A 144,179-nucleotide genomic window follows, 5' to 3' on the forward strand; every position below is an offset into this window, starting at 1 on the left:
CAAAATTCTTGGGCTAGGAAATAGAAGAGTGCTTGGCAGATGGTAAATTGTGCCTATTCAGATTATGATCTGAGCCTCACGGCACTTCCATCAGCTTATGTGAATGAGAAACAGAGAAACACATCAGAGTTAAGGTTTTCTTTATATAGATGGAACCCATATTAAGAATGAATCTTGCTTTATAACTTGAGCAAAAGCTGTGGTCAGTAAGCATTCAGTGGGACAGAGACTGAGGAATGAACTGGAGTTCATATTCCAAACCTTTCCTGTAGGATTTGCAGGCTTAGATCTGGCTACTGTATTTTATCTGAGACTGGAGAACGTAGGTGAAAACACATGTGCAATGGAATTATAATATTGTATTTCACTTGCTACACAACCATTGACTGAGTGAATAATAAGCTGGCAGATATGCATTTCTAAACGTGGAAAAATCAAAATATCAAAAATCATCAGCATGATTATATTTGAGGGCTTTACATTTATAAAAACTTCTTTCTAATATGTATATTAACTAAGCTCTATTGCAAAAATCACTGCAAAATGCCAGCAATTATTCTGCAAATTGTGCTTCTTGCTGGCATGAAGCTGCAGCTGATTTACATACAGCATAGCAGGAAATGAACCAATGTGACACATACGATTTCACAAACATCAGACATTCATGCTACAAATTCTACCAGCTCCAACAAATAAATACTGCCACTTATAGATCAAAGGCAGTGTTGCAACTGTTATGCATTCACTGTAAAATTCTAAAAATATTTGGTTTTCTTTAATGGGATTAGGACTAAGAACTCCAAGATCACAAGACAATACTTTCTTAGATTCTTTATTTTCCATCAGACTGCCAAGTTTTTGTGCAGTGAGAAACTGTGTCATGAAAGGATAAAAGTCTTTAGGGACTTGATACCTTGTGTAAACAATATGCATATGCAGCTTATTTTGTTGTTATTTAAACACCATTCATCAACACAATAACAACCTCTGCCTACATAAAAACACTGGGAACAAATTATTTTCATATATTAGTACAGAAATGTTTGAGTATGTAATTTTTCCTGTTCGAAACCCGCTGATACATCTCTACATAATACAATTCATTCCAAATCCTGTTTTAGGAAGGTGGTCAAGTGTCCTTAGATACTATACCAGCAAGTACTGTATCACCAACACAACGATATGATATTTACCTCATAACATACAGTATTAAATAAATGTGTGATGCAGAACTTATCTGTGATTTCTAAGGAAATTTTCAGGGAAATAAACCAGAAGTGTGAAATGCGGACTTGATCCTAGATTACCATAACATATAAACTTGAAATGTAACTTTTTATTTTGGCACTAAGCACCAATTTCGCTCCTACAATAGAAAAAAAATGGGATTACAAAACAATTTTAAAAGATGACCTTTCAGGAACACAGAGATGGAAAAGAGATGTTTCAGCATCTATCACAGCTCTCTAAGAATATTATTTCCTACAATATCTCCCAAATATTAGAAATGGGTTAATAGACACATATCTCTACATTGAGGAAGGAGGACCGATAAGACTAGAGTCCTGCCTTCCAATAAACAGAAAGTAAGCCTGTGCTTTCAGCTGGGATAAGCGTGTTTTAATTTTAGGGTAGAACACAGTAACTACAATAAAAATAGCATCAGTGTAATAAGCACAGTTCAGACAGCATCATTTGTATCCAAGAAAAAAAAAAAACTCTTTATCCTTTCTTGCTTTATGGGTTTGGAAGGGTGTTTTGTTTGTTTGCTGGCTTTTAACCAGCATCACAAGGCCGGGGGGACACTGCCTCATGATACCAATATTCCTGGCTTCAATCATTCCAAACTCAAGAATCAGTCCGCAACAAAATCAGAAGATATTAGAAACCATGACATATCTTTTCTAAGTGTAGGCACTTGTAATTTTTGTATCATTACTATTGATCTTTAGGGTCATAGCATTTTCACAATTTTATGTTCTTCACAAATGTGGAGTCAAAAACATAATATATAAATCCCATGACCAGAATGTCAGTACCAGGTCTGAGGCACTGAGGAAAATAATGAGTAATTTTGATACTGGAGAAAGTTACAAGATTCATCAAAAATGATTACTAGTTTTCAGATATATGTACAGATTAAAATAAGTAAATAAATAATGATTCTACGGTTCTATGGTATCTAGAAATAAAGATCTTGTCATGCAGCCTCATACTGCCAACAATTGACCTTCTCATCATTTTGAGTGGGAAGGGAGGAGTGAGTTCCAGGAATCTGGCATACTCTGCTAGACCTATTAGACCTATCAGTGCTTGCTATGGCTCTGGAAGCCCTCACATCAATAGCACTTCCCAGCAGACAGACAGATGTAGAAGTGTTCTCCTGGGTCTGTGACACTGCTTAAGGTTTGCTGGTCTTCAGTTTGTAAGCACAATGATGGCACTGTGTTTCTAAGCATGTACTGGTAGAGGTATGGAGGAAAACATATCCAACCAGTGCATGTTAAATTCTGAAACAGCAAGAAATTCTGACAACCAAAGGGCATTTTGCAGTTGGACTCAGTTGAGGGGGTAGTGGAGAAGATGGGACTTGAATTAACTACTTCTGTCCATGCCATCAGAGTCTTGAAAAAAGTTTCAGGTGTGGCTAAAATCAAGTTCAGTGTATCAAAAGAAAACGTTTGTAGCAGGCTTAGCCATCAGAGCACTTAACATCAACATTTGTATCAATCACTTAGAAATACAGATTAATAATATGACAACAGACAGTACAAGTCATCAATTGACTTGGAGTGTTTCAGGCTTATAGCTTTTGTGATTTTTTTTCTGAATATTTGTGAATTTAGAGTCCAACATATTTTGTAATATAACTCTCTCCTCGCATGTTGCTGCTGACCTTTGATAAACCACTGTAGTCGGAATATTTTCAGGTTGGTACCAGCTCAGTTTTCTGCAGCAAGTCCATTTTAGAAAGTCAATTCCATCTTTAACAAAACCTTATCTCACTGCTCTGTGCATCTACCAAAAGTTCTGAAGTCATGGCTGAAGGTAGAAAGAATACTTCTAAGATCACCATGAGTTTAGAGATAAAGTGCTTTTCCTGGACAATAAAAGGAGTACACAATTTATGAAATTACAGTTAAGAACAAACTAACTCAGGAACCAATTTACCAGCAACCCATAGTTCAAACTATAGCTAGCTTCCCATCATAAAAGAAACAAATCTTTGGATTTTGCAAAGGTATAACTTGATTAAAAGCAGGAAAAGAAAAAAAAAAAACTATTTCAGACCTTTACCTTTACATTTTTTTCTGCTTTCTTTCTGCTCTTGTAATTAAGACAGCTGCCAAACAATTTACATTTCTCCAGCTGCTCGACAACAGTGTGCCTGATTTTCACTTTACAACAGCAAAAGAGTGTTGCTACCATGAAAGGGTGAGCAATGGCCCATCTTCAGTCACAATAAGTAAGACCTTAATTTTTTCCTTCACAAGTAAATCTACACTTGAATACTATAAATGTTCTTGCAAAACCAAGAGAATGAATTATTGGCAATTTAAGATCATCTTATACCATCAGTGTGTTATAAATCCTGATGTAAATCGGAATTCCAGAATGTATCTAGAGAAAGGAAGACAAGAAGATCCTTTCACACTGGAGAACAGGAATGCAAAATTAATCAACTTTTGCATATAGAATAGTTTCTTCTGAACCACACAAAAAGCTGCGGGCCCTCCTTTCAGGAAACTGTGTGAACAAAGCAGATGGGAATTGCTAGTCTCTCTGAGCACTACATATACATTTCTAGAGGCCTTTTAGCTAAATGTGTAAAGAAGGCATATTAGGCAAAACATAATATATCCAATAGTGGACTAGAAGAATCTGAGGAATATGTAGTAAAACATTTTTATTATTTTTTAAGCTTTTAAATAAGAAGAAATGTGAAACAGCTAAATATCATATTTTCAACTGATTTTATATGCCATCTTGTGCTTAAGTGAAAAAACATGTTTTTAGGGCAAACAGGTAGAATTTGGAAAAAGAAAGTGTCAAAGAGATGCCAAATAGGGAGAAACAAAATGAAGCCAAAACAGTCCTTCTTGCCAAAACAAGAAATCCAAGGTAATACCAAAGTATAATCATGCAAACATAAGCAAACCAACCTGGCCCACCTCTTGCACACACAGGCACACACACACAAAACAAAACATCAAACAAACAAAAAACACGATAACAAATTCTTTCCCTCTTCTAAAATCTTCTCTTAAAAGGAGATGTACTTCTCTTAAAAGATGTACTTTCAGGGCATGATCCTAGCAAAGTTCTTACTGATTTTCAGTAGTCAATACTCTGACGAGAGAAGAGCTCTCTATGAATGATGTTTTGCAAATTTTTGCTGCTATACTTAAATCTGCCTCCTGACTCTTCTGAAATTCAAACAAAATTTTCATGTCCAACTGTCTCAATCACAACAACAAAAAAAACATGCCCAATATCAAAGCAATTCAAACCATGATTCAGCTCGAAAACTATTTCTGTTCCTGCTACTACTTTCAGGTCTTCTCTTCCTGCCCAACCGGCAGAGCAGCAGGACTCCAGCACATAATGGAAAGCATGGAGCAGACTTACCTACAGTGTCACTGCCATGGCTCCATAACGAAGTACGAGATCTTGCTCTACCATTCTACATGTGCCAGTAACAGACATATATATATATAGCTAGTCCATCCTGTGCGGCATAGAGACCCTTTTAGTAAGAGGTATTGATTCTGTTTGAAATCCTTAGGAAAATTAGTTTTCAGAAGACAGGGTGCGACAATGATGAAAAACTTCAGTGTATACTCTCAACAGCCTATTCCTTACAGAAACTGAAGCCTTCTTTATACAAGAAACTGCCTGGGAAGAAGGGCAGGAGGGATAAAGATCAGTGCAAAGGGTGGGGTAAGAAACATGAATAGTGAATGAAATGTGTTTATTGGTAAGCATTCTATTTTATTCTTGATTTCTTCACTTTCTTTGTTTTGTCAGAACTTGAATAAAGTACAAGAGAAAGATCACAACTTACTGAAAGTAGTTCCTAGGACATGAGTGATGAGTGCCACCTATCTACACACAGTACCACTACCTTTATCTTTATTCAAAGGCAGAAACTATTAGCTGCTGCTTTTTTTTTTTTTTGTTCCTGCTCAGACTGTACAATAGAGAGTAGTTGTAGGACATTCAATAAAGTGACAGGAATAAAATGCGTGTGGAATTTCCAAGGTTACAAGGAGTTTTACACTAACTTCTAGTATTAACCTCTGTATGTATAGCAAAACTGCCTCCTAAGCTTTCATTCTATTTGGGAAAATATTCTATTTGGTAAATCTGCACATAGGTCACTACAATCTCTTTTTCAAACGTTCATTTTTAAGCAATAGGCAAAGAAAAATACATTGAAAAGTAGCAGGTTCTGTTAGTATTATTCTGAGGTCTCACCACAGGTAATGCATTAAATAGGAAAATTGTCTATTACGTAGTTTACTTGTTAGACCTTCCTAAAGCAACCCATATTGTCATGGATGATGCATTGGGAAGACCCCTATTTGAGGAGTAGCATGGATCAGTTTTCCATACAGAAAAAAACAACAGCAAAAAGAATTACTCTTCATGTGCCAGAATGTCCCAACTACAACTGAGGTTATGTCTGCTTCAGGTGCTCCAGTCAGCTTCAGTACTGCCTGCATGATTCTTTATACAGTACCACAGGGCCACAATTAGACATCATTTGTGACTCAGATTAGCCTTAACAGATTATTTTGCTGATGAAATCAGTAAAGGAGGAAATGTAAAATAATTAGTGACTGACAAACAGCAGAAAGCACATGAATGAAATCTTGGGTCCAAAATAGGCAGACAGAATAACAACAGAATAACAGGGTGGCATCCAGGTGGGTCTGGAAGATCTCCAGAGAAGAAGACTTCACAAAGACTTCACTGCTTCTCTGGGCAGCCTGTTCCAGGGCTCAGTCACCCTCATAGTAAAGAAGTTCTTCCTCATATGGAGATCAAACTTATTATGTTTTAACCTGCACTCACTACCCTTTGTCCTGTCACCAGCCACCACGGGAAAAGAGCCTGGCCTCATCCTCCCTACATTCACTCCTCAGGTACTTGTACATGTTGATCCAGACCTATACATGTGCCCATCTGCCAGACTTAGACTCTGGAGAGACCCTAATGTTGCCACCCTACACCCAGGAGCCTTGGGTAGGATTTATGCTGTGCACCATGAACTATCTTAGTATCTTTCAAAAGCATTTTCATATCATGATTGTTCTTTCTTTCCCACATGTTTGGCAATGATTGTTACTGAGAAAGCCAGACCACTGACCAATCCGACCCTATCATGCTGCACATACCTACATAGTGGTCACTGCATCCGCTGTGTCCAGCACTTCACAGTGCCTAAGACATCTGCTGTGGGGAACAGCTGCAAATTTGAGAGACAGAAATTATGCCACTGGAGGTTTGCATAAAACCCCCGGCGTTTTTGAGAACAGAAAAGCATTATCCTCTATATGCTAAGGAAACAAACGAATCAAAGTGCTCTGATCCATTTTTTCTTTTTATGTCTTAATTCTCCTAGTTAGGTTTATTTATTACCTCTAGTTTCCTTGATATTCCCTGCACGCTATGAGAAACTGAAGTGGGAAAAGCATTCGATTTTTGAAGACAGAAAGGATGCAACTTGAAAAAACTGCAGAGTACAGTGGTTTGAAGTACCATCTTCTTTTATGTACCACCCACTTTTTTTTCCTGCAATACAACATGCCTTAGTAGCCTTAGTCTAAATGGTGGGGGCTGTGGCATTTGAGAGGAGAATACCACCCAATTATCCTTTCCTTCCTCCCCCAGCTCTCTTGCCCCCACAGTAAATGTACACTTTATCAAATAGTCTGTAGAACTGCGGATACACAAAACCCTGTTTTCCTACTGCATTTCCTTTGCTGCAATATTGTCCTTGTACAGCTGCATCACCCTAGTTTTATGCCCTTCCATAAAGAGTTGGCCTTCAGAAAAGAAGAACAGGCAGACACAAAGCTGCTTGACAAAGTGAGATACTTATAACTCTGTGGGAGGATCTGTGATGTAGCTGTGCAAACTCTTTGAGGCTGAGAACTCTACCGGGCAGCCTTCAGTACCCAGTGCAAAATGTGAGTCCTTCTCCCCAGAAAACTAGCACATAAATTGCAGGTTCAATAGCAGTATTCTTTTCTGAATCAACCTACTGACACAGGACAGGCCTTTATGACAAAAGGAGAGAAAGTCTAGCACATATACTTAGGAAGAAGTGTAAGAGTATGCTAGGCATTTCTATTTATTTCCTTTTTCAAAATTTAAAGTAGAAAGGTAAGTGGAAAACAGGATATGATGCAACATGAGATTATCGATATATATTGTGCTGAACTAACCTAACATCTTTAATTAATTACTAATTTCCTGGTCAAAGGAATTACAGTAGATTTCATTTGCATATGGAATCCAGTGAGGCATTTCTTTTTCCTGTAAAGCATTTGATATGGTATCAAATGGAAGCTTAAAATGGAAAAGAGGAGGATGAATACAAAGACAGCTAATGGACAATAGTCTAGTAATGAAAAGGTGTGAAACAGATGGGAATTTATTAGTGGACTTCCTTCTAATATTTCCATTAGTGACCTTGTCACTACATTTGCTAGGAACACAGTGTTAGAATGTGAAGCAGAATATTCAAAGTCATTCAGTGTAACAATCAAAACAATTTAACATCCTTCCACAGTCACTGGAGTCACACAGTAAAAGGAGAGGGTTTTGGAGAATGTGGTCCACAATGAAATTCCAGCCTCCATCTTCCAAACACCTCCTGGAGAACAAGCTTTGCCTGCGAAAATGAGGCTTTCTAGCCTCGCAGGTAAGTTAGACGATGTTGCACTATTGAGGCTGAAAAGGTTCAGAATGTCATGCAGGTAAAACTATATGAGCTTGAGAGACAGAATAGGAAAGCAAAGATGTTGTTTAATGGAAGTACAGATTAATGAGTTTACCTGTTAATCAGAATTTGTGCTATTTGTGCTAAGCCAATGACATTAAGTCATACGTCACCAGTTGGGAATACAGTAGCTCCTTTTGCTGATCATTCTGGAGGGCTGGGGTATTACAGGCTGTATCACTGCCTTCTACCAGGCCCTGTACACTAGAAAAAAACTGCCCATGAGCATTCATCATAACTTCAGTTTTCTGCTTTTGTAAGAGTAAAAAGACTATCTCCTATCCTCGTTAACACCTAGGGTCTTGGTGCACTGAATCCTGCTCTCCCAAAGTGAGAAAAAAATAAGTTTGTTTATAAAAGGGAGGAAAATTAATATAGTATCTTAAGATCTATCTTAAGAATCTTAAGATTTTAAGAATCAGAACACAGACATATATGGGTAATAAAAGGTGGCAATTATTCAGATATTTTAGGTAGTCTCTACAGTGATATTTCATAGAATCTGTAATGCAGAGGAACAGAAGTCTTATTTCTGTAACCTCTGTAACAGCAAAGAAACTGCCTGCCAGGCCACATTTAGATTTGTGATTGGGTGCTCTCAGGATGCCGTACACACAAACTGTATAGTTCTTCAGCTAATAAAATAACTTCCTAATGGCATGTTATGAACAGCAGATGACAGTTATGGACAAAGAAGATGCTCCCAGCACTCGGAAAGTATTTTTGTGGCATTTTATAGCTATCCTTGGTAACAAGACACCGATGTTGTTCTGCTCTCCAAAAATCTATTTTACACATGTGCAATGGCTAAGCAGCATTAAAAATTAGGATGGACTGCTCAGGGTTCCTGACTCTCTGTTTGCTTCTCTTTATCTATATTTCTCTTTCTATATGATGCTTACTGAGAAAATATCAAGGAACTAAACTAATCCAGCTTAATTGGTTTGCACTGCTAAAAGACTGGTCCACATTTTACAGCCTTGAACGCATTTTTGTCACCTTCTTGAATTTACAGCTTTAAATTGGGAAGGTGCGGGTGAAGAAAAATCAGTTTCTCTGCTTCAATAATTTAATTCATTATGTGATGGAAAGAAAGATAAACTGCGAAATATATCCCTGCATACACCTCAAAATAGCAGTGTCTTTTTTTCTTAAAAAGAAAGGAACTTTCAGAGGAGTGATTTGGAGATTGGTATTTGCTGTGTGCTTAAAGTTGCCAGGAGAGTCAACAGAAGCTGTTTGGTTCCCTGCCTTATGCCCCAAATTTCCAGGTAGAATAAACTTAAATGGTCCAGATACTTGCACTGAGAAACTGGATTTTAATCTGGATTGCCCATGTAACTCACAGCTGGTTTAACTGAAACTCAGTACCTAATAAAGCAAAAAGTATTTCAGAAGATGAATCTTTAAGACAACATCCAAAGACATTCATGGAATTACGGGTTCAAAAGGATTCCTCCAAGTATAAACTTAGCTCCAAATATTTTCTTTTTGGATTTGACGATACTCCTCACTTTTCAGAAGTATTTATTACATTAAGAATAATATGTCACAAGAATAAACTCAGTAGATTTATTGAGAGTAATATATGCAGTAGCAGACTGAAAAATGATGATCTTGTGAATGATAAAGTTCTCTCCACATCACTGTAAGAACAAAAAGATCTTCAACAGATGCAAGTTATCTGTCATCATCATTTTCCCTCTGCACTAGTACCACAGTGGTTCACACCAGTAGCATTAACACTACAGTGTCACTGTAAATACTTCTATTATTTTTGCTGTTTGTACTGCTTGATGCAGCAACAGGATTTTTCTTTTATCTTGTAAACAAATGAGGACTGGTTCTGGCCATAATGACACGAAACAATACTTGCATTACTAGTTTTTAGAAAGAATGGATCAGCATTCTTAGAGGTTTTAGGGTAACTTCAATATGATAAACATGATATGTCTGTTGTGAGCTTTGGAATCAAGTGCCATTATCATTTTGCTATTTTTTTCATTTCAGAATAAGTTTAGAATTCTGGGTTATCACAGAAGAAAATCACAAACCTTGAATTATGGTCTGACATAAACCAAATATGAATTATGTTTAAATATGTGTTTTGGTTTTAATCTTCATTAAGCATCCCAGGAAACCCAGAGCCCCATACACTAAATAGAATCAAATGACTGTCATTGCCATCATGAGGAGAAAAGAATGTTATACCTATAAATGAAATGTAAAGCATATTCTAATAATGGAACACATCTCATTTCATAACTTGCAAAAATTACTACAAAATATCAAGAATGCTGCATTCATATACCGCATGCTCTGATGCAAAATACACAAAAAATATTTTTAACCTCTAAGCTTAATAGAATATTTTCTTTCTACCATGCACACAAGACACTAACCTATGATCTCAGTTATATGGCAACAAGTATGACCACAAAACTATAGTGCTGGAGAAAATTTTAAGAATTCACCTAACCTTCCTCACTGTCCAAAGTAAATCAGCTCAATCTGTGGCATTTGGGACAGAGGCTCTAGTGCTGGAAGCTCTTCTTCAGCAATCCTAAACCCTAATCCTCAGTTTCCTTTCTACAGTTGCAGAACAATGCACCTTCTCCTGTCCTTCAAAAACACATATACAGCTTGCTGTCTATAGCAGATTTTCCTCCTCGGATTTCTTTTATCTTCTTTACTCTAGACAACTCCAATCTCTGTAAATCTATCAGATTAATCTTTCTTGTTTTATTTGGACATTTAAATTGAGCACATTATTCTATAAGTGCCTAAAACTGGGAAGATGGCACTGTTCCCACCCTACATGTGGTAGGCAGAACAGAAGGATAATACTCACAATTTACACAACACAAGCAACAGTCTAGAATAGTTCACATTCTTTTTTTTTTTTTACAAGGAATAGCTACCTATTCATATGTTTCTCATCTTATATTTGTGCAGATAAGCTTGCATAACTGCATTCTGTACTTTCAGACAATTTTCTCAAAAAAACCTTAAACCTAATGCTGTTTTCCTATGTACTTGTAGACCTTCCCACACTGCTGTTTAATGCAAATGTAACATTTTTACTCATACCACATCATTCAATCATTCAGGCCATGATATTGAAGAGTACTAGACATAGAACAGACTGATACAAAGCCCTACATTGCACTTCATTTCTTTTGCCTGACCATTTTAAAACACTTTCTTTTTCATATTCTCTACTTGCTTTCTTTATATCTTTGCAAAGAAACTATAAAATCATTTGCCAACTTCCATCAGATTCCTTTGTAATTATTTCTTGCACTTAATCTGGCTCAGGCAATTTAGCTTAATCGGGATCCACTTCCTTGATTTTAGCATATCTGACAGACATGAAAGAATAAAATGTTTTCTTGTCCATTTAATTCAACAAATCAGATACATGGAAGAAAGGCTCTTAAATCCACCTATAGAGCACTGAGCGTTCAGTGAAGAGCTACTTCAGAATATTAATGAAGTCCAACGAAGAACTACTTTTGGAACATTGTAGACCATGATGTTGAAGAAGGCACGTGGCATTGTCACATGGCACTGCTTTGAAAAGTATTCATTCTTCAGGTACTAGGAACAAGCTAAACAGGGACAATATCCCTGTACCTCAAAATACGCTTACAGTCAAGGTGGAGAAAAGAAGGAAAGATTTGGTCTCTTGTAATTGAAAGATCATGAGCTCCTAGGAGTTAAGAAATATCTTCATTTCTTGACCAGAATTTTACAAATTTTCTTTATTACATATTCCTCTTTCTTCATCTTCAGAGGAAAAAAAAAAACAAGACAACTGGCTGTATTTTCAATGGAAGGTTGATGTGGAAAGAAATGTAATCTCTTTTCAAAAGAGAATTTGAAAGATTCAAAAGAATCTCTTGCAAAAATGACTGTCTTTTAACATGGGAGATGCAAGAGAAGGAAGCATACGGAAGCAAGCCAAATAGGCAAACAGACTATCCCTAAGATACTAGGGGAAATTATGGCTGTAGTTGTAAAATGAGTAAATACCATAAAGCAGATGATAGACTAATTTGACTGTTGCATATACCAGAGAAGTTTTGATTCTGCCAGCTTTGTCCATTGTTAGCTTTGGAAACGCTTTGTCCATTGTTAGCTTTGGAAACAGATCTCCACATCATTTTATTTCATTTATTTGATGATACAAAGCATCACTGTCATTCATAATAAATTTAAAACTGCTACTGGATATATCTCTATCACAAGCTCTGGGAGAGATAATGAATGCTCAAACTTGCCTCTTGGTCCAGTTTGTCCCCATCGAATAATGAAGGTTGTGACTCTGTACTAGAAAAAAAGAGAACCTTTCTGAGCACTTTCATTAATATATGAAGGTCTAAGGCCCTTTGCCAATTTCAAGCGCTTCCAACTCTTCCAGTTTGCTCCAACTCCAGCAGGCACTACAAATGCAGAATCAGATGTGAAGCGTCAAGTTCCTTTATCTGGCATTTACAGCAAAGGGTAATAACCTAGCTGATCATCACAGTAGTTCTGTCTGTCTGACCATGGTCAGCATGGTCAGAGTAACTGCTGCTCTGTAAGCCGGATGTGTAGCCTGTCTATCTCCCTTTCCTTTATCATTGGCCCTTAGGGAGACAACATCACAGCATGGCAAAGAACAGGGCAAGGATAAAACTGGCACTGCAACCTTTCATATCCCTGGTGCTCTGATATATACAATGTTCTTAGCATGCCATGACAAAAAGCACATAGCCACATAAAGTAATTCTAAGTTTATTTATTTATTCCTTATGGGAAAGAGAGTTTATGGATCTCTGCAGGGTGTACCCACAACATCAACAAAATTCATCTTTGGTAAAAGCAGCGAATCTGTTCTCTTCCTTTCAAGAAATGTCTTAAAGCCTTGTGCAATTACATAACACTTTGAAATAAGACCTAAGAAAGAACTTTCCTGGCAAATGCTCATAAACTTTGGGCGATTTCACATCAAAACTTATCTTTTCAACAATCTTTTCCTCTTTTATTAAAATGTATTAAAGTCTCAGCTCTGAACTCTATAAACTGGTTAAACTGAGATCAGGAACTCAGTCTCATGTTGTAGCTCAGATTTATTTACATAAGTAGTATGTGTCTGTGCTAACTAAACACACAGAATGACTGAACAGCACACTATTTTTGCTAGCCATAAACCTTAAATAAAGTGTTCAAAAAACCTAAATCAGAAATGTCCTACACAAAGCTCTAGGCTGGAAGTAGGACTATTGCATGTATTTATGCAGCCTTCAGACTATTTCCTTATACTGCAGTTTCTAAACTCTCATTTTTGAAGTAAATTTCAAAAACATTCGGTTGCAAGGAAATCTTAGCAAACATGCAACAACAGTGTGGCTCGGTGGTACAAATCCTCAGACTCATCTAATTTCAGGATACCAGCAGTTCATAAGTCCAGTGATGACTTTGCAGCACCGGCATCAATAATTTACTATATCTGTATCAGATGGTATGTTGAGAGTGAAGTCAGCAGGAGGAATGGAGTTGAGAAGAAATGAAAACAGAAATACCAAGAAGTTTCAAGTCAAAGTAAGGAAATGGAAGAGAGAAATTGAGAAGGCAAAACAAGAAACAAGCAGCAGGAATGTTTTCTCAATGAATGACATATCAGCGAAGAATGGCAAAAATAACAACTACTTTACTGGAAAAAAAGCTGTGCTTGGCCCTTGGTCTTTAGGCAAATCTTTTACTGATTTCAACAGATATTCTGCACTGTATCAAAAGGAGTATGCAATTCTGGCTACCCAGAAGGAATTCAAAAATGAATTAATCTAGGGAATGATTGTGATGCCCTTAATTTAAAAATAGACAAAGATGTCTGCCTTAGCGTACTTAATTTTGGCTCACTTAATTTCTGATTTCTTTGAGATCATATGCAAAAGACTTTCTCTGAGAGATAAAAATTGCACAGGTCAGATATTTCACAATGTTTTTTCTGGTCCCTTTTGTCTTTTCTAAAGCTTGTATTTCAGCCCAGAATTCTAATGTTTATGTCCTTATATTGCATATGCAATGTAAATGAATTATAGCTACGTTCATATATATTACTATACTGCTTTGAATGACCAGCATATTTTGCTACACTAATACAGAATAGTGCTCTTTCTCCAAAATAATGTGACATACTGGTCCAAAAATAAAGTACTGCTTAGCATAAGCAAAAGAGGTAAGAATCTAAGTCTATCTAGTATTTCAGTTTTAGGACAATTAATAATGAAATAAAACAAGATCAAGTAGAAGTCACAATGATACTATATTCATATATTCAATAGAGTGAGGACTGAAACATAGTATTTCAAGCATTAAATTTAGGACTACTGACAATTTCTCAGTAACATCAAATATAGCAAATATTAAAATCACTTTAATATGAGATGCGGTAATAATTTTTTCTCAGACTTCTCCCTCTCAGCCTTCTAACCCTTTCCGAGAACATCAACAACTTTAACTCCTTCTTCCTTTCAATATATTACCGTCCTGCTTGGCTATGTAATAAGAGTTGGTGTCTGCATTTAGGCTTAATAGGAAATTAGTTAGCCCAATTCTCAAGTGAATTATGGGAAAACTTAATTCTCTCTCTCTAAAATCATTATGAATTGGGTCACTGATTTGAATGGAAAGAGCATTAGCTCCCTGGACTCAAAAATGTTAGGCACATATAAAGAACCTGAGAGGAGAAAAATACACTCAAAGACAACAGTTTAAAACTGTAGGCACCTGAAAGCAAATTTCCTTGGCACTAACTTCCCAAAACCCAGACTCTTTGAACTTACAAAAATTTAAATAGACTATTTTTAAAATGCAGGAAAATATTTTTAGCATTATATCACAGGTAACCTCTGTTTCTTCACCATTCACACAATCCTGAATAAATTTCCCTTTGTTATTTGGGGAAATGCTGCTCCTCTGAGCTCCTCTACAGCTTTAGAACATAAGTGACACTAATTTTTCTGCATTTTTCCATCTTTGATTTATGCTAGTGAAAACACTGCAGTGTGTACTATAATAAAACGTATAATAACCCACTACAATAAGTATGGTTTGTATCTCCTTTATAGTATCAACATAATTCTTTAACATTCAGAGGCCATTGTATAGCATTTTCATTTGTAGTTGTTAAAAAAAAGGGGGTTAATTAGCATCAACCTCAACTGAAATACGGGAAACGTGAAGACAAATCACATGTCCCATGTCAGATGGCGAGTCAGCAGCAGAGGCCCTGATTTCTAATTTCCAGTCTACCAGATCATATGTTAGAAACCATAATTTGCCCTTCATGACAACCATGACAGGAACATAATTCTGACTAATTGTTTAGACTGAAGTTACAGCTTTTATCATGGCATTAAGCATTTTATAATGATTCTAACAGAGAAAGTAATTTTTAAGCAAAGATACTGAAAACCCTTCTCCTCTTTCAAACATTCTATAAAGAAAGAAGGAAAACACTCATTCTCCTTATCCTAGTTCTTCATTCTCCATTAGGCAGAAACAATTTTACTTTTTTCTTACACATTATAAAACAAAAAGCTCCCGTCGCTGTGTAAGAATTGTTTTAAAGTAGGAACTGAGAGGAAAACTAGGGCCTAACAGAAGTTTTGGCATTACAGAGGCTTGCTTGGGGTGATAACACAGTTGCCACTTCCAGGATGGTTGGTACGCAGGGACTCAGCTCCTCCACGGCTCCCTGGGCAGCACAACCTGCCCTCCTCGCAGCTGCAAAAGGGAGTAACGGAGGATGGAGCGGGGTGAAGGCACCGCAGCCAAACTCTGTTGCGCTCCCTGTGCTGGGCTGCTGCTAAGCCGCACAGTGGCTGTCTAATGGGAGATACAGGATAACATGTCTGGTGCTGAGCCAGCAAGGGTGGCAAATCACTCCTTTTGGATGGACTTTGCTTGATGTTTTCTCATTGTAATGTCAAAACCACACCTCCATCCCAAAAGCTACCTGTCTTCCAGGTACGACCATTCCTCACTGGGCATGCGCTCTAGATATCCGATTGACACTACCTTTAAAGGAAAGCGAGAAACTTTTTCACTAATCAATAACAATATTAAGTATGACTCTAGTCACTGAAGCTCCACCTGAATGTAAAGAAAAAGTATAAAAGGTGAACTCAAGAGGAAAACTCGGGGGGAAGAGTTCATCATAATTCCTGGGTCATCGACAGGCTGATCTCCCTTTCCTGGAATGCCACCTGAGGAGACTCGAGACTGAGAGCCCTCTCCCATCTTCTGGGGTGAGTGATGATTGCACATTTGTATATCAAAGCTAGCTAAAACCCCACACTCTAGTAGAGAATTTCCTGCACTGACATCCGAAACCTGCTTTGTAAATGTTGTATTTGAATAAATCATACTGTTTGTGATCTTTACTACTTGTTTGGGGGGAGGCAATTGGACCTACAGTTGACAGTCTGTTTATGAATCTGATACTGCCAGAGTCGAGCTTACAGGTGATTACACTGTTTGGGAACTCGATTTGCTCCTAGGAGGGCGATCGGACCTATGGTCCACGGACTGTTCATGAATCTGATACCGATTTGGTATCTCCTTCCCCCTCACCACCACCACTACTGCTTTCAAACTGCCACATTTCACAGTTGTGAACATAACTATGGCAACAACAGTATTTGTGAGTGACTGAACTCAATCTGCTTTTGCTTTGAAGGGCTAAAGGTCTGTGGAGTTAGGAGCCAAAAATAATAATAAAGATTGTCCATCACAGAGGAAAGCACTGTATGGGGTCCACACTGCACCCTATGATGAGAACATATTTTATTCAGCAGGTGGCAACCACATCTCTGAGCTCCATCTATCATCAAACCATATTTCTCTCTCCATGCAAACTTCAAATCTGTCACCACCCATCACACACTTTTCTCAAGGGAACTCTTATCTTCCAGTAAGTGGATATGGGTGAAGCTTTATCCTTAAGAGCACTCAGCACTGTACAGATAATACATGGGAGGAATTTCTCTGTGGCAGTCTCTGACACAAGCAAGTTAGTTACGCTCCATTTACTATCACATATTCTTGCTCACGTTTAGCAAATGATTCTTAATTTCTGAGCCAAAATAGCTTTAGCCCATGATAGTGGATGCTATTTATATCTTCAGGTAATTTTTCTGAGTAACTGCTGAGTGCATTTTCAAAAGCCTAGGCACCTGGATTGCATTTATTACTTCCCAAGTTTTGCTCTGTTATTTCACTGCTTGTTCAGTTTTGAACAAATGTACCAGCACGTGTGTTACTTAACACCAGAAGAAAACATATTTATAGTCTGCAAACATTTACATTTGATTTGATAGAGCAACTGATAATAATTTACACAGCTAGTTATGAAGAATAACGCTGTATTTCTAATTCTCTTGCGTACGGACACTTTGCCCTACAAGCAGATCTGAATTTTACAATTAAGTTGCTGTATTTTTGAGCTTTAGATTTAAGTTCCCGAAACAACTTCCAGTTGCTGTAGTATCTTTCTCATTTATGTAAAATACCACTTTGTCCCTACTGTAATATACACATTCTTGTGTAACCCATGTAATTCTTAGATTTTGTCACTTGCATAAAACACAATCACACTGCATCATTTGTACTTTTTGTTAACTGTTTGAATTAAGGGACAATAATTCAAAATGCTGCTGATGTGAAGAGTGCTATAGTTAAAGCACTCTGGATATTGGGAACTCTTGGTTCTGCATGTAGCTTTGTAACAGACTTGCATGGGAGCTTGGCTTAGTATTTTATGATCACATTTTCAATTGGGTCATCTAAATTTGCCTGTCTCCATTATCATTAGATGCACAAACAGAAGTGTACTTCATTTGGTATCTTTACTATCTGGTTATCTATAATCTTTGAAAATCAAACTGCATCTGGTTTTAGCTACAGACTTCACATTGAAGTTCAACTGTTTAAATATAAAGGAGTGACAGATTTTGACTATGCAGACGTTAAAAACATTTCTTACATAGCTTAGGAAAAGCATTCCCCACATTTCAGAACATCAGAAAGCATTTTAGGTACTGATCCTACAAGCACCTGCATGTGTTTAACCAGAAACATCTAATTATCTCACTCATTTCACATACATGTGCAGGAATACTTGGAATTGGGTTGCCAAAGCAGACAAGCTATGAAATGCTGTTTTCATAACGTAATTGGCTATGTCATTATTACTTTAGAGAGCAAGAAACTGCTGAAGAACCTAAAGGGAGTAAGTATGAACCTGTAGGCTGTTAGGGATTAAACTGAAAGAGAAACTGAGATTGCTGTTACTCTGAAAAGGTTCATCATTTTTCTTTTCTTGCCAAAGTTATCACTATCCTTATATGATATTTTCAAGACCTGAAATTTTAATTTCTGATCTGCAGCTCTGGAGCATCCTATCTTCAGCAGGAACAGCACAAGTGTCAGGATCCTTGTCATTTTTAAACTTGGTCTTTTAAACAATAATGAAAATGGAAGTCAAAGTGGCAAAAAGTTTACAAAGCAAGATTACTGAAAGAAAGTTTTGAAAACTAAGCACGCTCTGTCTTGAAAAAAACACTTTGAATAGTAGCTAGATATCAATGTCATTAGTCTGGTTATTTAAAGGAAACTGAGTAATTATCAAAAACGTAAGCAGCAACAGTACAAATATGTAAAACACTGGAGAGACTAGAGAAGCAATGGGACCAGCAACCAAGAAAGACAAGTTGTTAAATCACCATCATATTCATGGAGACTATACATCAAGTTATGGGATATGATTTAACAATATTGAAATCAATCCTGACATTACATAGGAGCAGAGACTAGAAGAATCGGTAGAGGAACATTTATTCTCACATATTTCTGTGAAAACTCCCGAAGATTGATTTCATTTGGTATAACCTAAGTGATTTCTTACTTTCTTTTTTTTTATACTAACTGTATTATTATTTGATGTTGATAAATTACATGGTTTTATAGTTTCCCAGAGACAAAAACTAAACAGTAATGTGCATTGGGAGCAAGCGACTTTCTTTTCAATGTCAGCACACTTCACGGCACTTTTAAGAAGCTTAGAAAAGCAGAAAGTTGTGTTTTATAGTTACGCATTACTGTAACAAAAACTATAAAGACTGTGTTATTGCATTATGAGATAAAACTTCTGTAATATCAGTATGCTAGGGCCTCAAGCACCCCACATCACACTGAGCTACCATGCAGGGCAACAAGCCATTTTCCTACATGATTGTTCACAAGAGGGGAAAAAAAAAAGTTTTTTTGATTTCTGGGGTTTCCAACAAGGTAAGATAATCAATGATGCACTCATTCTGTGCCAGATCCTTATAAAAGCTAGAGCTTTACTCCAAAGGACCCAAAAAAGATTATTTTGTGATGTTCTGCAAATAAAAGCAGTGCTGTCAGTATGGAGAATTGTCTGCATCTGATCTAGCTGTAGCCTTTCTTCATGTATTTTGTTCCTTCCTCTATTTTACCCCATGTTTCCTCTTTTCTCCTACTACATTTAAAGATATATATTAAACTGTGGAGAAAAAAATGAACATTTGCTTCACATCATAAGCCATTTTTTCCCTCATCATACCTCTGTCCATTTCAGTATACATATTATTCCTACTCTCTTGTAATACTTTCTAGTTTCTCTTACGTTCTTTTGACTTAGTTCTTTTTTTTTTTTCTGTAACTTTGCTGCCAAAAAAAGAAAATTGAAAAAAAGTCTATATTTTGGTAATAATTAGTATTTTATATTTTGGTAATAATTAGTATTTTAGATATTTTCCATAGCTGACTACACTCTCAAATCTTTACGTTTTTGGAACACATATAGGTATACACAGAAAGTACTAGTCAATATAGTCTTGATTCTGAAAGGGCAATTTTTTACTACCAGATACAATGAAGTTGAGAATCTTCTGCCTACCTGTACACATGCTCAAACAGAGCTCTAGGCTTCAGCTTGCAAGGTTAGCTGGATCAAATGTAGGCATCCTTGCAGCATCCAGTTGTCTGTGGGTCACACGGTGCATTTGGGACAAGCCTGTGTTAGTGACAGTTGTATTCTGAATGATAATTAACATCTTTCTTGTCCCCTACACCAATTCTGCCAATGATTTTAGAATGTTTATTATATTCAGCTTACATTATCAAGGTTATGACAAAGCTTTCAAGTTCCTGGAGCCCACAACTGTCTGATTTTATTGTAAAAAATACAGAAAATGCCATTGTTCTCTCTATCTGGACCCCTATATAGGCCCTTAGTTAGTTCCCTGACTGGATCAGATGATTGCAGGTGCAATTCCCACTTGCTCAAGCAAGTTCCAGTTTAGCACTGCCAGGAGTTCAAGGGTGGGAGCCATAACCAATTCGCCAGTTGCTTTTGAGCACACCAGGTCACTGGCCCCACACGGCACACAAGCAGCATGAGCTTAGAGCAATCCTTCTTTCAACTCTCTAGAAGTGCAGGCTCCTCTGAGGGATTCAGCCTGCAACGCTGGCCTTTCAGTGATTCACATCCGACATCGAGCTGAGCTCCGTGCTCTGCCCAGGCTCAGGATAAATCACTTTGTGTTAGACACCTTGATCTTTGTACTGCAGTGAGAAAAACTGTTGTCACCACACATAGTTAGTTTCAGCTCCTGGCTGCAAGTGTGAAAGCTTGGGGAAGCATAAGGTCCCCTCAGCTATGCTTTACAGATTCGTGGCCATCAGAGGGGATATGCCACACAGTATGGGGCTCCTGGCCACCCAAGCAATGTTCACAGCATCCAGCCCTCCAGATCCCCCTTCACTACTGCACACACAGTGCTGAACACAACCGGCAACCAACTTCCCTCCAGGGATTGCCAGGTGAGCCTGGGCACCCGCAGTAAAGGGCTGCTTTGACACCCACCACCGGACTTCTGCTGGGAGCAAAAAACCCAGACCAAGCATCTCTAATTAAACTTCTTGCGGTTACTGCCAGAACAAGAATGGTTTTCTCATGGTTTTCATCGAGCTATTTGATTTCACAGAGGGGTTTTCAAAGCCCTCGAGCTGACGACGGCTAACAGTCGTGGCGCTAACTGTCGCTGCACTTAACGGCCGCGGGCGCCCACGCAGCCGCCACCTGCAACTACAGCTCCCGACACGCCCCGCGCGCCGCGGCCGCGCAGCCTGCCGGGAGGGGCGCGCCGCAGGGGCGGTGCGGCGCGGCGCATGCTGGGGTGGCAGGGCGCGCGGGGCGCGCTGGGAGCTGTAGTGGGCGCGGCGCGGCGCGTCACGTCACGTCACGTCACGTCACGGCGCGTCACGGCGTGCGGGGCGCGTGCGCGGGTGCCGTTGCGCAGTCGTTGCCGGTGCCGTTTCTGGGCGGCGGGGCCGCCGCCGTCATGTACCACAGTAGCACGCAGCGGCGGCACTGGACCTTCCGCAGTGAGGAGGAGCTGTCGCGCTGCCGGGCCGAGGCGAACCGCAAGTTCCGCGGCAAGGCGACGGCGGGCGGAAAGGTGAGGGGCTGAAGGGACGCGGGGGGCGGGTAGGGCGCCGAGGCGTCGGGCGGCGCCAGCCTCAAGTGCGGTTTTGTTCCCCAAAGGCTCAGCAGGCAGACACCTTCCTTCTGGAGCCGCATGAGGAGCTGGCGATATGCAAGTACTACGAAAAAAGGCTACTGGATTTCTGTGCTGTCTTTAAGCCTTCCATGCCTCGGTCTGTGGTGGTAAGGAGACGTGTTTGGGCTTTGCGTTTTGAGAAGCAAGCTTCCGTTAGTGACACGGCTGGCCCTTCTGCCAAGAAGAGATTGTCTGGGGCATTACTGCTTCTCCAGTGTGATTTGATGTGCTTATAGTGAGCAGTGTCTTCAGGGTGATGACTAACAAAGCTACAAGTGTTGTCCCTCAGTGTCTCTTGCACCTGCATTTGCTGCTTGCTTGTTTCTGAAAGTAAAAACGTCCTTTGAGTGTTAATTCCTTCCGCCCCCCGCCAAGTATAGCAGTACTTCAAAAATTGGTTTTGCTTCTTTGTCTGTTTTCGGCGCGATAATGTTGTTGAATACCTGGTAACATGCTCATGATGTTCAAATCAAATTGGAAATGTAGCTGGAGGAAAGAGCCTGGCTTTGGATTTGAATCTGCCATCTGGAATATAAATTAACCAAACTACCATTTTGTAAGATCCTTATAGGAATAATATTAGACTGTGAGATACTTACTAACATGGCAGCATGTGCTTCTACTTGTAGCCCTAGCGTTTGGTTTGTCTTTACTGTATACTTATAATTATTTGTTCTGTTTACATTCTTTTTTTAAGTCTAGTTTTGTTTCCGTACTTACTTCTCTCCTTCCTCCTTTTTTTTTTTTTTTGATTTAGGGAACAGCTTGTATGTATTTCAAGCGCTTTTACCTCAATAACTCAGTGATGGAGTATCATCCTCGGATAATAATGTGAGTTATCAATACATCTTGAGTTACTGTATTCAGTAGAACAATAAGAAGCATAATGTATATACTTGTAAAAGATGGAAAAAATCGAAAAGAAGTTAAAGAACTTAAATACAGGTAAAGACAGAAAATAGTCACTTTCCAGTTGGAGATGCTTACGGTGTTCTAAACACAGTGTTCTGAAGATTCACATTTTCTGAATGAGTTTTTGATAATGAATTGGATGCTGACAGATACTAGTTCTTTTTTTTTTTTTTCCTTCCTCTCTTCTCAAGGCTTACATGTGCATTTTTGGCATGTAAAGTAGATGAATTTAATGTGTCCAGTGCACAGTTTGTTGGTAACCTTCGAGAAAGCCCTCTTGGACAGGAAAAAACTCTTGAGCAGATACTGGAATATGAACTACTACTAATTCAACAGCTGAACTTCCATCTTATTGTCCACAATCCGTACAGACCATTTGAAGGATTTTTAATTGATTTGAAGGTAATACTGTTTTATATGCTATGTATGTCATATGCTGATGCATGCTGATGCAATGCAAACACCTTTAGGATCGTATTAGAAGAGACTTTTGTCTCATTGCTTGGAAAGATCTAGATCCTAACACGATAGATAAATAGATTTCCTTTCAGACACTTGCCTATGTTAGGGCCTCTAAGCATTTTGGATTGTCTTTCAGAATAAGATGACGTGCTGCTTTTTTCTTCATGCAGCACTGTTGATTTGTTTGTTTTGAACTTGTGAAAATCAGGACCAGCTTCCTGATTTCATAAATACTTACTTGTGTGGCTTTCTTTTTTTAGACTCGTTATCCAATGCTGGAGAATCCTGAAGTTTTGAGGAAAACAGCTGATGACTTTCTTAATCGAGTAGCTCTGACAGATGCGTATCTGCTCTTTGCTCCCTCACAAATAGCTCTGACTTCTATATTATCTAGTGCTTCAAGAGTGGGAATTAATATGGAAAGGTAGGCTTTATTTTTTTTTCATAGGTATGGTTTCCTTCCGTCCTGCATTGTAACAATATGCTGCAAGCAATGTATTTTGTTTTAGGCATTCCTAAGTAGTTAAGCGTAAGCATGTGTTTACTGATTATTAGAACATCTGGTGCATTCTTTAATGAAAACTGAAGCATGCTATTTTTGTTTTTTGATTCCAAAAGTAGGAGATGCATAGTTAACTTTCTGAACTTCTTTTTTTTTTCTGTTTTTGCTTCTTCTAATTGACTTTGTCCTAGTTAGAACAAGATTTTCAGACTAATCTTGATAAGTGAGTGAAGAAAAGCCAAAGAGTGGGAAGTGAGGGTACAAAGCACCTTTTAAACAGTGAGACATTTAAAACTTCAAAGTCAAAGGGAATTTCTCTTTAGCTGACAGCTAGGTATGCAGAAACAGTGAACTGTATTTGGCTGCTCCAACAATGTGATTTCCATAAAAATGGGCTAACTAAAAGGTGCTACTTTAAATTGGTGGCTTTTTAAAAGAGTAAGTTGGGGTGGGGAATGCCCTATGTTCATTGTCCTCTAAGAATAACATAAAATACTCAGGTCCTTATCCAGATGTTAAAGTTGCTGATTTAATTCCTAAACATATAGTTCTTTTTATGCTGTGATTCAGAAAAGCATGCTTAGGAAAAGAACCTGAAGTAATTTGTAAACAGTACAGGAATTGGAGCATGGGAACTTTGTTTGCATGTTCATGAAAAACTAAATCTTAGTCTGGTCACTCGTTATTCCAAGCAAGCTTGGAAGCTGCTAGGTGTGATGGGAACTAATGTTGCAGTTGCACTGAAACTACAAGAGTAGCAATACTAAAAGAGCAGCTGTCAGTTTACAGAAATTATTTTCTTTTGCTTCAGACTGGAAGCTGCAAGTAGTAAGTCTCTTTATGTCTGTATAGTAAATAAGGTTTAAGGTAATGCACACTGGAAGATCTTGGAATCTTGGAGCTTTGTAGTCTATCCATAAGTCTATGCTTTCCCTAGAAAAAGGGAAGACTACGGAACTTGGCGAAGACTGTCGCTTGCATTGGTTGTAGCTCACCCTGTGCTTTTTATTAATTAGTAGTAGTAGCTGCCAAAAATAACTGACATGTTTTAAGAACTTCAGACTTAATCTTTTGTTTTTATTTAGTTATTTATCAGAAAGTCTTATGCTGAAAGAAAACAGAACATCCTTAACCAAGCTACTAGATGGCATGAAATGTAAGTAAACATTGGAAACACTGGAAAAATAAACTATAAACTATATAAACTATCAACTATAAACTGTATCTCTAAAGAAAAACTCTTTTCTCTAAAGCTTTGAGCAGAAAAAAATGTTCTTTAAATAGAGATAGCATTAATTTAAGTAAATCATAGGCAATAAAGTGAAGCACTCTGCAGGAAGCAAATAGAGCAAATGCTGAAAGTTAGGTTTGACATAAGCAAATGAAGTTAAAACAAAAAAAGGCTTGATGAACTGCAGTCAATTAACTTATGAAAAACTTGTATTCAAAAGTGCAAAGTGGGTTTTGGGCACTAGATACTTCTACTGTTTAAGTCTTAAAATGAAATACTTCCTTTCACTGTGATTTCAAGTATAGCTTCTGGCAAAAGCCTGCATGTAACTACTTCTGCCGCCAGAGGGTACCTTTTCTAAAATAAATCATTAAAGCTAAGGGATTTTCTAGGGTTTAGCTCTCGCTTGCATTTTATAGACTATAACAATCGTTTGAAAGAGGTTTAAGTTTGCTTGGCAAGGATTGCGATTGTTCTACATTCTATGGTTATTAAGCTTAATTAAACAAAAGGCTGAATTAGGAATTTTTCAGGAAGTAGTCCGTTCTATAATGTCTCAAGTGAATGTGTGCATATAAGATGGAAGAGTGGGAGCATTAAGAACTTAGTCTATCAACTAAGCTAACTTTAGTAGTGAATATATCATGCTAGTCACCCGTGTCTACACTTAAAAATAAATTGGATTTGTAAGCATAAGATATTCTTTCCTTCCTGCTAGTCAATCCAGTCTTCCTGTTTCCATTAGTAAGAAGCAGAGGGAAAACTGGGCTCACTTTGCTTTCCTTTTATGTTGTCCTGATTTTGGTCAAGTCTTTTTAGTAGAAACTGTTCAAAGTCTTTTACTGTGCTCACCATTATAAAGAAAAAGGGAACTGTAAAGTACTGGCCCAAGCTTAAGTATAAGGGATAAGCAATGAGTGTAGCCATAGGACTGATTGACAGTGCCTTGTGTAATTCACAGGGTGGAACAGAAATTGTTTAATTAGCTTAAGGCTGTGTTGTTGCCACCATAGGCATGAAAAATCTCATAAAGAAATATGAACTACCAAGGCCTGAGGAGGTTGCTGCTTTAAAACAAAAATTGGAGAAATGTCACAGCTTGGACCTTTCACTTAATATAAACCCGTAAGTAGATATTTAATACTTCCTTCTCAATGCTTTAGCTCTTAAGTCTTTTTTTTTTTACTATTTTGGAAACTTTACTTTTCCCTTACCTGCATAAAAGTGAATGAAAATTAAAACACCTAAATGATGATGCTTGCTCAAATTGTTGCTGTGTGAGTTTCTGCTAGATTAAAAGTCTTGATCCTTTTGTTTCCAGTAGTGCTGTGAGCATAAATACATTCTTTGTGCTGATTTGCACAGCAAGCAGGAGTATATTTCAGTCTGGAGTTCAGGATGGCTTTTAACAGTTGGCCTCCTGATATCATACATAATACCAATTGATGGCTTCAAAATCACTTGATGGAGAGAAAAATTGTTTAAAGGGTTGATGTCATCTTAAGGCATCTATGTGGACTGCTCATCTTAAGTAAGTATGTGCCTGATTTCTGCTTTCTTAGAGTGTTCTGCCCTTTTCACTTTAGTACTCAGAACTGCAAGCTTCCAGCAAAATATTAATTTAAACCTTAATAGCTTTAAATGTGGCAAATTAGATTTATATACCCATTTTAAATGCTACGGCCAAAGCAAGCTCTAAAAATACTTATATGTATCACTTTTTTTCCTGGTTGGGATCTAGGAAGAAGAGGAAAGGCTATGAAGATGATGAATATGTAACAAAGAAATCTAAAATGGATGAGGTAAGTCTACTTTACAAATGCTGCTTTTTTATCCTCTTAATTACTGCCAAGACAAAAAGGACACAAATAGTGACTTTTTAAACCTCAGTTAGTATTAATTTAGATGCTGCTGAGAAATCTTTCAATCAGTTGCTAAAAAATAAGCCAAATCTACTTACTTTTAACAGTTCTGTTTAGATCTACCAGTTTACTGCTGATGTTAATACTACAAAGAGCATAATACCATACAGATGGAGAGCTCATTAACTTGATATGCTAGAAGGGCTCCACAAAGTCCTGAGTGGCCAGATGACTAAGCTGCAAAGAGGGCTCCTAGTAAAGGCTTCAATCTGAGTGCTTGGGATTCTGTGCATGAATGCAGTAATTCAGTACTCCTCAGTAATGAAGAAGGATGAGTTAAACCGCAAACAGTTGTTTAAAAGGGCTGATAAAAAGCCAGAGACCATGGCTTTTAGAGCATGTGGGAATAAATGTCTTTAATGGTAACAAAGTGCTTAGTCACCTCTAACTTAAATGGCTTTTTAGGTTCTAGCCTGCTTGTTCAACGAGGGGGTGCTAAATCCTGGACATAAGGAACACAGGGTTGAGCTTTTTAATTTTTATGAAAAACACGGGGACAGAGTTGAAGGAGCAAGAAGTTAGACCCCTTTAATGAGTTAGATCCATTTCAATCCTGTGCTCTGGGATGAGCTACTATTAGCTGAGAATAAAATCTTCCTTCTGCTACATTTACTTGGCTAAATTGTTTCTTTTTCTTTCCCCTAGTATTGAGCATAATACCTAATGCAGATGAGGGGGATATATATATATATATATATATATATATATATATATGTATATATCCCTTATGATTCCAGAAAGAAAAACTTAACTGGAGTTCCACAACTAGCTAGGGAAAGCATAAAGATGCTGTACTCACAGACAGATGTGGGAGGGAACATCCTGTAAGTTCTTCAGCAACTGTTGTCCATGGGGCCATAAGTCAGGCTCCCTTTCAGATTCTCCTGTTGTGCTTAATAAGAATTTCACCTCATTCATTAGAGTTGAGAGGATTAGAGTGCTAGCACATCCTAGTGCAGGATGCACTAGATTGATTTCATGTCCACTTAGAGCTGCTCTTGTCCATGTTGCTTCCTCATTAGCAGCATTAAGAGAGTAGGTGTGTAATGCAACACAAGCCCTGCTCTCCACCTTTCCTCCAAAAGTCCTCCTGCAAATACGAGTATTATGACAAAGCAGTCTTGCAGTATAGTTCAACTTTACTACTTAAATGTTTGTTCGTAATAGTAGCTGAGGTTGAAAGATACCCCTGTGAAGAGTTTTAACTCAGGAACTGTCATGTGCAGTAGTAGTTATTTAGACAGTGTGCAGCAGTAGCATGTATGTGTAGCCCACAGCTACCTACACTGCTCAGCACTTTCCTTTTTTTCTGCTAGGAAGAATGGACTGATGATGATGTTGCAGATTCACTATGAATGCTGAAGTAAGCTGGTCTTCTGTTCCAACTGCCAGGACCTACTCAGGCTCCCTGCTGTGGAGTACCTGGTCATAGCAGAACTCTCAGCATCCACCACAGGTTTCTCATGGGGGTGTGGGAGGTGCTTGTTCTCTCAGTTTTAATGTCTTTACAATAAAGCTTTACAATAAAGCACATGACTTTTTTTACTGCAAAGGCAGCTAGTTACTTTAGCAAACACTCATCTGAAATGTTTTCTTAAAGGCATTTGTCACTCAGGGAAGAGCTTTGGCTTTGGAACAGATGAAGATTTGACTCTAGTTACTGTAGTGCTGTATTTCTAGACTTAACCACACCTCAGTGAAGTGGATAAATAAAAGCAGGAGACAAGTCAGGTGTGGATACCTAAATGATTTTGACTAGAAGACCTGCCTCCTTCCCAATTTTGTCCTTGAAATACAAAAAGGACTACAGCAAGTTTTTTTTTTTTTAAAGAAAGTAAATAGCTACACTGACCCAGACCTACAGTGTTAAAAAATAAATAAATACAGTGTTTTACTGACCAAACAAATTCATTCTTCTGCATATAGGCCAAGTAGTCAGAAAAGAAAAGATCTTTACTTCAGACCCCCTTTACATCCTGCCTTTTTAAGCAAGTGAAGTTTGCATAACACGCTGAGTGGAAGCCGTAAGCAGAGTATTCAGCAACAGTTCATACAAGTTATGAAGGGAGTTTGACATATTTCTGTTGTTTGACCTAATTGTATTCCCTAATGAAAAAGAGGTTCTTCCCCTATAAGTGCTGAAACAGTCTTGTTGTTTATCATCTTTCCTCTAAGACGCAATTTAATACAGGTTTGACAGGAACAAAGTCAAGCAGTAGTTTTTAAAGAGGATCTACCAAGCACCTCAGTAATAGCAGTCCTGCAACAAGGTAGAGGTCTTAGTTAAGAGAGTCAGACTAAGAGCTCTCTTACTAGGGAACTCTTGGCTATGGCAGAAGATGCACTCCTGGATGCCCATCTTCAGTAATTTTATTGCCCACCTGAAACATCCAAGGCAGCTCAGCAACAGCCCAGAGTAAGGACATACTAACATTACAGCACAGACTCAAAGATAAGGGCTATACACATTAGAGCAGAAGTGACTGCATAAAGTCATTCTTGTCCTTTTCCTCACAGGCAGGAGATACAGAATTACGGAATATTTTTACAGGGACAAACAACATAGGAGAGGATTTGTCAAGAGAAATTATAGTACCAAGTCTGGCTTCAAGCTCAGCACAGCTGTGGCTTTCTTATATTATTTTTCTTCAAAACTTTTGTCATCTTGACCAGTCCTGTAAAAATTCTATCCCACTGCTAGTGGGATCCAGGAGCCTTACACTAGCAGCACACTCATGGGAACATCATTGCATCTCCATCTTCCCTTTCCCATCCCTGTTCTCTCAGTCAGATGTTACAGTTGTTTTAGGGGAATAACAGGGGTGTTCATATAATACAAACAATTAATACTGTACTTTCTCATTAGTCCTGTCAGAGAATCTTAACATCCTGCTATCCACTAGCATCAAACTCGTAACTTTCATCTGTAATATGGTGTAAACAAGCACGAGGGTACTCAGAGAATTCCTAAAAACCGTAAATGTGACATAATGAACATTTAAAATAGATAATGGGTGCAGACACCATAAAAAAAATCCACAGCAGCCAAAGTTAGCACTTTCTATAAACAGGCTCTCTGCAACTTGATTTATTTAAAAAAACCTGATAGTTCAGTTATAAAAATAAAACTCATAGTAGACTTACATTACACAAGAGACCAACCAGAACATTTTATAAAATGGTTTAATGAATGCATGCATGTCTGATACAATGATCAATAAATTTACTGAATTCAAATTATTTACTGTTGTAAACATTTTACAAAAGCATTGTGATTTATCTGGATATACAGTCCTTGATGGAAGAATTATTCAGACTGAATCAGTGGCACATTAAAAATAAAGCTGTCAAGACCCATTCTGGATATTCTCTTTCAACATGATTCCAGCAAGAGAAACAGCATGGTATAAAAAGTGTACAGCAAAGATTGTTTCTACCATAACGTCAAACTCTGGAAACTGTAAATACAAGTTAAAAGTGGTTGAAACAGTCGAAGTTGTAATAGTTGTAACACCAGTCAGAAATTACAGTAAGAAGTGTTATCCAGTTATATGCAGCTGTCAAAACAGTGAGTTTCTTTCCTTGTCAGTTGATAATTCTTTTCCAACAAGACAACAAAACTTTGGCAATTGGAGGTGCTGAAAATTATTTTCAAAGTTCGAGAGACAGTCACAGCATTTTCTTTGCAGAAGGTGAACTGTACACCGAGGCTCAGAGGTCGTGAAAATTTGTTCCAAGTGGAAAAAAAGTGCAAATGTCCTGCACACATAGCTTAAAAAGCTGCTGGTACAATCATTCACCAACAGAATCTTTGTTTTCTTTTTGCATAGTTCACACATCACTGGGAACGTGATAGGGTGTGCTATTTTTGGCAAGAGCAAGAAGAAAGTGATACTGGTGTGGGTTGCCATGTTGGGCGTGCTGGATCCATGCAGAGTTCAGGTAGAGAGCTGCTACCTGATGTTATTGGACACTGAATACTGATTTTGTTTTTGTTGAAGCAGTTCTGTAATAGCCAACAGCTTCTTAAGAACATGCTGTAGGGAAGAAAAGTAGTTAGTACAGCCATACAGTAGCAATTAGAAAAAACAAGTCTCTGCTGCAGAAACACTTGCAACATGAGTTTACCAGACCTAGCCATCTGGTGAAAACATTTTTTAAATGTTTTCTACAATATTTCGTATATTTTTACATTATGAATCTAATACAAAGAGGAAATGCTCTGATCCCCCAGTTGCTGAAATATTCTGAAAGGCAACTGTAAAACATCATGATGAAGTTTGTCTCTGCACTCATAGATCTTTTTGTTTGGCTGTTTTTGAAGAGAACCAACACATCTTGTCCACTTAACCTGCAAGCTTCAACATGAAACCAAGTTCTTCTAGGTGAAAAAAACAGATCTTTATTCTCAGTTTTCTTCATGTTTTCAAGGAGAACGGGGCCAGGAAAATGAAAAAAAAAAAATCCTATGACTATAAAAAAATATGATAGTCTAGTTCACTTTTCTGGACATTCAAAAAATACTCTTTATTTTTTATTCCTGAAAATATTGAACTCAGCCAGATGTATCTGAACATACGCATATCATACACAGACTAGGAAAGTATATTTGTAACAACTTTGGGAGTCCAATCATTTTTCATCATAGCAGAGCTATGTCTAGAAATATCAGGGTGGCCCTAAACCATTAAGGCATTGCTATTACTGAGAGAATAAAAATAGAAAAACAGCTTTCAAGATAATTTTCTTCAGGAAAACCCCTGAGGAGAACAAATGTATCGAAGAGAGAATATTGCATTTCATTCAAATCACTTATGTACTTCAGATCTACCTGGATTTTTAATCCCACTGACACATATTATCCAAGGACAGGCCTTCAAAAAAAAAAAAAAGGGGGGGGGGGGAGGGATGGCCCTTGTATATCAACATCACATAAATTTAGTGCTGAATGTTGCTAGTATCCTGCTGTGCAAGTCTGGACATCTTTTTTGCCTTGTCTAGATGATCACTATTTGAGAGAATTAGGAACGTGATTGTGGTTCATTTTTCTCTCCCTCATATGTCACTAAAGCAGTAAATTTTAGTTACTAAATTGGATAAGATTTGAATTGCTGTAATGAAGGAATTTCATTTCCAATTCCTTGAGCTTTCTTCTCACAAAATAATGGAGTTAAAAAAATATATATTTTCATATTTTTTTTTCAAAAGTCACAAAGAAATTTTCAGTAACCCTCCCGTTAGGGGAAAAAAGGTTTCCTCCTGAAATATGTATTCAAATGATATGGTCTGTTGTCAGGCAAAAAAACATTTAAAAAAAAAAACCCACTGATTTATGGTCTGCATAGGTTTACATAAAGACTTTGGAAGTCTCAAGATACAAGTAGTCTGGTCTTTGAACATGAGGATAAGAAATCTGATTTACAAGATGTCTGGAAATGGTAAAATTAACAACTACACCAAAACTTCTTAGTCAATGAGTCATTCAGTAAAACAAAAACAGAATCACAAACCCAGAAATGCTGTAAGAACCCTTTTGATGGTTACTACACATGTAGTGATGCTTTAAGTGGATACTGGCTAGTTGAAGTTAATCATAAACAGCAGACTATAAGTAAGTATTGGCAAAGCAATGTATGAAGTTATCTGATTTTTTCCCCCTTAAAAAGGAAGTTTGCATAAAGGTTGTATAGAAGTTTAATCATTGCAGCAAGATGCTTATAGTGTTTGCTACAAGTCTGATGTGTTTGTTCACAAGTGTGATGAATCAGAAAGTACAAACCATTTAGCAACAGAAGCCTAAGACAAGTGCATTTAATTCTTAATTAAAAAACAACAACAAAAACACTTAACCTTTGTGACCTAGAGAACCATTTCTTTGGTTTAGGCTTCCTTTAGAAACTAAAAGCTTTCTCTGGAGACTTAAACACCCACAACTTTACAGCCTGTTTCATTTTGTTGTAGAAAGAAACTCAAAAGTATGCACTGTTATTTACGTGTAGAGCTACCATGAGCTTTTTTGTGGCTTACCTGCATTACCCCTCGCTCGTTGCTGAGCGTGCGAAGCTCATCCGAGTGCGCCACACACATCTCGTGCAAGGCGGCTAGGTCACGAGAGAGGTCAGTTCTAGAGTGCTCCGTAGTGTCTGGGAGCTCGGGAACATTCTTGAACAGAAACGATGAGAGCAGACTTAGCGGTGAGCACCCGGCCATAAAGGAAATTAAAATTACAACTCTGGAGACCACTTGTTCTGATACTGCAAGCAAGTATTGCAGTGTTATTCTTCAAAGTTAAATCTTCTATTCATGTGACCTAATGCAAATTATGGATTTCCTCATCTTCACAAGCATCCACTTATGAAGATATTTTACGGTTGCATGTGTTTCTCATGAAGTAATTACTGAAGATTTAACAGCATCTACTCCTACTAAAAATCTTCCGCTGAAAGGTCTGATGTTGCTTGGCTCTCCCTGAGCTGACCAGAAAGCTACTCTGAATAAAGGTTTATCTTCAGTCTTCTCTTCACTCATAGAATAATGTTGTCGTTAAACTAGTAGATTAACCCAACAGTAGACTAAATGCAGCACTTTTCAGAATCTTCATGTATAATTGTATGTTTAAAACCAAAAATTCACGCATCATAATATGCAGAGTTTTCCATTTTAACTAGAAAAAAGGTGATATATGACAGCCTAGCTGAATGCTCTGCCTTAAAATATTCATAATTCATAATATTCAAAATTTCCTCAAAATATTCCAAGATATCTTCTAGGTCTGTTAGAGACTCAGTTTAGGAAGCTAGCCATATTTCTTTCATCTCCAAGTTTACAACAGATTCATAGTTTTAAAAAAATATATGTACAATGAACTCCTAAATACAGTAGTTTGAGTATGATATAGCTATCAGATACAAAACATTTTCAAAGATAACTACACTTACTATATACTTTTAAACTACAAGTTGGATATATAGAGGGTGGCATCTGATGGAAGCCAAAGGATCAACTATGCAATTTTCTGTTTTAAAAATATTTGAACAGATTGGTGGTTTTTTTGCCAAAATTCAGTAGGGAAAATAAAGAATTTGAACTATTAATGTCCACAGCAGTACCATATGAGCAAAATCTAAATGACCATTTCATACTTTTAAACTACGTGTGACACGCCAGCAATGTGCAGTTTCTGTGCAAGCGTAAGAAATGTACTCAGTAACAAGCGTTCAGAATTGTGTGGAAATGCAACCATTTTTGAGCTACTTAAGAACTGTACAGAAGTTTCATTTGCTGTTCTGCTATGTAGCTTCCAATAATTTTTTTTATTATTTTTTATTCACTTACCCCAAGCTCATCTAGGAACATGATCATGCGATGTTTGTTACTCTTGATGAACGGATTTACACCCTCCATATATGGTTCCTAGTAATTTTTAGAAGGATTTATTAGAACAAAGCAATACAAATTTAAGTCACACCTGAAATGCACATGCTGCAATCAGAGATAAGTGACATTGCAAAATAGGTGCATTCTCTGCAATGAATTTATGTTTTCAGGCAAATTTTTAAGGACCAATATGCAACCAGTCAAGAAGCTTGTACTTTCTGTACTGCAGATCAATTCACAAATTGTTTGCTAACATATGCCTACAGGCATAAAGTTACACATTTCTGAAATATTTAAGTAACTGCAATCAAAAAATGCAGCACTTTCAAAGACAACATCAGGACATAAGTGCCCTCTTTGTTCTTTCATTAATGCTTACATTAAGTTGTGTGTCACACAACTACCTTTGTAGTCACTTTCTTTTGTTACACTTAAGCTAACAGATTTATTGTTCATCCACATTGCAGCTTTGGAACAAACATAGACCAGTTGTTGTTGGCTCATTCTCTTAGCGCTACAATAGAAATTTTATTGAAAGCCGAGGCTGTCTAGTACAACTTGTCAAGCTGATTTACAATGTTCTTTATGTCAAACTACGAAAATGAATTCAAATAGAGGGGGTGTAGAACAGAAACCGCTGCCGTAAGGAGCAAGTTGAACAACAAGAGGAGGTTAAAAGGGAGGAAGAAAAAAAACAAAAAATAAAAAAAATTGTTTTCAATTGTTCATATGTTTCATAATTAAATACTCTATACACATCTGGGAGTTACAGTAGGTTTCAATTTGACTGGTCTGAACTTGCAAGCCAATTGTTACATATAGTATATATTAAAAATGGGCATGGAATGTATTTCAAGGATCTGTGTAGAGGGATGCCAGTATTATTGAAGGATACTTCTCCCCTCTTACCTCAAATAATCACATAATCAGTGGAAATGCAAATGGAAAAAAAAAATCCATAATCTACTTGGGGCCTGCTTGAACTTAGTCCTCCTAGTCACAGACTCCTGCTCTAGCAATTCTCAGTTGTCTTCTAGATATGGACATTTCTGAAGAAAATTCAGCCATTTTACTATCATTGCTCATGTTCTTGGTGGATGGATAGATGGCTGCCTGCCTGCCTTTACCTTCCCTCTTCTCTGACTCCCACACAGAAAATATTGGAGCACGACCCTTTCAGTCCCAGACAGAAAAATAAGGTCAATATGCTTCCACTGTAGTTTTTGTTTTTAAACAAACAATGTAGCTATGCTCTTGTACATCAAAGCATGGTCCCCTGGTCATCAGTTCATCAATTATTTTAAACAGACATTTTCTGTTCCTGGTATCAGCTTCAAAAATTTGTAGGGGCTGTACCAAGTCATTAATACAAGTCTCTAGATCATTCATACTCAAATAACTATGACTCCTCTTTCCAGTTCAGCCACTTTTTGCTACTGTTGTAGCTCAGTTCAAAACCCTGCTTAGCCTCAGCTGGAAAGGATAGAAGTAACTGCAGGAAAAAATGGTATCTGGGCTGAGGACACTTGGGCCACATACTTGGCTTTGCGCAAGTAAAATGGCCCTGTATTTTATGCCTGTGTTCAACATGAACTATGCATTGGAAACAGGTTTCTGTGCTGTTCTCTGTGTGTAAAATTATACTCACCTTGGCTCCAAATTCAACCAGGTTTGCTAAATTCTGCACAGACTTGGCGACCAGCGTCAATGTTCTTGCAGCAGTAGGGGAAGGAGAATCTGAGAGGAAAAACAAAGCAGAGTCAGCAGCTGCTGCAGGTAAAACTACCAGCAGTGACGTGAAAGTTGAGCTCTTCTCCAGTTCAGTTTTATCACTGAATACTTTGCATGTTACAGCTCCATGAGGAAAATATCACTTGAAGTAAAACTTGTATGGAATTAATTCCTAAAACAAAAATATGCATATTATTAATTATGGTCAAACCTAGCTTTTTTTCTTATAAGCCACTGAAAAGTGTTAAAATTGCCATATTCAGCATATAAACTTTCAATTCTTCCTAAAAATGCTATGAAAATGTCCATTGTCTATGTGCATCATTTGGTCTATTGTCCTCCTGCCCTCCCCTAGCACTGCAATCCATTGCAAAATAGTATCTAGCTTTCTATGCAGGGCTGGAGCTTAAACTGAGGCGATAAATCAGAAACTCAGTGCTCGTAATATCTAGCACATGCTACCCTACATCCCTTCAAAGCAGAACTGTGTAAAACACTACTAGTCAAGGAATTTGAAGCTTCAGATTAGGAAGACAGATCTAAAAGTAGTTAAAAAAATCGTTTAAGACTGGAACACAGGGCTTGCTTTTGAAACAAGGTATTTGTGAACAGCCGTTGGGGCAACAGGACAGACACACTGCTGCTGGAAACGGACATGCATCTTTACACCCTGGCTGACTTGGGTTTTCTCCCCTTATGGAAAGCATGCGTGTTGGAATCTTTGTTCCCAAAGCAAAGACCCCTTCCTACACCCCTATTTTTATGCAGCCCTGGGAACTTTATAAAGACTCTTAAATTTACTAGGCAATAATTAAGAACAGGACTTACTGACAAGCTTAAAAGGGATTTCTGCAAATTCCTATGTAGTAGCTGCATTTACAGCTACAGATGCAGTGGGCTCAATCTAGTTCCCAAGTCAAATAGTAACCAACTCCCACATTATCTAAATAACATACTGAAGACTGAACACCATACAAGATCATGTTTTCTTTAAATTTGCCTTCCCCAAAGCATGCAGGAAAAAGACAGGGGGAGGGAAAGGCGCTTTGCAGTTGGTACTGGCCTTCCAGTTTGATATAGCTTAGGCTTAGAAAGAAGCACAGAAAGCAGGATGTCTAGAAACAGGCTGCCACCTCTCCCCACCATAAGTGCTTTTCCTAAAGGGCTTCTCATACAATCACCTTAAGTTCTTCCCATTTTTGAATCAGGATTTTACTGATAAAATTGAAAAAGTGCCCTCTAAGTTGGGAGGACCTTTGCCCTTAACCTCCTGCTTCCCCTCTCAGAGAAATACAACATACACAAACCTTTAAAAGCTAGTGGATGGCCCACTATTTTATTATTAGCTTTCCTACCAGCAGTTTACGCCTTTCCTTTTTACCTCCTCCATGAGGAATTTCAGTCCCCAGATCCTTTCAATCCAGTCTTATGCTAAAAGAACACTAACAAATGGGATAGTTCATGCTTGTGTAGGACCCAAAATAACTACATCTGTAACTTAAAAACACCCTGAAATATTTTTATGTACTTAAGCCAACTACCATGGAATAACCCATGTCTTTACCACGAAAGCTTTGCAGCAAGAAACTGCAGCAGGAAACTCCCACGAACCACGTCAGATGTGATCCCTGATTTACGCCAACACCCAAATCTTACCCAACAACTGTTTGGGAAAACGCTACATAGCCTCAGTGATCTTGATATTGCAAACAGCAATGCTCCCCGTTACTTTTATTACCTAATTCATACTCTGTTTAGTAATCATCAAAGAACAGGGTGGCTTTCTGCATGCTATAAAAAGCTCTTACTCTGGCAAGGCAAGAGGAATTCTCCAGGGCTTCAGTGGCATGAGACTGCCAGCCCACAAACATATTCCAGGCTCTGCAGACATTTTCAGTTATATAGATCTTTTATTTTCTAGAGATAAAACTGAATTTCAGCTATAAACTTCGGCATTGCATTGTATTTGAAATTATTTGAAATAAGATCTGAAGGCAAGCCCACAAGTGTGTTTTTTTTTTTGCGTGTGTTTGTTTTTCTATTTTTGTTTTTAAACAACCTGCTAAGACTACACTACAGGACTAGACTAACTAAAGAGTTCAGTGTTATATCATTTCAATACCAAGCCTGTTTTCTGGATTTTAAAACAAGACAGTGGGGATAAACACTATATCTAACCTTTGAGATACCCTCTGGCTCCCACAGGGAGAAAATCAATCAAGTGATGTGGACAATGTTACTTTGGGCACTGTTCACAGAATAACTTTACTAGATTAGAAGCTAAGGTAAATTAACTACTATTATCGTATAAACTATGAATCCATTCTGAAGCATACAGTTACCTGAGATGATGTTAAACATTCTTGGGTTCAAGATAGCAGGACAAATCAGTCGAAGAAAAACAAAACCACTGAAATGGGAAGAAAAGTGCATTTTGTTCAATAATGAAAATGGAATTAACGCAAAATTTTGTAAATAGTTAAGAATTCAAGTCAGTGTGGAAATCTTTTTTATACAGATAACAGACAACCAGCCTGCCATCTGAAAATGTTTGTTAATTCAGAAAGTTTTCCTATGATTTCCACTGAGGTAAAACTTGAAAATCAGGCATTCCCCGATTAAGGGGAACCTCTGCAGCCCCCGTGGAAAGCAGCTTGCACTGCAGAGCCAGCCAAGTCCACCCTGGCTTCAGATAGGAGAAGCGCCTGGTCTCCCACCTCTCCCAAGTGCTCCTGTGTCTGCTGGGGCACGTGATTCATCCCGTAGCCCCTACACTCCCAAGGGGACACTGGGAAAGCAGGAGCGCCCAGCCAGAATGGCACCAACTTCTGCTTTAATGGCAACACAGCCTTTTTCCAGCTTGAGCAAACCCACACCTGATGGCACTACGCTAGCCTAAGGAATATACGTGAATTAGATACCGTGCTTAGAAACATATTTGCTGCCCCCTAGATAATCCAGAAAGCTCAGAAAAAGGGCTTTGTTTGACTGCAGATCTAGGAACTCATCTGATAGCAGCCTAAAACAACCTTCTGGTTAGCATGTGAAAAATCTGTGTTAACAGCTAATGTAAAATACATGCACCTCATTTCTGGCACCCACCGATTCAGCTGCTACATGCTGAAGCGACATGTGAACCGCAGAAGCAATCTGACCATCTCCCAGTGTGTTCAGAGTGCCGGATAGTGCCAGCAGAAGGTCTTCTCGCTGCAGGAGAGCAAGGCCTGGCACCTGCAGCAGAAGGCTGGGGCCTTACACCACACGCAGCAGCACTGCCCGTCGCTACTTGGAACTCATTCGGGCAGCAGGGGAGTTAACACACCAAAACACCTCAATTCTAACCCGCTGGTGTAACAGCTTCTCATTTCCTCAGGACCTATGAATTCTGGGCTGATGAGGCAATGGTTCTGGCCCTCTGTGAGAAATATTTTCTATGCAATTAACTTAAAGCTATAAAAATGTAGTTTGGAAGCCATGGTACGTACAATAGTTTGTTTTGGATGACTTGAAGTTAGCCAACTGGGATCTGCATGGACCTCAAATCTGGGAGGTTTGGTGCTTCTTACATTGATTATACTGTTTAAATTAAAAAGGACCCAATGCTTAAGTGTGGGATTTAGAATGAGACAGAAACAGCAGCACTTCTGAATGATACATCAGGGTAGCTACTCAGACACTTAAACTCCCCACTTAGTTGATAATATTTAATTATGGACCGCAGACAGCACAGTGAGACCATATTCACTGAAGACCGCGGAACTGTACTCTGGGAGAGCTCACAAGTATCTGCTTGTGCAGGTTACAGGAGCAGGAGAAGGTTCCAGTGTTTATACCATCCAGCATAAATTCTGGATGCTGTAAATACTGGAAACCAGAGAAACGTCTGAATGTATCCACCTAGAGCAAGCCGAGGGCTCTCTGAAGGTGGGGAGAACAGGGAGAGATGTTGTACTCACTTCTGTGTTCCGCCCCCTGCAAGAGGCTACCCCATCATCTCTTGTGATAGCAGTCTAAATTTGAAGGCAAAGGGCCTGCAAGAGGTGCTAAGTGACATAGGCCAAGACTTCTGGTGTCAAAATGATTAACCAGAGCCAAAGACAAGTTGTCTGGAAGACTCCATTCCAATGGGAGATTAACTCTAGCAAATCGCATCAGTGCCAAATGCTACACTTGCTTACCAAGAAGTCAGGCCTACAGAAAAGTTAAAGGAAGGGCAAGAAAGATGTGGCTGTGATACCCTTAATCCACCAGTATCATTTCCAAAAACTAGGCCAAGGTCTCGCCTTATGTCTAAGATTTTCATTCCACCTACACTGAAAAAAGATGGTGTGAAGGAAAAACTTTGTGCATTCAGATTGGTGAGTGAGGAGCTCGAGGACTCAGCGACAGCCCTGAGAAGCCAGGCTCGGTGGCCTGCAGCCGTTACAAAGCAGCTCTGCAGCATTTCAGCATCGCTGGGGATGCTTTTGCATGTTTCAGCATAGGCCAGAAGTCGGAGAGAGGGAAAATGACAGGAACAAGACCTTCAGAAGTCACTGTTCTCTACAAATATCACAAAATTTATCTGTCACTGACTGAAGCCTTTCTTTCCAAACATGAAATAGCAAGGCATTGTAGATTGGCTCGTAAAACTTAATAAAAAAATACAAATAAGTTTGACGTTAAAACTGCTAAGTAAAGCTGTGCTGGCCTCTGTAGTACACCATCCTATTCTGGCAAGTCTCTAACCATAATCTAGCAAGCTCTCAAACCTTAATTGGGATATCATGTGTCAGTATCATAAATAACTTTTATATTGCTGTAAACTATCCTAGTACTGTGAAAATTTGGCACTGAAAAAAACAAGTTGAATTATGTCTTAATAACACATTAAAAGATTATTTTCAGCATAAAGTGACAAGTAACTTACCTAACAACTCTGGTTCTCATGGTGGTGTTGGCAGGCCACTTGTTTTGAACAGACTTCTGCAAGCACCCATAAATATACCTCAACGTTCTGTAAAAATTATAGCTAGTCAGGCTTTCCATTAAACTTTGCAGGATCAAAAACAAACAAACAAACAACCCCAAAAGACCTCCACAAACAACAACGTCATATATGTGTGTGTGTGTGCATGCGCATATATGTATTTTTCCCTCTGTTCATATAACAACCCTGAAGAATTTAGGACAATTTAATTAGTGAAAGATGAACCAATATTACCATCATGAAGGTGTAATGGGAATTTTCACATACAAACCCAAACAGAAGAGTGCATACTTACGGAGGCAGTATCTCTGCAGCCATGAATATTTTCTCTACCAGTTCTGAAAGTATACTGAGTAGATGGGCCAAATTAGTGTTTACATCTTCATTTTTTTCCAACTTGGAGGGATTTAACTAAAGCCAAAAGGGAGGGAAAAAAAAAGAAGCAGAAAAGTTTCTTCTAAATTATTTTATCAGTTACTGGAAAACACGACACCCTGGACACTATTTCAAGCTAAATGAATACTCTGCTGCTGTACAAGTCACGGACTTGTAGAGAATTTAAACATCTGCTTCAATGGCCAGCCAGGAAACTAACGTGAACAAGCAGTGTTTATATTTTAGTATACTATGCATAGCTTTTAGTAGCACAGACATTTAACACTGTCCATCTACGTAACCTTTTCATATCTTTAAATCCAGTCTTCTAAGGATTCCCATTCTTTCTGCAATTAAGTTGGAGTGAAATACAGAAGTTAAAGAGGGTTGGTTCAGGAAAGAAGACAGAATCAATAACGAGCAATTAATACCATCATGGAGCTATAAATTAAAATCAACTTCAGACAGTGATTTCTATTATTACATCCCGGGTTTACCAAAGCTATTTAGGTTAGGCCATTCAGTACATGCTACAGAACAGCACTGAATTGCTAAAGAATAAATACACAATTTTAAGTGCAAGTTAAAAACATTTTAAAAGCTACCATGAAAAGCGCTACTGTATTGTGCAAGTCAACATTTAGAAGAAAAATACCCTAAGGAGTCTAGTTCATGTATTTCTCAAATAAATAAAGTTCAGGTCTGAAAGATTATCAAATGCCTCTAGAGCTAGTATTTAAAGTAAACATGAAACATAACCATCATCAGTATAAAAAACAAAAACCCCACTGTTTCAACAAGTCAAAATATTTAAAAGCATGGTTTAAATTATCAAATTATCACCTCACAGGACTGCTTGCTCTCCATTATCTTCAATATAGAGTCTTTCAGTGCATGGTGAACAAAACGTGTCGCTGTGGCTTTCATATACTGCTCCATAAGCGTACTGGCTAAAGTGGTGGCACGAAACAAGGTAGTAGCTTCGTCTGAAAAAGAAGGTAAAAGCAAAAGTTAGGAAAAGAAAATAAGGAAAGGCAGAGTAAAAAAAATGCTGTGCTTACAATTTCATATATGTGTAACTGAGGGGACAGAAGAGATTTTTTTTTAAAAAAAAAGAACACTAGGGGATGCACACCCTCCTCTCCCCCAGTTTCAGTAAACTGAATTTAAGGTTAGAATAATTAGTCCAGTACCTTCCATGCTTATTTCCCTGTCATTTAGTGTTCGTAGCAACAATGACTCAAGTTTTTCATGAAGAAAAATCTTCAATAAAATGCCTGCCAACAGTGTTCTGTCCTGTCCACAAACATGTGATAAGGCATGGACTACATGTAGCTCTTTTTGGAGTACAAGCTGAAAGAAAAACAGAACTTTATCATGTTCAGAAACTTTTACTGTGTCGTAGCTGTGGAAAAAACTGCTATCATACAACTGTGACATCCATATAGGCACTACAGGCAGTGCTTTAAGAGCTCAACCAGAGCTGCTGAAGTCTGTCTCAAGCAGATAAAATGAATTATTCTGACAGATAAACTAAGGAAAGTTCAACAACTCGATACCTCTTTAAACTCACTGTACTCCTCTTCTGGCATGATCCTCTCCATAGAATAACGTGCTCGAACACGCAAAGATCCTGGCTCGATACCCTTTAATGGTACATGGGAACTGAGCTGAAACCACTCATCTGTTGCATGTCCTCTCTGTAATCGACTCAACTGGCATCGCATAAACACTTAAGGAAAAATAGAAAGCATTGTTCACCAAAGTTATTTCCAGCAAAGCAGGGCTAGTATTGAATAGAAGCATTTTATTTTTTGCATGTCACTTGTTTCAGTAAGAATATTAATAAAACAAACAACTCTTCTCCCCCTAGGATTTATGCTGTTAGTATATGAAAAGATAATTACTTCAATGGTTTAACAGACTCCTATAAAGCCAATCTTAAATAGGAAATATTTTGTAAATAAAGTGTACATATACATTTGAAAACAGCACACGGATGTTAACATAACTCTTTGAAACCTCCTAATATCACAAAAAACACAGGATAGTTGAGGTTGGAAGGGACCTCTAGAGATCACCTAGTCCAACCCAGCTCCAGCAGGGACACCTAGAGCATGTGGCACAGGACTATGTCCAGAAGACTTTTGAATATCTCCAAACATGAAGACTCTACAACCTCTCAGTGATGGACAGTGAGCTGTCTGCTTAGCTAATGAAAATCAGCTCAAGAGCAGCAAAATCATTAATTCACCTTTTAATGGTGTTGGCATCTTCAGGTTCCCCAAACTCACCCCTACAGCCACCATGGAGAGTCTCGTCTAAGAGCTGAGGAGTGAGCAGCTGCCAGCTCCTCACTGACCCTTCCCAGCAAGCCCCCTCTCCTCACCAGGCTCTTCCACACATGAAGGGCCCTGACACTTGCAGAGAACATTCAACCTATAAAATACCCAGAACTGCCTAAAAAGGAGCACAGAACCCACTCCGCGTTTCACTCGTAGCGTTTCAGACCGCCTGGACCTTCGCCTGTTCATTAAAATATAAGTCATTCACAGTACATAAACAAACTCATTTTTACCCCACCTTTCTGCAAAGCCTGTATAACATTGCCTTGCAGGAATTAACACCTGCTCTAGCGGACTTGCTACTGCATTAATTTTGGAGTATCTGTTGGGGCATCAAGTGCCTAACCAGGCTACGGAACCGAACACTACCACGTTTATAATGCATACTTAAGACCTTCCAGGTGGACATTTCATATTCTTTGGAGCTGAACATTTGTTATAAGGTTTGTCTCGGTCACTCAGTCAAAAATGAACTGAAGCAGTTCATCAGCCCCTGCTATCTTGTCACAAGTGTGGATCGGACTATCACTTCTGGACAGATAAGCAAATCACTTTCCCAGCACAAAGCTCTCAAGCCCCCCTAACTCAAAGCATTTCTTTCTTGCCTCACTTGCATATGCAAGGCACACATGTAGGGATGACAAAGTTTTTATTTTGATGGTTAATAATTCTGACCTGGGAATCAAACTGAAAATTGGTTCAAACTTGTGTTTTCCTCAGAGTGGAAACGACCCCAAATTTATGGTGAAAATCAATTTAACCACCCACTACCCCCTCCAAAATATCTAGCATTACTGATTCAGAATAAAAGCCCAGTTCAATGAAAAGAAATGCAGAAATTGGTCAGCAGACAGGCACACGGAAGCCTGCCCTCCCTGCACACAGCTCTCGGAGAGGCTAGCGCAACCCATCCAAGGAGAGCTGACACCTCGCTGCTCCGGGGCTGCTCCTCACAGCAGGGCCTGCAGCACCTGCCCTCTGCCCTTGGCAGCAGCATCACATTTGTCACGACCATTGGGGCCTCACAGGCTCCAGTCTGGATTGCTAACAACTGTCCACATCCGCACTTGTCTGAGACTGCTCCCTACCTGGCCCCAAACATGCTGAGCACATGTTTGCGAGAGGATAGGCGAGGGAAGAACCTAAGTCTTAAGCCTGCCACAGGAGGCTTATCTTCCAGCACTGCTGATAAAGAGGCAGCACAGCAACAGCGTTTTCTTGAGAGAAGCATAGGCTAACATTTTGCTCTATGGACTTGCTTGCCTCTAAGTATTTTGGTTTTCTGCATGAGAGAATTTGAAAACAAGCAACTACCCTGCTGTGAAACCAGACGAGAAACTCCTCATGGAACTGCAAGACACTGACTGGCTCCAACATGGATAAAAACTCAACATAGAGTTTCTAGTGACAGAAGTCTACTAATACATTTGTCATCTTCTAGGACTTTATTTTTAAGCCACATACATTTAAATAAATGGATACATAAAAATTTGTTAGTAAAACAAAAAGAATGAAATAGATGTTATGTTGTTTAGCATCATTATTTCTGAATATCTAAAAAAACCAAAATAATTGCAGAATGAATACTTAATAGGTAAACTTCAAAGTCAAAGACTTGTAAAAAGTTAGCCTTCAAGCTCATACCATTTTCGTATTTACTTTTGTGCATGACGATGAGAGAAACAAGCTGTGAAACCGGTACCAGATCAGTCTGCTTTACACAGCAGGAAAGCTGACATAACCCACTTCAGAGAGAGCTACATGGGAAAACTATGGCTGAAAAGGAGAATGTTTAAAAACTGATTCTTTTGCTTTTGGAGAAGCTGTTTAAGGCTACTTCCCCAGAGCTCTGGCCTAGAAAAAGAATTTTCTAGCTCAAAGCGCTAGAAGTATGAGAATAAGATCACAATTACAACTGTAGAGTTGTTTGGTCTATCAGAACAGATAGATCTTTCTCCTGCTGCAGAAAAATACAGAAAACACTGTCGTGACAGGAAGGGGCAAGAGTTTTAAAAATGAATTATGTTCTGCAAGATCATTCAATATACACAGCAATTTTACTTTGCTCAAGGTTTCTCTACAAATCTCTTTTCTGAAAAATAAATAAACAACAATTTACCACTGAGGCAAACATAACAACATAACAGACAAGTAATACCACACGTGCAAACTGAAAACAAGAGCAATAGGCAACTACTATGATTGGCTTTGGAACAGACAAGTCTGAACACACTGGAAAAGTCCTCCTAACAAATCTTAGGAGGGCCTGAACTGCAGGCAAAAGGGGGGGGCGGGTTAAGGGGCTGAAGTCGTCGCAGAACAAATGCCACTGGGAACAAAGTACCCTGAATAAAACAAAAAGCATAAAAACACATTCTGTGGGAAGAGAACTAAAACACAAAAAAGAAAAACTGATTTCTAAAAGCTTAGAATTTGAGTTCATCAAACCAAGTCCTTTCTCTTCTAAAAAGCCGATGGCTTTATACTTTGCTATTGTTGTATTATCTATCACCTTGATATTAATTTCCTGGAATAGAAACAAAAGCGCAACTGAAGAAGCTGTAAAAGCTGAAAGAAGCAAGATCCTTTCTGATGTAAAATCAGCTATGTAAGGAATGTACAGAGATAAAACAGCAAAAAAACAAAACAAGAACATATCAGTGGAAAAGATTTGCTCCCGGGACTGACAAGGTTTTCTCAAACTTTGTTGTGTATGTGTGTTTAAATAGTCAAAGTACCACTTTCCTCCCCACCTTTCAACAAGAAGGGCAGCAACAAAAATGAAAAAGACAAAAGAAATCCCAACACAGTCAGGTTTAAAACTAATGAAAGAAGTTAACCTAGTAAAATTTTGCATTTTACAGAACAGTCCCTCTTTCTTCCTACTTTTCTTCATCTTGAGCGTAGCCATAGTATAACACAACAGCTATTACAGAGTAGAGCTAAGAAAGCTGTACTGGGTAAGGATTACTGTGCATTTGGTTACTCTTAAATTATGCAGGTTCTCACTGTAAAAATACTAATGCAGACTCAGAAACAGACATCCAAAACATACTAATACAATGGTATGAAAGTAGTACACTTAACTCTCTTGTGACTGTTTTTTAAAAGAATGACAATTGCACAAAGTATCCATTGTTGCAATATATATATATTTGTACAGAAACATACTTACATATATCTGGATCTTTACTTTTCTTTGTTTTGTTACTTAGACTTATCTCAAATCTATTAATATCAGATGAAAGATCACTAGGAGAAAAGACAGAAAGCCTCAGTTAATACTTTATTGGGCTGGCATTTAAGGATATTTTCAAGTTACTCCAATTCTGAATTCTCAATATCAGCCAAACAGAGACACTTACGTGCCTACAGAACATTCTGCCCAAGCACTTGTGGCCAGAAGGCAGCCAACTGTATAGCCACATACGCAGTACTTTTTAAAAGAATATGCAATATATACTACATACTTAAGATATTTAAGTGCAATCCAACTTTCAAGTGAAATTCAGTAATTCAAGAAGATTAAGACTTACTCAAAGACAAATTCTTCTGACCAAACAGGGTTCTGCCCTTCCCTGATATGTGTTTTTGCTACCTGGACACTGTTCAGGTAGATGTTACAATACGGATTAGTAAAATGTTTTACAGGGAGCGTATGCGCTTCTTCAACATGCAAAATAAGACTGCTGACCTAAAGAAAATACACAAGATTTATTTCTTTTTGCTGAAGAGTAAAACAAACAAAAAAAATCCAAGAAAGTATTTTTCCCCTTGTAGAAGCTTAATGTTAATATAAAAATACCAAATACAAACTATAATTTCCTAACACAAAAAACAGCAACAAGGGTAATCTTGAGTAAACAAGGCAAATTAAGAGCAATTCAAATAAAACTATTGAAAACAAATCTCTAGTATGTTTCTAATTACATCTTATTTTTATCCTTTACAATATTCATGAGATATTAGGAAATGCACAGAAAATTCCACTGAAGTCAGTCATCAGACTCAGATGTCCACATCACAGACAAGTTAGAATTATGAACCTTGAGTTATAAAAGTCACATCTTATTTAAGACCCATGAATTGCTCTAAACCCAATGGAATACTTGGTACTTCCCTATCACATTTTATAAAATCAACACACTACAATGTGTTTTGGCACTGAAAAGAAAAACATTCATCTATACTACGGATTCTAAAAATCACAGCACTTGGCAATTCAAAGTTTCCAGAAAATGAAGAGTAAATTCTCTGAAATCTTTTACTGTAAAAATAAATGTTTTAAATGGTCTAATACTGTACAAATTTATAAATGACACATTATTCAATCGAACAGATATCTATCTACTATTAGTACCAGCTAAAATGAAATGAGACAGTAAAGCACAGGAAATATACTTAATCAAGTCAATATTCTGTTTAAATTCAAACACGCAGGGCCATAAGTTACAAAGGCTCAAGAAACCCTTTATACATCTTTACATGAAAATTCACAGTAAGGTTTCCTTAACTTCCCCTAGAAGACAGCTTATGCCATAAAACCACTCTTTGCTAAATGCTGATTCACCTTTTTTCCCTCCCACTGTAATGTGCAGAACAGACAAACAAATTAATTGATCATAGGTTGCTATGATCACTGCTTTCTGCTCTTAAATTTAAGCCAAGTCTCCCTGAAAATATAGAAATGGAAGTGTTTCTTTTTGGTCTTTATACACTTTTACCTATTTTCATACCAAAATTTGGTTCTTCAGAAGCATTAAAACTTTAACATTTTTAATCTTCAGTATATTCTGACCACAGAATTATTCTGCAGTTCCTGAAGAACATCACATATTATTATTTTGTTTAATTAAAACAGTCATTTTCAATGCTCCTAGCATTCAAAGATACCAGGAATTCTTTAAGCACTTTCCTGTTATTCTCTAATCATAAAAGACTGCCATTTATGACTATGTTCTCTACCTCTAAGTAGCTCTTCTGGCCACAACACTACTCTTGGGAGCCTAAAATAAATTAAGACACACGCATGGTTCAACGTGCACTTGACACTGAAAATAAATAGCTCTACTTGTATCCTTGTTCCATGTAATGTAAGTCTGCCAAAAAGTTTCCCATATGTGATGAAATAGAAGAAATAAGACAGTACAAATACTAACAACTTTTTTTTTTTTTTTTTACTCGAAAGTGGTCAAAAACACCTCGCAAATACCCGCAATCGCAAAGAACAGTTTTTTTCAGTTGGTTTAACAAGGGTTCTGCATTACTCAAAAAAAAAAAAGAAAAAAAGTATATGCAGGATTCAGTGTTGAAAGCGAAACTCAGACTTATCAGTATCATTTTGCAACAGGGAGACAAAACACTCTTCCCCTCTGCCCCCAAATGCACAATATCTATACAGCTTCACCTGACGTAGACGCTTATTTGATGTCCCTGGACTGGTTTTTCTTAAACTGCAGAACATCTGCAGAGCTTTCATCCAGTCCTAAGAGAGAAGGACACAGAACAGCATCAAAACAAGTTCAACAGAGCTTCTTTGAGGGGAAAAAAAAAAAAAAGGCATAAAGTTTTATGCAATTCAAAAGTATGCAGATCTGCATATTAAAGCAAAACTCATATCTTCACTTGGTAAAACCAAGTAAAGGATTTGCAAATATGAAGGATTTTCTCTTTCAAAAATATCAAGCATTAATAATAGTATACAGTGTGACCTTTGCCAATTTTCCAGTCTGCTAACATTGCATTAAATTACATATGGTATACAAAATGAAAAGAAAAAAAACAAAAATCCAACCCTCCTCCCCGCCCCCTCCCCACACACGCACACGACCAAACAACCTTGGTCACTTCAGAGAAAGTAAATTAAAAATGTGTTGCAATCATTCTCTCCAGCATTTCTGCATTGCCCTCAGATTTTACTGCATATACTTCAAACAAACAAACAAAACCCACATAGCTTTAACACTGAACAGTGAAACATTGAAAAGTGTATCCCAGCACCCCCATTCTGTCTGCCTACAAATGCATAGAGTGCATAGATTTCCTTTTGAACAGGCACATGAACATGCTGCCTAACATGAGACTTGAGCGTAGGTTTTTGCCCATGGTTTTCCTCCAGACAGGCTGCTGAGCGGCATTGCCAACTAGCATGACCAGCTGCAAAACAGCTGGGGACAAAGGAGCTTGGTGTGAGCCTTTAACTGTGAAAGATGCATGATACACAGTGGCCTCACGTCCTCGCCCTACCCTCAAGCCTACTATTGCTCTTAGAGCCTACAAAAGCCATTTTTGGCGAAGTCTGCACAGCAATATTCTGCTCGCTGCTCTCAAAGGTCAACTGACTAACATTGTTTAGAAAACCCATTTCAACCTCATCCTTTACATTACCCTCTGCCATTAGCACAGACACAGCCTAAAGTGCAGCTAGTCTCAAGTAAACTGCTTAGAGTGAGGCCTGAGCTTTCAAATCCTTCTGCAAGCGGAAGAACTGGAAAGCTCTCTGACGAGCAGTTTAATGAGCAGTAATAATACCTCTAGCAGGCACAGAGATATTAGCATGAGGCTACACTTCACATTGCTATGTTCAGAAATGCTTTGGACAGACCTCAAAGCCGAGGCTTATTCAGGAAACAAGACAGGATATTCTATATATTAGACTTCTTTTTTCCTCCATTTTAAAACACAAGACATTGCACATGTAAGAAAATAACCGAAGCGTTCATTCATGAGAGTAGATATTTATATTGACTAGAATACTGTATATTTGCTTCTCAAAGACAGTACGGCAATCTTTGCATGACAAGTGCCACTGCACTGTTCTGATGTCATTTCAGTGACTTTTGTAAATTTTTAGCAGTTTTACAAGAAAATTTGTGTGTCCCTGTATATGCAACTTGAAGAGTACATTAATTTTACACATGATCATTTGAATAGCAGTATACAATTGTTTGTTTTAAAGAAAACCAAATACAAAGCTTAATTTCTGATGCGATGGGCGCATATCAGAACGCGGACTGCTGGTGCAACTTGATGACTCCCTACACTCACATCCAACATATGCTCTCCTAGTCGCCACAGACTTAGAAAAAAATCAACCCCCAATGCTGTAATTCTTAATCAAACATAAGAACAGCTAAAACTGAACGATACAGAAAACCCTGCCTGCTGTGCAAGATCAAGGCCAAAGACAATAATGCTTTATACACAGAACAATAATTTTAAAAGCCAGCTGCTTGGTATGCTTTGATCTCTGGACATATGTATATGAACATTTTAATTCACACCAGTAATATGCTCCTAAAACAAAACTTACAACCACTTGCACTCACCATGCTCCAGTTTGCATTACAGAAAAGCCTTGGAGTACAAATAATTTGGGGGGATTAAATTACTCTAAAAAGGCTCTTCAGATATATTTAGGAAGGCTAATAGAACTTCAGTGTGCATGACCAGACTAGATCTTGTTCAAAGTATAACTCTAAGGTGCCTGGAGCTAAGTGCTGGTTTCTCAGCACCAGCTGCTTTCTTTACAAATCTGTTACTACTGCATGGTAATACTTGCTAATGTAAACACAGCCAGGATTTCTTTGTGATACACTTGCTTCCTGTTACAGAGAAATAGCAACATTAAGTGTTACAAGACAAAAAAAAAAAAAAGTTACTTTTAAAGTTACATCTACCAACAAAAACTCTCACCTGTGCTTGTTCTGGAGTTTCTCCTGCAAAGTAGAAGATGTAATGCTCTTCACTAAAGTGCTGAACTACTATTTGAAAACAGTTTGGCCTTTAAAATAAGGATAAAAAAAAATATTGACAAATATTGACAAATATCTTCACGTGTTTATCTCTGACAAAACAAAGTTCAAATCTATACAGCTGCTATTTGACTGTAAGAAAGTGTAACCATACACAGAAACAGGAAAAATTGTCAGGTGTTTCAAAAGTGTATTTTGGTTTGAAAAATTATGCAATTTCATTTTATGCAATAAAAACCATGCTGTACTTTAATATAACTAGCATGTTCTAGAAACCTTAAGCTTCTTGAACAGCCTGTACCGAAGATGCACGTATCACTGACTTGCAGTTAGGGCAAAGCAAATCGTCCCGTACGTAAAAGAGCGGCTAACATGGACTGTTCCCACACACACTTTAAAGATGCACAGTGTGTCCAGCACTAGCTCCCAAGCAACTAATCTGCATTCTGAAGTTGTTCTTTGTCTTTTAGGACTCAAGGAAGCTGTGTTAACATAAGACATCTGAATCTATTTATCAGCTCTCTTAACTAGTGAGATAGGTACAGGATCACGTACTAATCAACACATGTATGTGACTTCTACAGCCTTATATGCAGTTAGAGTGCTGAAAATTAAAAGTCACCATCCTACCTGCCAAACAAGCTGTCGTGTACTCCATATACGGAACACACACTAAGGTCTATTAATCCTTTGGGTTTTGTGGCTCGTTTTTCACTTTCAAAATAAATAAGTTGGGCATCATTTCCCTCTAATATAAAGTATAAGTTTTTCCACCTCTTTCCTTTACCTGTAGAAAAGTAAGTAAAAAGTTACAATAATGTTTTTTTTCAAAATGCATGGAGTCTAAGTGAAGAAAGGTGGCAGCAAGGTTTTTGTTAAATGATAAACAATAGTTCACAGTTAAATAGACCCAAGTGATAATATTAGTATATGCACTCCATTCCACACAATAAGTAGCTAAAACTAGACCCTTTTCACAGCTTCAGACAGTTTTATAACATTTTCACAGATTCCAACAGGATTTAGCAAATGCATACTATCTGCCTGGTCCGTTCAGTTCACATCCATGGGAAAAGTGCCGATACAGCACCACTACATTTTTGGAAACCAAGTGATCCATCCCTTAAAAAATGGACTCTTGACATGTGAAAACTATTCCCAAACTCCTATCAGCTCACCAGTACACAACTAATTGTACCAAAATATCTTAAAAACGGTACAACTGAAGAATACAAATGGGAATACAATAAATGCAATCTTGGATCAGAATCATGTCCCAAATCCACCTACATCCAAGAATTCAGACATTCAGACAAAAATGTGAAAAGCGGAATTTTATTTGCTGGGGATTTAACTTCAAGCTTTGCTGGAAGACATATTATATGTAAAATGTGGATTTAGCTATTGACTAAGTCATAAGGCCCTCCGAATTAAAACAGACATGAAACTCTCCATAACTAATTCACACTTAAACCACAATATCTCTTAGAAAAATACTCAGGCTTAATTTTAAATTATGATTACTAATCCACCGTAGCCCTCAATACACATTCATTAGTACTGTTTTGAAAAGACAATTTTAACACGCCGTTAGAATACTTGCTCTCGGAAATGGCACGGTGATTTTACTGAATTTCTGTTCTATATGTAGGTAACGCGCTCAGGGCTCCTGTTTGTACATTTAAAACATGTCGTTACTGCTGCAAACAAAAGACCTGAAGTTCATTCTCAGCCCATTCCTTACTCGGTCACATCCCTGCCCATCATCTCTTGGAATTGGCACTCCCAACAGGAGAGACTCTTGATCTATTCAGAAGCTTTTTTTTTTTCCTTTGAAAGTCTCTTTTACACTTGGCTATATTTACAAAACTGCTAACTCTTCTTTCTCAGTTTTATTTGCTATTCGGACCACTATCTGTAACCTATCCTCTTAACTATGGTCGTAGTCATCTGAAAATACTTACTACAGTTTCCCCTATGCCCATTACAGGTGATTAAAAATCAATGCAACAAAAACAAGTGAACTAGCTTCCTCAGAAATCCAAAAACTTGCTCAATAATAATTCTTAAGGGAGAGATACATGGAGATCTGTCAAGCAGTCAGTTTTTAATACATTTATGTTACATTGACTGCATTTTTGAAGGTTTTGGCTCTGTATCTTGCAGTCCATTACATACATTTTAAATTATTTATTTGGCTAGCTTGGAATAACAAAATTAAACAAGCTCTGATCACCAATGAATGCACTGATTCATTTTATTCTAGATCTCTAACAAAATCTATCAGCTAAAATTGAATTGTGTTCCATATTAAGTGTGACTTTCTTGAAAATACACTCAATTTAATGAATCTGAATGTCACTTTTGTTTTTGGGCTGCTCTCCGATTTTTTTTTTTTTTCAGAAGAACTGACAATCAGCAATTTTGCATTGTGTGTGGTTTTATGCATTATGTCTTTCTGCTAACATACTTGAAGGAAAAGAAGATTTCACACCTTTTTTCTTTTTAAGCTTTCCCTAACCTTTCAATTTTAACATCAATTTTGTCCTTTCTAATGGCAACACCATATTAAGCCCACTACAGAACTTTGGTGAAACATGTCGAAGTACTAAATAGAACTCACTTTTCTTTAGAAGATAACCTTTTTTGACAATATTTTTATAAAAAGCATCCTTTGTTTTGCGACGAATTGTATTGTAGATTTCTCTTCCATCCACTGTATCATTAAACATTTGTTCTTGATGCTGGTAAACAAGGAAGAAATCAACATCTTTTAAGGTCAGAAATTGCTGTGAAACAATTGCACACAACCAAGCTGCAACCAAAATCATTTTATTGAAACTACCACTCTCCACTACTGTTCTTTCATGTATTTTAGAAAAACAATATATTTTTTAATACCAAATGTAATATAAATGATTTCTTGTGTAATGATTAGATCGAATCATCATATGAGAAGGAAAAAAAAGTTTTAAATACAGACCAATCTTTACAAAGTAGCGTCTGTGTCTTTTATCATTAAAAAAAAGAATGTTTCATAGTTATTTTACTAAGTTTTATACAAATCTTTAGCGATCACCTAGTTCCTAATAGTCTCCCGCTAAAGCTTTTGGGACTCACTAATTATAGTTAACTCTGGAGTAACAAGAAGATCAGTTCACAAACACGGCTGCACAAGCCCTCACTGATCACATCAGAACTCATTTGTTCAAATGAGAAGCATTCTAACAGGAGATAGCAAGGGAATGCAGAAACAGGAAAAGCAAAATAGATAAACTCACACAGAAAGCCAAGATTTGAAAGCATAAATATTAATTAAGAACGGCCAAAAGTCAAGTCAAGTTTGACCTTACTGAGTATGCTGATCAGCAAAAGATCTTTAGCAATAAGAAAACATGAAAAAGCAAAATTGTCAAGCAGGGAGAAGAGTACTGAGATGGAGTGATATATGCACAGGCTCCATACAAAATATTCTGTTTTGCTTCCCTCCCCTATTCCCTTTCCCCACTATGACACAGACAAGATGAAAAACACTTTGGTAATGGAAATTACAGCACCCAAACCAGAAGCAATATGAAAACAAAACAAAACAAAAAAGAACACTGATGTTATTCATAATCTAATATGACAGGAACAGCATACAACACACCAAAACCAGTGACAACAACTTTAAAAATATATTTCAAATTAGACACCGTAATGTATGGAGTGAGGGTAAATGGGCGCACTGACATTAAAGATAATTAAATGAGAAACAGTAAACCCATTACACTGACCCTGATAATACCCCAAACCTATTTTTTTCCTCCAGTAACACAAGATGTGACAGTATCTGGAAGGAAGGTAAAATGCAATCCAACTATTATTTTTTTAAACAAAGGAAAAGTCAAGAATATAAGGAACTTAAGAGAATTTGATGCAGTCAAGTCACACATAAGAACATATCATGGCATGGAAAATTAGTAATACAGAAACTGTAAGTGGATATGCAAAAAGCCAAAATGAAGATTATGATTGTCACGATCAAGAAGAACTATGGATGACGAGGAAGGTACCAGTGAAGTTTTTCCACAATTAGTCTTGGAATTCACTTTTCCTCTCAACCGCAGAGCACCAAACAACTGGGAAGCACTGATGACACACAGGCCATTTGGCAACACAGGAAAGAGCTGAACAGTAGGATTTACATCTACCAGCACAAACATTGCACCTGCTGACACTTACCAGTGCAAAGCCAGGGATGAGAAACTTGAATGGCTGAGTCATTCACAGAATGACTAAGTTATTCGTATAATGTGGCTATGGTAATAACACAGATGATTTTCCAGAATACATCTGGCAAGTATTTCCCACAGAAATGGAATTACTAATAACATGGGACACCAGCTGTTCTGATCCATCACATTCAAGAAACATGAACTTGAACTGGAATTAGTGGCAGCAGCACAAATACACCCACATTATGAAAGGAAAAATGGAAAACAAAACCACAACACCTTGGTATGCTCAGCTTAGTGTGCTCACAGAGAATACAAGGGTTCTTGTATTAGTGCACCTGAAGGAAAGCCCTCTTTCCAATTGTAACAAAGAGTATGAGTTGACAATGAGTACTTAGGCTGGAAATCAAACCCGAGTTTTTAACCATTGCACGGGAAATCTTCGGAATGGAGAGGGAAAGGACAGATGCAATTTAGAACAAGCTAAAAGCTCATGGAATAGACAGGCGATGCAGCTGCCTTATTGCTGGTGGTCTCTTCAGACCAACCTATGTTCCGGAGCAACTCCGGACCACGTCTGCCAACCCTAGCCCTGCTGATCATCCCAGAGGCTTTTCTGTGCATAGAGGTTTCCTTCAGCAAGCGTAATACTGCTCACAGCCGTGAGAATGAAAAAAGAAAAAAGAAAAAAGGAAAAAAAAAATGGATAAGGCTGGCCTAACATGACCTGGAATTAGGGCAGAGGATGGTGCAGTCAGGGGCGAGACACTGAGGCACTGGGCAGAGCCACCACACGTTACAGCACAGACAGAGCTCACCAACGTCTCGCACCTACTGCGAGCTGGCTCTTCATGAGTGAATGTGTGTGAGGATAAAACGAGATGCACACACACACACACACACACACACACACACACTGAAAAAAACACCAAATCTGAACTGTAACTCATCTCTGTTGTCACCCAGTTCCTACACTGTAAAAACATCTGATGACAGTCTGGTCAGTATCTTCAAAAATAGTCTTACCTGCATTGGAACGGGATCTTTAAGGTAATACCCTTCAACAATCTGTTCTTTTCTATAGTGTTCAATGATGTCAGCAATACTGTTAAAGGAAAGAGAAAAATGGAAAGAACAAGAAAGAAAAGGGTAAAAAAAGAAAGAAAGAAAGAAAAGGAAAAAAAAACAGAAGAAGAAGTTCAGATGGACTATTTTTTTCATTAGCAATAAATTTTCTTTTCCATGCAATAACACAGCTTCCTCACAGATTCGTGGCGAAAAGCACTTATCAAATTTCATAATGTTACTCGTAACCATCAGAACTTACTAATACACTGAGGTCAAGAACATTTACAAAATTGTACTCATAACGTTCATTCTAAACTCTGCAGAATATTTTAATTAGTTGTTTAAAATGCTAGATGAGGACATGGCATTTTCCTCATTCAAGTAAGACATACACATTCCCAGCTCTCCAACCAAGCTGAAAATTGCTAAGCCCTAGTGAAACCAGGGAAGGGGAATGTGAGACACTTCACTGTGCAAAGTAATGTTTTTTTAGGAGTACAAGCAGTAGGAAATGGTATGTGACACAGATTATGCAGATTATACTTCAAAATCACTGAGTTATCATGTTAAAAGAAATCCTCTATCAATGGCACTCCTCTACAAGGAAGATTGCATTCTAATTACCAAAATCTGATAGAAATTGCATTTTAAAGGATCAGCAGAGAAGCAGTGGTAGATGAAAACTAAAATTCAACATATCTTTGAGCTGCTCCAACTTATTTTTGCAGTTACTTAAAGTTACATTTTAATAAAGAACAGCAACATGAACATCAACTTAAATGAATCACATATACAATATCGACCTGAAAATAAAGAAGTAATTAAGCAGAAAAAAAATACTAGATATAGTTGCTTGTTCCAAAAATACTGTTAGCTGTATGTGCAAATACGATCAACAAGACAGGTAAATAAACCTTTGGCCCATTCAACACAATTGTATCCATCACAGGAAAAAATACATGAATATTGTATGATAATGAAGACAAGTAAAGCAATAGAAAGCTATCTTTGTTAGATCTTATCAATCTTATCAATTCCAGCTATTTCACCTATAGTTATGAAATAGTGTATGCTTAATAAATCAATGATTCCACAAAAAAATTTAAGATTGTAAAATGACTTGAACTTCTCCTTCACTATGACTAAAATCAGATCATTTATTTCAATATTTATTGAGACACAATATTACAAGGTATTTTCTGCACGAGAATCTAAAACTCATCACACTGCAAAATATATTGATTCTGTCACTGTATTTTGTGTGTTGAACAGCTATAGCCAACAGCTTCTTATGGGGACAGTCAATAATAAGGCAGATTTATGTGATTTTTTAAGTTCCTCAGTTCAAGAATATCTTGTTTGTCAGCGTTTCCTCCCCTCTCTTAGTTATACATAAGTATCAGGAGGAGTCATCCAACATAAAAAGCAATTGTCTAATTTCTTCCAGCTTCATAAAATGAGCTGACAAGCAAGCTATGATTCTAGGGTTTGTTTCATTAGACCTCTTCTCTCCAAAGTAAGCTCTCCTCAAATCATCAGAGTAATTGCTTTACCACTGAAGCAACCCAAATGGCTGAACAAACCAGACATTGCAAACACAAAGGAATACAGTATTTTCAGAAAAATACACTAGAGAAAGGGAATTTACAAGTAATAAAAGTTGCCTGAACATCTAAAATGTACACACGAGATTAGAATGACCACAAAGGAAAAGAAGAATCATAACCATTTTTAGTGTCTGACAGTAACGGCAACAACAACAAGAGAATTCAACTTACACCAAATGCATCCAGGAAGGTATATACAAGTACGAATTAAAACAAACAAACAAACAAAAAAAAAAAAAGGAAAAGTTAAGTTTGGTTTGATTTGCAGAAATAAAGATGAATCTCAATACCACATTAAAGTTAATTCAGCATAGGGCTCATTAGGCTGCCTAGGTCTAGGCTATGTAGATACTTTTAAAAGTACCACATCACCATGAGCTGTATCAAACCTTTAAATCTGAGTGGGTGATTTAAATGGTCCAAAATGCAGAACTGATTGACAACACTCTAGATACTGTTAAAGAAAAGAACTAACATGTTAAGACCCAGGTTGTTGTTCAGCCTATCAAAACATGGATCTATCAAATCCATGTTTTTAAATTAAGGTAACTTGAAACCTTGTTCACTATATGAGATGTTGGGTTAAATTTTCTCTCTTTTTTTTTTTTTTTTTTAAATTTCATCTTCTTTCACATGGAATCACCAGATTGAAAACAACAAAAATAAGAGTGGAATCAACCCCCTCCTTCATGGAACTGAATGATACAGGAATCTGGAGTATTCATGCAGGCTGGATTTGGGAATGACGCAGAGAGGAGAAAGGGGCTGAATAAATATACTTTACTCAGTATGCTTTTCCTACTGTAGTTTTAAAAATCAGAATTAAAAAATATATGTTATCTAACACTACAATATATACACACACGCGCACATATGTGCAGGCGTTATTCATGGAATAACGGAATGGATAATTGAGTCAAGTTTTGAAGGATGGAGATTTTGTACAAGCTATTCCAGGGTAAAATCACCCTTATAGCACAGGTTTTCTTATTTTAAAAATCTAATTTCCTGTATTTCAATTTGTGCCCATCAAAGGCACTAGGTACCACCTAGCATCACCCTTGCTTCCTCCCTTCTGACACTTACACAGAGTGATAATATCCTGCCTGCTCCTGCTCTTCTCCATGCTGAAGACGCCCAGTACTCCCAGTCTCTGCATGCGTGAGAAACGCTCCAGTCTCTGAACCTTCCTGGCCACTTGCCGAAAGCCCAGAGCACCCTGCCCAGGCATTCCTGACTCTCCCATCCAATACTCCCATCCAAAGACCCTTCTAAGTTTTTAAGATTAGAGATCAGGCACGCTCAGGACAGTATAACCAGGGGTAACCACAATAGGTAATTGCAGGTTTTCTATTGAGTTTTCATGAGATGCAGTTAGTAAATTTACCAAGAAATGACTATGCCATTTTTCTCATCCATTATAATGCAATAATTACTTCAGTAGACACATTTCTATGTTCTCCAAGGAATAAGTGAAGTTCACATGAACTACATGATTTAGGGGAGCCTGTGGGAAAACCCTATTTCACTGCAGAATCAAACTCCTCCATCTGTACACTATACACCAAGACCTTCCTGTGGACAGCCAGAAAATTACAGATTGACTATTTTGCAGAACTGAAATAATAAAAGTTGATCCTTGTATGACGGATTGCAAGTACAGCCTCCTCGCTGTATTGATCAAGAGAAGTTGTGAGCTATTTGGTGGGAGAACACGCGAAGGGGAAAGACTAGCAGATGCAGCAGTCTTCCCGAGGCTTCACAGGATTCCCCTGCATCACTACATTCTTGAAATGTAGCCAGGCACCTCCTCTCCACAGCGCCCCAGGGCACCTTGGGCCTGCTTTTGGGCGACCGGCAGGGACAAGCTGCTGCTGACAGAGGTTATGGAACTCTTAAGTGTCATGCCGGGATATGCAACGTTCTGAGAAATGGCACCAGCATGTTCCATTTTAAGCTTCCTTACTACTCTTCAGCTATGGAACATCTTGATCTGTAGTTTATTACAAGTAGAACCATAATCAAAATTTTGCAATCAAAGAGCAGACTTGTTTTAAGTATTTTTACACCAATTACGATACTAGAGTTGCAAGAGAATAATGCTTAAAAAAACTACTACAAGGGATAACTGAAAAAAGAACTGTTCTAATAGGTCTTAGTAACCAATACTAAAGGTGATACCTTGAAAACATTTATTGAAACAGCCTATTATAAAGCAGTTCAGAGTTCTGATAATGGAGACTGTCAGATGCATTTAAATGAGCAATAGCATTCCCTCATTCTGAAGTTTTTCAGCATGAAGAGAAATTCTACATTTTTAGATAAGCTATAAACAAATACAGACAATACTTGTAAATCATTCTAATATCTTGCACAAATTCATACTTCCTTTGTCTCTGTTCTGGATGCAACACCCCACTTGATTTTTTTTAGCCACTTTCCATTGTTCCATTCAATAATCCACATTAGTTGTCATATAGTCAAAAACTTTCTTCTTCCAGAGTACACAAGAAACTAATATTTGAATTAACAAGAACTTTATCAGCTTGATCCAGTAAATGTTACCTTAAACAGAATTTGAACCTAGGAGTAAATTCCCTGAAACAAATGTATACAACCAGAAATCTTTCAAAACTAAATAGATTCTCTTTCACTACGTTGAAAGAGAATAATAAACCAGGCGTATTCTGCATGTATGTGGTGTGTGTGTGGGTACATACGTTATATTTATATAAAAATAGGATTCACAAGACAGCTGCACATCTGTCCAACTTAAGATATCACAAAATGCTGTTATTTACCTGCTGTTACGGCATTTATAAGCTCTTACCAAATCATTGCAAATTAAGTGCCAAAATATTCAAAATCCACAGTAAGCATTTCATAACTAAGCATTTCATAGTGCTTAACTATATAATCTTGCTTTCCATTCATATAAAAAAATCTTGGGATAAACGTACTTTCATAAACACACTTCAAGGATAGCATTTAAAAACTTCAGCATTCAGAAAAAAAGAGTTTATGTAAGCAATAGCTAACTGGGCACAGTAACTTTCTGAAGGTACACCATCCAACCATTTGGGAGGAAGACTTCCAATAGATCTGCTAGTCAGTTTGACACCATCTGAGAGGGGTGGTTTTAACCTATCATCCTCCTAACGTCAGGAACTAGAGAATGGCCAAAGCAGCATTACCTTCCTGAAAGGGTGACACTGCAGCTAGTTTGATTTTCAGTGAGGATGCCTGGAGGCCAGACTGATTCAAGCAAAAGGCACTGGAACAGCATGTGCAGGGATAGGCCTAGATACATAAGGTTCTAATTGCCTAGGCTCACACCATCACCCACTTGAAGATGTATGACCATCCACTGAACTTAGCTAGGAGACCTTGGTACATTCTCAGGCACAAGGGCTCCTGCATCTCTAACTACCCAGAAGCCAAGCTGGAAGTGAGAGAAATTATCTACTGGGATGAAGACACGACATGGTTCTACATGAACAAATCCGGAAATTTTCTGATTTTCTGTGATCCACGATGGCCTCCATTAAGAGAGAGAGATGAGTTTTCATTATTAAGAAGTCTCAAATCTGTGACACACTAAAAAGAGGATCATTAAAGATGAGAATGCACCAATAGCCTCTCCCATAAAAGGGGAAATGCATGACTTGTCATTTCCTTTTCTTTTTGTACCCATTACCGAATTTTTAATGCCAACAGCAAAACGAACCATCAAGCTTCCTCACTGTAAATGATCTACAGTTCTGACTAAAGCCTCATTCACATTTTAAAATGATTTTTCAGTAACAATGATCATTTTTCCCATTCTTGTAAATACCTGTTTTTATTATTTATATTTTGACAACCCTACTAAATGTTTCAGATAATAGTAGGTTATTTTCCCTTTTCATTCTGCAGGAAACTTCATGATGAACAGTAGCTTCCAAGGCAACACAGCATTCTTGATTACATGCCATGATCCAATTTACAGAGTGAATAAACCAGCTGAAAGAGCTTGGCTGAAAAAAATACTTTGAAACAAACAAGTTGCACACAGGCTTCTGAAGGCCTTTAGAACTTGCTTAATTATAAGCAACCACTAGGCAAGTTAGATAAAATTCTTAGCGTACTATTGAAAAGATACCAAAGTCTTACAACCACACCAACAAATAATTACCAGGAACAAGTTAGACTGTAAATTCTTTACACAATTCCTTTAACCACTGAAACTTACCTATTATAATATCTGCCTCCCATCATAAACTGGTTGTTTGATGTTGGACATATTTTAAAACGCTGAATATTTTCACTAGTCCGAAAATAAAGTGAATAATCACCCGGTGTATTATCTGAAGGCCTCACAAGAAAACTGCATACTTGGCCAACTGAAAAGACATCATAATGTACTGTTACTCACCCCTGCTTATTTTATGGTGTCCTTTAAAAGCTCTTAACAAATCCCATTCTACATAAATCAGCATGAATTGTACACTTAAAGAGACAAAGTCTGGGAGGGAAGCTCAAACACTGAGCCTGCTCCTCTCTACGCAGATGAGAAGTGCTACAAAACTGCACAAGTTGATGCAAAATGGTTCAGCTGTAGCTGATAGTCTGCCCAAAATTTTTCCATCTCTTTACAAAAGACAGTTAAGCGTCTGACAAAATATCTTCAAAAAATAAAAGATTTTTGTCCCTGTATTTAAGGTACAATTTAACAATCTTGATTTTCCCATTTATGCTGGAGGTGGGCAAAGAGACAAGGGCAGAGTTGGAGGGCCAGGGACATGTCATTTAGATACATTCTCCTCCCTAAGGAGGGAACAGTATTTTCAGTTCTTCTACTCAACATCTTGATGAAGACAATTAAGAAATTATTATATATAAAGTCAAATAACATTTAACTAATTAAAAGATGAAACGAACTCCACTCAAGACTAAAAATATTCAATTTTGATAGCCTTAAAAGATTTTTCCGGGCTAGCATTTTCCTGTAGTAGAAACTACAACTCAGTTCAGAATTAGAAATTCTTATGTTCATTCACAAACCCAATTTTTGCCACAGTTTGATATTCATAGCATTACTTTGTGCCACTACTTTGTGCGTGGTTCACTACCATAGTATTTCCATCTGAAATACAAGTACCTGTCATCAGCAAATTGTAAGCCTCTTGTTTGGAGATCTTCCCATGGAACCATCTTAACAAAGATGAAGAAAAAAATTAGAAAGCAAGACTATTGGCTCTCTTTTTTTGATTGTGGTGACATCGAAGTCTCTGGCACCTAAGAATTAACCTTTTTACAAAGACATCTAACTGAACATGAACTGAATAGACTGAACAACTAATCACTGTGTGATTCTGTTTTACAATGAAATGTAAAACAGAATGTTTTACAATGAAATGAAAAACAAACTTTAACAGATAAACTAATTTTGATGATGTTCAAACCTAAGTGTATTTAGAGATAATAAGATATTGTTTAAACAATAGATAATCTGATAGACCTTACTTGAGGTCGATCTCATATAGCAGTGTTAGGCATATGAAATGCTAAGACCTAACAAACCCTAACAAGGAGATGAGTATAAAGGTTAAATAGTGTACAGAATAACTAAAACTGAACTTTGCTAGAAGCTGAAGAAGTTAACCCGTGCTTTGTTAGACTAGTGAATGATGTTTTAATCTCACACCTTGTATCTTCTGCAGGTCGCTGCAGAAGTCAAGGACACTGTCCTAATAAAATTTTAGCAGTCAGTCCAGTCTCAGGGTGCTGCTTATGACCAGAGCAGCTCAGCAATGTACAGCTATTCCATTTATTTCCAGTATATCATATGCTACACCTTAAGACTTCATTCCGCCTTTTAAATAAAAAGCGGAAATACCGCGTACACTTCACTCCTGTTTTTAGGAGGCAGGTGGGAGAAGCCTCTTTGTGCATCAAAAATTGCTCTACCACACCATACTGTCTTTAGAGGACAACTTCTGGTATGGGAATATTTGAAGGAATTCCCACCTACCTCCTCTACAGTCCTCTCAGCAGCATGGAGATCTGTGGACCACCAGAGGACCAAGAGTGCCTAGGCTCCAAGCACCTCTTACAGGCTACTTCATAAAAAGAGCAGCTCCACTGTGCATCTTTTGAGTGGAACTGATCTAAGATATCACCACTGCCAAACACATGCACTTTTAGTCATAACTGGCATGAATGTCTTGTGTTAGTTATCTATGTACTATCAGCAGTCAATACAGAAAAGTCTTAAGCCAAAAAAAAAAAAAAAAAGGGTCAGGTAAGCTGGTTTACAAAGTTATCTTGCAACTTGCTTTTAATAACAAAACAAAAGTCCTTACATTTTGCCTTCATGTGGATCTTCTTCTCTTCCCTAATAAGAAAATTTACATATTAAGTACATGAAAACAGTACAACTGAGATTAGAAAATAAATTTTACAGGTTAAAACCTTCTACAGAAATAAATAACATTAATAAGTTTGAGAAATGTTTGAACTCAAAAAGGGTTTTGAATTTATTCATCAAGTGGAAACTCAACCAAAATGTTATTTCAAAGGATTTTTGATTCTCTTATGCTTTAAATCCTTCTTCACAGGCAACAACTTTTTAATTTCAAAAAAGTCAGACTTTTTTCTAAGTCTGACTTCCACTGCTGATGTAAAAGTCTACAGGACATTCTCTCACACTGAAATGCATCACAATTTAGCCATTCACATCCTGATATAGATCTCAGCAAAACAGGCTAAACCAACTCTACTATTAACAAAATGTACATGCCATGCATGAAAACCATAGGGACTCCAAAGCAACACCCGAGCTTTACAAAAACCTTTTTTTTTGAAGTCCACTAAATGATTTTCCCTGAAGTAATTACACTATCTTCAGGTCACCTGGTTAGCTTCCTCACTTAGCATAAACAATTTATATTAACTTTCCACACAGTTTTTAAGATAGACTTTGGCCCTCTATTCTTGGCAAATATTATGGACTAGCAGGAACTATGGAACTGTCTTCATTAGAAAGACAGTTGAATTTATGGTAAGTATGCCTAGTAAATTCATAGTATCATTTACCTGTACATGAACTTGTCTCGACAACCTATGAATAAGTGTTTGATACTGTTTATTTCCAATACTGAATTAGGCTTGAAGGTTAGTTTTAATACTTTAAAACTGGCAGCTCCAATTAACAAAAATAAAATAAAATAATAACAAAAAAGCACACTTACCCACACAAAGCAAACAACACACAAAAAAGCATGTAACTTGAAATCAGGCAACTAAATGTTGTTGGGTTTTGTTTATTTCAACGTTATTCTTAACAAATCCCTACCCTCATCCAAAATTTAATCTCTCAAACAGCTTTGAATATGGAATTACTTACCACTTCTTCTACCAGGTCTTCTACAATCAGACCTTGTTCATCTGTCCGTAGGTTTGTAACCCACATCCAGCCATCTTCCAACTCATTGTGGACAATAAACATGTCTCCTTTAAGGAAACTGAAGAGAAGTTACAGTGAGGTTTAAGTTAGAAGTACAATCAACATGTAAAGTTTGATGATAAAAAAAAATAGAGACACATAGCCTAGCAATTTATTCACTTTTTAAGTGATTAAAGAAAGATTACTAGAGGTTACAAATCTAAGACTATCATTTGTTCAATAGAGAATCTAGTGAAAAGAGGCAAAGGGAGCAGAGAGGGAAAGAAAGAATCATTCTTGCTTTATTTTAAGGACAGAGAAAAGAATTTCAGAAAAAAAGTCACCAGACTTTTAAGCTCAGGCAACAAAATCAGTGCTAGAAAATGAGAGATTTCTGGTGTGCCTTTTCTCTTCTACTATTGCTAGATTTATCAGATACTCAAAAATCATATTCTCTTCTGAGTCGTCTGGATTGGTTTGACTTGAACAATTAATTTATCCATTGTTAGTTACTTCTGTAGTTGGGAAAAGCCTTCATCCTTTTATTCCAAACACACTCCCGCTAAATATTATTATTTTTTTAAACCACACAGAATACTTTGGTACACAAACTCATGTTCTTTGAGAAAAAAATCCAAGGCTATACAAAATATAAAGTTATTTTAAACTACAATCAGTATACCCAGAATAAAAGTGTAGTTCCCGTATCTTCCAGAAAACAAAAAATAAAATATATATATACACACACACATACATATGTTTTAACCTCACAAGAGCTACCTCTAAGATGAAGTTAAAAAATATATGAAAAATATTTGCATAGTGAATATGTACTCAAATCATTACTATTTATAAATACTTTGATAATTTCACAACTGCTTCTACTTACTATTAAAAACATACCTTATTTCATCAGTTTCTGGCACTTTGGTGTAAGGTAGAATTGCTCGAACTCTCCTTCTGTCCTCCACAGGCTGCAATTTAAGATAAGAGAACAAAGATGTTAATTTCTCCTTTTTACAGCAGAATTCCCCCGAATTACGTCATTTTCAAGCAAGTGTCTAGCAGTAGCCATTCATACTCCTTGCTGGTTTGAAATGTTTAGATTCTTAAGTTGTAAGAGCTAAAAATACAAAATCCGTACAGTTGGCTAAGAAAACTCTCATTTTGTTTCTAGCCTTATAGCACGCTAGATAATCTATGTTATTATCTTAAAATAAATTACAAATTAAACAACCCTCACGAAAGCTTTATTTAAAGAAGTGCATACAAGTTTAACTTTCAGATTAACATTTAACATTGTTTAACATTCATATCTCTATTCAGATTATGGATTTTGTTTAGGCAGAAACAGGACATAACTTGTAGGGTTCTTTTTGTTTTGTTTATAACTACTAACATTGTCCTAAGGATGACCACGTGAAAGAAGCCCAGCTTTCAGAAACTTGGGTTATTTCCAGAATTCATGTTTTAAAATGTGATATATAAAATAGCAGAAAACAAAAATATTTTATTATTTTGAAATACTGTAAGTCAGTGTAAAACTATAAAGCTAACTGCATTATAATGGTGCTCTTCAGTAGCCAAGAATTGCACATTTTGTTATCACAATTTAAGTACTACACTCTGGAGATACCTGCAATACCTCATATCTAGCTTTCTAATCACATACTTTCATCAAAAAGCATTTCTAATCATTACTTTGTACCAGTAAGAATGCCCTTACACATTCCTTACACTGAGACAACTCTAAAAACTAGAATGTATTTTTCTACAATGTTTTCTTTATAGAAAACTGAACATCGAGCACAAGATCAATAACATATAAACACTTTATTTTTTACTTGCCTCTGGAGGTGCTACTGGAAAGAGTAATTTTTCCCCCTTGAGCAAACAAGACACATGGCTGTAGTAACCAATTAGGTCTGAGAGCGAAGCAAAACGACGCCCACCTATGTAATAGTCTCCGCACATGGCAATAATCCTGATTAAGGAGGAGAGGAAAAAAAAATAGCTTGACAGAAGAAAAGATTTTGCTGGTTTTTCTTTTTCCTTTTTTTTTTTTTTTTTTTTTTTTAAGAAAGGATAACATTGAATTTTTAATGCAGAACATGTACCTTTAACAAAATTAGAAACTTTCATCTAAAATGATTTGATTTTAATTGCACAAACTATGGTAAAGGAAGTTTAATCTGAAAAATACCACTTTTAGGAAACAAAGCATCAGGAAGATTGTTTAGCAAAGGAAGTTTCACCCATCTCTGGAAGCCTGCAATTGTTAAAGATCAAGTTTTGGTGGAAGTGGCACTTCCACCCTGTAGGATACAATCATCCATCCTATAATCACTTTAAATAATTTTAAGACTGCCACTCTTGAGGTTGTCAGTGTTCTTGAATTATCTTTCTAATAACAAACAAAAACCCTTGGTTCTGCCTTTTAATAAATCATAAGCATGTCACCTCTAAAGAACTGTATCAATAAATAACTAATTTCCTTTGCATACAGTTACCTCTGCATGCACTCTGTGGATCTAAGAATGAAAGATTCTTTAATATTAGGGGGGGGAGGGGAATCAATAAAGACTCCTTTCCTCTGAGAACAGGAAATTATTACAGACTACATCCTATCTGAGATAAAAAACATATTATGGTCGCAAAACCAATATTCAAACTCCTGCTGCCGCTCACAAGCAGAAGTTACAGTTAAAATCAGACTGTGAAGTACGACAGTTAAAAGCAAGTATTGGCACTGTTTAATTTTCTGCTACTGCCTGCTACACAGTAACCAGTTCCCAAACAGAATCAGCACAGCTGAGCAGTGACTGTCAGCTCAAACACAGCATGCTGCCAACACGAGCAAACTTCCTCTGCACTGTTTTGTCTGCACCAAGAATGACAAGCTCGCAAGCAGAACCTGGGCCTCTGAGCTGCAGCTCATTAAGTGACACATGCATTCAAGAACTCCCCACATTTGTAATGCAAATTGAACCATTTTAGGGCACCTGGTACATGCACTGGTATTCTGGTTAATTTCCCTTTCCAAACTTGATGGATTTGCATTAGTTTCTCACTATCTAGATAGCTGACACAGGGTTTTTTCTGCTGCTGCAGAGGCCCTGGCCTCCCTGTTTTGTGGAGATTGACATTACACTGAAGCACATTACTTGCTGACTAACATTCAAGCTCTTCCTGCAACACACTTTACTTATGCTAAAGGCAATAAAGGAATTTATTGATATACATAAGTTGCTAATGCTAAAGTAATCCTAGCTACAGTTTTGGATAAACAGCTATTCGTATTTAGAGCAACTAATCCTAACACATACCAAAAGCTGTTCCAGAAAACCCTTGGATTATTAAATACATAAACTCTTTGTTTCTCCTTGATGTTTCTTTCTCAAAGTAAAGGAGAGCACCCGGGTTTGTTACAACTGTGCCATTCAAGTATGCCCCATGGGCTGCAGTGACTGAGGAAAACACTCAAAACAACCTCTGTTTTTAAGTAGCATGTTTTAAAAACAATTAAACCCAAGACCTATATCATACATGAACAAAAAACATTCAGAAATACTCGATTACAATGATTGTTTTCTATAATATACTGGGCTCTAAAACCATAAAGAGATTATCACATTTAAAAGAAAACATTTAATTCTCACCTAAAATGATTGACATTTGCTTTACTAAGGAAAGAAAGCACAAATGAGCCTGGTCTCCGATCACTCTCTCGAATGAGGTAACTACCAGGTTTTCCTGCTTGCCGAAGTCGTTCTTCTGCAATTGTTCTGTCAAGCTTTCCATGATACCATCTGAAAGTACATATACATAAAACTGGAGGTGAACAACCTGTGAAAGTAATGAAAGCTTTTGCTTAAAACTTATCCAAAACATTTCAAACAAAATTTTCACATATTTCCACATGCAACCCCTCTCAAGCTACTTATTTCAAAAGAACATTACTCATAGGAGTGCATAGCTTTTCAGATAGCCCAATTCCCCACATGACTGGCACTGGAAAGCCCTCTGAGCCATCCCAAAGGGGAAAGGATCTAAATTGTAAGCTTTTCTCTCCTCCCCAATCCACTTATTTAACCCCACCGGAGGTGACTGATCTATCTCAAAGACTGTTTTAAGCCTATTTAGTCTTCAGTTCAGACTGGATTTCCTAAAGCAGCCATTGTGGAGTGAATTGTAACAACGTGTTTCAGAACGGACAAACACAGATAGTGTGCTAGAAAGCCTGCATCTAATCAAGATGACAGCAGCCACCATATAGGCTGTTTTGTGGCTGGACTTTCTCAAACACAAGGCATAGCCTATCAATTAAACCCAAGCACAGATGCATAGCAAATCACTGACTGCAAAATATGACAAAGACTGCTTTAATCTGAAAGGTTAAGCTCTTATCATTCAACCATTTCTCACCCTTAACTCAGTTTTCCTTTACTGACAAGGAAGTCAGATTATTCAGATTTCTTTCTACTCCAAAGTGCCAAATACTAGGTTTAAAGAAGAAGAAGAAAAAAAAAAAAAAAGGAAAATTAAAGCAAAGAAAAAGAAAACAGCCACACAGCAGTGGAGGGAGTAACAGAAATACAAAGCCAGCTGTTGTTCTCGCCACCTGTTAAAAGGGAAAACAGATTTGTCGTTCATAAAGCCACAGCATGCTCCAGAGCTGCATGCTGGAATTATTATCACTGCACCCATCTACTATGTTTACACGAGGATGAAACCTTAAATTCCCATACTCCAGAAAATACCGTCTTTCCCATAGCCACTGTTCTGGTCTACAGAAGCCACAGACTATGTCAGACCACTAACCAATGTGTGTCTTCTAGGAGTCAAATACACGTCAGAAGAGAAAGTACTCCTTTAGATTGATAGAACCAAGAAAGCTTTTTTTTTTTTTATAAAAAAAAAATACAGTTCAAAAACAGAACAACTGGGCTGATGATAAAAATCATGCCAGAAATCATTTCTTTTTCTATGAAATGGAAGTGAAAGTTTGTTTTGAAAGCTTCTATCACAATGAAAATCAGATGAGACTTAAACAGATATACACCACATACACCAGTCGAAGCAGCATCTATATCCATATTGTTTACAACAGCTGAGCAGTACCTCTTGCTGGCATAGCTTTCTTCTGCTTCTCCTCTTCATCCTGATCTAAACAACTTAAATCAATAAAAGGGCTGCTTTGTCTGGACAACTGGATAGTACTTCAGACTTGAAAGCAGCATTGGAAATGTCTCATCACACTCCAAAATACAGTTTTGCTGCCAGAAACCTCTAGTTGAAACGTTCTCCAAAAATATTACCCTTGTCAAGAAAGTCCTATGAAAAACAACATAAATTTGAGACTCTGCCTGTTCTGAGGCAAGGAGGAAATACCCTGCTCTGGAATAGATGGTATGGTTTACATCCAGAATTAGTTTGAAGTAAGTGTCCAAACGACAGGGCTATTTGCTATACTGAACACACATTCTCAATCCTGTCAGTTCGCCCTGGGCCACAGCAACCTCCCTGAGCAAGAAATTCTTCGAAACCAGCATTCCACAAAGCCTATTTTAAACAATATTATCACCAAGCTTTTAGTTGTTCCGATTATCACCCACTTGAGAAAAATATTCATAACTGCACTGAGCCACGCACTAGGTTGCAATGTCAAATCAAAAGGCCTGCTTTCAAAATCAGGAAGAGGGGAGTGCTAATAAGCACGCAAATAACTGAAAAAAAAGTACACCAGGAAAACAAAAAGGCAGGATTACTTGCAAACGCTAAAACCTTGGCTGTTCTGTAATGGAACAGTATTTCTTATAAAAACATTCTGCATTATGCCACACACTTAAGTGCTCAAGTTTAAGAGAAGTTTAAGTTTTTCTAATCAAAACTTCCTGCCTGTCAGCAACAAGTATACCCCACATATGGCAGATTAGTTCCTCTAATGCTGAACAGGCTATATTTATTTTCTCCCAGTAAACGGTTTTACATCAAGCATAGGAGAAGATATTTACTACCAGGTAAAGTATAAGCAGGTGTATATTTATACATCTGTTATCTTATTTCACAAAAAAAAAGTTTTCTCAAATAAAAATGTACATTTAGCTTATAAGGCCGATTAAAATCAGTATCAATGAGTACCTCTTTCAAATAGTATCAGAAAATATATTGCATCTCACAGCTTTCTATATATTAAAGTAATGCATAGGGTATTCTACTCCACTTGCTACAAAAATAATTGAATTTAACTATCAGCTGATAAGAAATTAAGATTTGAATGACAGTAGAGCAGACAGAGTCAGTATTCAGCATTGGGAGCAGATACAGCCCAAGTGATATCCTCTGCAGGAAGCCTCTGCAGATAGCACACATCTTTAGAAAACAGGATACACGCTGAAGCACGAGCCTTTTAAGATATCATTACAGTAAGCAAAACGCTTTTCGGGAAATAACTGCGTTTTTCCACAGAATAGTTACATCACTAGACAGACTTACTTTATACAAGCAATATACAGCAGAACAGCACTAAAAGGGTCAATTTTAAAACTGCACATCTTCTGTACTATCCAGCTATCACCTGTCTTCAATATAATATATATTGAATAAATTCAGTAATTCATATATTGATGCGCTGTGCTAATCTCCATCATTACCTTCAAGTAGTTTAATTGTAAAGAGTAAAGAATATTTTACAAACTTGCAGCTCTCAGTCTGATTTAAAGATATCGAGAGATCAATTAAGAATCAGCATTATCCACTCTTCTAAAAATACTATTCTAAAAATACAAAAAGTAGTTCTTCAACAAAAGTGGTTTCTTTGGCTGTGAAATAATTTTATTTTTTAATACCAAGTAATATTATGAGCACAAATTCTTATTACTGAAGAACTTTAGGACCAACAGTAGAGAATTACCAGTTATGAAAAAAATTCATCCAATACTCCACGCTATCCAAAGAACTACAGAGCAGTCTGCAGAACTACCCCTACTCACTATACTTTCCCTATCAAAATAATAACAAGCGAAGACTAAAGGCCAAGCTAATTTTGAGAGAGAGTAAATTCTACATGTTCTGACTAACCTTCAACCAGGTATCTCAATGAAGGTTTAAGTCAGGCATTTCTGCAAAAATTATGACAAAAATTACATGACAACAAACTACCTTCCCTGCTCTCAGAAGGCTCCATATTTAGAATTCTATTGATCAACAACCTTACTCTTGGGCAGACTAAACAGCTCTACTTTTAATGCACTCACTTAGCAATGGTGCTTAACAAGACTTCTTGACCTGCATTCGGTTTCTGAACAGATGTAAAATGCAGTTCTACCTGCAGTAGGATTACAGCCTTAGTCTCTTGAAAAGAACTAAGGATTCCGCAGGAAGATATCAAATAAAAAACCTGCCTGACTGTTTATATGCATAAATAATATATATAATATATATGTAAATATAAAGTTGCCTCTCTCTATGACTCTTATGAACGTTATGCATTCAAATTAGAGTGATACACTACTCACTTGTGTTTATAACCTTCACCACTGTCAAAATACATCCCTCCCATATCCCCAAATCCCTTCCATTTCTAGTTAGCTACCTGTTTCCTTGCATAATCTATCTTGGAAAAATTTTGTATTTCCAACATTAACTATGCAAATTTAAGTGGCAATAATCCCCTATTTCCAAATGTTTTGAGCAAGCATAACAAAATACTGTGAACACAAAGCTAACGCCCTGCTGTTACAACAGCCATTATCAGATGCACTGAAAGAGGAAATGTAAGTACTCTTTCAATAAAAGTGATCCAACTATAAAGTCTTACTAATTACAATCATAATTCAGGTAGCTGTTTTCATAACCAGCTGTTTAACCTTTGCTGTAACTAATCAGTAGCCCATATTGCATTTTTTTAATTCTAAGAGAATATGAACAGACTTTCATGCTGCATGAGCCAAACTGATGCTCTGCAAGAAAATACTTCCATCTGTCAGCTTAACTCAAAGGCAGCATATTCAAAACTCCCACCCTACGAATCCCAACTTTAATTACAGTAAACAAGCAGAATGCAGACAAAACTACAACATCCTAAGCAATTCTCTGATACATACAGCAGTCCCAACAGCCTGTGTAGGCCCAGCCAGACTTTCTACTGTGTGCAGGAATATGATTACTCTGCAGGCCTTCAGCAAGCTCACGGTGCAATTACAAGCCTCTCGGCCCCAAGCTGGGAGCACCAGGCCGTTCATGAGACACACAGGCTGTTCTCAAAGAGGTAGCAGAGACTGGATTTATCATCTGGAAGGAGGCAACAGTCACTCTGTCATGTCATGCCGTTCACTTAAGTTTTTATTTACATATTTCCTTTTCGCACATCAGAAGAGTATTATTAAGATTCATTGTTCCATTAAAACATTTTGTTTTTACAGTACGCTGCAATTTTTACTTAGGAATACAGTAGGTCACGGAGAGAATGAAAGAAGAAGCAATGAAGGGGAACTAAAACATTTGCCAGCAACTTAGAAATGTTCAAAACAGTTTGCAGACCCCCCTATTTCCTCTAGAAAAAAAAAATACAGTGCACTTAAAAGTGTGTATATATATACATATATATACACACACACCCACATATATATGTATATATATGCACATCTCCATCAAATGTCATATGGATTTCACTCAGAGCTCTCTCCTTGGGTATTTCCGGTTGCTTCAGTGAAACTCAAGACAGGAACATAAAGCACCAGGACACATGGTCAGAGCGCCCTATGCACCATCACCCCTTGCACACCTTTGATACAGTATGGACTCTCAGCACTATTTCTGGAGGTTATGCCAGCTCCACTCCCATCAGAAGCAAAAAGGGGCAAAGATGAGATTACCTTAAAGTAGGAAAACTTTTGAAATTACAACACATGAATCTCAAATACAGCTTCATGAAGGCAGAGGAGAAAAAAAAAATCCTGCATCTTCATTTCTTCTATTCTGTTAACACCCACAGTTTCAAGATTTTCCTTTCTGATAAACAGTAAGACTTGAGGCTCATATTCACTCAAGTTCCGTTTTAGCCTTTCCAGTTTCTCTCAGCATAAAATGTTAACCGCATTCTTAGTTTTCACCAGGTCTTATCCAAATTATGCTTTTTAACCCCATGTCCCCCATCTTCATTAGATGAATGAAGATACTGTGTAGTCTGCATTACACCCCTTATGCACACGATTTGTAAAATTAATTTAAAGTTGAGTTCAGGCTCCAACAAATTCATGGCCTTCCTCCATCTTGTTGGTCACCATTCCCTAGTTATCAGTTGTTGACCAGGTATTCGCAGTTCTCCACATCACAAAAACTCCTGCCAGAAAAGGCTCTGCAAGCATAACTCCAACTTTCACACTGCATGCATGTATAGGATAAGGAAGCAGGAGAGCTCAGACTAATTCAGAACTAAAGAGAGACCAAAAAGGCCAAGTAAGTGTCATGTGTGGTACGCATGAAATTAAAAGAGTTTCATACTCTCCTTCAATTTTATTTTATATTTGTAGGGTCCCTAAACATCAAGTGGATGTACAAAGTAAAGGCAAGCCTAACAAAGAATAAGTCTGCTTTTCTCATTTAGCTAATTCGGACACATTAGAAACAGTGTGAAGAACAGACAAGTAATGAGCCAACTAATATGGAAAGTCACTCGTATAGGCATCCTTGGTATACTGGCTGTGCCAAACCATTAACTGGTAGAGTTTCACACACTACCAAAAGCAGCCATTGAAACACTCCCAGCAGAACATACACCAACTGTGGACTTGAACAACCAAGAAAAAAATCTGAATAAAAAAAATAAACAAGGATGGAAAGGTAAGATTACTGTACATTCCAAAGGTAATATACATAAATATATTTTAAGAATATTCTAAAAATTTCAACAGCATTAAGGACAAATAGCATATTAAGCTTTCAAACAGAGGTAGACATGTGCCAACAGTAATACAAAACTTAGTGACTCAAAAACTTCCAATTCTGTCTGATATACATTTACAATAAAACTAAAAAGGAAAATTGATGATTATCTCCTCATTCTTTAAGACATTGGACTATATAGGCTGAGAAATAGCTCTCAAAGCAGTTCACATTTTCTTACTTAAGAAATGCATTCTGGAACTCATTAAAGTTTTCGGCAAGCATTCCAGTCTCATATGTTTCATTCTTGTGCCCTCGGGTCAAAGATATGCCTTTATCTGTTTAAACAAGGAGTAATGCTCCTAAGGAAACAATGTTAATACTGTTGTGCAAAGCAGCAGGTTTTCTTTGGCAATAGTTAAGGAATTTCTAAAATGTTATTATTTTCCTTGTCTACCGTTGATTTCATTAGAAGTATCAGTGATTCCTTAACTTCCTTCTTCTTTACACCTCATCCTCTCCTATGTCCAGCTTTCCTAGACTTTCTCCTCATCCTTTTCCTGTTCTACCTGCCAGAGCAGCTTTGTACATCAGAAGCAACACGCTCACTCAAGGGACTGCAGTTTGAAATACGAAGCCACTGCCTCTCTGGTACTGAACCTCATTTCATCTCCATTTTCACTTCCCAGTCAGTCTGGGTTAGAGCCCAAACTAACGTTTTAATCCTGCACTCCACTCTCAATTCACCTTCCATGCCAGAGTGCCTCACTCTTGAAAGCGCTTCTCACTAGTCAAGAACAATGGCTCGAAGGAGAAACCTTGGGAGATTACAGCTGCAAATACTAAAAGACAGAGATAATGCCTAAATGGATAGATGTCCCATGCTTCCCACAGACTACAGAATCAATGAGGGAAAGAGGAAAAAGATCGCCTATAGAATATGATGTATTACACATTATATGCACTAAATTCACACGTGATGGAAAAGAAACCTGCAAAATCATCCAACACATAATGCTTGTTTTAAAAAGTTTGCAACCTAACGATTCTGTTAATGTGTGTGTATATCTGCATGTTCAAATTGTATCTAGACTTGAATACAGAATGAGATGATTATCCATCTGGAAGCAGAGAGTTACAAACAAAACCTGTAACAGACATTTCTTGAGCTTCCCTTTGATTGCCAAAGGGGGAAAACAACAACAAAAAATCCTGCAAATGCTTAAAAAAAAACACACGAGAGGTAGAAAAAAGTGTGGAAATTTGGATTTGGCTATGGTTTGACCAAGACAATGCAATCAGTTCCTTAGCACTGGAAACTATCCTCATAATCAACTTTGTATCTTGCAAGTCTCCAATGCTGTTTAATAACAGATACAGAGACAGAAAAAGAATTGATATACTGTTCGTTTTAAATTACACCATTTTTTTATACAAGGAACTTATCTATAAAATAACCTTACAAATACTAAGGAGTAAACCACGGACAGAATATATTTCTGTGTGTGTACTTCAGAGGGTGAGCATTTATATAAATTACAGAAAACAGGTGTACTTAAAGCATAAGAAAAACCCCACAAAACTAGCAACCAAGCTTTTTAGAAAAGCTGCTTACACAAGTCTACACAGAATCACCATAAACTCCTGGGCTATCAAATGTTGCCTAAAACTAGATGCATTATTAACCTCATGGTTTCTACAAACTACTCCAGAAAATAAAGAAATGTACTGTGCAACAGCAAATTTATTATCAGATGCCTGAGCAACTGTAAGTAGCTAGTAAAAAGAGAAAATCACATACCTACTCTGGGAGCCAATGACAGGATTCCTTAACAGCAAACTAAGATAAAGTATTCCCACGCGGTTGCATCCTCAATTACTTTAAACACAATTACATACACCTAAAAGATCTCAATGTTAACAAAGCTACTTTGACCTAGGGAAACTCTTCATAAAGAAAGAACCCCTAACCAAAAGATTTCTATGTGAAAAGAGTCTCCAGAAGCTGCTGAAAACATTGAAATTTTAAAATCAAGATGAGAATGACTTACTTAAAACCAGATCACCATGAAAACTACTCTTTGTCTTCCAGAACTGTGTACAGCAAGTGTCTTGGAAACCCAGATACTCCTTCCCTTAATGCTGATGCAGCTTATAAGCTTATTTAGAAACACTGATTTGTGTACTTAATAATTCTACGGTAAATCCAAAAAAAATAATCCAAAAAAATAATTCTACGGTAAATCCAAAAAAAAATAGATATTTCATCATTTTGTAATGTATACATAGCACTGTTAGCCACCTTAGAAAGAAAAAGGCAAATTTAAAAGCCTCTTTGTTTTATAGCCTTTGCAATCAGCTACTGCCTCTGACATGATTCCAGACAATTCAAGTGACAAGTTTCAGTAAATAGGTTCCCTAATAAAAGCCCTCAGCTATAAACAATATATTTATAAATATACAAAACTAGTTATAGACAGACACACGCAAGAACAGAAGCCTCCTTTTATTCCAGGGTTATAGAACAGATGTTTTGCATAAAAATAAGACAGATTTGTTAAGATTGTCAGTAAATAAAACAGTATAAAACAGTAGATGGTAGCTGACAAGCACTGAAAATTTTTTACTGGTGCTGAGCATACACTAGAGGATCACAGAAAAACGCAGAATTCTGCTCTGCTGTGATGCTTCTGGCCACTTAACAGCCAGTAGCCAGTAATGTTAAGACAAGACACCTTCTCCTTCATCCTACTGCATCTGCCAGTGAGAGAAGAATCAAGACATATTTTAAAGAAGAAAGAAAAAATGCATGGAAGTGGAAAACGACTGCAGGAATTGTAAGAATACTTGGCTGAACAAATAGATGGGTTCCTATGCGGGGGACTTCTATGCTACTGAAAGGGAAAAATCAGTGTTCTTCCCTGCATGGCAGGCACCAAGCAAGGTGAACACCTACAGCACGACACTGCACTTCTCAGCACAACAGGCCGCTGGACGGAGTGGCCAAGGCACAGACAGGAGTTCTGGACACAACATACAGGGCAAGCAGGTCAACAGGCTCTTAATTAGAAATACGGACTGCATATAGTAAACTCCTTTCTAAATTTTTCCCACTAGCAAATGCTGTTGTGCTTTTCTTTTTTTCTTCATCTGGAATTTCCATTAATGTATGTACCTAGCATGTTAAGTCTACTTACTCCTTCACTTCCCATACAGGATTACAAACAATTTTGTCCCGCTTCTCCTAACCTAAGAACTAAAGATTTATAAACAACTATTTCCAAGTATCCAAATCATAAAATCTACATAAACCAATTCACTATCCATCAACTTGTAAAAATAAGATGCTTCCCTTCATTTTCCCTCTACACTTTAGTAACAAGCCACCATCAAAGAAACTCATTATCTGAAAAACTTACCTACTAACCACGTTAACTGCCAAACAGAAGAGGATCTCACACCAAGAATCCTGTCACATCACATTTTGTTTTTATCTATTTTGTCTAATACAGCAAAATACAGCAATCCTCAGTACTCAGTGCAACACACACAGCAACACAAATTGGGTTCCGAGTGTAGGCTTTGCCAGTTATCGTTAAAAAAAAAAAAAAAAAAAAAAAGATCTACTTTCAGAATAAAATCCTTTCCACCTTAGCTTCCAAAAGAAACAACTGCGGTAAAATTCCAGCCTTGCTACCACCAACAAACTTATCTCAAGGAACAAGAACTTCACGTGGCATTCAGAGAGAAAATGCACCCATCAAGCCACTTTAATATTTCTTTATATTGCTTTCCATCTTCAGCTTTTTTTCTTACTAATATATTGCCTTGGCAGACACCATGAGTGGCAGTACGAATACATCTGCTTTGGGTAATATTTTGTTTTAAAAAGACAGTATTTTGACAACCTACTTCATTCTGTAAGGTTGATAGTTTTCAATTTGGATGGATTAGCATTTCAAATTGATAATCACTGCTTAAAAAGCTCCATATGAAAATGTGAATTTCACTGAAATGTACTGAACAGCTCCTGCTATTTTAATGGAAAACAAAGATGTGCAACAGTTTTGTCAACTTAAAATTCTTAGTTAAATATGCAAATACCTATTCTATTCCACCTATCACTGGTTTACTATGAAATTAGGTAGCATTCATTCACTAATTTTGAATATATTTCCATAATACCATTTTGGACTGTTATTAGCCTTTATCAGTGAGCTTTGTAGGTGAGGCAGAAAGAGCAGGAAAAAAGAATAAAGAAAAAAAAAAAGACCCAAAGGAACACAGAATTGCCCACTATTCCCTAACATCCTATGCCTCCCACACAACATTAAACTACATCATAAACACGCTGCTTACTCCTGAGAAACAAGAAAAGGCAACTCACAAGAGACAAGCCTTAAATTAGCTTCACAATAGAACAGGGAAGATAGAAATCAATCATATTCTGGGATTTTTATTTTTTGACTAAAAGGAATCTGTTAGATTCTGACAATCTCTTCCCATTCCTTAATTATTAAAGAAAACATACAAAGAGAAGACATTGCTTTCTTTAGATACTTGGAAAAGAGAAGAGGAAATTAAGTATATTAGGTGGTTGCTAATGAAGACCAACACATCCTGACTCTGAACAAACTATATTTACAGCATCCTGATGGGAAGTGCAGAACTTGCATCTGCTTCACTTCCCATCTCTTCAGGTTAGGTTTACTGGGAAAATTACTACACCAGCTATATGGTATCTAAAAACATATCTATATAAAAAGTTCAGTCTATGAGAATTTATTGCCTACAAGTTGCAACAAAGGAATTCACTCAGGTTTTTTTTTTTTTTTTTTAAGCATTTGCAAAATGTAAGTTAGGAAGCTAAAGCTGTACCTAAGTTTCTATAGAAAGCTACATTTCATTTTATGTGCACAGGCCAAATTTCAGGCTAGAGTATGAACTAGGAAAGGCTAGCAGCATCTTTTATCAATAGTTTTGGAATTGGCAACCACCAATCTAGTAAGCCCCGAAATACGAACTTTGTCCAAGGGAAGTTCTAGCAAGTAGTTACATTTTTATAAGAAATAATGTCTTTTCATTTTTGTCTTTGTCACATAAAGCACAGCCAGGAGCAAAGATCTCTACCATTTCTTTATGCTTATAGTAAGATATGCTAAACAAGACAAAGAAACAACCATTTGTCAAAATCACATAACCATCCATCAGGCACACCATGTGTGCTTCCTATAAAAACTGAATGAATTAGGAGGAAGTGGGAAAGGGTGGAGCTCCCAGTCATATTTAAACAAATGGAAGAGCAGTTTTGTAATCACATTCAACCAGAGAAATTTACTCTATGTTTAAATTACTTATTTAATAAGTGTTCCTAAAGACTGGTATTGGACTTTTCCTTATAATTTTAAGATGATGGATGATATTACTCTTTGTTTTGGTAATAAATCAACAGCTCACTGCCATAAAAGCAGATGGTATGACTACAGAGAAAGGACATTTCCAAAATAAAACAGCAGGATTGAGAGGATACAATTTACTATGAACATATGGCCAATTTAAACGACTTAACTGAGAAGAGCAAAATCTGATTTTGTATAAAATAGACACATAGAGGAAAAGGCCTTCCAATTATTTTTAATCTGTCAGCCTACCATTTCTGTAGAAGAGTTACAAAAAAGGATAAAATTAGTAAAGGAAAAAAAAACTTCCAAGTAGACAGAGGTGTAAATTTCTTAACCTTAACCTATAAATTTCTTCTAGCAAAGTTTATTTCTTGGATTTTTTTTTATATAAAATCAGGGCCTTGGAACTCTTACCCTGAGGATGCACTACTTGTCAGAAAGTTTATACTTTCCACTAAAACAATTAAAAAACATCAGGGCCCATTATTTACAACACAACATTTAGATAGAAAAATCTGCTTAGATTTCTATAAGGAGTAAAGTCTATTAAATATCAAATAGGTAACTCTTCATAAACAATTATCCCAAATTAGCACCCCACTTTCTAAAAATATTTTTTGGGGAAAAAGAAATAACTTACCCTTGGTGAAACATCACAATCAATTCTAACAAAAAAAAAAAAAAAGACAGTCTAACCTTTCAGACAGAAAAAGCACAAGGGCAGTATTCTCTCACTCATTTGATAAGCAGTATCGAAGAAGTAACCAGACCTTCATGCATTTCTACTTCCCTCCTCATTCTTTGTCTAAACTGCCTAATTACATCTCTTGCTCCTCAGGAAAACACAGAAGTTCAAGACTATTCAAATTCTCTTTTCACAAAACAAGGTCTCAATCTTTACGAAATTCCACAAAATGTCTAGAAACTAGAAGAGAAAATGATTATTAGAAAGTTTGCCAAGGTGACAGCATTAATATTACAGTTTACGTCCTCCAAGTAACTGCAGCGGCTCTGGAATCACTGGAAGTAACTCAAATGTCAGTTATTATTTCACATATAAGAACATATAAAAATGAGCCCAAATTCAGATGGGTTTTCAGGTAACCTTCTGACCTTATACCTTGGATACATCTACAATCCTCTATCTTGAAATCCTAGGTTTTCCACTATGCATAATATAACTACAGTAATAATATATTTGTGAATATCAACATAAGCAATTTAAGCCTTTGAAGCCACTTCATTTTGGAGAGAATAAGGTACCTGCTTGAGGGATATTTTCTGTCTTGCATGAGAACAGTTGCAACTGCTTTACATAAATTTGCAGACTTCCTACAGTAAGTTTGCTACTAAATACAAAGGCTGTGTTTAGAGCACTCACTAATTAAGTGAGCTCTATATGTGATTATCTGATCTTATATTTCATAAAATATGAGCACAGAACTGTTCTGCCTCTCATTCAGCACTCTTCTTCATATTACCAGCACTGGAGGAATGCTGATTAACCTGTAGAAAGGTAAGTTTAAGAGCATATTGATTTTTTTTTTCTTTCAGATATCTCTCCTCTCCAAACACAGCCTAATAAAAACAACTTTCTTCAAAGCCAGTTGAGGAAAAATTAGGTACCATTGACAAAAAGTAGCCTCTCTAATAGTACATTAACGTATAGTTATATTCACTTAAAAAAAAGCACAACCCTTTAGCTCGTTCAGCTTTTAGAAGTGAAGTGCTCGTTACCCTGCTCCGAGAAAGCCGCTTGCGCGACCAGAGCGCACGGCAGCCTCCCCACCAGGTAGCGTAACCGCAGCTAGGATAACCGCTGTCTTTCCGGCAGCTCGCAGTGTCGCTAGAGGTGGGAGCTGCCAGAGACAACTCGGCCAAACCACGAATTCGGGGGTTTTCGGCTCTTGCTCCAGGCTCCGGCTGGAGGCGGGCGCCAGTGCCGCTCCCGCCGCGGCGCGCGCAGGAAGCGGCCAGGCCGCCGGTGCCCCCGCACGGGCAGCCCCGCGCGGCGCTGCGGCGGCGCTCGGGCCGCCCGGGAGCGCTGCCGGCGCGGGCGCTACTCACTGGTTGGTGGGGGGCGCGTTGAGCGGAATGGCCACCTCCTCCTCCTCGTACTCGGGTCCGTCCAGCGAGTCGCCCTCGTCCACGGTGCCCAGCGCACCGACCAAGAGGGGCGGGGGCGGCGGCGGCGGCGGCAGCGGCGGGAAGGCGGCGGGGCCGGGCTCGGGCGGCGGCCCCCGCGGCACCTCCGCGCCCGGGACGCCGCACGCGGCGGGGACAGGCCCCGAGCCGAGCGCCAGCAGCCCCAGCGGCGAGCACAAAGCCGGGCCGCCCGCGGGGCCGGCGCCCGGGCTGCCCGCGCCCGCCGGCAGGGAGCCCTGCGGCGCCGTCCCCGGCGTGCGGCTCAGCGCGGGGCACTGCCCCGGCTCCGCGCCCGCCGCGGCGCCGGCCGAGCCGCTCTCCTCTCCCGCAGCCTCGGCCGCCATCATGGTGAGTCTCGCCCCCCGCTGCCCCCCCGCGGCCGCCGCACGCCGGGGAGGAGGCGACAAAGGGGCCGCAACCCCCCCGCCCCGCCCCGGCCGGCGGCAGCGGAGCCGCGACGCGGGGAAACGCCGCCGGCCGAGACGCGCCGGCCGCGAACAATACCCGGCTGGGCGGCGGCCGCGCGCTCGGGGCAGCTCGGCCGGGCCGGGCCGCGCCGCGGCTGCCTCAGCCCCGCGGCCGCGACGGGAGCGGCTCCCGCGCGCTCCGCCCGCCCCGCGCGCACGGCGGCGGCGGGGACGCGCCTGGGCGGGGGAGGGAGCGAGCGGCGAGAGAAAGGAGCGGGCGGGGCCGGCGGCTCCGCGGGGCACCGCGCGTGCGCGCGCCCGCCCCCTCGTGAGGGCGCGGCGGCCCAGCCCCCTCCGGAGCGGCGAGCGGCGGCGCCTACGCGGCCCCGTGGTCCGCCCGCCCCGGGGGAGCTGCGGGGAAGGTGGCTCCGCCGGCGTCGAGCCCCGGACATCCCCTCGCCGCCTTTCCTCCCCGCAGTGAGGCCCGCGCATGAGGCGGCGGGCGAGTTCCCGCCCGCGCAGCTCTGTGGAACGGCGCGGGGCGTCCCGGCGCTGAACAAACTACAAAAAAAAAAAAAAAAAAAAAAAGGGAGAAAAGGGGGGAAATTAAGAAGGACTCTATTTCGGTCCGCGCTGCCTGCCGCGGGAACGGGGCCAAGGAGGCGCCACCGGCAGGTGCCAGGCGTGCAGGGGAGCCCGACCCGCTCTCGGCGGGAGCCTAGCGGGAGCGGCGGGCACGGGCGACCGGCCGTTACGGGAGGGGCGGGGTCAGGGCGAGGAAACGGCCGTTGGCGCCGGGTGGGCGTTTGCGCCGCGCTTGGCCCCCGCGGCTCGGGCTGCGGCCCGTGGGGTCCAGCGTGTTCCCGGAGCTCGCCGGGGAGAGGCGTTTGGTCTTGTTAGAGAAAAGCCGCTTTCTGTTTCCCTTTTTAAGGGAACAAGTCTTGCAAATTACTGCAAAAAATTTGCAAGTACCTGATATTCCAGCAATAGGAGTACAAAATGTGTACTACAGTCTGCAAGGTACTCTTGTAAGAGTTGCACTTTCATAGCTATGAAAACATACTTAGTGTACACTTTCCTGAAGGTTTTTTTTTTTTTTTTTTTATTACCACAGCCCACAAACTCTCACACCCAAGCCTATCTTGGTCATTAATAACTGGCTTTATTAATATATTTATTTAATTATGGGTTAAACTCCAGTGGTTTTACTTGAATGCATTAGGTTCCCATCATATGCCATAGCTCTGTGATCCTCTTGTCACGATTCTTACATATGTAAGTGCCTCCATTGTGTGACAAACATATTACCAGGCAGAATAACATGTAGGTATCTTTTGATTTTTTTCAGTATTAAAAGAGCTGACAAATAGTAGCACGTTGACACTTGCATGCCTCTCAAGAGTTCTCAGAAGGCATCTAAACATTCAGGTTTTCAAAGCTTTGCATTACCCAAAAGTATTAAGTGAATTTCTCCTGAGGCCACTAAAACAAAACCAATACTCCCACTTTCACAGCTCTCCAGCCAACATCTTTTTATCTGCTGAAATGAAATTTCATATCTTGCTTTCTAAAAGCAAAATGTGCTTTTAGTTGCACCACTAATGTCATTGGAATTATGCTGGATTTGTGCCAGTGTCAATGAAAAGCAAGAGACTGGCTCTAGTCCTCAGTTTACAGGATTATAACACATTTAGACCCTGCTGTTTTTCTCTTTAAGAAATTGCAGCTTCAGTGGCAGTCTGAAACAACTTTGATTTCTAGCTTACCATGGTTCAGTATTATATATGTAGTTTCCAATAATTTTGTAGCTGCCTCTGTGGGCTTATATTTACCGCTGTTTCCCTCACAGATTTTTAAATAAAATAACTTCAGCACTTTAGCAATTTTAGATCTTGTTACTTTTGAAGAAGTGATATTCCTAAATACAGGAATACAGTGTAAATATTTACAAGCTTCCCTTTATGAGGCCGTCTTTTTCTGCATGTTTTGAAGGGCAATAGCATGTGTGTGGGTATGTGGGGGCTAGAAGGACAGCTGTGCTAAGAATTCGCAGGAAAAGAGGGTAAAGAAACTGCAGCTGCCCTTCCTGAGACTTATTTTAGGGAAAGAAGGTTTAAATTCAACAAGGATTCCTACAGAGAGCTAGTTTCTTGTAAGATCAGCTAAATTGTTGCCTCTCTCTCACTGACCCAAGGTTTCTTTTCACTTTGCAGGCAAAGCTGTGTGTCCCAGCTCCCTTGGCATTGCAGGCACCACAAGCACACCTGTGTTTCCTATTCACAGACCTCTGTTTCCTCTGGTATGGCCTACAGGTTGGTTTCCATTACACAAGCTTTACATTAATATATTCAGGTGAATGAGCATGTGAGCCTATGCTTTGTTAGTAATTCTTATGTGTTTACAAATACTTTTTTTTTTCTGAAAACCCTGCTATAAATGATACTGATTACTCCTTTATCTCCACTTACAGCTGCTGAGTATGTTGCCAGATTATCTGAAAAATATATTTCCGTATGCCTTAGAGATAATTTGCAGGATGGCTGATCTGTGAATTAACACGTACAGGATTTTTTCCCTGCTGCCTATTAGGTCTCATATCCCTTACCTTGGACTAATATCACAGCACAGATAACTTTCAAATTTCCCATTATTCTAATTTAAACACACTTTTGTTGCTTTGACCCATCTATAGAAAGGCCCAGTCTGTCTGTACATATGATAAAAATATGTTGTTGCACAGTAATCAATGCTCCCTTAAAGCATTCTGTTCATTTATTCTTTTGGTCTATTGTTTATGTGGTATGGCCCATGGAGGATTTGTACCATTTATGTCTGTGCTAGTAAATAAAGCAGATTGTCTACACAGATAAATCTCATACAGTCCAGTCCTCAGGACCTTTTCCTCCCGCGCCTACAAACGTTCGACCAGATGATTCTCAGGGATGTTCTGCAGTGGGAGGCCCTGCAGGGCCCTTTCTCGTGTGGCGGTTTGCATGAAGCTGCCCGGTTTTGGAGCCCAAAAGAGTTTCCTTGCAGAGCTGCATGTTACTCTGTGCCAGTTGTCTTCAAAGCCCCAGGATGTTTGTGGGCACGTTAACAGGGTAGATGCAGCCATAGATTACTGTCGCTTTATTAACAGTGGCAGGTGCTCCAAGGCCTTGATGGATGTAGTTCTGACTGCAAAGACTGTGGGACCCAAATCCTCATCCTGCAATGTAATGTGGGTGAATTCCAGTGGCATGGGGGACCTCTTTTGAACTATGCTGCCAGACAGCCTGGTTTATATAGGCTGTGTGTACGCTACACGTGCACTTGGGACTAATATGGGAGGTACCACAAGAATAGCGACATGTTCCAAGGGACTGAATACATGATTAAGGACTCATGAGTTTTCAGGCTGGATTTGTTCCTGATTTGCAGGGCTTTAGGCCAGCAATTTGTCCAAGGTTACATTTTCTCCATCAGTAAAGTAAGAACTAGCTATTTCACAGATGTGTCATGGGATTCATTCACTTTTTTTTGTTTGCTTGTTTTTACAACATTTTGAAACTATTTAGCATTAATGCTTATTAGTATGAAAAACCACATGAAGTGAACAACCCAGTATTTCGGTCACGTTATTTATAAAGATGTTACTTGCATCATGAATATAAACTTCTCATTTCAGAAACATTCTGCTTCTGTCCTCTACCTGAGCACAGATTATTTCCACCTTTTCAGAAGTGTTACCCACTTTCAGAAATAAATAGCGACAAAGGAATTTCCTGTTTTTCTGTTGCAAGATGGGTTGACAAGAAAATAGTTTCACCATAATATGGGACCCAGAGTGCTCCAACTATTCAAGCTCTTTTCCTTGTACTCTTGCAGTTATATAATTTATATGCATTTACAGAGTCAGTGCTAATTCTTCCTACCTAGGTAGTTGCTGTAACATTTATTAGAGGCTGAACGTGTTGGGAAGGTGGAAAGGAGAGCAGAATCAGGACAAGAACTTGAATAAGGATTTTTTTTTTTAATTTCCTGTAACTTAAACTCTTTACATCCCTCATGCTTTTCTTTCTTATCAGATAAATCTGACTTTTTCTCCAGAACAGCTATCATAAGATTATCACTGAAGAGCCATAATAGCTGTCTGCAGATTTAATTTTAGGTCTGTGCTGTTGATTCTTCTGTTTTCGTGGTACATATTAGGAACTTTTTGCACAGAATGTTTTGTGTTGCATCTCTGACTGAATGGTTAATGGTGATCCTGTTTTTAAATTCCTCCATTTTGCAAGCTCAAACACAGTTTTCAAGTGATATTTTTGTTAAATGACTTGCAGATTATTATTAGTTTTGAAATATATCATTGTCACATGAGAGATGATTTCTGTCAAACTCCAAATTCTGCCATAACCCTTGGTCACTACTATATTTTTCACCTATAGTCTCAAATGTCCTCTCAAATGAGTGTTTAAATGCAAACTGGAGTTCAGGTGAATTAAACCCAAATAAAAATATAATTTTTGATGTCATAGAAATAGTAACCTATTTTTTCAAGCCATCTGTACACATAGCAAGTCTTTTTTTTTTTCTCTTGGGAACAAATTGATGTTACAATTTGATGGGAGCCTTGGCACAACATTTCTTCGAGTCTGAAACCTTACGTTCGTTAGAACACTGAGGCTCAAAATTTTTCCTTCCCAACAAATCTTGTTATTCACTGATCTGAGTGTGACCTAACTTTTATCCAGTCTATCTCAGTCTTGGGCATCGGTGATTTTTCTTTTCCCTTTCCTTATTTGTATACCTGAGCAGATTTGCTGTAATCTGTTTGTGCTGCAGTTTTCCTGAGGATTGGCTTTGGGAAGAATAAAATTTCTGTGATACATAATTAAATGTTACAAAGAAATTTCCAGTTTAAACAAACGGCAATATTTTACTTGCAGTATACCTGTGTGCAATATACCTGTGTGGATGTATATGTTTTTTCGCTTAATTATTTCCATGTTACCACTGAATTTTTTAAATACTGGGTACTGTATTTTTCAGTTGTTACATTTCTAATTTTAGGCCATTTTCTTTCTCCTGAGACGTGGAATGTTTTTTTTTGTCATGTCTGTGTAAACATGTGATATTCCTTGGAATGCATGTTCATACTGGATGGTATAAAATATAGCATACCAGGAAATTAATTTTTCCAGAAATATCTATGGTAAGCAAGAGCAACATTCGGCAGCAGTCTGTTTGGAGGTGTAGCATAGTCTCACGCCCACATGTTGTCCCTGGCTAGCAGAAGTAGCAGCTTTCCTTGCTGCTGCTCTTTGCCTAGTAAGTCTTTGTCTGACTTTTTGTTCTTTCAAACCTTCTAGAAATACAGCTATGGCAACAAAGCAGACAACATTTTTTTTCCCCCTGAATCCTAAGAGCTGTGCAAGTGTATCTGTAAAGGCTAATACCCGAAAGAGAGCCTAAGAGAGTACAGAAGTGGTGTACAATGTACAATTGTTATATGCAATGAAGATGTGTATCAGATTGCATTAGATTTTCCTGTGCTATACTTTGCTATAATTACTACGTATGTCTGAGAAATACGTATTCACTGAGAGTCATGAAACAGCATTTTACCACTGTGTTTAAATTGATGTTCTAGCACTTCACGTGAACTTCCTGCAGTAGGTGTTTTAAAAACAGACAGAGATAATGAAAACTTAACTGGTTCTTTAGAGCTGTATTTAGTATTTAGAACTATATGCGGGATTTAGAACTGGGGAGGTGCAAAGGACTGTGCTGCAGTTTATTACTCCTTGATACTTGTCACCTTGTATTGGTCAAAATATATGGATAAAAGCAATACCATTGAGTGATCCAACTTACTAGTTCAGATGTTGTATTGTCAAATACAGCTACAGTGCACAAAACCTGTGCTGATTTTTCCTCCAAGCACTGTGTTGTGCTGCATTCTCTTATATGGTCTTGGGTCACAACTAACTTGAAGATGTCAGTATAATGTGTTAATTTACTGGCAAATCTAAAAATTTATCAACTGGTCTAGAGAATGTAATGTCTTAATTCACAGCTCTTTAATTTCCATTCTATATTATTACATGTATTTAAATATGAGAGAGACCAGTCTATCTATGCATGTGTATACTTACAATTTATTTCTTGGAATGTTCCCATAAAGCCATTATAGATGGCTGAGGAGATGGCTCTCCTCAGTCTATATTTATTGAGAGACTCTATAGACCTTTTGAGGAGTTGTATTATTTTTAAACATTAAAAAAGACTTTTTCATAAGCTGATTTTGAATTTATTCTGTGTCCATTTTCTGTGTTAAAAAAACAAACAAAAAAGATATATGAAGGACAAGCATGTTTTCCTTTGTGAACTTGGCAGCATTTCACATGCAATAATTTTCTTGTCTTAGTAAATTACAGGCCACTTCCACAAATGTTCTCATTAATGAATGGCCTTAAGTTTATGCTGTATGTCTCTGGCTTTGTTTATAGGCAAAAATTTACACAGAGACGAACATCTTTGTGTTTTTGCAGCTGTTTAGGAATCCTTTGGATCTTTGTAGAGATGCTTTTGTGGAAACTGGAGAAAAGAGAAATGTCTGATAAAAATGAACAAACAGGAAAATGTGAATATGCTCACACCACCTACTAAACTTTCTCCAAGACCCGGTGCGTAATCTGTGCAGCGTGATCTAGCCTTTGCTTGGAACACTGTCTTCATTTCTTCACTGGGGCAATTTTTCATGCTACCGTGACACTGTTAAACAAACATTTTTTGAGATTATAGGTATGTATCATTTACATTCAGTTCAATAACCTGATTTCTTACTTGGTAGGTATTAGTTGCAGTAATTTATTATGACCTTCCCAAATAAATCTGGTATTTATTTCTGTCATAGCCAACGGGTGTCCACATAAATTAAATTATATATCTGTCCTCTAAAAATCATCAAAATAACTCTAATATGAATATTATTTAGCATGCTCATATTCTGCATTACTTGTAGAAATTTATATTAGAGCTTCATAGAACAATTGGACTGTAAAAACTAAACAGAGTATCTATTTCTAGGTACAGCTGTGAGATAATTAACAAAACTCTATGTATTGGTCTTTTTAAAGAATGCTTTTTTATGAGAGCTGATAAAACAATAGCAATGGAAATTATTTATTTTTTAATTTTGGAATTTCACTTAAGTTTTGAGTTACCAAAATACACTAATCAGCTCCTTCATCTGACATTTTTCAGTGAAAGTCTTCATCAACAGTGTCACTGAAGATGAAAAACCCAGAAAGGAAATACAGTCATGAATTTGCACATAGTGTAGCAGAGTCTATTCTTACGGTCATCAAATCTGTGTAGAGCTTTCCAGGAGTTTTTGAAGATGACTACTCAGTGTCAAAAAAACATATGCATACACGGAAGGTAAGAGACCAATATTTGCATGTTAGGTGTATACAGTGTATTTGCAAAATTGGTAACTGTGTATAAGGTCCTATTTACACGTCTGAAGTATCTGTTCAGTTTGTGAAGATTCCTATTTCCATATGAGTATGTATATACTCCCATGAAACAAGTTCCTTCAAGCATTACACTGGGAGCTTTTATGTCCTGTTCTTCTAACCACGAAGTAGTTCCTGTGTATCCTCCAACCTAGGTTAATTTTTTTAATTTAATAAATGTTTTAAATTAGAAAGATGATAAAAGGTATTAAAATCCAGTGTGATAAACCCCATTTTTAGCTATTTTTTCTTACAGAATTAAGACACAATGTGTTAATCTAACCGTGGAGTTACTGGGTGAAATTCTATGGCCTATGCTATGTATTTGCCCAGACTCATACCTTTTATGACCTTTTATAACTTGTTACTTGGAACATACTGCTCAAATTTTCTACTTAATACTGTTTCAGTTATTATTCTATTTCCTCCTTAAGATAGTATTTTGCTATGAAAGAAATACCTTTAAGCCAGTTACATTTCTCTGACTGACTTTGAAATCTGTTCCACAGTCATAAGCTAAAGAGTTCATCATAGCTGTACTGTGTGGAATAACTCCTTCCAGAGTAAAAGAAATATAATGACACAGCAGTTACTGTGCTGAGTTTTAACCAAATGTGGATCAAATGCTAAGAGGTATTAAATAAGAGATCATTATCTGTCACCCCACTATACTCTTTGAGTTTAAATGCATTATACCTGAAGAGCTAATGGTGGTAGTGAAATCACTGCTGAACCTAATTACTTTAAAAGGGGCAGACGTCTGCTATATCTGCTTCAACACAACATTCTTTGTGAGTGGGGAGATGGGATATTCAAATAGCATCTGATCTATGGCACCTGCTAAATGCAGACAGTTGTTTTAGCAGCAGCTAGCACTTGGTTATAAAAAAAGTTAATTATACTTGACATTTAAATTATAACTTCTAGGCATGATTTGTATTTAACTCAAGATTTTGCCAAGACATACTGGTATATAGTTTATTTGTTGCTCCCACTAATATCTTTGCAACTTTTGTTAATGTAGTGTAATTTGCAGTGATATTAAATTCCTTATAATCTGTGATTACACATGGATTTTGAAATATGTGTGTATACATATGTTTAATTGTCAAATGTGCAACTATTAAGAAAAATATTTTCATCACAGAATGTATAACAGGAATGTACAATACTACAGTCTCTATTCTGGAAAAAATTCCATTCGAACAGCAGAACAGCAGCAAACAGCAGGAACAGCAGAAACTGCATAGAATTTGTTACAGGAGAAGAGTCTAGTTAGTAGTAGCATAGCACATAGAAAATCGGGGAAGTGAAGTACTAAAACCCTTTTATTCCAGTTACTGAGAAGTTCTAGTGTACCAAGTTAGAACAAATTTGTACAGCAAGGATCAAATCTTCCTGGGTGGCTAACAGTGAGTGAAGAGGAAAATGGATTCTCGTTAAACATTTCTATTAAGTCTGCATGCTGTCAATCAACTGGAAATTAAGTTAGTTAGTGGCACATGTCGCACAGCACTCAGATTAGATGATTATAGTAGTCTTGTGGCTCTGCAAATTTAGGAAAATTGGCAGGAGTGTGGTTCCCATAGTGGAGGGGGAGGCTTCTCATGCGCAGGGAATAAGCACTTCCACTGTCCCTCCATCAAGACAGTGTAAAGGCTACATGAGGAAATGTGCCTCTTTATGTAACCCTTCCAAAGGCATTTTAATAGTAACATAAGAAAAAGAGGAAACTGATGATCTAGACACAGTCCAGCTGGTATTTTGAGAGACATTATTTTCTGAGAAAAGGATATTGCATCTGAAAGAGCGTTATGAGCTAAAGCTAACTCTGCATTTGGTGGTTAAAGGAGAGTCAATGAAGCTCTCGATGGATGTTCGGTATCTGATACTGAAAGTTCGAAAGTGGAGGTTTTCCTATGGGGCTTGTGAGACAAGCTCTAGCCTATTTTAAACAGTCCTGCAGTAAATCAGAAGCTGTTTCCTCTCTAGGGGCAAAAGAACCTGGCTTGTGACTAAATTCATGCAGTATGGTAGTCCACCATTCTGAATTGAATGAAGTCAGGTTGGCGAGTTTCAGACAAGACACAAACATCACTTTCTATTGGAGTTGGAGGTGGCCACGAGGATGGGTCTTCACTGGTGCATATCTGCTGTAGGCTATTGAGCCTGCTGCTGCTGCATTTAAAGTGCATATTGCTGATGAGCGATTAGGTCATGCCAGGTATGCACAAGAAAATACTGTTGTCCCTTCTCTCTGTCAAAGGGTGCTTCTCAGCATGCATGCTTCTGAGTTTTTGCTTCTCAGTAGGGTGGTTGTACATGGTCACATCACTTCGCACTGTCACCTCCTGCTCTTAGTTGTCTTGCATAGCAATTTCATGCCTCAAGTTAAAGCAAATGCTAATTTGAAAAGTTATGAGCTTAGGTATATGATAGGCTTACACCAGCACACATGGTAATGTTCCAGACCAGAACTGAAGTTTAACTTACATTGCTGTAACTAGAAATTCCTGTGGAGAATTTATTCGTGTGGGAATGAAGAATAAATTGTATGTAATTTGCAAAACATGAGTTTGGTTGCAGACATGTTTCAAATTTTCTAGCAATTCTGCATTTGCCTTGCTGTTCTGCTTTCTCACCCTTCCAGCCTAAGCAGCCAGTCAACTTATTGGTGTGACCTCTAGGCAAAAAAGACCATGGTCATCACCAATGCTTGACATGAGCTTCCTGTCTGAATACAGGGTGTTGGCCACGTTTTGTCTTTATCTGACACCTCTGATATCAGCATGGCTGGCAAACACATTACTTCAGGCCTGTGTCATACTTTCTCACCTAAGATAAGATTCTAGTTCTCTTCAGTGTCTAAGAAGAAAGGGTAACAAATCCTAGCCATCATGTAAAGAAAATATGACTTGCTTGAGGACAGTACCTATGCAGCAGAGAAACAAGGTCTTAGTTGGATTATTGTGCTATTTTCCTAAAACTTAAGGGAAATTAATTATTTTCAACCCCTGATAAAGATTGGATCAATATTTGGCCAACAGCTTCAAAGGTTTTCGGAGACGTGCATTTACACACACACACACACAGCATGATCATATAGATCTCATTTTCTTAGAAACCGTAGCTACACAAAGATCACCTTAGCATAGCAGTGTTTTTATTGATTGCATTTGTATTAAGGTAAGATTTAGAAAAGCTGTTTTTATTAACAGGAACTCCATCTGTGTTTCTTCAGCATGCTAATAAAATGCAGCAGTATGAAAACTTTGTATTGGTGACACATCACATGGGGACACTGACAAGTTATCAATATTATTTATTCCTAAGGTGCTAAAATTCATTGAAAAAAAGCAATAGTGGTACTACGAACTTTAAGGCTGCCCTAAGGTGCATGAAATTATATGTTTTAGATGAAAAAAGCATTCTCTTAAAGCTGTAGGACCTGCTTACCTCTACATCATCATTCTGTTGAGTGATAGTAATGCACATGGTTTGTGCATTATGATCTGTCTGTAAGGACAGTCCTGGAAGGATGGAAGGAGGGGTTCCTCACTTGTGTCATAAAATGCAGTATCGCCTTGTTCAGTGCCAGTAGCAAGAGAAAAACGGTGAAGGGAAATATAATCCTCTTAATCCCCCCTTTCAATATATTTTGTTGCTATATCTCCCTTAATCTTAATGGAGAAATACATCTTTTCTTCCACTGTATCATTGCATGACAAGGTATAAAATACTTCTGTGTTAGCAATTCTGTAAGGGGTGAGTTAAGCCCTCAAAAGGAAAACTAATTATAATTTTATGCCATATACTGATTATTTTTTATTCAAATATGGCCTCTGATGACCTATGAAAGACTTGTGTTGTACTAAGTTAAATAAAAGAGCAGCACAACTGCAATCAGTTGTGTCCTATATTGCAAGCAATCAGGCAGTCACCTGATAATGATAATCTCTTTGAGGCTGGGGGGTTCCACAGCACAGTTTTAAAGCATGTGGGAAGCAGAGTAGAAAGGACTTCATGGCCAGGCTTAAAAAATAAAATAAAAATTAGAAGGGATTCTGTGGAGGATGCAAATTATTGTATTGTATTTCATAGAAAGTGAATGTTTCAATATGTATCATGGTGAAACTCTACACGTATATGAAATGAGCATCATGCTCATTTTTCAGAGTAGATCTTCAGACCTACTTTTGGTAGGCTAAGAGCTGTATAAATCATTTTCTCAGCTCTGCAGAATTTTCCCTTTTATTTTTCAGATGTCATACAGGAGTCAGCATGCACATGCAATTCAAGGCAGGTGTTCTTTGCCGCTTCAAGCCTCCTGATACAGTCATCGTTTAGCCTTCAGTTTCCCCAGAGCATACTTCTTCATCATCCTGCATCAAATATTGTGACAGTTAATTCTTCCCTAGTTTCATCAGCCATGCTGCTAGAGGAAAGGCCAAATCTCCTGGAATAGAAGGTCGCTAGTGCTGTTAATTTTCAAGCATTGCTTTTTCTAATAAGTAAGTATTTTTCCATTAGCAAGGTGAGAAGTTGGAAAATTCAAGATCTTTCTTTTAAGGCTAACTTGCAGCAATTATAGTAAGTCTTATTATAGTAACAACAAAAACTCTAGAATGCATTGAAGGTGCATACACCTTCGTTCCTGTGTATTCTAAGGCTTTGTAATGTGGTCAGGCATAATGAGAAAGAGATTGCAATAGAAAGTATGTTATTAGGAATGAAAAAAAGAATTGTTTGCCTGTCTAGTAACATGCAGGCTAGACAGTACTCTGGGAGTGAACCACGCTGTAGTGACACGGTTTGGTATGTGTAACATCCTGTTCCATATGTTGCAGTGCTGAGAAAGGTGTAGTGAATGAAGCAAGAAAAAGAAAAAAACAGGGAAAATTCCATAGAAAAGACAGTTGAAAGCTTTCCTAAAGAAGGTTTCTGTCTCTGTCTTTGTCATACAGTAGCGTTGGAACTCAGATGCCTACCTCCCAACTGCATATATTATGTTGTAACGTGCAAAATAGGACCTAGGCTTGATTTGCAAAAGTGTCGAATGCTTCCAAATGCAAATGAAGTCAGCAGTACAGTTTAACCTGTAAAAAAACCTACATATATGTACAGGTGTAGACATTTCAAACTGGAGATGTAGTATGTATGGAAAGTTGCAACCTCCCTCTGAATACCTCAGCTTCCCTTAAGTAAAATGGAAAGAATACCTTTTCTTGTCAAATGGCATAGCTGTAAGAATCAGTTACTGTGTGGGAAGTACTGAGTTATTACAGCACTAGTAGCATTCAAAATCTCCCAAGGATATGAGTAACAGGCATTGCTACAGAGTATAAATGGCAAACCATATAGTAAGAAATGTAGAAAATATTGGGGAGGAAATATTATCAACACCTGCTTATAGTCAGTGCTGTCTATTCTATTCATGGAAGTAAGTCAAGACTTGGGTGGGAGAGGGGATCTGTATGATGTCATTTGTGTTAAAATTTGCCTCGCAATATGTATGCATATTTTTAAAAAAAAAAAATTGGACCAGGAAAATTAATTCCACCGTTTTCTGCTCTTGAGCACTTTAGTTTAACTACCTTATTGTTCTTGTGCTGGATTTTTCATGTGCAATATGCAGCCATCAATGGTAGTACATCACTTTTTAAAATGTTAAAAATCCAAATGTTTAAAAATCCAATCTACAGAAGTGAACAAAAATGTGCAATATTAGCATATTCACTGTTAGATTCCTTTATCACATGCATTCATGTGACTTGAGTGTACAAGTGTTGGATTAATCCTGTTCTTGTGAGAAGTCAGTACAGAAAAATGCAGTCTCACAGGAGCAGTAACAAACATCATCTTTTACATTTGACTTTGAGGTTAAAACAATGTCTAAGTCATGTAATAACTCATTAGTTTTTTATGGTCTTTTTTTCCAGAGTGTCATTTATCTATAAATTATGGGGATTGAATGCATGACTTTCTTATATGCAGTTTTGGAGAATGAAAGACAAGTCTTTGGTCCATATGTAAGCTATGCACTATGAACTCTAGGACCTTTGTAACCCTGAAAACCACAAGATTTTGGATGCCTCACCAAAGACGGTAAATTCTGATCCATTTCTATTGATCTTACTCTATTTAAATAACTCTGTATTTATTTAGAGTAAAAACTGTTGATCTGTTTTGGAACCTAACACTTCCTCTGAAGTTAGAACTTTTTCATCTTTACTTTTAAGTGCTAATGCCTGGTAAGAAAAGGAATGTATACCTATTTTCTGGAGAACTAAGGTTAGGTTCAAGGTTAGAGTTGGGAAGATTTGGGAGGGAAGCAACAAGATAAATGCATCAATGAAGAAAAACTTCACATTCTCAGTTATGTCCAGTTCGTGTTTAATGCAACTGCAAAGGGTTAATAAAGACACTAAGCACAGGACACCCAAACTAGTTAGCAGTGTGTCTTAACTCTAGGTTGAGTAGGACAGTTTGTCTGTTCGTGCTGTAGATGTCACTTCCATTCTGATCCTTAGGCAGTTCTGTCTTTTGTCCTAAGTGCTCTAGCAAGTCCCTTTACTGAAAGAAAAACATGAAAAATAGATCCTGACAGTCTGAAATGAATGTAGGGGTTCTGTTCTCTTACACCTATGATGGCAAATTTGAGAAAATGAAGGTACTTGGTGCATTTTTGACGACGCTACGTGATGAGTAAAACCCTGTGTGTAAATATAGTGAAGAAGCATCATGTGGCAATTGATATGCTTTCCCCTATACAGAAATAACCACTTCCTGTTGAAAGGCAATTCAGAATATCTGAGTCATTAGGGGTCTATATCAGAATGTGCTTTCCATCATGTTCCTCTTTCTGTGGCTTGCTTACCATGTGAGTTATCTGTATTAGTCTCTTTGTTTCACATTCATGTTTTCACCATCTTTAGAGGAAAAAAAGATAAATTTTTGAAGCAAAGTGTCATATTTTATGAGGTGTAGACTTTTTTCATTTCATTCAATTTTGTTATCTGACTTATAGGAGTTAGAGCAATGATGATCTTGATGCTTTCTGTATAATAAGTTGACAATGAGGAATCTATTGTCTATGGCAATAATAAAGTAATCATGAATAAGAAAGCCAAAAAACTTGTTGAGTAATGACAGGAAGGATCATTTTTTCTATTTCTTTCAGTGTCCGCTTTTTCCCGTCTCTTTTAGTTTGTAGTGTTTCAGCTGTCCCTTTTTAGAGAGACCCAATATAATTAAATAAGCAAGTAATGTAGACTGCCATCGCCCTCTATAATTTTCCCTCCAACCTTAGTTCCAGGAATACCATTTCCTCTTCTAGAAAAGCTTATAAAACTTTTATTATTATTATTATTTTACCTACATCAGCTCCTCTGCATCTGATCTTTCTTTCATTTAAACTAGTACAAGGTTTCACCTTCTTGTCCATCTTAGATACTTAGTTGCTTTCTTTTGATTATTACTCCCTTTTCAGAGTTTATATACATATATTTACTATGTTCGTTTACCTATATTTTATATATACATATATATAGGTAAAATTGAAAGAAAAAGGGGTACATAGGCTATAAATTGTGATAGCCTACAAAAGTAAAAGAAGCAAAAACAGACAATCAGCTGTCATTGAGTTATAAATCCAAAGAGCTCTCACTCATATTACAGGTTTGGGACCAATATTCTGTTGCTGAGCCTAAAAACAGAGTCAAGGTCCAGAACAAGAATTGTTACAGTTTTTCAATTGAAAAAAGAATCCTCCACATTTTGTGGTTTTTCAAATTCAGACTCTTTATTCAGGAAGACCTGTACTGTAATCTTGTAACTTTGCTGTTGTTTTTTGCCCTTTAAAAAAACCTTTTATGCACCTACTCTTTGATAATTGAATTTAAATGAAGAAAGGTGTAGAAAAGCAGCATTCAGTTTTTGAAGTACTGATCTTAACACTCCTGAAATAAAGACCCAATTCAAAACTGAAATAATAAGTCTGTTTCTTTATGAAACAAATGAGATATGAGATTTCCATACATAGGAAGTCTGATCAAGTGCATCGGGTATATGCACTGATCTCAATCCTGATTTTTATATTTCAGATATATTACTGTATCAGAACACAAGGAGTTAATGTCATAGTCTGTGTGCCTGTGTGCTCTTACATACTTCATGATCTGCAGAACTGTCACATGGAAGGACCAAGTATTTCCTACTGCCTTTTTTTTTTTTTTTTTTTAAGATTGTGCAGTTTACTCAATTGTTAATCTTTCTGCTATTTTCTTGCAAGTATAAACTGCTTGGATCATTAAACTACTTAGCAATGAGATGATACCTCTACTTTTTAGTAGAGGATTGATTGGAAGCAGTTTTCAGAGACGTATGTGTCCACCAGAGCTGATTTGAGGAACAGTCCACAGAATTGAATAAAGCAGCTTTTTTGTGAGTGAAACTCATTTATGAACACTGAATTCATTTCTTCCTTATTTATGTTTCTACTTCCAAGTCTGAAACAGAGAAACAGTAGACCAAAAGAAGCCATAAAGGCTTGGACAAAGAACTGATACAGCTGCTGCATAATGAAAGCATGTTTGAAACTCTATGCATGGCATTCATGAAGAAGATAAACAATAGCTTACATAGAATTTAATTATGCTGGGTAAAATTCAGCTCTGGGATAACTCCCTGAAGCTAACGGACCGCACTTTTGTTCGCATCTAGAGGAACATTGTTTTTACATTTCATTAAATGCAAAAATGAGATTAATGCAGTATGAAGTCTGAAATTTTATATCAATATATATTAAAGCATCCTTACTTAGCCTTCTTTATAAATCTGCTTCCTTACCAAGACTAAATATACCTGATATGCATAAACAAATAATTCCTGGGTAGTCATTTTTTCCTTAATTTTGATTAATTGTTCCTATTCTTGCTGTTGTCAGGTCAGGGTTTATGATATGATTAATATGTACCTGCTTTTATCTTGATTTTTGTTTTGCTTTTTCTTTTTTTTTTTGAATTAATTGTTGATCAGAGATGTTTTTGTTACAGCTGACAAGGGATGGCTTAAGGTGTATGTAATCGAGATACATAAGGCTATATCTTGATTGAATTAGCTTTTTGGAACTTAAAAAAAGCAAAAAGAAAAACAAAGAAAGTAATTTTTCCTGCCACATATCTTCAGAGCTATTATTTACCCTTTCTTTTGTAATAAATAATCAAAAAAGTTACTATTTTTTCAGTTAAGAGCTCTCTGTCTGACTGTAAGTTAATATTTTCCTTCAACTATATGTTTTCCTTTCTAGATCTTTCTGTTGATCATAACTAGGCATGCAGATCTAGTCACTGCAATGACAGACAACTGTATTTAATAATCTCACTAACTTTTCAGTACTTAGTGTCTAGCTCTATATTTTACCAACTGACGGGACACTTAAGCAGATATGTTGGAATTTTATAGAAAATGTGGGCTTGTGGAATATCTGAATGTGACCAAGTGTCTTGCCTGTAGTCAGTTACAGTTGGGTAGTGTTGTGAGTAGAGAAATGAAGCTGATCTTTCTGTAGCATCACATAGCCTAGCTTGGAACCCCCTTAATTCTTTAGTACCTCAGTGACGGTGTCTCTGTCTCCTGTAGAACATTTTACTGTGTTCATTCAAAAACTAGAGAAATGAAGTATTGTCAAAGAACAGACTGTAGTTCATGAGTATTCTGCCTGTGAAATATTTATGCCTCAGTGTATGTGGTATAAATTATATCGCCAATCAAGTCAGATTTGGAGAACCATCTGAAATTGCATGTGACTCCTTCCAGCTATTTACTATCTAATATGAGATCACTTTAGTTCAGATTTAACGTATTCTCCTAACTCATACCTTCAAGCTTTTATAATGCATGACATAAGTAATCATTAACATCGCCTGGGCTATTGCTCATGTGTTTAGAGTGTGTGCTCAGAGTCCCCAAAGTGGTATTAACACAGCAAATAAGATTTCTTTTCTCCAACCAAAGAACAGGTGAAAAGAATAAAACAATTGGATATGTCCTCAGGCTGTGTGAGGAAAGGACAGTAGCTGGGGCTTTTATTATTCTCTTTTTTTCAGACATGGTATTTTGCATCAGTAGTGTATTCAGATACAGCAGTGTTCCTCTGAGAGCTAAAGGGATCTCATGCAAGGTAGAAAGGCTGATAGAATATATTGTTTAGTATGCATTTCTGTTCTTATTAATATTGCTTGCTTTATTTTCATTTTTAGTTTTTGGAAAAGCCAGTCAGGATGAGATGATAGAGGGAAAAAAATGCACCTATGTGGGGGAAAAATGTGTGCATTCCCATGTATGCCTAAAATTCAAGATCATAAATTAACCCTGTCACAGATCATTAGATTCATGGCTTAAAAATGCCCAGTGTTTATATGTTTATATGTAAGGATTATGGTAGATCTGAGAGGAATGTGTGCTTATCACTGAGAATATTGGCTGGAGAAGGATGAAATCAGGACAGCCCTATACTTGAAGATACCATTTGCTTTGAAGAGATTGCACTAGCAAAAGGACCAGGAAGCTTTACCCCTGTGTCATTGGAGCTGATGCCCTGTGTATTGTTTGCTTGCTTGCTTTTTCACAACTTTTCCTGTTGCAGCATCTGCAATGCCTTGTGCCGAAAGGCATGCTGCTTTGTCGCCTTTCTTTGTGTCATCTCCTATATGCAGCAGTCAATGTAAAAGAGTACAATGCAGCGCTGTTGTTTGAAGTCGAATGGAGTCAGGTGGTAAATGAAAGGTTGTTAACTCTGTAGCCAGGAGACCTAAGTGTGTTCTTGCTTATCTGCTCTGTGATCTTCACTCAGTTACTTCATCCTATTGAGACTCTGAACAATTTAGGCCTCTGATTCTCCTCCCATGTATGGATTATTTGGACTGAGAGGGTGGGACCACCCTTCTTCTGTGCTTGTACAATACCTTGTGCAATGTAGATTAACCTCAGTTCTCTCACAATGGAAGGCTGAAAAATAATAATACTTTTGTGACTGAAGGTGATTCAACACCCTTTTGATGAATTACTTGGTATGCAGGTATCTTCTGTTCTCCCACATGGATATAGCAACTGCAGTACCCATCATGCTGTTTTGCTATGCCATTGGTGCTTCTTTTACACTTTGTAACAATTCTTTATTATTTTTCACCTATGTATATTACTGTCTGCCTTTCTGCATTACCTGTATATGCACAATGCTTCAAAGAGCAAATAGTCAAAGAAATTAGGTAAGGCATGTGAGAAGAGTGGGTCTTCTGATGCAGTATACAGGATGAACAAAATCTGGACACTGACCACAAGTAGTTTACAAGAAATTTACTGCAGCCATTCTGAAGTAAATAATTTTCCATGTCTTCTTGCAGTATCAATCTAAACGGATGATATAATTTTGAACTTTTCATCATGCACTGTATGCCTAGACTTCAGTGACTTAAAATACATAAAGAGAAGTAGCTGCATAAAGGACATAAACTAAATGTCAAACATGAAAACTTTGCTGCATAAGAATAAAATATTTTAAGGACAAAGACTTTTCTATTATTTATGAAAAGAATTGCTTTGATGAGATGCAGGGAGTCATGAGTAATAGCAAAGCTATGAATTAAATAGTGACTTAAAAGCAGGAGTCACACAGCACTGCTTCACATGACACCTTCCACCAGCTTTTACTCACTTGGGAATTATAAAAGGATGATATCTGTTCTAAAGAGAAGCAATCATGAATGGTCTAGAAGAACTACTTCATCCTCATAAACAGGGGAGTGACATCCTGCACATACTGCTTCATTATTCAGGTATTTTCTTCCAAAAATTTTGATTTTTTTTTCTTGATTGATCTAAGACAACCCATTTTTCCAAAAATTATCTTTTTGAATTTGTAAGAAAGATAGTTAGGTTGTAGGGAACTCATCTAGGAAGTTTATTTATCCTTAAAATCAGTTATTCACAGGAAATCCCCATGAGTGATAATGATATAATGAATGGGAAAAATCATAGAAATTAATACTGCATTTTCAGTGAATATTCCATTAATCTACAGAGTCTGTTGTCATATCTGGCCTCCCAGTGAAGTCTTTGAAAATGGGCAAGGACAAAGATGATTATTCTGTTGGGAGTATCTGAAATCAGTCGTGTACAGTCATATGGAAAGTTAGAAGTTGAGCAGGTTGCTAAGCGGAATGTGACGTATACCTACAAGAATCTGAAACACAAGTCCTATCATAGGGAGAACTGCGTTGGTGAAAACTGCTAAAACTTAGATTCCTAGATTAAAACTAAAGATTTACCTGAAGAAATTCTATCTTCAGGCCTATCAGATGTCATTGAGCTCAATTATATATAAATATATTTTTATATATGTGTGTTTATATATCCATATGTTTATGTCTATATTACATAAAATATCAATATAATATATATACAAACATATATGTACATATAGGATTTATCTTCTCTAGTTGTTTATCACAGGTATCCACTCTATCACAGTTGTGTGGACTCTGTTTACAGTCAGTGAGAGACATATACAGCTCCAACAAGCAGTCTTGTAAATATTTTGGTTCAGACCTACAGACAGAATAAAGTCACCCTTGGGTAAGTTAAATGGAGTGTGTGGCTTTCTGTACTCTTTCCTTTATAATGCACAGGATACCAGGACCACCAGCAACAAATACTACTTTACCATCGCTTTCCTAGTTTGTATCCTCTTTAAACATTCAGGAATCACAGCATCTTTTTCATTTTCTAGCAACATCCCAGGAGTTTGTATTTGGATTATTTATGCAGATAAGCAAGCCGTGCTGCTCAAGCTGGGAGGTGGCCTTCTCAGAAACACCTGCTACTCCACTTCCTCCAGCAATAAAGTCTGGCCGTGTGGGAGGGTGGCAAGTAGCAGGCTTACTTGCCACCCACACATCTGGGGAACAACCCAACACCTTGCGGCAAATACAGGAAGCGTTGCTGAAGGTAGGAGGAGGCAGGTCTGTGTTGAGCTGCTCTCAGTGGAGAGGCTACTGCTCTAGCAAAAGGAGTTGCCTGATACCTGAATATGGCTACAGTGATTACCAAGCCTGTATCCTTCTCCTGGGAGGGTCTCCAAAGCAGACAGAGTTCTTGTTAAAGGAGTGAAATCCTCGAAAGTGCCTGAGAATGAAATAACTTCAAAACATCAGAGTTCTTATGAGGCTTCATAAGTTCATAAGGGATTCTGTACAGATTTTTTTTTCTGTACAGATTTTTTTTTTCTCTAAGGGAAGTAGGCTACTTCTCAGTAATACAAAGAAATACTTATTTTCCTCATACTGACACAGTGTATTGGTAATGTTTTGGGTCTGTACCTAATGGTGAAACATTGGAATTCATATGTAATTTGAAGCAGCTCTGCAGGCTCTCATAAGAGTTCATAGCTGTTTGTGATGCATTCAAGCTCACCACACTGGTCAAAATCAGATTTTCAGATGGAAGAGCTACATATTGGTATTGGCTTTCATTGGTGTGCTGACAGATGTGTTCTAACTTGTTCCCCAAGTACTATGTGGAATGGAAGTTTAAAATAAAATCTGTCCTTTGATCTAATCTGAACTTTATTTCTTTTCTTCCAGAGGCACTGGTCTATCTGTTGGCACAAAGACGTGAGAGAAAGCATCATTTTTAGAACAAAATTTGTGTTAGAATTTTATAGCTGCAACAAAATGCAGAGCACTGAACAACAGTACAATACAAGTCTAAGTGAAACTTAAGGATCGAACTGGTGTGGTGAAAATGGCATCAGTATGAAATTTGTCTTCCCTTTAATGATCTGGCTTTCAGATATTGCTTTCAGGTGCATGTTTTCATGTAAAATGCATGCTGAGTAGCTGGACTTAAATCTGCTTTTGACACAACGTGTAAATGAAATTTTTGTTGAGACAATATAAGTTATCTCCGCACGTAGTTGTAGCCATTCAGAACCTGGTGGAGACCTTGTTGAAATTACTGAAGGGTTTTTTGTTGGCTTCAGTGGGTTTTGGCTCGTGCTTTCAGATGTTAGTGAGAAAGGCATAACACCTTGATTGCCAGTGTCAGGTACTAGTACTCCCTACATAAGGTTGCTGAAAACCTCATTTCATAAGAGCATTTGTCTTTGAGACTGTGTTTTGGGGCTTGTGAGCTTGCTTGAACATTCGAATGTCACACTCTAGCAAATGAGAAAATATTCCTGTGGGCGAGAGTGAATCAACTTGTGTGTCTGCCTGTGTTAGTCACCAAGGATCTGTCTGGGTGCAATGCAGTCAGCTGTTTACATTTAGAAGAAAATGTAGTAATATATGTAAATCAGGTCATCCTTCACTCCTCTGTTTCAGTAAAGACTGCAAAAATAAGTCTATTTTAAAGATAAACAAGCAACAACAACAAAAAAAAAGAGTGGGAGTCAGCATGCCCATAGGAACACACTGCATTTTCTTCAGATTTGTTTCATCTTCTAAAAATAAAAGTATTTCTCTTTCTATTTACTTGAAGAATGACATACAATCTTAGGTTGCCTTTTGATAATATCGGTAGTTTTTCTCTCTCATATTCAGTGTCTTCTGCACTGCAGGTTTGTAATGTCTTCTTTTTATTCTATACTTACTAAGTGCATGATCTTAGTTCCTTGCATGTAGAAACATATACACATTGTTTGCTCCCTCAGTCTGAATGATACAGAAAGCAGCCTAATAAATTTATAGCTCTTCTGACTTGCAGGAAGATTTTCTAGACTAGCTCTTTTTAAGGGATTGATAAAATAAAACACTTCTTTTTTCCTCCTCTCTTTAGGGTTTTATTAACTTTGTAAAATCAGTTTACTTACCCACTTGTCAAACAGACTCTGCATTTTTAAGAGCTTTGCCTGGATAAGGATCGTGAGGTAGTTGGTTTAGGTTATAACCTGTGTTTTCATAGCAGTTTTCATTAACTGTTTCTATGGCAGACAACATGCATTGACCTCAACATAGCAATGCTTCTAGAGTTTACTGAAAGCCACAACTCTCACTGCTTCACACATTTGATTTATTCAGGTCCTGTCTTCTAAGCAAATATACGAAGATTTGACTTGGAATGTAATGGACATCCATATTGCTATGTATTCTTTATTTTCTTTCAGCTGTACAACAAGTCTTCATTTTTCCACAGTGTTTATCAAAGCACCATGTGTTTATCAAAGCCCCATGGAAAAGATGGTGAGTAGACACAATACCCTGACACTGATTTACAGTTCCACGCTGGTTTTCAAAGATGGGTAGTTAAGAGCATTTTGACATTTAGAGTCTCTGCTTGAGTGCAGCTATTCCAAAACAAGTCACAGATTTATCATACTATATTTTCTGTTTCAAAGGCATGTATCATTGGAAGGATCTGCCATAATCAGCTAGGAAAAAAAATCCTACAAACCCAGATTGTGGCTCACCTTTTGGGCATTGTCTTCACTGTTGAGATTAAATTTTATTTAGCAGGTATTTATCAGATTAAGTGCTTTTTCTTTAGGCATTCTTTGCTTTCCTTGATATTTCGGAGAGAATTTTCTCTGAGGCTTTGGCTTCAAATGTTTATTAACTGCAGGTAAAATCTGACTGAGAGAATGATTTCACTTATATGACACTTGTCCTCTAAGGGATGCTACTGAAAACATTGCTTTGGCTATCAAACAGCCATGAGTACAAAATGAGTTCTTGCAACTAACATGGGGTTATTCTCAACAGACAAAGTAAAATGCTGAAAGATGCAGGTGCACTCTCAAAAAATTTTCACTGTAGCACTCCCATTTGTACAGTATGTTTTTTATGGACATGCCTATACTCTCCTGTGAACTTTCAAAATTTCATTGTTTTTGGTAATAATCAAAACATTTCAATTGGGAAAGTATCTGTTTGTCTGGGGGAAGTGCTGCCAATAATTCTTTGTGGAAGATGATTGTAAATCTATACTTTCAACATGAAGATGTTTTCTTAATATGGTTTGAGTGGATACATAAGACAAATAAATGATAAAGCAAGTTCCTTGATTTGAAAAGAGATAACCTCTTTGTACTAGATAGATTTGTGGTGAGTGTGAAACAATGTGTTATTCTGTTATGGCTTTAAATAGAGAGACATCCCAAGCACTTTGGAAATGGAGAGCATAGAGGGAGAAAGTTTAGTTTAAAGTCTATTTAAATCAGTATAAGGTTAACTCAGAATTTATACTATAATCAAATTTGTATCTTGCACAAGAACAGCATGTGGTAGAAAGCAGAGTTGGAGGAAGTTATAACAATGACTCAATTGCTGACCTAGGGACAATTTGTAACTGAAAATCTTAAGCACTCACTGCTTTTGTTGAAACACCTGTGCTTTGGATTTATTAGTGTCATATATGTTGAAGTTAATTTGGGCTAGTAGTTATATGATGGCAAGAAGTTCAAGTATAGAAGCTGCATCTTATCAAACAGCTTGTGTGAGGTCTCCATCTGCCTGGGAGCTGACTGCGAGGGTGGTTTGGAAGGAAGACTTTGTGCAGTGGACACGAAAGTAAAAGCTGTGATACTAAATAGGATGCCTATGAGAAACTGATGTGAATTACCAGGGGTGGCACATGGCTAGACAGCAGAAGGTGAGCACATCTGAGCACTGTGCCTGAAAGGTGTAAGATGGGATTCAAAGAGGTGTAGAATGAAGAACAGGAAGAAAGAGGAGAAAAAAAAATATAAAACAGGGCGCTTACCTGAAATTCATTTTAAACCCATTATGTGTGGCATTTCATATTTCATATACCAACAATGTTAGCTGGATCCCATAAGAATATTCTGAAAGAATCTGTTTCTAAATTTAATTTTCTTTGCCCATCAGTACAAATGTTTGAGTAAAAATAAGCTCGTGGAATGTTAATGGGAAAAATCCAGGTATATATAAGAATTCATTTTGAAAATATTTTCAAAACATAGAAAGGAAATACTGATGTAGGATAATCTGACTAAATTACCATAGTGTAATGCAGCTCAGACAAATGACTACCTGCAAATTCCCCATTCCAGCCCAGATTCTCAGACTCGCACGTGTCTAACACCCATCAAAGGTAAATTTCTTTTCCATTTTAAATAATATTTTAGTAATAATAATTAAAGATATAATATGCATATAAACATAAAGTTACTCAAATGTTTATTTCAGTTTGGTAAAAACATGGAAATGTGTCTAGGAGACCCCTTCTAAATCTGTAAAATCATCTAGAAAACTCTTAAGAAAAATTCTTTTCCGGCCTTCCACTTGGGCACATCACGTGCTCTTCTTAGTAAATATAATTTTATTTTATAGAAAGATATTTTAAACTTGAGTTTAGTTCTTGATGCAAGATGAAGGTCATAAGAAAGAGGTGGATTAGCACAGCCTGAATAGTTAATATAACCTCCTGTGTCACTTGGGGAGTACACGTAGTTAAGAGTGGACCCAAATTCATGCATAATACAAACTCATTTTTTTTCCATTTTTCAGATCTAAAGCTACCTATGAATTCCCTTTTCTGAAGTGGTTGAATATTCTAAATTTTTGTTATTTCTGAAACCTGTTTGAAAGTCTCAGAAAAAATATGCATATATATATATATATATGTATACTCTTCACTTTTTTTGCTTTTTTCACTCTGCATTTGAGTGACACTAAGATGTAGTGACTTGATTTCACTAAAGCCTTTCAGAGAAGGGAGGTTTTAGCTGCTCTTTATTTACTCTGGTGACTGGCCAAGCTATCATCTAAGATAGCTCATTGCAGCTTTGTACATCTATGTTGTAGCCCTAATCATGTACCTGTGTACTACACAAGGAAATTGCAAATAAAATGGAATTTTCAAGTTATATACATTCTCATATATATGTAAATATTCATAACCTCACTTCTTGCTGCTACAACAAATTGCAGTCATTCAGAAATACTTTTTTTGTGGGGGTGAGGGTGGGGGTGGGAGTGTTCATTCTTAAATATGTGAGCAGAAAGAGCTCATTCTATCCAATCTACAAGTGAAATCTAAAGTCAGTACAGATAATTCTGGCTGGAATTCCCTGACACAATACAAAAATACAATGTATTTTGTCTATATCTTTATGGAAAAAGTAGAAATAACATGATTTATGATGTTAGATTGAGTATTATACTTCAGCTGTGAGGTAGGACTTATGTGAGGTAGCACTTATTTTCAGTTATGTAAACACAGCCATAATCTAGATTATGACAAACACATGATAAAAGTACTCTCATGTACTGATTTATCAAAGCAATCTGCAGGAGCTGCGCACACATTTGCTTAATTTTTCAAAACTGGGTGTGAACATTTTATGTTCTTTACACAGCTTTGAAATGCATTCCTCTGTTCTCCCTGATGCTGTTTTTGAAACCTTTCTCAGTCTGTAGCATGTACTTATATTGCTAAAAATTGCAGCTCAACAAATTGGCACTAAAGCTTTCAGGTACATGAACATTTGTTTATACATTGAACAGAATCCTTACAACAGCATGGTACTGTGTGTAGAAGCTCATTTTCAGGGGAAAAGCCCAAACTTGAAAGTTGTATATATGAGCTTGTCTGGTGATACTAAAAGCACAGAAAGATGGCAGTTCACTGTCATGCTTAATTTTTAAAGATTTTTGCCTCTGTTCTTGAGATGTCTGTAGTGATCCACATCTTAATGCACCAGTTTGCATCCAGCAATGATATTTTTTTTGTTGTCAGCAGATCTGTCCTCTATGCATCCACCTTGGTAGATAGCACGTGCTAAGATTGCTTATATTGTGTTTCTTGGACCATACTAGATAAACTGGGCTTAACCTCTCTACCACGTAGAGCGGAGCAATTTTGAAACTAGCCTATAGCCATCTCCTGCCTTCCAGTGACCCTAAGGGTCGAAATGATTGCAGAGTAACCTCCTGTGTGGTCTTGAGGGTAGAAGTTCAAGTTGCTGACTAAACTAAAATTAACTCCATCAAGTGCTGCATAGACTGGGCAGGCATATTGCCATATTTCTGGCTCAGAGCAGACTGTTGGAGGTGGCTTTGGGAATTTCTGTGTTCACAGTGTTCAGCTTTGGAAGAACACACGATGCCTTCTACCACCTACCGCCTTGTTCTTCCTGCACACATGGTACTTTAGGAGAAGGACGCCTGGAGTACAGACATCAGATGGCGGTAGCAATTCCCATGCTTCCTTTTGAGGAAGGAGATGATCTTGGGTTGACATAAGGAATTAGCATGACTACATTTGCATCCAAATAGTGAATAAGATTTGGAAACTGTCAAGTGTCATGTGGTTCTGGTTCATAGCTAGCCATTTTGGTGTGGTCACATCATTTGCTAGGGTGATGGTAGTGGAGGCTTGGTGTGTGCTTCAGTGTTTATCTACAGAATGTGGTCATTGGAAATGTGCTTGAAATAACAGCTTCTTTTTTTCCCCTCAGAGAATGGGTATCCAAATTTCTTTAGGGTATACATGAAGGCAGCAGCAGGTCACAGAATAGCAAATTATAATCTTTAATTAAAAATAGTTTGTAAGTCTTAATGGCCAGCCATTTCATATGAGGGATTAGAAAATATACATTATTAACCAAAACTCCATATCCATGAGCCTGTATAATTTATTTTAGAGAAAAAAAAAATCATTTAGGAAATTCCTGTATGGAAAAACATTTTGAAGCATTTAAAAGTGTATTTTCAAAATGTGAACTTGGAGATTACGCGAAGCAATGCTCTCACTCAATTTCTGTCCTAAACCAAAGTTGCTTTCACCTCACAGAAAAGTTCTTTACCTTTGCTGGTATCCTTTGAGAAACCCCTTTACCCTAAAACACTGGTGTGAAGCTTGTGTGTCAGTCATTAGTCTTGTAGGAGAACATAGATACCTGCATCTCACTACAGATATTGTCCATACTATATGGCAAATATATATAACTCAACATAGGGAGTTGAGTTATTGTTGGAGAAAGCTATGGTCACAGACAAAGACCTGTGATTCTGTGAATCTGTATGAATCAGGGACAGGCAGACACATTACAGATTAAGGTCATTACAGATTTTGACCAGTACGTTCACTGTTTTGAATGACTTGTTTAATTTCCTTCTGTAGGACACATGCTGAAGAACCCTATCCCTGGTGCAAATCCTAAAGATACATCCTGGACACTGCACTGTTTCTCTGATAAAAAGGGAAAATTCGACCTTCAGCCTCTCTGGAGTTTACAAGCACACAATGTATATGCCAAAGAGGGCATACTCCTAGCTACGTTTTGGAAGCTTTTTGCGCTTTCTGCCTGGTAAGTCAAATCACATCTTTAATTTGTGTTTGGAGACAGGATAGTGACAGAAACAAAGAGGCAAAAATTTAACTGAATGACTAGATTAACTAATTACTATGATTATCATGCTGACTCATGATTGGAGTGATGGTTGCTGAAATTATAAAGTTCAGAATGAGATCTCATAGGATCTCCCTTTGAAACTCCTGTTACACTTGTGACTGACACTGACTTCCACTGGTGTTATAAATTAAATATCCTGTTATATATGTTTCCAATTTCTATTAAAATACAATTGGACGTGCAGTGAGCCATTCTGATTAGTGCCAAGCAAAATGAATGTTATACGCTGAGCAACATTTTCTTGATTTTTTTTTTCTTCTTTTCATTTATATATAAATGATGAATTGTTCCAAAATAATAACAGTAAGACTTGGATTTTTTTTTTGTAATAGTAGTAGTAGTAAGAGATCTCTTCAATACATCTTCAACCAGTTTTAGAAAAGCTTCCCATTTCTTTTCTGTCACTTCCCTGTGAAGCGATCATTGCATTTAATACAATAGGCTGAGCCATCTGTGCAGTATGGCTACGAAATGATGAATTTCCTTCTCTGTGTGAGCTTCTACGTGACAAATAGTGTATGGTTATTAATTCACCCAGACTCTTTTACCAGTCATCCAAATTTAGCAAGGACAATGTTCACTATTCTCATCTCTTTCTGTAGAGCATACAGATCAGTCTGGATTGCAGCAGGTTAATGACTGGTTCAAACTCTGCAATATCCCAGTTTTGCAGCAGGAAAACAGCCTACTGGAATCAGCCAGTAATTTGCTCTCTTTAACTGCTTGGGACTTGTTTTTCCAGATCCATATAAACTTAATCCCATCTTTACCATTAGACACTGAGCTCTACCTTCATCTTCAATGAAGTTAGTGAAGCGATTTTCAAGGCTTCGAGACAAGCTCTTTGCTCAACTGGCGCCTTTGATTTGATTCTATAAAAGGATTCAGACCTTTATACAAGGATTCAGACCTTTATACAAGGATTTTATACAGGGATATATACAAGGATTTCTTCAGTCTTTCCTATCTCATAATGTTAAACATTAACAATGTTTATTCAGTTTTTTGCTTTTTTTTTGATATGGTCTCTGGTAGGAGTTGAATATGTAGTTTTAAGAAAAACTATAAAATTGGTGTTTTTTGGTTGAGTGTCTAGACTGAAAGCTCCACAAGCATGTGCTGCCTTCAAGATAACTCTTATGTTTTGGGTTTTGCCTGAAAAGGAGCCCCACTTAAAAGTCTTTTCAGCTGTTGTGCTCAATTGTACTTCCAGCGTGAAGAGAAAATGCAGTGATATGTAAAGGGACTAAAATTATTAGTATTTAGAATTTTAAGTTTTGTTAAGTTTGTTAGAGTGTGGGACAAATATTTACCAAGCACATTGTTTTAAATCATCATTGTTGATGCCCATAAGATAAAGTTTTATAGGAGCATCCTTTTTTTCTTCTAATTCCTTTTTGAGTGATCTTCTGTACAAATATTATCTTTCTGCTTAAATCTGTGCAAGTCTCACATTAATGTTGCTACACATCATAAAAACAAATTATACAAAAGAAAAATTAATAAACTGTGACTAAAAAGGATAAATGTGGGGCATTTTATTTATGTTTCACAAACAACAGATTATGTCAAACTCTAATACGCAATGTTAAGAAATCCTGATTCAGAGTCATCTCTAGTGTCTAATTACTCTGCACATAGCTCTTGCTTTTATCTTCTCTGCTAAATAAGTTCCTGCATGGGCAGCCAGAGGAAGTGGTGAACCACCCCCACGGAAGACTTTATATTTGGTTTTAAGAGTAGTTTTTTACAAGCTTGCTGTGGTTTTGTATGCATCCACTGCTAATATCTTACCCCTTCTTCTCAAATGAAAAAGCAATCTTTAAAGTGGCAAAAATTGAGTTATTGCTGGTATCCAAATTATGCCATAAGCTTGACAGCTTTTCCATTATCTGAAAAAAAAGTGATTTAGGCAGTTCTTTGATATACTTCAAGTTGCTGATGCGATATTGCTATACAAAGCTTGGTAAAAAGTCCTCTGCGCTTCCTGTTGAAGTGTATTTGTAGGTGAAAGGTTCTAAGCTGCTGCCTTGTGGAAGTGTGCATTGTGTGTGTCATGACCTTTCCTAGTGTAAAATCTCCGAAGTTTTCATTACTGAACCTTTAATTTAATTTGAGACACAAATCTGCTCTCAAACCTCAGTTCATGTAACAGCATGGGATGCTTGTCTGCTTGATTCAGAAGGGTGCTCATTGCTTGACAAGAGAAGCATGTTGGTAAATCTTGATCTCTACTTTTTCTGCACTCTACACAGTTTTTAGGTTCAGGCCAATGGAAAATATTTGTAAATTTGGATCATATTTTCTTAGTAGTTGTGGGCACAATGTACATTTTCTTTGTTCAGAATTCCCCCAAGCCTTAAACCACAGGATGATTTAATTTTAGTAAAAGGAACAATCTTGAGACTTAAAGAGGTGATGAAATGTATGAGTGTCACTTGCCTAGGCTAGAAGCATTGCTTTCCTGTATGATGAGGCAATTCTCTTTTTAAAGACCCAATCACAATCCCACACTTGCTGAGAAAGATGTCTGTGAACTGGGGTCACATGAAAATAATACAAATGCTTTTCAATAGCTGCTATATTAAAAACAATTTATTTAAAGATGCTTTTACTAATAGGAATATCTAAAAAATACCTTATGCGTATCTTAGGCTAAAAACTCTCTGCTTGCAAAACAAGTAAGAATGATAGAGTCAACTTGGAAGGGTCTCACAGCATCCTCTTTCCACTCAGGAATAATTCCAAAGATCTGCTTTTACTTTTCTATATGACCCGATTTGTAAAGCTATTCAGAAGAAATCATAAGTGTTTAATGCAATGCTTTACTGTTTTTCTTCAGTAACTTTCAAATTGTCAAGGAAAATTTTCAAAATGTCAACAAGTGCTCATAGTGTGTGTTTCAAACTTTGAAGCATTTCACCCAGCTGTGCAGGTCTGGCACTGAAAGCTGTGCTTGCAGGGCTCGTTGCGTTGATAGGTCTGCAAGGAAGCTCTCTGTGGTACATGGAGGATAACTACATCAGAGCTCGCATTCAGAGCCCTATTATAACTCAAACTCTGTCCTCAGGTTGATGAATCAACTATCCCAGTTACTTTCTCTGCTATGTGTGTAAGTATTCCCTTATGCTACACATTTTTTTGAGAAATCTAATGACTTAATAGCTGAAAGATAGTCACAAATCCCCTGTATCAGAGTCTTCCATATTGTTTATTTTTTCTTCTCTATTTTCTGTAACTTCTGTTATCTTGTCTCCAACCATCTTACTCATCTCACAGATTGTTTTTATTATTTTTGCAGAGACCTTTATCAGTTTGAAAGTAGAGTGAGTTGCTTTGTATTTAGGCTCTCTTTTTTTTTTTTTTTTCTCAGCAATTAGGCTTGAAACGCATTAATAATGGGTTAATCCTACCTAAAATGTTGACTGTCTGGCATTTCAAGCGGACTCACAAATGCCACAGAAGTGCAGGCTTGCGCTGAGCTTCGCCACCACCTCTGAGGTCCTAACCCCTTCTTCCCTCCATTGTGTTTCAGACATCCAGGTAGCTGTATGCTGTAAGTTCAGATTTTGTCCAGAAATAATCCTATAATTCTCTCTTGTTTCTTTTGACCCTTCTGCAAACCACTTTTTCTCCTTCTAAGTATATGCAAGTGCAAAGAGAGAGACAAATTACTGGAAAGCCTCTGTCAGAGAGCTTAAGTTAGATTTGAAAATATCTTGAAAAAAAAGATAAACTGCAGAAATTGAAGCATCGTGTAACTAGGAAGGATAGTTTAGGTTAGTTCAGAATAACACCAAATCCTGACTTACAAATCAGCAATGTATCTGTTATTGGCATTAACAGCACTCACTTAGAAAAGGCCGCAGATAATTACCATGATGTTAATTCACAGTTTACAGCATGCTAACTTCTGCGCACAGTCAATCTGTGCAAAATCAGATATTAGCAAAAAATATGACCTCCTTTAATGACTCCATTAGTGTCTAGAAAAGTGAACAAAGGCAATACAAGCAGGTTATGCTAAGCCTAAAAGGAGTTGTGAGGTGTTTAAAAAAAAAGAGATATACCACAAAGGAACCTACGAGGAGTGGAAACTTCAGAAGAAATACCAGTGATTTTAAGTTGAGCATGTGAAAAATACTATATTTTTTAAGAAGAGTCTTGAAGCATCATCTGAAAAAAAGAAGAACCTAGGAGGAAGTGAAATTGAGAAACATCAATTAATAGTCAGAGACATGAGTTTTCAGATTTTTTTCTCTATTTCCAAGCATTTCCTGATGCTTATAACCACAATTACTTCACATGTGAGGCTTTGTAAAGTGAGGCTTTGGATTATGAGGTTCAGCATTGGGGTGACAGAGGCAGAACTACTGTGGAACAGAGGCAAAATTCCTTGTTAATGAGGTTGTGTGGATGCAAGTTACTGGTTTGCCTTAAGGTTTGGCAAAGACGTTGTATCCGTCAGAAGAGTTGGGACAATTTTGTGGTCATTGTATTCACAAAGTGAAACAACTAGATAACTTCCTATAGGAGACTATAAAAATGTTTGTATCAAATGAGACAAACAGCTCATCCATCCTAGCAATATGAAGGAAATACTGCAAGTACATAGAATCATAGAATCATAGAATCCCGCATCTGGAGTATTGTGTCCGCATCTGGAGTATTGTGTCCAGTTCTGGGCTCCACAGTACAAGAGGGATGTGGAGCTGCTGGAGAGAGTCCAGCGCAGGGCTACAAGGATGATCAGGGGCCTGGAACATCTGCCCTATGAGGAGAGGCTGAGGGAGCTGGGCCTGTTCAGCCTGGAGAAGAGAAGGCTGAGAGGGGATCTAATCAGTGTCTATAAATACCTCAAGGGAGGGAGTGCAGAGGACGGGGATGGTCTCTTTTCAGTGGTGGCCACTGATAGGACTAGAGGAAATGGCCGGAAACTGAAACATCAAAAATTCCATAGGAACTTAAGGAAAAATTTCTTAACAGTGAGGGTGACAGAGCACTGGCACAGGCTGCCCAGAGAGGTTGTGGAGTCTCCTTCTCTGGAGATCTTCAAAACCCGCTTGGACGCAGTCCTGTGCCACGTGCTCTAGGTGTCCCTGCGTATGCAGGGGGGTTGGACTAGATGATCTCTAGAGGTCCCTTCCAACCCTAAGCATTCTATGATTCTATGATTCTATGATTCTATGAAATGAGACAAACAGCTCACCCATCCTAGCAATATGAAGGAAATACTGCAAGTACAAACAAAATGCAGAGCGGTGCATTTCATCTCTTATGTTGTCTAGCCTCCGAGCATTTGGTAATTTGCTGTTTAGAGACTTTCTTGAGCAGTAGGACGTTGGGAGCAGGCACATCATATGAGTTGATGGTTCTTCTGAACCTTTCTTACAGTCTAGTCATTGGGTGAACTATTTAATACTACTGATGTTTCAAGTATCCAGCAATGAGGAGTTCTGTAGTCAAAATATGTACATTTGGAAAAAATTCTCCCTCTTTTTTTTAAGAGCCTGCTTCTTGGTAGTGCTTGGAACATTCTGCTTAATGCTAATTACTACATTATTAGAAATAAACAATAAAAATGAGGAATTTCCAGAAAAACAAAAGTGATCAGCATGCTGTAAAGGCAAACTTACAAGGAAAAAGTAAAAGGTAGGCTTAGCAACCTTGCAAGATGCTGAGAAACTTGATGGCAGTTACCAGATATGTGAAACGTAGAAACAGTTGACATGGACCAGGCTGCAATTAAGGATATAGTCTTCTGTATAAGATGTATAAAAAAGGCTAAGGGATAAAACTTAGAAAGCTAGGAAGTCTGGCTGTTTCTTTTTTACTGAAGAAAAGGAAAGGTATGCAAATTTTAAGGCTCTGCAAACTATTTGGAAATGCACTTCTCCTTGCTTCTGCAGTTACCAGATCTCTCCTGAGCGATGATGTTTTTACTGTTTGTATACGTACTGTTCCAGTCTTACAGTTCCTGACAAACTATATGGTAAGCATCTAACATTTCTCCATTATCCACATCTGTTGATTTATCTCGTATAAATCTTTTGAGCTCGTTGAAATATAATCTTTCTTGCAGCCTTAATGGTTGCAGTCCATTTATTCTGGAGATTTGTATTTTGTGTTCAAATCCTTGTACGACATTTAGTTCTTTGGGTCATCCTGTTCAAATACCTTTAGCTGTATGCAAAAAGATTTTGTAAGCAAGATATATAGCATAAAATTATAAGACAATTACTTACTGGCTAACACATACAAAAGAGAAGTAGGAATTAGTGATCTACACACAATGATACACTCACTGATGAAATATTTGAAGAACGATAACATTCGCTACCTTCGAGTTAGAGTTAGGCCTCGAGTTGACTTTGGAAGCAGCCAAGCATTGGTGCTCCCTGACAGAGACTTAGACTGTTTGCTCCCTGTTTCTCCCTCAGGATCAAGTCACTGGGTTTTCTGAGTCACTTCCTCAAGGATGGCTTCATCTTCTTGCAGCTACTTCAGATGGAGGAAGGACCTTCAAGTGACCACTGTGCTTTTTCCTGGCAGCTGTGCTCTCTGTGCTCTGGTGTGCTGGGTTGCTTTTTCTGTGCTTAAATTTTCATGGGTACAAGGTAACAGATCAACATGGATTAATTTACTGTATGACTGTGTGAACTAGGATTCTCACAAATGAAGCCTGGGATAGTTCTGGGACCAGTACAGACCTGGCAGTTCCCAACAGGCAGTATGAATGTGGCCCCCTTTTGGGGGAGTGGAGAAGAGAGCTCAGCCATAGGGCTATGAACTGTGCTATGCTGCTTGATTTCAGGGCCAGCAAATGCCTCTGTGTGGATGCTTATGTAATAAGATGAATTTAGAAACCTTCAAACCTAGGTTGGAATTGGTATTCTTCAAGAGAGAAATGCCACATAAATTCCTCTGAAGGAAGAAAATGGGGACAAACAACTGACAGCTTCAATAGCATTTTACTTAGAAATAATTTTAACCAAATTCCTTTATCCAATCATCTGAGAAATAGTGAACTCTAAATAAATGTGACAGTTGCTGACTTTGTCGTTACTGTGAAATTACCCAGTAAGAAGCAGAGATTCAGGGAAATTTAGTTCTATTTGTAGTTTTCCATCATTTCCTACAAGCAGAGCAGTAGGAGCAAGCTGAGGTGTGCTGAATCTCAGCTATCTGAATGCCAGGTCTTGCACCAGTTGTGGCTGACATTTTTAGTTGTGACTAAAATGTCACAACTGTTTAGTGATATTTTTAGTTGTTTCTAAAGAACAACATTGCATCTGGTATAGCTGACACTTGGATGATTGATTAGTACTGAAAATATCCTATTCTATTCAGAAATATAGATTTGAAAAACTTTAATTCTTTAATAGAATTTCATGTCAGAAAGGGATTGATGCAGCTGAGTGAGAAAAGTCTGTCAGGGAAGAAGGGAGATAGGGCCAAATATTATAAATAAAAGAAACCTCAGGATTATTGAGTTTATGTTGAGTTTAGGGCCATGTCATATGCTGTACTGAGGAATGGCATTCTTTTTGTGGCCAGATATCGGGGTAGTTTTGGCCCAGGGTTTTCCAAATTCCAAATTCTCTCAACACCCCTCCCCAGAAAACTTTTTCAGTCTAATTTTGGTTGTACAGTCCATTTCTGCACAAAGTTTAAAGCAAATATCTCACTAAAGTCATCCCCCTTAGCCTGGGTCCATGTATACATTGCAACTTCCTTGTTGGTGTTGAGTATGCTATTAAATTACTATAAAACAGCTGAACTGAAGAAGAGTGAGTGCCAGGACCAGTAGCTGCAACAGCAAAAAGAACAATCTATTACAAGTATTCCTCCTACACTGCTTAATCTATGTTATTTCCCGTAGCAGCACAATATCTCTTAAATTGCATTTAGGCATCTCATAAGTCAGCACCACTACTTTGTCCACTGTCTTGGTAATGAAAAGAGACCCATGAATAAGCCATTTGGTGTTAGGCTTATAAGAAATATTGGCTCTTACTTTCACTCAATTTGATGAATCTTTCAAGTATATGACCAGTAATATGCTGAGATTAGTTAAATCCCATTTTATCTCCATACAGGAAAAGAGGTTTTCAGAAATGTGTTACAGGTTGATCTCTAGGAATATCTTTAAGATGTTTCATAAATCATAACTTAAAACATAACTTCAGAGAAACAGAACCAAACTGGGAGAATTTCAGATGGGAAAGATGAAAGATGGAGGTGCCTCCAGGATAATATTATCATCTTTCTTTCACAATTTCAGAGGATAATATTCCAAAATGCAAATCACTTTGGATTGTTGAAAACTTAAAGAACAAATATATAATACAGCCTTCAGCTTTTTGTTTGAAATGTCTTCCAGATGTCAGAAAGAAAAATAGAAAAAACAGTAGTGGTTGATAAGCTTCATATCTAATTGTATTTTGGAAAGATTGTAGTTTTTTTTTTTTTTTTTTTTACCTTTTTACACTGTTCCTTGAAAGTAGGAGCATATAAAAGAAACCAAAAAAAAAATAGAGGTCGTTTTTCATTAAATTGAAAAGGATAATTTCTTACCAGCTCTGCTGTAATTCCCTAGGGTCAATTCTAATGAAAACATAGAGGGTTGATTTAGTAGTGTTTTGTAGTAATGCATAAATCAGTTCAAAAAAATCCAGAGGAACTCCTGCTGATTTCAGTGTAATTATAGCCTTAATCTGAGATTAATGAATGAGGTTTCATCAACCTCTCCCAAGTTTGCACTTGCAGATAAAAAATAAAAGCTAGTATCACTGAGAAGGCCAACAAAAGGAGGCAACACCACATGTCAGTTTTTGAAATTCACAGTCTTTATCTGAGTGGAACCTGACAGTCCCAGGGTTTGATGTCACTCTCAAAGTTCCCTATTTATTTACTAAAAACAGAAAAGATCCATAACATCTTTTGAACCATGCACAGCAACATTTTGGAAGAATTGGGATGGAAAGGTTTCCTCTTGATCCACTAGGATACTGCTTAGCTGGTAGTGGTTCAGTACAAGGTCCGGTCTTAAAAATATTGTTTGACAAAGTGAGATGCGGTTTTAAAAGAAATTAACCTTATTGTCTAACCAAACCTGGACCTGACTCAAAAGCAGAAATTGAAAGACAGCATTAAGTTAGAGAGCTTGCTCAGAACAATATTTAGTTCAAGGAGTACAACTCTATATTCGGATATGTCTTTTGGTTTGGAAATAGGATTTTTTTTTTTTTAACTGAGTTTCTATGTAAACCTGATAAAACCTGAAGCTACTCATTACTTAATATAGGGGTAAAGGAATGCAACTGAATTTGCGAATTAAATACTTCAGAACTTTTAAAATTTTAAAATGTGTTGTTTTTTCAAATCTGATATAATTAAGCTACCCATTTTTTCCACTTGTAGAAAGAAAAAATGTGTTTTTTCCATTTATCCAGAAAGGCTGGATAAGCGAGAGCAGAACAGAGGAAAATTTAGTTTACAAAGTCTCTCAAATTTAAAGCTAGTAGGAGATATAACTGTCTGGATTTTTTGTTGTGCAGTTACTTGGTCTTGGATGCTTCAAAGAAATGTAACTTGATATCTACTTATATTACGACAAATAATTAAGCATCATCAAAAAGTAATCTATTAAAGTTATTAGTTTCTTGTTGAATAAGTTTCCAAAATTATAAGGTTGAAATCAAGAGAGATAAAAATATTCTATCACGAAGAAAAAAACATGATGTCAAAGTGAATAGCTTCTGTTTAGAGATGTCTGCATATATTTGCAAGAGAAACTATTCCTTATCAGCAGAGCAAAAAAAAAAAAAAAAGAAAAAAGAACCTCATTATTTGCATGCAATCCCACAGAGAATAGAAACTTTTTTCTGCTGGTCGGGCTTCTGTCCTTGTCGTGTCATCCATCTATCACTGTTCTGAATGTAACCTATGTCTTCAAGGGCTGAATCCCATTGTGAGTTAGGAAATAGCCTTCTGCTTTTTTATTGAATTATCAGTAGGTGTTTTTAAAATAGTAAAAGACTAAAGTGATAAATTCCTTTCAATAAAATGAATTAGAAGTTAAGTATTTATCTAAATAAGGCCCTATCTTTTCTTATATAAGTTATTCATTGCCATAACCCCAAAATAACTGTCTTGTACTATGGAAATTCTCATTTATGAGAGGCAAGAAAAAGAGGTTTTAAATAGCACCCAAAATGCTTCTTCAGCAATTTAGAATAAAGATATTGTTGAAGTACAGATTACTTCTGCTATTTTTAGATGAAGCAGTTAACTTCTACAAGAGGTTCAGTTTGTGTCTGAGTCAGTTGTTCCTGCTGAATTCAGCAAAAGCTAAGGATGACAAGTTAAGTGTGAAAACATCTAAAGGTCTTGTCACAGACTCACCCTCAAATTTTGAGGCTTGTATGAAAATTATTCAAACTGTTTCACTTGTAAAATGAGATTTTACTTATATTCTTAATTAGAAGATTCTTCTCTTTTCATCCTTAAAGTACTGATGAGAAGAGTAAGAAAAAAAGTATTTGCAGGTGAATATCTTAGTAGTTCTGAGAAAAATAGGGGTGCCTATCCTCTCTTTTTTGCTTCTTAAGAGAATACAGATGGTTTTATATCTAATGTGCTTTACTGCATTACTTGCTTTGACAATTAGCAGGGGTTACGTGATATAAAAGAAGGGATCTAGCATAGGTTGTGGGGCAGAACGGAAAGTAAAGCTTAGTGTCAGTGCTTGGTTCTTCTGTTCATTAAAAAAAAAAAAAAAGAGGAATCCAGTATGTGTATCAGAAGTCTTTTAAATTTGGGTTCACCTCAACCTGTCCTGACCTCATTCCTATTCCTGTGTCAGATGCAGTCTGCTGGAGCACATGTTCTGGGGTGTAGCAGCAGGCAGGACACCGCATGTGTGTGTGCACTCTGCTAAAGCAGAGCTCATCTGCAAAGCTCGTTTCTCCAATTCGTCTTTCCCACAATAGATTACTTCTCCTAAACACAAACCCAGTCTTATTTCTGCTATTTCTTAGTTCTTTTTTTTTTTCCTACATTGAAGAAGTAGAGGAAGAAAAAAATTACAGTCATCTAGTGTGCAAACCTTAGTTGCTACCCAGGTCATTGCTAATGCCACAGCTCCCCCCAGAAGTTCCTCTGATGGATAGTCATTGGCCACACTGGACTTCTGTGCTCTTAACTTTTACTTCAAAGTGCATTCTAGCCACTGCATGAGCACAGACTCTGACTGTAAGGGCTTCATAGAAATGCAATTTCAGAGCTCAGCTGAATGAGGCACTCCAGGTCAAATGCTGATCCTACGCAAACATTCCATTGCTTAATCTTTTCCTAGAACTGCAGCCTTGTAGACAGTCTAGTTTACCCTCGAGCAAAATGTTTTAGACCAGTGTTTTTCAAATTGTGGTCAAGACACAGCTGTGGAGAGTTGAAAGTGTTCACCCCTAATCACAGCTGACTCTGGCATCCCCATTTTGGAGGAAACGAAATGCAGCATCTCTTCTGAGAAGGAGTATTAGAGGTGGTGACATCTGCAGGCTGAGGAGCTCAATGGTGAGTAAACAGTAGTTTAGGCCTAAATCTAACATGTGCAATTATCCCTTGCCTTGTTTTTTCTCACTGATTTAGAATATTCAATATCTTACATGCACTAGGATCCTTTGCCCTTTTTCTCTTCCCCCAGTTTCTCATTTGGAATACAGATCTCTTAGGATTTTCTTTTCTTCCAGAAAGCATCTGGTAGTTCTTTCTTTCTAAAATGTCAGAGGAGGGATCTTTTCTATTAAAATGTTCAAATTGCTTAGTTGGGTAACTCTAGACTTATCAGCCGATATGGTTACGCGAGTTCTCCAAAGCAGTCAGCTCTTAATTTATGCCATGTAAAAGAGGTATCATCTGAATAGAAGATTTGTAGCTCTTTATTATTGTTATGATCGTTTGTATTCATGTCCAAAACAGAGTAAAAAGATAGGAGAGAAAGTAGACTTTCTTTGTTCAAAGGAAAACTGGATGTGTTCTGAGCTGAATTTCCATATTTTCAGCAACTTGATTTTAAAGTGTTTTCACACTTCACAGATGTGCAAACATTTACCTACAGTTCTTAAGCAAACAATCTTCTGTATTTTCTACATCATAATTTTATCTGTCTCAGCATATTTGCCTCCTAAGGCATTTATTTTGCCATGGTTACTTTTCATACTATTCCAAAAATCCACAGTGTAGATATTCAGTAGACAAAAACTGAAATGAAGCATCAAAAAAAAATTTACTCTAAATCGAAAAATGTTCTATATTTAAATACACCTGACACTGAAGTAGATGAAGGTATTTCTTCAGTTCCATTCATTTTATTCTAGCAAAATTGCTTTGGATATGAACACAAACTCTTTTGGCTTTTGAAACTGTGTGCTCCCTAGCCATTCATTACCAGTTACAAAATAAGAAGTTCTATAAACTAGTCAAAAAGAGTCGAATATTTATGACTGAAAAGACTTGTCTTTTTCCTTCAGATCATCCCACTGTCATACAAAGACCGGGGAAGTTTAAGATATGTATTTGAAAAAATATCTCTGAGAAAGAATCTGAAAACAAAACCCACTTACACCTCCTGCTATCCCTCACACAGCTTCCTTTACACCTTTCTCATGATCTTCTTCCTTTTTATGTTTCCAAGCAGAAGGAACAGGAAAAAGGCCTGGTGACCTGTCATCATTTCAACTTGAAGATAGAAAGCCTATTCTGTACTTTCTTTTATTTTCATAAAGTTTGTGTCTCAAAACACTCTGTGTCGGCTTTTGGTGACCCAGGTCTTAATGAATCATAGCTTCTCTCAAAACTGAGCTTTCTGTTGGAAATTATTTTCTAGTATCACAAAATAACTGAAAAGAGCGATGAATAATAATCCAATTTTGCTTGCAACTCTTTCATCATGTTGGCTACAAAGGTGGTTTCTGTTTGAGAGAAGAGTCAGCTTCTGACTAAAAATAATAATTTACTTGGGGAAAAAAAAAGATAAATAAAGTCACATTGATCTCAACTGGATCATGAATTTGGGCTTGAAATACTTCTCTATCTTTAAAGAGTACCTGAATCAATGGGAAATACATATCATTGCTGAAAAAAAAGATCAGTTTAGAAATGCAAGAAACTGTTTGATGAAAGATTCTTATTCCTGTGCTATATTTGTAAAAGTGTAATAGAAGTAAAAATATGTGGAGAAAAGGGCCCTCTGACCCAAAGTGAGGTATAGCTTCCGTGTCAAGAACTATATAAGTCAGATTTTTCAGTCTGGAAAAATAAAATAGATTTATTTTCTATTTCTTGCTCCTAGGTGTGTTAGACTAGGTATGTTTACAAAGCTGTTAATAAATTTCCAATTTGTTTTTTTTTAATTCAGAATATATTTACTATAAAACCTGCCCCAGAATAAAGCCAGTCGCCTTCAGTGTGTTTGTTACTGGTAGGAACTGTGAGCCTCAGGAGCCACAGGGCGGCACTCCTCAACAAGGAATCACAGCAGCCTCTGCCCGGCTGCAGAACCCACAGTCACCAAAGATCGTGAGCTAAAGACCTACCCAGTATAAAGAAAAATCAAGAATTTTAAAGATGAAATTATTTATATGAATAATATATTTCAACTCTTTTTGTAGCTTAATATGACTTTGGTTGCTTAAGAAAAATCAAGTTTTGTAGGTAGTCCTTTATTAAGCTAATTGATTAAAAAAAGAAAAGAAAAAAAAATCATGGATATACAGTCCCTTATCTCCCTCAATAATCTGACATGGCATCAAGAAGATGTCCTTTGTTGTGGATACAGCAAATAACAAATTTGCATTTTTTACTCTACCCCCGCAGGAAATGTTTGCTCTCTAGAAAAAAAAAAAAAAAAGAAAACAAATAAGCGCAATTATTTCAAACTAACTTCAGATGTAAGGCAATAGCATATATAAAATTTCATCTCAGCCTCCCAGCACTTGCAGATTTATTTAATAACCAAGAAATATAAGGGGTTCTCATGACAAACACATACTTACAATGATGTAGGAGGTACAGGTTTGAACTGTTAAGCCAGTTAACACAGATAAATCTGGTTCTATATAAACCTATTATTCAAATGTGGGTTTTTGTTGTTGTTTTGTTTTTTTACTGCTACTAGGTCAAATTTTAGTGTAGAGTGGAATATGGAAAACAACCCCGTTTTATGTGGTACTTATGTAGTTGTAATCAAGGACTACTGAGATCTGTAGCTGTGCTGACAACTGGAAATATGTAATGCAAAAAGACTGTTAGCTGTAAAAAAGGAAGGGAGGGATTGCAAAAGACCAAAAAAAATAAAACTTAGACTATAGATTATACAACAAAAATGTGAGAAAGGGAGGAAAGTCCTTTGACCTTCTTTTTTAAAAAGAGAGGAGAATGAAGTACCAGACCTGTATTTGAAACAGGAGGAACACACTGCCTGCTTGGCAAGTGGCATGGACTAAGGCAAGATCAAGATGACCTGTGTGCTGCCTACATCAGACCTCACACCTTCATTTTGCCAAAGACACAGCAGGCATTCCCAGCTTGCCTTCTCCCCTCTACTGCCCAGCTCCAGAGAAACTTAGAACAACTTACAACAGCTTACATTCGCTATGGGTTTAAAATGAGATTCTGTACATACTTAGAAGTGCCTTGATGCCTGTCTCCTTTTCAACTTTTGCCACCTTGTTCTCTGCAGGGGAAGAAGCCACAGAGCCTTGCTGAAAAGTAGCTCATCAAGTAATTGCAAAGAGGCCTCTCTTGGGAGTCAAGCACAGCTACTGTGACAGGTTCTCTTTTCAAGACATTTCTTCTCTCACGACAGTACTCTTTTCTTCTTTGTTTTATAGCTTTGTGTAATTTTCTGTTTATCCTTTCTGGTCTCTGCCGAATATTTTCTCCATTTCTGTCTTCTTCTATTGAAAGGCTGCTATACTGCTTCTGGGACTTCTGAACCTTTATGCTTTTCTGCTCCTACTTTTCTTCCTGCAAATCCTCTGAAAAGACTCTTAGTTATGGCGGAGTTCAAGACAGAGCAAATCTGACCATGTTACAGTTTAACTGGTGTCCCTGCAGGGAAAGGCATAGAGATTTTCTTTCTGAAGCACCAAGGAGCTTGCACGCTGCTGTGTTCTGAATCAGGGTTTCCAACATTTCTGTTTGTACAAAAGTTAATAAAACTGGTTGTGTTACGGACAAGCAAATACAAAAATCCTTTTGAATGTCCCATTTTTTAAAAAATCTGTGGTATTTTGGACTATTAATTTAACTGAACTTGGACCATGAATTACAACAAAATTCAGCATCTACAACAAAATCATCTATAGTAGCATTAAAAGATAGCTAAGATTGGAAAAGCTTTACAAAAATCATGGAACTGAGCCTTGTCCCTGAGTTCTGCATGTATTCTACTCATAGCATAACTGCAGTAAATAAAATCCTGACAACAGCTTGCTTCTTCCCTTTAAATGGCACACATATGTGTCTTTCCTTATGCTCTCCCGATGCATTTCCAAGCAGGCCCACCAAGACTACCTTTCTAAAAGCCCTGGCTCCCTGTCCCACTTTCATTCCTGCATCACGAAGCTCCATTTCTTGGTTTTCCAGTCCAGTCTCTATTTCCTTACACTGCTTTTACTTCTCTGCTCCAGAGTACTTGTACTTTTTGTTCAGCTCTGGATCTTTTCTGCCTTTGTCCAATGTTACTTTTACGTGTTGGATGTCTCCATGAAAAATCCTTGCTTCTAGTGAAATCTGAGTCTTGTGCTTGCTCCTCTGGGAAAGTTGTGTCGTGTTCAAGAAGAGGCCATTGGCATGCTGTGATGAGAGAACATAACGTCTTCGGTCCTCAATGGAGCATCTGCTCACTGTGCTTTTTACCCTTGAAAATCAGTCTGGCGCTTGTGCATGGCATTTCATGTACTCCTGCTTTTCTTTCTCTCTCTCTCTAAAGATATTTCTCCCCTAGAAATATTTCATATTCTCTAATTCTCTTTGTCTCCTCTGTGCTTAGTGTTTCATTAAGTGCTTACCTTAATGAATAATTTGGATTTTTGCCTTTTAATTTTAGAAGTCACTACATCCATGAGATGTAAATATAATTGCAAAGCTTTCAAGCATGTCTTGAAGCATTTGTTGAGATTACTTTTTGATCTTGAACATTGTTTATCCACAAAAGATCATTTTTTAACAAGAAATGAGGACAGCATTCTTTGGCTTCTAGAGTGTCAAAGTTTCCGAATTGATGCATGTCCTGACTGAAGTACAGGAAGTTGTATGATGAAGAAGGTAACTGAGTACTTTATCATTGCTCATAAATTTAGTTTTGTTACTGTTGTAACTCATCTGGTGTAAGGTAGTGTGTCTTCAGTGAAAGCAACAGAACTATGTCAATATAAAGCATGTGAGAATCAAGCCCTGAAAACGTGAAAAATACCAGGAGTATAACAATATTAATCGTCACTGGGGTAAACAGAGACCTGCATATTGTACATATGTAGGTTAGTGTTGATCCCAACTTGTAACACATAGTTTTATGTTGCTATGCTAAAATATTATCTACTATTTGGCCTTATACTTTTTAAACTTAAAATGGTTTAACTACATCTCACAAGGCTCATGAGCCAAGAGAGCGTAAAGAGTACAGTGACTGACTGTGGTTAAGAAATAATTTGAATTTGAAGCCTTACTGTTATTTTTGCTGATACTAAAAGTTTTAATTTAAATCAAAATATTTTAGAAGAGCAAAAGTACATTTTCCTGCCAAATATATTCTTCTCTTTGGTTATACTGATTCATTTTTATTTTTTAAATAGAAGGATGACATCCAACTGGACTATGTAAATTAAACCCCTAATGTCTAATATTTCTTTGACGACTTCTGTAAAGCAGAATAGATTTCTTTAGAACAGCTTTTATGTCACATAGCAATGGGAACCTCATATAAAGTTGGTTTTGTATGGATCTGAGCTTTGTCCTTTGCATTCTGAGAATCTTAATTTTCTTGTATCTCAATCTTGTATAATAAGGTGTGTAACAAACATGAAGTGAGAAAATAAAAAATAAATCTCCTTTGCAATAAATTAATTTTGGATCATGGCAGGAAGAGTGCTTTAAAATTTTCGAAGTCTGCAACAGATGAGTTAGAGTAGTAGATTCTGTCTTAAATCCATATCTAAAGAGATTCTAGTGTTATAAGCATATTTTGATAAATCTGAATTCAGAGTGCACAGTAAGCAGTGCTCAGGAAAGGAAGTGTCATAGGGAGCTTCCTGCCCTCCTAGAGTAGATGCAAACACCTTTATGAGATCAATCCATGTAAGCAGCACTACAATGGGAGAATACATCCAGTATAAATTCACTCTAAAGGTCTTTGATATTAGCTGCCAAAAGAGGTTTGAAAAAACTGAAAGGTTTTAACTGCAATTGATACTTTTTCCTGTCTCAACATAGATAGCACTGATAAGAGGGACTAAGTCTGGAATACATGATTACATTTATCAATTACTGTTAGCATGAGGAAACCCATTTAAAACTCGGTGGAAAACTCACTGGAAAGACTTGCTGTGCAATAACTACATGGTCAATCTCTATGTGATTTAACACAATTTAACATGGCATGGAGGTGCATTTTGTCTCGCTGTGGGACAGCAATATGCATTGTCCTCTAACATAAATAGCAGCTTTCTTTTCGTGTTTACCTTTACCTCTTCTGATACATCTCAAGATAGCAACCGACATCCCTTTTGCAGATCTAAATAAAGCAGGCTATTTAGGGGCAGTCCTGGAAATTTGAGGTTCAGAATGTCATCCCACAAGTCATAAAAGTAAATCTTTCTTACTCTGCAAAGTGGAAACTTTGGCATAATATGAAGAATCCCCTAAGTCAAACTTAGTAGTTTGACAAGAATATGCACTAAAGTTGACTTAATTAGTCTTATATCAGGACATTTTCTCAGACTGGAGCATTCTTTGGGAATTGGTGTGACTCCTCTGTTGTCATATAGTAGCCACAGTATATACCAGTGTACACCTAAATGAATGGAAGCTGCCCGGTCTGCAGCTGTGAATTCTTTCCCTGAATTGCTGAGCTTAGTAGCTAAAGGGAGAGTAATAATTTACCCTTGTGTGTGTGTTTATGTATATATATATATGTATATATATATATATGTATTTGTATAATCTGTATCTATGCCTTCTTGCTATAGTTACAGCTACCTCTAAAGTCATAAAACTCTTGCAGAGTTTTATTACACCTGAAGATACCAGCTCTGCAAATCATTCCTAACTCTTGTGACTTTCCATTGTTTCTTCCTGTGTAACACGGCATATAGCAAGAGATCATGTTTTCAGATGTTAACTTTCCCCATCTGAGAAAATACGGAAGACTTTCTGCCCTTTTGTACCCCATTACAAGTACCTTGGAACCCTTCCTGCCCCTGCCATTTTCACAATTCTTTTTCCTTAATTTCAGGAACACTGATATTACTATTTTTTTTTCCAGTGGTCACTTTGGCAAGGCACTGACTAGGGCATTCGGGACAAAAAAAAAGAGTCAGAAACACGGTCCTAAACAGAAGCACCTCTGGGTACTTATTTGTCTGGAAGTGCCATTTCTCCTACCTTTTTAGTACACAGACATGCAAGGATAGTGTCACTGAAGATGGCAACACAGTCCTGAAGTATATTTATTTGAATAATAAACATGGCACATAGGGGAACATTTCCCTGCAATCCAAATTTACAGAAAAATCATTAGATTAATTCAGTCATCTGGAATCATATTGAATTTTGGGAAAGAAACATAGACCTTAGATAAAATAGTAAATAAATGAAAGTAGAAATTTCTGATCACTACCAAGTGCAGAAATGGAAATAACTTTGAGAAAAATAATTAAGAAAGGATAATTCTAGGCCACTGTTGAATAGAATGACCAGCAGGAGATAGATAACTGTTATGCAGTAAGTCATTACAATGCTGTGTGGCGAGTTTCTGAAGGTCTTGCTGGATCATAAAAGCATCCGAAATTTTATTGTTGTGCTACTCATATTCAGACATAAATTAATTTTACTGCATATTTTTAGCAAAGCTGTTCATCTCTCTCTTCTCAGATAAATGTAGAGAACTGATTGGTTTTGATTAATGATCACTTTTTTTTTTTACCATTGTCAGTATAACAATGTAGTTTGAGAGATTCTGAGAAAAAATGTGTCATATGACAGAATTGTAGATCTATTTAATTCAAGAAACTTTTACTAATTTAGTTGTGCTCTACGTATGCAAACCCTTACTTGATAATGACAAAAGGCTCTTAAAAGCTAAGATGCAATTTATCCTTCAGAAGGATCTGACTCCTCCTTTGTCTAATTTAGTTTTTGTCTGCCCTAAAGATTATACTTCCCAAGCCCCAGGCCATTTGCCTTTGACTTTGCAATGACTCTTCACTGCTGATAACCAAAGCTTCTGTCTGGCTATGAGAGGGCTCAGCCCTCCATGTGCTGTCTGGTATGGCAGAGCTTAAAAAGCTCCCTGGTCAAAGATGGGCTCTGATCAGAAATTTCAGTTCATGCTTCATGCTGGGACTGAAGAATTTGGTCTGACCTCATTTGGTTTGGGTGTCACAATCCTTGGCTTTATCTACAATAAAATTTAGACATGGAGAAAGTAACCACACGATCAAGAGTTCATAGATTAAGAAAATATTTACTGAAACCCCACTATTAACTAGAACAGAATTTTAGCTATGGCAATAGGATGAGAGAAGATAATGGTTAAAATAAAGTCTCCTTGAGGCACATCACATGAAGGGAATAATTGGCGTGTAATTGGTATGTGTGTCTTCAGACCCTAAGACTGTTGGAAAGTTAAAATAATAATTAAAGTACAATTAATTTTTTTAGCACCAAAAGGATTTTTGTATTCAGCTAGCAAATCTTATCTTGTACTTAAATAGCCTAATTAAGAGAAACAAATGTTCTGGAACCTCAATAACCTGGGAAAAGATGAGTTATCAAATGATTTCTTAATTTCAATAGCAAGAATCATGATAATTCCCATAGCATAATTAGCTGAAAAGTTGATATATTTCATATTAGAAATAATGGTTACGTCTGATCAGAATGAGTTCTTCCTCATATTTTTCCATTCCATTAAAAAGTGAAACACCCTCAACCTAATTCTGAATGTTGATAGGTTAAAATTGTGAAATGAAGAATAAAAGCCAAAATTAACTGGTCATGTTAATGAACCTTTAATTTCACATTTATTCTTTTGGTGTTTGGAGAGAATGAAGAGATTCCAAAACACTGCAAGGAAAAAAAACGTTCATTAATGGATTATCAGTGGCTTTCTTGCTCCTCTGGGTACTTATTTGTCTGGAAGTGCTATTTCTCCTACCTTTTTAGTACACAGAGATGCAAGGATAGTGTCACTGAAGATACTGGCAACGCTTTATTATGGTCTTCTGTTGTGGCAGTACCTTCCCGAGGTTTCGGGAAACTTAGTTTCTGCTCTGGAATTCGCTCTGAGCTGTTGGAGGCTGTGAGCCCTCTGCTGAAGTTCCCATGCTGTCTTCTCCCACGTGGTAGTGCTTAACCCAGGAAATTTCCACCCTTCCCTCTCAAGCCTTTCAACCTCTGTTTGCAGGCAGTAGGTCACGCCCCGGGGCCCGAGAGCTGTTGTGCCGAGAGGATCATTTCACATGCTCCCAAGTCCCCAGAGCGCCCTCGACTGTTTTATGTCCGCACATCATTTGGATGTGGCTCGAGCAAGTGCTCGAGCTCAGGAGACACTGAGTCAGAGTGCGAACGCAGCGGGATGGCGCGGTGCGGTCCCACATACAGAGAGAGCAGAGCACGGAGGGCTCCGAGTCCTGGCCAGGAGCGCCTCCTAATTTCACTGTCCTCCTGTGTGAGCCCTCGGGAACACATTCTGCCCTGGCCTTTCCCAGAGCAAAGGCATGAAAGTGCTTGTAAGCGAAACACGTTTGCAGTGTTTCTTCAAGGGTTTATGCATATTTGAATGTGCTTGAACTCTTCTGCCTTTTAAGGCGCCTAAGAAAGACTTGCCAGCAATTAGCTGAGGAGATAAAAAAGGAAGTTTGAATTCTCAGATATTATGTGCAATCTGCTTAGCCTTTTCACATGTCAGGATGAAGGGCTTGAGTCACGATTGGTAGCGCTTTAATCCTGCATTCAACTCACACATGAGCATTTTACCACATTGCTTTTGAAGAGGGGGTAAAAGAGTAAAATGTCCTATCCTACTAACAGTCATGGGGATTTGGTGAGTGCTGGGTTTATTGCCCAATGGCAGGATGAGAGGCAGGGGGTGCAAATTCAAACACAGGCAATTCTGTCTGGACATAAGAAAGCACGTTGTTACTGTGAGGGTGGCCAAACACCGGAGCAGCTTGTCCAGATTGCACACAGAGCTTCCATCTTTGGAGGCAGCCAGATCCTGACTGGACGTGTCCTGAGCAGGGGGGTTGCAACCCCAACTCTACTGTGTCTCTAAATCACAGTCTTTATGCCCTAGGAGAAATGTGAGAATAGTTTCTACCAAGGTGTTAGATGCCTGCTAAGCCAGTGGCGGTGGAGCCAGCATTTCTCCTGCCAGAAAGTTCAATAATTCTTCCTCAGGCAAAGGAAAGTTTTCCCAGAGTTACTTTATTGCACTTTTTAAATAATAACTTCCCTCTGTTTTACTGTAATCTAGCTTCTAAAACTATGTTACTAAGCAGAACATAATTAAAAATGGCAGGAATTAAAAAAAAATTCCTTCTGCAAATAAAATAGGCATTAACTATAATATACATGCTTATGAATTCTAAATATGATTTGAGGAGAGACTATGTCACACACAGCATAACATGAAAATATATTTCAAACTATTTCTTATTACTCAGCACTTTTCCCCCCTACTACTCAGTGCCATAAAATCCTAACTGAGGGAAAGGGGCAAGATAAATTACCCAGGCATAGAGTATAGCTTCCTCCTAAAATGCCCATTCCTTTCAAATCAAGCTTTTCCTCTGGCCACTATTGCTTCACTTTATACCATCTATCACTAAAAAACTGTTATTTTTCAAAAAAGAAAATAATAAGGTTTTCACAACTTTGGTAGACCTTGATTCTCTGTGTTTGAGAAAACTCCTTCAGTCCCTGTAATCAAAATGAATTTCAAAGACAATGCTTAAATGAAAGATTCAGTGTTTTATGATACATTGCATTTTAAAAGTATACAAAGGGAAGGATGGTATTTTTAAAAGCCCCAAACCTCTGCACTGTATCTGACTCAGCACGTGCAATAAGAATTGCTGAGCTAAGGAAATGAAGGCTGTTTCTGCTGCAGCGAGATAATGATTTCCTGTACAGAAAATTACTATGTGATATGCAGAGGTGGATTTGTCCCTCCTTGGGATGGGAATAAGCCCACTTGGTTTGCTTCAACAAATGCTTATCTCTTCATAGTAAGAGTTAACATAACAGTTAGAGATTATCAGAAAGGGACTCACAATGACACTTCTCAGATGTATAACTTTATATTCTGGCATACAGTTAATTTCGAATCCTTTTAAGTATGTTAGTACCCAAAATAAAACAAAAATGATACGAGTGCTTTAGGAAAATGACTTATGAAAGTTTGTAGTACTTGACCTTTTATTCCTTTTGCATGACAAATTTCTCTAGAAGTGAATGGACATTTGCTATGTTGAGGAATACTGTGAATATTGGCTACAATATGCATACAGATATAAGAATTTTTAACTGGCATTATAGAATGGGAATTACAGATAAGATTTTCATTATTATTAATTCAACTATGTAAAAGAATTTGTAGTAAAGATACTGTTAGTTTAACATGCTTGTTCTGAAGATGAACTTTCTCTGTATTTGAGCATATAGTTAAACATCAGTCAGGTAATATGATTGTAATAAATAATGATATGCCTGATCTAACTTTATTCTAGCTAGCTTAAGTAACTAGGGCACTGAAGATAAAATGGCACCATCCTGAGACAATTTTTGAAGTTTATTCTTTCGTTGACAGAGTTATTTGAGGTAGCTCAATTAGATCTATCTTGTGAACATGATATCCTAATGATATGCCACACTATTGAGAGAGCCAGAGTCACTGGAGCCAAGGCAGTTGAATTGTCTTTGGAATCAGAAGGATTATGTATGTATGCCAGGAAGATCAACTAATATCTCTGTATAGTTGGCTTTGTCCTATGTAGCCATACCAGCTCTGGCTTAGAGATCATTGCACTATATTTCATTGCTTTATGAGGACACTAGTACTTCTTTTTTTATGTGTTGGTATGCTATCTTGGCCCTTCCTAACAGGTTTGTTATAATGATAAACACCAAATCAAAATATTACAAAAATATGGACAAGGGTGATGAATCCTTATTCATGCCATTCTGACAACAGAAGAAGCATTCTGGGAGTGGTTTCCTTAATGGGCAAGCTAAAAACTTTTTTTTTCTCATTTATAGTTTTTACTCTAAATCAGAACTTCAGGAGGAATTTTGAAAGGTAATTTTAGGGAAAAGTTGTGTCCAAAAATGTTGTTTTTCTTCCCTAGCTCCCAGACACCTTTTGTACTGTCCTGAAGCTTGGGAAGGTCCATGAAATGTCCCTGGCTCTACAGAAGCCCTGGGAGTACAGAACACTTTGGGGGCAGGAAGACCTCCCTCAGAACTTCACTGAAGAGCAGCAACCAAGAACTGGTGCTTCCAAGGTCTCCAGGGTTATGTAGCTGTAAAAGAGAATGTAGGGGGCATAGTATTTTTGAGCTAACATAGTACTGGTGCTTGGGACTCAAATGAAGTATCTAAACTAAAGATGGGCCTCTATTGCAAAATGTGGATTTATCAGTGGTTTATAGTTGGATTCTACATGTAATAATGTGAGGAACTTTCAAACCTCCTATCTAGTTTGACATGCTCATATCAGCAGTCCCATTCTACACAGCTCTCTAGTGAGCCAAATATTTTCCGGCATTGTTCCAAATAAGTCTTGGGGCGAGGGGCAGGAGGAGGGGGAAAATGCAGATGATAACTTTTCCAGCTAAACTATGGAGGAAAAATAAACACTTCCATCAAAGATAAAACTTCCTTGTCTCACCACTAAGCTCCTATAAACCACATTTCTGTAAAATAAGAACTGCACAACAAAAATATTGTTCCATGAGTACTCAGCATCTTGAGGATTTAGGTGCCACTTTGCCTAGTTGGATGGTTTGCTTAGTTGCTGAGTGTGTGATCTTCAAGATACCACAGGCATCTCAAGAGCTTTCAGGTCAGACAGAAAGGCACCTCGCATACACAGTCAGTTCCAAGCCCAGCTGGCAGCTGAAAAACCACTGTTTGGACTACAACTTTATACACACGATCTTAGCATGATATTCATCTCTCCTTGCTTTAGATGTCAGGTATAAGTCTACATCTGAGATAATCACCTAACTTTCCTTTGTAGTCGGTACGAGAAATAAGCACAATTTATTTCAATCTACTGCAGGCATCTAGATAGGTCAAGTGAATTACATCTTTACAGTTCTCTTTAATGACTGTAAATGCTTTCTGAAACAACTTTTGCAAGTACAGGCATCAGTACTGTGGAGAGCAAGGATGAGCTGAGTCCAATCTTTCCTATGCATTTTTAAATTGTAATTTACACAAGCTGTTGCACTTTAAGGTCTGGCTGAAAATCAGAAAAGAGGTAAGAAAAAGGTGTAGTTATGTGTGAAAAACTAGTTACTGGTCTTTGTTCGCTTAAGTTTTGAATATTGGTGAGAATGGAGCCTCCACAGCCTCTCCGGGCAAGCTGTTTCAGTGCTTACCTACTCTGGCTGTGAGTGACTCCCAGTTTGAATCTTGTGTAACTGCGTAATGTTCCATGATGGAAATATCCTGATACCTTTTGGGTCTCTGGGCATTAGACATTCCTTAAAAATGAACAGTGTATGGTGCTGTGAAGGTTTGTTGCTCTATGAAGACTAGCTAAAAAAGAAAGTGTTATTAAATAAGTAGTAGATTGAGGCAGAGAATGAATTCCTCTCAAGTTCAAGATTTGCAGGTACTTGATAACCTTAAAATTAGGACAAGCCTGTTGGAATGATTCCTATTGACCAGACCCAGGAATGATGGAAAGATTTGTTTTCGATGCTTCAGGCACCTGCCTCTTCTTTCCCTCGTGTCATGTTTGGGCAGAGGACTGGGGAGGTTGCATTTTCCTAAGGACAAAACCTGACAGCAAACCAAGAGAGCTGATAGCATGTTAAACAAGCATGATGCACAACCTCCAGCCCTTACCAATTCTGCTACCACAGGAGCTCTGCTGATTGTCAGAGGGGTAGGCAATGATAATGCAGGTTCAATTCTAAAATTAAAATGTCTTTTATAGTAATTGAAACTCTTATTTTTAGTTGCATTTGCTTTTGTGCCTGTTCGAGATGAACAAAAAGTGGCTGCTCCATGACTTTGGTCTTTTATGATGGTTCCTTTATCTTTCAGCATGAAAACTAATTGACTGGTGAATAGGTTTTATATAAAGCTATCAGTTGTGTGTTATTTTCCTTAGAGCCAAATTAAGTGAAAATGAAAAATCGCTTTATTTCTGTCTATAAAACTCCTTTTTTTACAGTTACATGTTGTTTTCAAAATAGGGCCCTCTTGACATGCAGGCATTAAAAATTTATCACCCTTGTCATCCTGTTATTTCGTTAGTGTAATTTAAATTGTATTTGTTGAAAGGTTAATAGAAGTCTGCAGTATATGAAAAAGATGTCGCATTAAATCTATATGTGCAATTGTATGCTGAAATATAAAATCATATTAAAAGATATTAAATTCTATTAAACATACAAAGTTTTATGGATAGTGATTTTTTAAGGAGATGGTTTAACAAATCTCCTGTTTGTGTCAGTTTTACATACCCAAATGAATTTGGATGTGTATATTCATTGCCTGAACAGTCAGGTATAACAGGATAGGTCTGGTACTGATCCCATTAATGTTGAGCCAAGCCTTTCACTTCTGATAAATTTGTCCTTTTTGATAAATTTTAAATTGTTTTAAAAGTATGATTCAGTGTATTTCAAATAGTAGTGTTTCCTATACTATAGAAAAATACTAAAAAATTGCTCTACTAAAAAAACAATCCACACATTGTTTTCTACCTTACGTCACAGTTACACCCTCAGATGACAGTTCAGTATGCCTCAGCTTCACTGTTTTCTTATTTTTAAAAATGACTTAACTGACTTTCTAAATACATTATAGATTAATAGTCACATCTCCCCCAGATAAAACTTTTTATAGAAGCTCAGTGAAGGGGGTGCAAGGGAAAATAAATGTTATTACATTTGCAGTAGTAGCAGGATGAGGTCAGTAGGTCTGTTCTAACAGAGATTAGAAGGTTTTTCATGGAGTAGAGTGTCAGGTGAAGGGAACTTGAAAAAAAGTCGTAGTCACAAAAATCAGACAGATATATACAGATGTCCTTGGAGCTGGGATTAGGATTATCATCAAAGAAAATGTTAAAAGTGTGTCTGTAGGAGATCTGTTAATTCTTTCTTGTGCCTTTCATTTCTCACTAGCTTCTACTAGCCTGCATAGCAACCCTAATTTAATATTAATTTAGGATTTCTGGAACAGTTTTGGGCCCATGTCAACAGTGTATGCTTATGGTTTAAGACCAAGAACTCCATGAGACTTCAGCCCTGATCCTCTTTGTAATACCAACAGACAAAATGTTGAGCTGATGGCAGGGTACGGCATCTCTTATCCCAGAGCCATAATGCCAGGTAAGGACAACAGCTGTGGAGGTGCTGTTCTGGTTAGAGTGGGAAGTTAAATTTTCCATGCCTTTCTTCCCCTATAGCACCTAGTCGATCTTCTGTTATTTTGAGGTGGGTATGCACGGCAGGTGTACTATAAAGGCTGGGACCTCAGCTACAGCTGGCACGTGGTTTCACAGGGATGAGCATGATGCCTTGCTGTGCGTGCAGGTGGGCTTGGAGGATGGGTGGTGGTCTCAAAGGCATCCTCAGACCCGTCTGGGCTGCTTGGCCTTCCCCTGAGGGCCTGCAGAACCGACCCCAGTAGCATGCTTCTGGCAACACTCAACAGAAGATGTGCTCCTGGGAATGTCTGAGAAATAAGTGGTGTAGATGTTGTCCAGATGCGTTAGCCATTGTCCCGGTCTGCTACAAGTGTATATGTCTACTTCAGTATACTCTTTTTAGCATATATAGAAATGGTGACAGAAATAGCACTAAACACGTATCAAAAGAGGAAAGCTCGGACGCTTTTTAGAAAGCATTCAGCCTAAATACTCTGTAGCTTGATACTATATAACATTTGCAGGGTTATGTGTATGTATATTTTAAATCCTTTCTGGGATAGGGATAGCCCCGAGAATGGACCTCTCCTTTCACATTCATGCTGTTAATCTGAGAGGGTCTTTTTTTTCTTGTTTCTCCTTTTATGTGTAATCAAATCTGTTCTACTATTTTAATGTGTTTTTTTTGAAGATTTTATTGTTCATTTAAATTCCACTTAGTGCTATGATTGCCAAATTTGTTAAAAAGATGCCACATCTTCAAGTGGTGTAGCTTTACATAGCTCCAATTCTATGTGTTTTGTCTGATTCATATTTTATTTATTAAATTTGGACATGATTTCCTACTCTGAGCAATTCACTTTTGGACATTTTATAAGTACAATTAACTTATAACATAGACAATTCTATTCCAGAGGTAATAATAGTATTTTAGAAATATTTTAATAATTAGTAAGTTAAAATTATTGTAATAAAAATAATGGACACTTCAGGTTCTTGTAACAGAAAAGGAATAAAAAATAAAAGACATTACATATTGTAAGTAGGTAACTATCTGCTAAGGAAATTAGATGAGATATTAAAGAGAAACAGCCTAGGTCCCAATCTTAGTCCTGGTCGTCTTCACAAAAACAAGCTTGAGTGTCTATTTGATGTGGACAGGGATAGAATCTGCACTATGGAATTAAAATAAGTATTTCTTTTGTGAAGAGAACTAAGAGAACAGAAGTGCTATGCAAAAAAATCTCTGCTAGTAAATTGGATGACTATTTGTTTTAGCTGGTGTATATCAATTAATATTCTAGCCATGTACACTAAAGCACTGTCAGACAGCATAAAGGAAATTGTCATTGCGGTGATAATAAATCTTCTGGCTCTTCTGGCTTGGTAAATTTACATCAGTGCATCCAGAATGCTTGAAAACATGCTTGAATGTACATCCACTTCAGAATACGTCCTTCAAGACTTGAAAGAGGAGGTGTTAGCCCGATGAGTCAAGATGGCATTTGAGAACAAAATCACTATTAACCATCATAGCAACAGTGGTCAGCTTTCCAGTCTGAGTAATAACCTTTTAACCATACTACAAGAGTTGACATGACAGGGTTGCTAGCTCATCACTTTGTGACTTTTCCTAATTTTATCATCATCATTTTATCATCATCTAAAATGTGATTTATTTCAGATATCAAAATATTATCCATTAACAATTTTTAATTGTGCATTGTCTTCTTAGTCAAGCCGCCTGTTTGCCTTTTTGTACTCTATCTATCTTTATGTTCAGTTGATAATATCTGCGTTACATTCCAGCAATCACATTATAGCTTTTTGCCCATTTAAATGGTTCATGTTTTCTTTGCGGAAATTAATGCAGTCCATAGCCTGTGTTACTGTTCATACTGCCCTGGTTCAAACTAGTTTAGTAAAGTCCAGAATCTTAAAAGAAATCTTCATTCAAAACAACATTTCAGTCAAATTACAGTTTTGTGAACTGCGTACCCTGGCCAAGCTTAAAACATTGTACTTAGCATCTATCATGGAAGGCAGTGATGAAAGGTTATTGAAAGCCAGCTCTAGAGGTTGCCACCTCTACAGGGTTGATGCAATTCCTTCCTCAAAATAATGAAACAGCTTTAAAACATAACTATTTTTTCCTGACAGATTCAGTCTTCATGTCTATTTGCTGTAGGCTTTTAATTAATCTTATTTTTTCAATATGTTTTTGACATACTTCGGGTCACCTTTAGAAAATCTGAGTAATAGCACACGTTTTAAAAACTTAGCACTGTGGGTCACAGTGGCAGCTCTGAATCACAGAGATCTGCTGAGTACAAAAACCTTTTAAAACTTCTGAAAACAACTTTCTTTTGGTGTCTTAATGAGAGGCAAGCTCCTCTGAAAATCTGCCTGCTTTGTAACAAAGTTTTACAAATCTTTTATCATCAGCATTTCCAAAACTCTGTTAGCCTCGCTCACTTAATGTTCTACCAAAACCAAAGCAAATACAAAACTTGCTCCTGCGCTGATATAATTTGAGAAAGCTCCTATCTACTGTGATTTCCCGACTCACTTGTCTACATCCAGAGAGCTGTAGGATGGCAGAAAATATCCAGGAAAACAGATAAAAAGTATAGATATCTAACTAAAATATAAGACACACACACACAAGGAGAGAAGGTAAGTCCAAGTATTTAGCTAACTGATTTTATTGTCTTTTTGATTAAAATTTCAAGATGTTGAAGACTTTGTAAACTGAAGAAAAATTGATGGTGGATGGGCACCTAGGATGCAGTGGTGTTTATTTACAAATAAAATGCTGAATCCATTCTTTCTGTAGGAAGAAAAATCAGATGACAGGAGCTAATCCCCTTAGTTGTCCTCTTGACAAGCTTTTCCCATTCAATAGTTAGCCAAAAAGCTCTGCCTTCAAGATTATAGGTACCTGCTTTAGGTATAATCCAGCTTTGTTTTAATGTGTGTAGATGCTGTTTCTGTATTGCTTCTTCTTCTTTCCCATATGAAAATGCATTTTATTTCCAAATATACCTCAGCAATTTTTTTGCATAAGCACTTCCTTTGTTTCAGGTCCTGACAAGGGTCTGTGATTTAGTTAAGTATGGTGTTTTATAACAAAAGAACTCATAGTTTGTTTCCAGGTTTCCTACAAGAGCATTTACACCTACATTCCCACAAGAACATTTGCATCTACTAATTAGAGTGATATCTTTTTCATCCCACAGCCATTCACAGGCCTATGGCCTGTAAGGGCATTTCAAGAAAACACAACTGAAATGGATGTATATTTATAGTGCTTTTAGTTTTACTGAAATCTTTTGTGTTTCTATGTTTTCCTACCAGCATTTGTCCCAAATTTCATTAAAAAAAATCCAGAGGACACCTATGACCTTAAAAAAGCCTGCATTGTAGGCACGTTGTTCTAGCTTGCATGGCAAAGCTTTGCTTAATTGCATGTCGGCTGAAGGGAGCACTTCTTTTTCTCATTAGTATTAAGAAGGAACTCCAGAGAGATCCTGCTTCATTCCTCCCTTTTCTAATCTTCAGTGCCACTTTTGCATGGATTGCTTAGTCTTTCTCTTTTCTTTTTTTCCCCCTCATGGCTCAGTTGTGAGACGCACAAAATATGAGAAAGAGTTACAATGCTAAATGCAACATATTCATCAGCATTCTGAGATTGGCTTCCAAGGTCTGCAAGTTTAAGCACAGATTTGGTCTCGAGAACACAACTTTAAACTGCTTTGCTCCTGGCCTGCTTCAGAGAATCAGGAATATAAAGTTATTTTGATTGCAATGTCAGATGCTGTCCAGACGTTCTCCATAGACAAAGACAGGCCTCAAAATATTATTCTTTGCTTGCTGGCTTACTTACCTTCACCTCCTCTGATGCTGCTGGCTGTGCAACAGAATATTTCTGCTCAGATGGTTACAGTGCACAACAGTGTGATGCAGAGTGTTGTGAAGGAGAATAGTCCTGGGTTGGCCTAACCACAGTTTTTTGTATACTGCAGTGGCACAGAGAGATCACAGAGCAAAATAATGTTTCTGTGACACACTACCAAACAGCTAACGTGATTAATATATTAGTCTCTTAGTTTGGCAATATCAGCAAATCATATTCTGGGCATTTATGGTAATGATCTGAGTAACACTGAAGTGCTCAATCTAAAGTTGTCTTCTTATATCACATAAGATTGTTGCCTATAAAAATTTTAATTAGATAGATTATAGAGTATTTTTCTGACCTTAAGTTACCATAATAGCCTCTCAGGCTCTTTTATGTCTCAAATAGAAGCTATATCACACATCAAAAACCATCTGCCCACTCTTGGACTTTCTGTTTTCAGGAACAGAAGTTCACTGCGGTACCATGTTTTCAGTGCAGTTATAAATATGAAGCAAGGTATTATTTTCCTTTTTATCCTTACAGAAGTCTTTAAAATCTTCTGTGCTTTATCTAACACATTGTGTTAGATTATCCTGTATTAAAATTCAATATTCTCTTTGCAAAAGGGACAAAGCAGTGAAAATATACAAGTAACATCAGTGTGTATAAGAAGGAATGAAGCAAGAACAGAAAGGAAGAAAAAGCTAGGAAGTCTTCTCTTCAGTGTAGGAGGACATCTTTGAGAAAGTTAACAGTGTTCAGGCTGCAATTTTAATGCATTGTTCCAGGTGTTTGCACTCTCAGGACAGATTCCCTATTCAAAAGGTTGGCGTAATATGGCCAAGGATCGAGGAAGAATGGAAACACAGGATGGCATCCAAGGTGTTTGTTGAGATCTACCATGTATTTGAATGGCTTTTCCACTCTGTTATGGTAGCTCTGTAGGTCGAAATTATTGAGCTATCAAATGATTACCACTATCAGTTTCTGCTGAAATATCAAAAGAGCTATTCTAACTTTTTTCCCAAGCTACCTTTCACCTTTTTCCATGTGCTGGACATCTTCACATGCATCCATGTAAAGGCTAAGTAGAAACCTGTCTTTAAATGTTGTCCTGTCTGAGAGGGTTGCTCACTGTTATTGTAATTGGAACTTTTTCTTTCTCTAGTCTATCTTCTGTCTACCTCATTCTCATAGTGACTAGGTGAATATATGTAGACCAGAAAAATGCAGCAGAAGAAAAAAGGACAGTACTGTCTAATTATTTAACAGTCCCATGTGCATAATAGAGAAGGTTTACCTTTAATGAGATGTATCTAGCAAGCTTATTTAGATTCTCACCCATACTCATCACTATTATCATGTAGCTCAGCAGGAAGCTGAAATGAAAGACACAAAGGGGAGCAGCTGTTGTGGGAAAAACTCCTATAATCACAATGAGTGAATCACAAGCTTCAAACGAGTGTTTTCCTAAGTTAATATATTGGTTTTCAAATAAGGAAGTTAAAAGTAAAATGCCTTAGGAGAAGGGGCAAAGTTGAGTCTTGCTGACAGCAACATGTAGCTAATGTTAATGACATGTATTTCCATGGACCTTTATCCAAAAGATTTCCAAACCCTTTGTAATTTGTTTTCTCATTGTAAGCACTGAAGATATAGTATTTCTCTCTATATCTGTTCAAAACAAACTACCAAGATAACAATTGAAATCTAAGCGCAAGGATGCAAAAAGCAGTGCAGAGATTGCAAGGTTTCTACTAATGGATTATTTATATTAACTTAGCAAATGCTAAGTGACTAAGACTGCTGACTTAATTAGGGATCTAGGTACTTACCTTGACTGTGCAAATTTGAAAGCTGATCCTTGATGCTATAAACCATGTTCAGCAGTGTAACTATATGCGTTGATGTGAACATCTACTGCCTAGAATGCCCAAAAGATCATCCAGGTCAGAAAGGCAGAGTCCTCAGACTCCTGAAATCAGTGAGTTTATTCATTTCACTCGGTGGCATTAGGATTTCCCTCTGGAGGCTGTTCATTTGGCACTACATCAAACCTGAGTA

General features: G+C 37.6%; 2 protein-coding genes across 2 annotated transcripts; one reads left to right on the top strand and one right to left on the bottom strand.

Annotated features, from left to right (window-relative positions):
- Positions 1–21,418: 21,418 nt before the first annotated feature.
- CCNH (cyclin H) lies at positions 21,419–28,123 on the top strand. Its single transcript, XM_088519745.1, has 9 exons — positions 21,419–21,546; positions 21,633–21,755; positions 22,406–22,479; positions 22,752–22,962; positions 23,283–23,446; positions 24,610–24,680; positions 25,769–25,880; positions 26,497–26,557; positions 27,994–28,123. Exons 1-9 carry the CDS (start codon positions 21,430–21,432, stop codon positions 28,030–28,032), a joined length of 972 nt encoding a protein of 323 aa, XP_088375871.1. The 5' UTR covers positions 21,419–21,429; the 3' UTR covers positions 28,033–28,123.
- Positions 28,124–29,845: 1,722 nt separating this feature from the next.
- Positions 29,846–83,325, bottom strand: LOC104578233 (ras GTPase-activating protein 1). The gene is made up of 25 exons (XM_088519746.1): positions 82,901–83,325; positions 69,206–69,355; positions 67,395–67,530; positions 66,450–66,520; positions 65,508–65,625; positions 64,465–64,496; positions 63,261–63,313; positions 62,352–62,502; positions 56,472–56,550; positions 53,852–53,972; positions 51,859–52,015; positions 51,170–51,257; positions 48,882–48,959; positions 47,011–47,168; positions 46,650–46,726; positions 42,689–42,861; positions 42,323–42,482; positions 41,973–42,115; positions 41,050–41,165; positions 40,695–40,781; positions 38,128–38,195; positions 35,703–35,791; positions 34,013–34,090; positions 32,705–32,839; positions 29,846–30,714 (listed from the first exon to the last, which is right to left on the bottom strand). The coding sequence occupies exons 1-25, from the start codon at positions 83,323–83,325 to the stop codon at positions 30,631–30,633; spliced, it is 3,027 nt and encodes a 1,008-aa protein (XP_088375872.1). The 3' UTR covers positions 29,846–30,630.
- Between the last annotated feature and the right edge of the window lie 60,854 nt (positions 83,326–144,179).

Source organism: Tinamus guttatus, unplaced genomic scaffold, assembly GCF_059628265.1.
Source record: "Tinamus guttatus ecotype Peru unplaced genomic scaffold, ASM5962826v1 Tinamus_guttatus_pri_ptg000069l, whole genome shotgun sequence".
Lineage (NCBI taxonomy): Eukaryota > Metazoa > Chordata > Aves > Tinamiformes > Tinamidae > Tinamus > Tinamus guttatus.

What these genes read in the sequence shown, in the direction of transcription:
- CCNH (XM_088519745.1), top strand. Translation starts at nt 21,430, where the DNA reads ATGTACCACAGTAGCACGCAGCGGCGGCACTGGACCTTCCGCAGTGAG. An exon ending in GATTTTTAATTGATTTGAAG is followed by an intron (nt 22,963 to 23,282) that starts GTAATACTGTTT and finishes TTCTTTTTTTAG; the next exon opens with ACTCGTTATCCAATGCTGGA. An exon ending in AGAAATCTAAAATGGATGAG is followed by an intron (nt 26,558 to 27,993) that starts GTAAGTCTACTT and finishes TTTTTCTGCTAG; the next exon opens with GAAGAATGGACTGATGATGA.
- LOC104578233 (XM_088519746.1), bottom strand. Translation starts at nt 83,325, where the DNA reads ATGATGGCGGCCGAGGCTGCGGGAGAGGAGAGCGGCTCGGCCGGCGCC. An exon ending in AGGTTATCTTCTAAAGAAAA is followed by an intron (nt 52,016 to 53,851) that starts GTGAGTTCTATT and finishes ACTTTTCTACAG; the next exon opens with GTAAAGGAAAGAGGTGGAAA. An exon ending in CACGACAGCTTGTTTGGCAG is followed by an intron (nt 51,258 to 51,858) that starts GTAGGATGGTGA and finishes CTTATTTTAAAG; the next exon opens with GCCAAACTGTTTTCAAATAG.